Source organism: Oncorhynchus gorbuscha, linkage group LG25 (assembly GCF_021184085.1).
Source record: "Oncorhynchus gorbuscha isolate QuinsamMale2020 ecotype Even-year linkage group LG25, OgorEven_v1.0, whole genome shotgun sequence".
In the NCBI taxonomy this organism is placed as follows: Eukaryota; Metazoa; Chordata; class Actinopteri; order Salmoniformes; family Salmonidae; genus Oncorhynchus; species Oncorhynchus gorbuscha.
The window spans coordinates 21847641-21991819 of NC_060197.1; the positions used below are offsets into that span (position 1 = coordinate 21847641).

A 144179-nucleotide genomic window follows, 5' to 3' on the forward strand; every position below is an offset into this window, starting at 1 on the left:
CTTATACTTTGCTGTCTCAATAGTATATGGCTTCCTTTTAGTTGTGACCCCCGTCTTCGTCTTCTTCTTCTTTGAGATTTGGTTGGCTGATCACATCCAATTTATGTGCATACACCGCAACCTACTGTACTGGTGTGTGAGGCCATTCATGGCCTACCCACATTCAAATTATTTGATACAGTAATACAAAATTGGGGGTAAGGAAAATTGCCCTTCCAACTATTAGCCCACTCTAAAAAAGAAAATAACTCCCCATTCCACTATTTAACCCTATCTAATCCTACTCCAGGCCAATGGTCTGAGAGGACATAACACTACCACTTAACACTGCAATCCTCTCAATCCCAAGTACTTCTCTGCCGCTGCCACCACATCCTCTATTTTCTGGGACCTTCGATCCATTTCTGCAATTCAATTGACAACCATGTCTATAAACGCTAAAAAGTCCACCTCACTGAAGCACATATTCTTCCCATCACTCTGTCTTGGTCTCTGCGTACTCACAGGAATCATCTCAGGGTCTCTCAACCTGTACCAATCTTCCTCTACCACTCTCTTCACTGCTTCGGCATACAACACTTTCTGTACTACTCTAACCCTGGCAACCTCAATCTGTCTTTCTCTCACCGGACAACTCTGATCTCCAGCCACAAGGGCACTTCCACAACTAACACGCATAACTTTCTCCACGATAACACATTCCTTCATGTCATGCACTTCTGCACACGTCTCACATCTAGGCATATCCCTCCTACACACTGCTGAAACATGCCCATAAACTTGACACCTAAAACGGCATAGTATTTTTGCAACAGAAGCTCTCACGGGATAACTGACACTTCCTATCTTGACCTTATCTGGCAAAGACTCTGTATCGAAACTCAGCATGACAGACAATGTCTTTCCCCACACTCTCCACCGGATCTTCGTCTCACCAAACAGCGGGCGTCACATACACACATCTTGGTGCCAAGAGTGTTTGCGTGGGCTCAGGGGGCAGGTCTGGTCTCACTAGGCTGTCCACAATGATATGACTGCGTTTGTACACCACTAAAGCGGGTTCTTGGAAAAGGTGCGCCATTTTTGGTTTGATTGCAGAATATACAGTACATTTGAAAAGTATTCAGACTCCTTGACCTTTTCCACATTTTGTTACGTTACAGCCTTCTAAATCAACTAATAATAACTGTTTCACTCACGTAGGCTAATGTGATTAGCATGAGGTTGTAAGAAACAAAACCAAAATTCTAGGATATAGACGTGGTGTTGGAGTTTGTGGGCTCTGTGTACAAGTTAGTGTGCAATGTGTCATTGTCTTTAATGATTCATAAGTCCAGAAAGCGTATTTTCTACTCATCAGTCTGCATGGTGAATTTGAGATATTCAGAGCTCTCATTTAGCAGAGCGTGGAATTAATTTAACACCTGTTGACTTCCTCCCCAGAGGACAAAGACATTGGTTGTGTTTCCCTGCTAAGACGTTGCGTGCATGTTAGTGGAATTTCAAAATTCCTGTATGTTTTATAGCCAAAACCAAATTCGCACTCATTTCTAATCCATTAATGATTTGTAAGTTCATTAATTATGCATGAAGTAGATTGAGACCAGTCTTAAAAGCCAAGGTAACAGCGTTTAATTCCAGAGAGTACTGAACGCATACACATATTTCCACAAGTTATAAACTGAAAATGACGTCAGCGTTTTCTAAACATTCTATTTCACAAATAGAGGGGCCCTCTAGCTCTCGAGCCTTCGCGTTATCAGCACGAAGTCGAGGTCAGTCAGTATTACATTTACATTTACATTTAAGTCATTTAGCAGACGCTCTTATCCAGAGCGACTTACAAATTGGTGCATTCACCTTATGACATCCAGTGGAACAACCACTTTACAATAGTGCATCTAAATATTTTAAGGGGGGTGAGAAGGATTACTTTATCCTATCCTAGGTATTCCTTAAAGAGGTGGGGTTTCAGGTTTCTCCGGAAGGTGGTGATTGACTCCGCTGTCCTGGCGTCGTGAGGGAGTTTGTTCCACCATTGGGGAGCCAGAGCAGCGAACAGTTTTGACTGAGCTGAGCGGGAACTGTACTTCCTCAGTGGTAGGGAGGCGAGCAGGCCAGAGGTGGATGAACGCAGTGCCCTTATTTGGGTGTAGGGCCTGATCAGAGCCTGGAGGTACTGAGGTGCCGTTCCCCTCACAGCTCCGTAGGCAAGCACCATGGTCTTGTAGCGGATGCGAGCTTCAACTGGAAGCCAGTGGAGAGAGCGGAGGAGCGGGGTGACGTGAGAGAACTTGGGAAGGTTGAACACTAGACGGGCTGCGGTGTTCTGGATGAGTTGTAGGGGTTTAATGGCACAGGCAGGGAGCCCAGCCAACAGCGAGTTGCAGTAATCCAGACGGGAGATGACAAGTGCCTGGATTAGGACCTGCGCCGCTTCCTGTGTGAGGCAGGGTCGTACTCTGCGGATGTTGTAGAGCATGAACCTACAGGAACGGGCCACCGCCTTGATGTTAGTTGAGAACGACAGTTTGTTGTCCAGGATCACGCCAAGGTTCTTAGCGCTCTGGGAGGAGGACACAATGGAGTTGTCATATAATATATATATATATATATATATATATATATATATATATATATATATATATATATATATATATATATATATATATATATATATATATATATATATATGTCATATATATATAGTATAAATCAGCATTCTTAGACAGTGGAGATGGGCCGTTCCTGCCACCTAGAGATTGTACAAATGTATGAACTAAGGAACAGACCTTCATTGTTACTAAACTCCTGACTACATTATATACAATTGGGAATGGGAGCAAGAGAGAAAATTCATATGTACAGTACATTATAGCATTTGGACTAGTCAGTTCTGATTGGAATGTATACATAATTAGTCATTTCAACCATAATTTCCTCTAACAGTGCATCAACCAATGGTTGCGTGCCACATCAACGACTGTGTCATCGACTGACAGATTGCTATAACATATGATGTGGTTAGCTGATACATAAAATACCTATCCAGGTGTTGAAAGATCTGGAAGAAGGTAGCAATGCCTGGCAGCGGAACATCATCGATGAAGAGGTACATGCTTGTTTAATTTAGGGACTGTTTAAAAGTTGGTATAAGGCCTCCCGAGTGGCGCAGCAGTCTAAGGCACTGCATCGCACTGCTAGCTGTGTCACTACATATCCTGATTAGATTCCAGGCTGTGTCGCAGCCGGCCGCGACCGGGAGACCCATTAGGCAGCACACAATTGGCTCAGCGTCGTCCGGGTTAGGGGAGGGTTTGGCCAGCCGGGATGTCCTTGTCCCATCGCGCTCTAGCGACTCCTGTGGCGGGCCAGGTGTACGTTGTTTCCTCTGACACAATGGTGCAGCTGGCTTCTGGGTTAAGCGGGCATTGTGTCGAGAAGCAGGGGTCGTGTTTCGGAGGACGCACGGCTCTCAACCTTCGTCTCTCCCAAGTCGGTGGAGGAGTTGCAGCGATTGGACAAGACTGTAACTACCAATTGTACCCCCTTTTCTCCCCAATCTTAGGCAATTGCACCTGATTCCAAACATCTCTCCAGTGTGGATGTGGTGTTTTGCTGGAGTATTTATTATTTTATTTTATTCTTTGTTTTTATTCTATTTTTTTATACAGGTAACCTTCCGTTAGTCAGCACCTCAACAAACACTTTTGGGTGTGCGTCAGCTCATGCTTTTATTTTGAAGCATACCATTCATTCTCAAAAGCCCAAACCGATCTCTGTGTGCAGCAGCAGGAGGTGACATTAGTATTGTAATTGGCTGCTTTCAAAGACGGTTTCATGATGTATTTTGTTTTTAAGAAAATTGCATAGGCCTAGAAGTCATAGAAAACTGAGAATAGGAGCAGTCACGATTCAGTTTGAAAGACATTCAAAGAAAAGTATTCTCAAAAGCACTGGCACCCTTTTTCAGTCAGTATGAAATGGTCAGGAGAATAAAAAGTGGTGGTGGCAACATCATGCTGTGGAGATGTTTTTCAGCAGCAGGGACTGGAAGACTAGTCAGGATCGAGGGAAAGATGAACGGAGCAAAGTACAGTGAGATCATTGATGAAAATCTGCTCCAGAGTGCTCAGGACCTCAGACTGGGGTGAAGTTCACTTTCCAACAACGACCCTAAGCACATAGCAAAGACAACGCAGGAGTAGCTTCGGAACAAGTCTCTTAATGTCCTTGAGTGGCCCAGCCAGAGCCCGGACTTCAACCCGATCGAACATCTCTGGAGAGACCTGAAAATAGCTGTGCTGCAACAGTTAGGCTATATTGCTCCCTCTAGTAATTTGAGTTTCTTCATTTTTAGTCACAGTGCTTAAAGCATCAGACAAGCTTGGTTGTCACGTTCGTCGTATGGAGGAGACCAAGGCGCTGCGTGATGTGAATACATGATATTTTAATGAAGACGAAGAACAATTAACAAACTATACAAAACAACAAACCGAACGTGAAGCTATATAAAACTAGTGCAGACACAGGCAACTAGACATAGACATAGAATACTAAGGTCAGGGCGTGACATTGGTAGCATACATGTAGTTGATTTTATTCAAACATAGGGTTTGTCTATAAAAACTCCAAGTTTACTTTGAGATGATGGATATTATTTTTTTTCACTGCCATTTCTCGCATAATTAATTATACAGACACAAAAAGATTCCATCATGGCCAACAAATTATCTATCGGCATTTATAAAATTGTATTGAAACTTTCTGTTTCAATCACAGCTGTTGTGATTTAAAAATATATATATAATATGACTTTATTCACATGAAAACTCTGGAAGTCCCATTTTAATCAGAAGAGTATTAGGGCCAATCGAAGAGAAAAAATAAATAAACAGCGACGGGTGGTGTTACTTGGATTATTCTTTTTTTGCATGATAGTATTGGTGGCAATATTTTTTGAATAAAGTCGGGAGGGGGGCACCAACTAAATCTTGCTTAGGGCCCCAAAAGTCCAAAAAGAGACATGCATGCACAATAAAGGAAGTTTATCAAATAAAGTGATTGACAGGAAAAGTAATTTACTACATAAATTACAATCACAGCCTCCCCCTATGTTTATTTGCTTGCTTTACTGGGGGAATGGGATGGAGAAAGGGTTTACAATTGACAGGGTGGGGCTCATGGCTACATAGAGCCGTGACTACATGGAACTCTATTCCACATCAAGTAACTTTAAGCAAGAAGTAAAATCAGATTGAAAAAAATTATAAAAATACTCCTTATGGAATAGCGGGGACTGTGAAGAGACACAGGCACAGACACAGACATACATATGGATTTTGTGTTATAGATATGTGATAGTAGAGTAGTGGCCTGAGGGCGCACACTTAAAAGTTCTAGGTCACCATTTTCCTTATATAACTTTTCCCTGAACAATGCACTACTGGTCATCAAAGTCTGGCATTCTCTGGATTTATGGCGCTTTCAAGACAAATAGGAACTCGGGAAAAAAACTATGTCGAATCATGACGACGTCAGTGATCTTCAGGTCAGAGCTCTAGAAAGAGGCAAGAGTTCCCGACTTGCAATTCCGAGTCAGAATGACCGTTCAAAACGTATTTTCCCAGTCAGAGCTCTTTTTATCCCAGTTGTCTTGAACTGAAGTCTGAGATTTCCCAGTTCCGAGTTTCCAGTTGTTTTGAGCGCGGCAGAAGTCATCCTGGATTGTCACTATGGCCAATGTTGAATTTCTACCCCTTCCAATCATTTTCTATTTTGTCTTTGTTGAAGTCCTTCTTTGTCATCCCCAGACAAGCTGAATGGTACCATCTCCTGAGATAATAGATTGAACTGTTCATCACTCACAGCCAAATGTTTAATACCCCGGGTATTCCCAGAACACATTCTGGAAAGTCTATAGATACAGTGGTCACTTTATTAGGTACAACCCTCATTGCATCTGGTACAGCGTGTATTCAAAACTGTTGATGAAACTGGGAAAAGAGATAGACTGTTCAAGTCCAGTTGGAGTTTATTTACAGTCAGCACAAGTTTTGGAACTTTTCTGAGTTACAAAAGACCATCACAGACTGTGCTGTCATTTTGCACATTCTAAAGTTCAAACAAACAGTAACAGAATACCTGAATACTTCTCTGCATGCTTTAGTGTCTAGCAAGCCAAGACCACGGGACTTGGTGTATGTAGGGCCAAATCGGAATAATAGGTAGGAGCAAGCCCATGTAATGCTTTGTAGGTTAGCAGTAAAAACTTCAAATCAGCCCTAGCCCAGGAAGCCAGTGTAGAGAGGCTAGCACTGGAGTAATATGATCACCTTTTTTGGTTCTAGTCAAGATTCTAGCAGCCGTGTTTAGCACTAACTGAATTTTATTTAGTGCCCGGGTAGCCGGAAAGGAGAGCATTGCAGTAGTCTAACCTAGAAGTGACAAAAGCATGGATGAATTTTTCTGCATCGTTTTTGGACAGAAAGTTTCTAATTTTTGCAATGTTACGTAGATGGAAAAAAGCTGTCCTTGAAGCAGTCTTGATATGTTCGTCATAAGAGAGATCCGGTTCCAGAGTAACGCCGAGGTCCTTCACAGTTTTATTTGAGACGACTGTACAACCATCAAAATTAATTGTCAGATTCAACAGACCTCTTTGTTTCTTGGAACCTTGAACAAGCATCTCTGTTTTGTCCAAATCTAAACTAGTCTAAAGAAGGCCAGTTTTATTACTTCTTTAATGAGCATAACAGTTTTCAGTTGTGCTAACATAATTGCAAAAGGGTTTTCTAATGATCAATTAGTCTTTTAAAATGATGAACTTGGATTAACTAACAAAATGTGCCATTGGAACACAGGAGTGATGGTTGCTGATAATGGGCCTCTGTACGCCTATGTAGATATTCCATTTAAAAAATCAGCCATTTCCATCTAAAATAGTCATTTACAACATTAACAATATCTACACTGTATTTCTGATCAATTTTATGTTATTTTAATGGACAGAAAATGTGCTTTTCTTTCAAAAAGAATGACATTTCCTAGTGACAACACATTTTTTAACGGTAGTGTATGTTAAATGGTGCACTCTTAGTTTTCCTTATCTCCACCTGTGGAATGTCCATGTTGATCATCTTGGTCCTCTTGATCCATCCACCTGTTTTCTTTGTTAGTCAGGCCTGACTCCTTCAGTCCATAGTTTTTTCCTGTAATCTAATTGAATATGACTGAAGATGCAGAATTTTCTGTCAGGCCCCTTCTAATAGGGTATAACAGGCTCGTTAGAACTTTGACCACACGCCCTCTAGACAGACTACATGCCCTCTATCAAATCAAAACTGAACATTTTCCTCAAAACAAAGGTTGTAAAAGTATGCTATACATATATAGAATAAAGTTGTAGACACTGCATCACCGCACTCCCTCTCTTGGTCTTCATTTTTGTAAGTCACCTTGATTTAGCCCTTGTGTGTTTTACCAGTTTCTTTATGAAAATATTTAGCGAACTCCATGACAGTAACTAAAGCAGGGGGCTAAAAAAGCACAGGTAGACTACAAATGCATGCTGGGCTGGGCATGACCTGAGCTCGGGAAGTGAGCGTTATATTGCAGCGAAATTAGATCTGGTGTTACACTGAAAATCTCCCCCCTGCCAGACACCTGGGGGTTGTGATAAGGTACTTTAGTGACACCAAGCAGACAACTGTTTCAACATTTCTGGGGTTTGTTGAGTTGGAGGGAGGAGATGCCAAATCTATAGCCCGTGCTGTTGTGGCTTTCCTCGAGAATTGTAGTCTTAAAAAAGAGAAACTCCTGGGGATAGGGACTGACAATGCCTCTGTTATGATGGGGATTAACAATGGGGTCCATAAAGTGCTGAAGAAGGAGTATGGCCTCAAATACCTGGTTTTTATTCGCTGTGTGTTCCACTCTCTGCAGTCATGCTTCCAATGACACCATCCCCCGTAGTGTGAAGTCCTTGGTACGAGAGACTTATAACTGGTTTTCAGTGTCTCCAAAGTGCAGGGAGGCCTACAAGGCCACATATGAGACCATCAACTGTGGGGAGAAACCTTTACAGATAACCAAGGTGTGTGTCACACGTTGGCTCTCCATTGAACCTGCGGTTTCATGCATTTTGGACCAGTGGGAGGAGCTTAGGCTGCATTTTGCAGTCACCAAGTCCAGTGAACACTGTTACATGGCTGAGGTTTTATACTCCATGTACAGTGATCCTCAAAACATATTGTATCTGAATTTTTTAAAAGTCAGTGCTGGGTGAGGTACAATTGGCCATCAAGGCTTTTGAGGGAGAGCAAGTAGATCCTTTGAAGCTACTTGACAGCTTGGTTAGCCTGATCAAGTCTGTGAGCAGCAGGGTGCTGAATTCACTGGCAAATGTTGATGTACTCAAAGGGCCAATACATGGATACATCAGTCACAAACTTTTTGGTTACCTTTTTGAGTCAAAGGCAGCTGTGCTCCACCTTGCGCCTGAGGATGAAAACAATGTCCGAAAGCGGTGTGTAGCCTTCACCATCTCCCTCACTAATGAGTTGAGGGTGAGACTGCCGGACTACATCCAAGCATTGCAGTACATGTCAGTTTTCAATGTGGAGGAAACTCTAAAGCACAATAAGTACCCTGGAGAACTAGAAAAAATAGCCAAGCTCCTTGGCTCCTCCCCTGCAGAGATAAATGAGATGGTCCAGCAATGGCGTGCCATCCATCTTAGTAAATGGAAGGAGACAAAAAACACACTGGGCTTCTGGAGTGAGATTTGGAAGTTCAGGGATGCAGCTGATATCAACATGTTTCAGGAACTTGCCATGTCTGCTGTGTCTGTGTTGTCCTTGCCACACTCCAATGCTGAGGTCGAGAGAGCATTCAGCCAGATGAGTGTGGTAAAAAGCTGACTTAGAAATCGGATGTCCTTGCAGACCCTTAACTCCATCCTGTACATTCGATATGGACTGAAGCTGTCTGGTGAGGCTTGCTATGAGCACCAGCTGCCTGATAATGTTTTGCAGCTTTTTGGTTCATCAGCTGCTTACTCATTTAAGTCAGCTCCCTCAGTTGCTGAACCTGCCATAGAGAGCCTTGACGAAAATGAAGATGACCCACTCTTTCTGTGAGCCAGCACAACCTGTGTGTGTGTGGAGGGGGGGTCTGAAAAAAACAAAACAATTAACCTGAATTAGGGCCAGACTAGTTTCCATAATTTTCTCACAATGCCATTGGCAGTTTTTTCTATTGTCTCTTTTTGGTCCATTTAGATTGTTAATGTAGATTGTATACAAACAAAAATGTTATGGTTAAAAATGTTAATGTGTTACTGGGACTTGTTGTAGGCTCCTAAACAGTGTTGCCAACTCCTCAGTAAGGAAAGTAGCTATTGGCTGTCCTAAAAGTCGCTAAAATAAACACATTTTCCCTCTAAAATGACACAAAAATGATTTTCTCTGTCACACACTCAGTCACAACACACGTGCCAGGCTGCAAAAGTGCATTGTGAGTGGCGTCAGCAGCAGGCGCTCAGCTCGTGCACAGCCAGCAGCAATTTCAGCAAATTGCAAATCATTGTTGGCTGGCTGACAGCAGCAGTAGTACAGGTTCGACGAGCCAAACCCAATGAATATAGTTGGTCACGAATGTTTGATCTTGAACAGAACTTATAACATCAATCAACATGCCTCAATCAAAAATGTACAGAAAAGAGTGGGAGTCTGTACCTGAACAAACTGTCAAATCATTTTTTTTTTGCTGAGATGGCCAGTCAATTTGAGTAACGTTATTGTGTATTCTACGTAATGACGCAGTTTTACGTTATCACGCAATGGCATGACAATGTCATTTAGGAACTTTTAGCAACTAATCAACCTTCCTCTAGCAATTTACCCTGAAAATTAGTTGGCAACACTGAATAAGACCAACGTTGAGGAAGGTGGTCTTGATCGCGCTGTTGGGCCGGGACCAGCCCCGCTGAAAGTGCAGGTCTAGAGATGGTTAAAGTCCTGAAAGCAGGCAGGGGAGTTCCACTGTCTCATTCAAGAGCTTTGACTGTTTGGACAGGAATTCCGAAGTTTCTTTCGTCTGGACCGAAGCCAGTTTGATCACCTGATCCAGATGGTTGGAGCCAGCATCGCCCGGATGGATACCAACTACCGGGAGTCCATCAGCCCAGTTGAACTCTAGTACATTTTTTAAAGCCTTTGATACAATAATTAATTGATATTTGAATCATTGTTTTTATGGCTCTCTAGTTAATAGTCCCTATTTGACATCAGATGTACTTTTACAGAATGTATTATTAAAGTTAGGACTATAACTTTTCCCAAAGTTGGTTTATAATTTATTTTTCATTATGCAATGTTACCAAATGAAAAGAAAGTTGAGGTGCCTTCTGGCCTGATGAAGGTAGACTAGTCTTCTCCAGGACCCATTTGTTGTTCAAGACAGTTAGTCATTCATTACATTCTTCTTGGACTCACATACTCTTAGGGAAAAAGGTTCCAAAATTGTCCTTCTGCTTTCCCCATAGGATAACCATTTTTGGTTCCAGGTTTAACCCGTTGGGTAAAATGTTATACTTGAAACCAAAAAAGGGATCTCCTATGGGGACAGCCGGAAAACCCTTTTAAGTAGATAGTGCCATTCTTTCTAAGAGTAGAGTTGGCCTGGGCTACAGTTTATTGATATAGTCAAACTGAATTGTACTGTTTTAAGGCATTGTTAATGATGGTTGATGAGTATTACAATATAATTAATAGAGCTGTAAACTGTAATGAGGTAGATTATCCTTATCCAGGCACTTGTCATCTCCCGTCTGGATTACTGCAACTCGCTGTTGGCTGGGCTCCCTGCCTGTGCCATTAAACCCCTTCAACTCATCCAGAACGCCGCAGCCAGTCTGGTGTTCAACCTTCCCAAGTTCTCTCACGTCACCCCGCTCCTCCGTTCTCTCCACTGGCTTCCAGTTGAAGCTCGCATCCGCTACAAGACCATGGTGCTTGCCTACGGAGCTGTGAGGGGAACGGCACCTCAGTACCTCCAGGCTCTGATCAGGCCCTACACCCAAACAAGGGCACTGCGTTCATCCACCTCTGGCCTGCTCGCCTCCCTACCACTGAGGAAGTACAGCTCCCGCTCAGCCCAGTCAAAACTGTTCGCTGCTCTGGCCCCCCAATGGTGGAACAAAATCCCTCACGACGCCAGGACAGCGGAGTCAATCACCACCTTCCGGAGACACCTGAAACCCCATCTCTTTAAGGAATACCTAGGATAGGATAAGTAATCCCTCTCACCCCCCCTTTAAGATTTAGATGCACTATTGTAAAGTGACTGTTCCACTCGATGTCATAAGGTGAATGCACCAATTTGTAAGTCGCTCTGGATAAGAGCGTCTGCTAAATGACTTAAATGTAAATGTAAAAATTATGTGGGTGGAATTCAGGTTATACACAATATTGATCATTATTTTCAATTATATTTTAGATTCTTGGCGACAGGGGACTCCTACAGGACCATAGGATTCAGCTTCCGAGTTGGACGGTCCACGGTGGCAGGCATTGTCCCCTCTGTGGCACAAGCCATTTGGGACTGTCTGGTTGGTGAATACATACCTGTCCCCAAGGAGGAAGACTGGAAGACCATCACTGCCGAGATCCTGGAGAGGTGGAATTTCCCCAACTGTCTTGGCTCTATTGACAGGAAACATGTAGTAATCCAGGCTCCGCCGTGCTCAGGTTCACAATTCTACAACTACAAGGGTACATAATTCAGTTGTACTCTTGGCTGTAGTAGATGCCATCTACTGTTTCCGTGTTGTTGGTGCTTACAGCAAGGGAAGTGATGGCGGGACCCTCTGCCTTCAGCCAGGCACTTCAGGATGGCACCCTGGAGATTCCACCACCTGCATCACTCCCTGGGGCTGAAGACCCTGGACCTGTTCCCACGTCTTCATCGGCGACAAGGCATTTCCTTTAAGACCCAACCTCATGAGGCTGGATGCCAACTGCTATTGCCAAAGCCTGTAAGAATCTTTAACAAACGACTGTCCAAGGGCAAGGTTAGTTGTTGAATGCGCCTTTGGGATTCTGTCAACCCGGTGAAGAATGCTTGGTCTCAGCCCCTCAAATGTCGATGCCTGCTTGAAGGCCACGTGTGTTTTCAAAAACTACCTGCGGAGGTCATTCCAGGAGCCGCTCCAGATGGAGATGGGTACGCCAAATGGTCACCAGGGCAGGTGCCAATGACGCCCCCAGACAGGCACCCCAGGTGAGGGAGAAGCTGACCACCTACTTCTCATCGCCAGCAGGTGAAGTCCCATGGCAGTATGCCGTGGAGTGAAACAGATCTTTTAAGTGCCCCATAAAAGTTATTTTAAGAACCATCCACCATTGCCTATAAAATTGCATTTCTTCCCCATCATTGTCTCTCTTTGTTTGGAAGCTATATTTAAGTGACATTTGGGAGTAAAGACTAGACCTTAACCACTTCCCTCTCCCATTAACATCAGTATTATACACACCTGGCATAGTACATCAGGTGAGCAGGAGCACTAATTAAAGTGATAAGACACAGTTAATATGATGAAAGGGTAAGCTAGGGTCCGGTCCATACAAATAGTACAGTTTACCACCATGTTCACTGGCGTGACAAAATACAAGTGGAAAAAAAACAATTTGGGAAGGGAATGTTTTTACTTTCATCTTGTCTTAGATCTGCAAAGGTGTAGGGAAGAAATAAGCAGATTAAGTCTAAATGAGATATTAATAAACAACTGAAACAACCGACTATGAAAACATAATTATTCAAGTACAGGAAAGAACATGATAGGTATGTGTGTTGTAAAAATGTTTTAAAAAAATAAAACTATTGTGTGTGCATGTAAAAAATGAATGTGTCGCCTGTAATCTTTAAGAGAACAAGAGCATGTATTTTTGGCACAACTGCAGACAGATACAGGGACTACTCATAAAGCCTAGACTTAGTAGGGGAACTTCAGACATGGCCATAAAGAGAGGGCAGGGCACTGGACATCTGAGGTACAGATAGGAGTGTGTGTGTGAGGTGTGTGTGTGTGTGTGTCTCTGAAAAAATGAAAATAATATGTAGCCATAATACAGCTAAACAAACAAATGGCCCCTGGAAGTCGTGGACCAGTCGATGGAACATAACTTCACAAAAAGTTTCAACACCCTGGTTTTCAAGTGGTTTTAAATTAAATAAATATTCACCTTTAGTCTCGTAAGAAACCAACAAGAGCATCTGTGGATGAGTTTCAATTCAGAAATCTAAAATAATGAATGCTATCCTAAGACTTTATAATCAAATGACTTTATGACTGAATTTAAACTGAACTGACGTGTGTGAAAAGAAAGGTACAATGAGGGAGGTCAAAACAACAACCAGACAACTCCTCTTCCTGTCCTTCCTGTGAGCTGGTTGGCCCCGGCAACTCCTCTCCTCTTCCTGTCCTTCCTGTGAGCTGGTCGGCCCCGGCAACTCCTCTCCTCTTCCTGTCCTACCTGTGAGCTGGTCCTCTCCTCTTCCTGTCCTTTCTGTGGGCTGGCAACTCCTCTCCTCCTCTTCCTGTCCTTTCTGTGGGCTGGTCGGCCCCGGCAACTCCTCTCCTCTTCCTGTGAGCTGGTCGGCCCCGGCAACTCCTCTCCTCTTCCTGTGAGCTGGTCGGCCCCGGCAACTCCTCTCCTCTTCCTGTGAGCTGGTCGGCCCCGGCAACTCCTCTCCTCTTCCTGTCCTTCCTGTGAGCTGGTCGGCCCAGACAACTCCTCGCCTCTTCCTGTCCTTCCTGTGAGCTGGTCGGCCCCGGCAACTCCTCTCCTCTTCCTGTCCTTCCTGTGAGCTGGTCGGCTAAATTGACTCCATTTCTAAAAGGGAAGAGAAAAACAACACATACAAGCTTAACATAATAGAACACCATAAAATATGAGATTTATATTAACTAAATACTGCTTGTGTAGTTAGAGGCATACATTTTGGAACAGTGCAGTAAAGTTGGTAATACTGTTTACTCATGGAATTTGTATTTCAGATCAAAAGATGAATGACAGGCAAATATTTAGACAGCAAACTTGTTTTGGGATATTTTCTAACCTAGGAACAACAGCTATACATTTGCCTCATTAATACTTTGATCTGAAATACCAATTAGCCTACATGAGTATACTGTAAAAATGACCTACTTTACTTCACTGTTGCAACACTTGACACTACCTGTGATGTAGAGATTTTTTTTTTTACCATTGAACTTAGCTTCAAAAAGCAGCTGATACATTTGAACCTTGACTGCTGGTTTTCTTTGCTGACGCAGCCTCTTCAGTGTTGGCACCAGGCTCATGGAAAACAGGGTCTCTTCATCCTCCTTCCGGTGAGCATCAGGTTGGGCTGCATCCCTCTCGACGGCTTGGAGCAGCCTCTGTGGAATGAGTTGAGTGGATCTGGGGGCTGGTACCTCCGATGACGCCTGGTGTGACGTCGTTCCTCTCTCTTTCTCTCCACGGCCAAATTCTGTTCCAAGGTCCTATGGTCACTTCCGTGAGGTTCATAATCTCAGGTGGTCCTACAACCAGAGGTGCTTTCTCCATTTCATCATCTTCCATGGCTGCACCGGTGGTGGTCATACTTGTGGATGATGTTGTAGAGGGTCTCGCTGCACCGATGGAGGCGATGGTCACACTTGTAGATGACGATGAGGGCCTTGATGCACCAGTGGGGACAACACTTGTGGATGGTGTAGTAGAGGGTCTGGCGGTGAAATTGCCACTTGTTGCCATAGGCACAATAAATGGATCCAGAAAAGAAAGAATGTAGCAGAAGCTCCAAGGCTGCTGGCCTGAAGCTGCTGACCCAGACCTCTTCTCTCTCTCTGATGCCTGTCCCTGAGTCCTCTCCACTTAAAATCTTATTCTACATAGACATGAACATAAGCCAAACCATTTATGCCAGCAGCACACCACCCTGCATACCACTGCTGGCTTGCTTCTGAAGCTAAGCGGGATTGGTCCTGGTCAGTCCCTGGATGGGGGACCAGATGCTGCTGGAAGTGGTGTTGGAGGGCCAGTAGGAGGCACTCTTTCCCCGGGTCTAAAAAAATTATCCCAATGCCCCAGGGCAGTGATTGGGGACACTGCCCTATGTAGGGTGCCGTCTTTTGGATGGGACGTTAAACGGGTGTCCTGACTCGAGGTCATTAAAGATCCCATGGCACTTATCGTAAGAGTAGGGGTGTTAACCCCGATGTCCTGGCTAAATTCCCAATCTGACCCTAAAACCATCATGGTCGCCTAATAATCCCCAGTTTACAATTGGCTCATTCATCCCCCTCCTCTCCCCTGTAACTATTCCCCAGGTCGTTGCTGCAAATGAGAATGTGTTCTCAGTCAATTTATCTGGTAAAATAATGGATAAAATAAATAAATTGCCTAGCATAACTATAGTTATTAGACCGCTATCATGAACATGTCACCTACTGTACACACACGGTTAACTGACCAAATTATCAGGGGTACAGTAGTATCTACCATTTCTATTACTATTTATCTGACATTCACATTCTTTCAAACATGATTATTTGGCTAAGTTACCAGGGGTAGTAACTAGCATAATTTATATGACTATTTCTTTCACACACACACCTCATTGGCTAGGTTAGCAAGCTAAGCCAATGTTACCTCACTGTATCCCAGACCGACCTCGGCAGGTCGTGGCAAACGATCTGTTCACCTGGAAGGACTACATTGTAACTGTGGACTACTACAGCAGATACTTCGAACTCGACAAGCTTCACAGCACCACATCTGCAGCTGTGATACACAAGCAGCTGAAAGCAGCCTTTGCCAGGCATGGTATTGTAGAGACTTTAATATCTGACAATGGGACCTGTTACAAATCAAATGAGTTTGAATCCTTCACAAATAGCATGGGAGTTTACACATGTCACCACAAGCCCACATTACCCTGAAAGTAATGGCCTTGCTGAAAAATCTGTGCAGATTGCTAAATCACTCATGGACAAAGCAAAAAGCAGACAATAGACTCCTACCTCAGTCTCCTTGAATACCGCAACACTCCAGTTGACTACTTCAAATCACCAGCCCAGCTGTTGATGGGCCGCAGAATTCGCTCAATTCTTCCCAGCACCAACTAGCAGCTGCAACCTGAGGTTGTCAGCTACAAGGAAATGCATTAAAAAAAAACGTGCACGGAGACAACAACAACAAAAGCGATACTACGACAGGTCAGTTAGACCACTGCCACCACTGATCGACGGAGAGTCAGTTAGAATCCAGGAGCATGGCCACTGGAAGCCAGCAGTCGTCATCCAGCCAGCTGACACGGAACGTTACATATCACGTCCGCACCGCAGAAGGAGCGGTGTACCGCCACAATCGTCGTCACCTCCTGAACACAAAATAACAACACACTGATGAGATGAACTGTTCCCCTGAAAGTGATGGACTAAACACACACACACAGCACAACATGCACCATACTTACCTGCAACACCACAAGAACTGTTTACTGACACAGAAGCATGCTCAGCATCATATCGCACAAGGTCAGGAAGAGAGGTCAAGGCCAGAGCTGTCCTAGACCTGTGAAATGTCAAAGGGTGTAGGCGGATCGCTGCCCTAAAAGAGTTCCAGACTGTAAACTTGTTATTGAAAGTTCACTTGAAATGCTTAGGTATTGTATTTGTTTGAAATGTGAAGATGTTATTTCTACAGTGAAAGCTGAGTTGCTGAGAATCCCTTGTTTGAAAAGTAACAGTATGTTGGATCATTGTTTCAGAGTCTGTTGATTCAGTTGGTGTAGTATGCAATATAAATGGGTACCTACCTTGAGTTCAAACTACAGAGCATGTATCAAAAGAAACCCTTAGAATATGTAAACATTGCTTTTGTTTTAAAAGAAGGGGATGTAATATTCACGTGTAAACATACTGAATTGTAATTGGATGCATTTTACCGCCATATCATACTGTGCTATGATTGGTTAAGACCACCCAAATGGTTAGGTCATGAGCAGTTTGATCCTGGTTGGCGATATGTGAACATGCCAGTTATAGCTAGCTAAGAAGAGCTACGTTAAGAAATATCCTGTAGTACTGCATTTTATTATTTTGTACAAAGTGTGCAAAACAAGACAAGCAGTTGTGCCAAAAATACAAATAGTCTGGGTAGCCATTTGATTAGATGTTCAGGAGTCTTATGGCTTGCGGGTAGAAGATGTTTAGAAGCCTCTTGGAGCTAGACTTGGCGCTCTGGTACCGCTTGCCGTGCGACAGCAGAGAGAATAGTATGATTAGGGGGCTGGAGTCTGACAATTTTTAGGGCCTTCCTCTGACACGTCAGCATGCTCGATGGTGCAGCAGTATAAACTTTTGAGGATCTGAGGACCCATGCCAAATCTTTTCAGCCTCCTGAGGGGGAATGGGTTTTGTCGTGCCCTTTTCACGACTGGCTTGGTGTGCTTGGACCATGTTAGTTTGTTGGTGATGTGGACACCAAGGAACTTGAAGCTCTCAACCTGTTCCACTACAGCCCTGTCGATAAGATTGCATGTTCTGTCTGTAGTCTTTTTATTCCTCACAAATATCGTCATTAATTCACCAGAATTTGTTACATCTTCATCCCATAAGTATTGAAAGTAGCGTGATGTTACAGCTATGTTTAGACATGTGCAGTTCCACAACTGAGGTAAAATTATAACCCACCAAACTAGACCTACCTGAAATATAAAAATACCAGGTAGCCTGTTGTGGCAAAGATGCAGCCGTAGCAGATTGCTAAACAGTACATCTGCATGAAGTGCCTTATTTGGAAATCATCATTTATTTGAAAATCAGTTTCCATCAATTTGTTAAAGAAAGTTTGACACAATAAAAATCCCATCCAACTAATAAAAATGTTGATCTTAAACATTTCTCCTATATCTGCCCTTCATTACAAATGTCGCAATTATTATTTATTTTTTTGACATTGCTTTTATCGAATAAACCTGACCGGTATCCTTTCTGATAGAAAACAACACTGAATGCCTCTTCGTCTTGCCAGTAACAGAACTGGAGAGGTCAGGAGGACCATCGTTCTAAATTGTGGTTGGTGGTTTTAGCAACAGCTGTGCTAGACTGGTCGACATGAATGGGGATGATGAAAGTCGTGGACCTGGATGATCTGTGCTGAAAGGAAAAGTAAAAGCCATGATTTTAGCGCTGTTGACAGCAGTGGCACTTCTAGTGTTGAGAACATGAACAGGGTGAAGGTAGTGTAAAACAAAAGTAATGTGTTCGATAGGACCACAGAGTCTCATCTACACCCTATTCGTTAAGAGATTGGTGCAGTCACATTAGCCTGGTTAATTCCCAGCTCTCAACAAGGAATTGGCCCAGAAGCTTCCCTGTTCCAGGGGGCTGGAACTGATTGAATCTGCCCAGAATCGGACTTTGCTGGCATCTTACCAGAATCCCCCAAGAAGCAGCCAGATGCAAATTTAAATAAATGTATACAAAGCTACCAGATTTGGTCATTTTAAATATTACTACTTAAAAGGTGCAGAAAGTGAAAGCCTGTCAGTACTATTAATGTTTGAGAAGGTTAACTAAGAAAGTACCGATGGGCTTTCACTGTTTGTCCCATCTAAGGTTTTTTAAATGTCAAAGCATGGGACATGTAGCAGCTCTGTGCAAAGAGAGGAAGGAAACATGATTATAGTGAATGTGGGACAGTGCAGAATTTGGTGGAGGCCAGTCACAGAAAGACTAGAAATGAGTAAAAACAAACAAAAATTCACTCTGAATGTCTTATGCAGAGGCTGCAGGACAGATTGGTGGAATTATTAGGCAGTGTTATGTACACCTCTTGGAGAGAACACGCTACACTCAACTCCCCCTGGAGTGAAAGAGGTATGTGATTGTAGGTGCGGGTAAGGATGACAGATGACACACTATTACCATTTACAGGGAACTTATTTCCTTAACACAGTAATGTGGGGAAAGGGGCTGGACTGAAGCAAAGAAAGTAGAAGTTAGAGCCCCCCCTCACCTGCCTACCCACTACTTACCTAACCTTTTAGCACCTCCTGGCACGCTAACCAAAATACAGGGGGTGGTCTGCCCAAGTCTTACCTACTATGTATAGACAGTAAATACTACAGGTTATACATGTCCACAGGCCTTTTGCCTAAGCACTGCCAAGATGCCTAACCCCTTCCTCCCTGGGAACAAAAACAGAATAATTACTAACGTAAAGTGAAAATTTTCAATGAAAAACAAAAACACAGTGCTTTTGCCATACACATACCTCAGAAGTAGTGGCTACAAAAGACTTTCAACAAAAATGTCACTCGCCTACAACCAACACAGAACATCCAAGAAGCTCAATCTTCTCCTGACAAAGGAACACTGGCTTTTATCCAGCTGGAGAAGGAGTTGGTAATTGAAAACAGCTGTTTCCCCTGACGAGAGGGTGGGTTCAGAGCGCCAATCATCGATGGGGCCGACCAATCAGCTGCTTTGTATCCAGGACGCCATTTCCTGAAATACACACATACAAACCCAAAACAACACAGAAACTGGGGAGCATAACAGGCAGAATGATGGAGATAATAGTCTCCTGGAATAAGTGAAACTACTGTAGAAAATGTTGCTTAGGTCTAGACACAGATACCTGTTCAGAAATCTTGCTCTAACAAATGTGTCATGTCAAAGGACACCTTAATAGGTCATCTTATTGACTCCATAGCCTTCATTGGAATGGTTATCAACCTGACTGTGTTTGTGGAGAAACTAACTGCCAGTTTGTAGATCATTGTGGAAGCAGCAACAGAGTTTGTAGGCAGTGCAGAATTTGGCAGATGTTACTGTCACCAAGATTGTTGATATGTTGACTCCAAATAATACTAATTATGGATTGTCTCAGTATGATGACAAGAGCTTTGGTTTTTGTTATCCTTCCGTGGAATGCCAGTAGCCTTATTGCTAACGATCAGAAGTTTAATATGTAATTGATTTAGAGATCAAACTTGACGTGATATGTGTTCAAGAAACATGGCTTATACCACTTCTTGATTTTATTATTCCTGGTTATTGCTCAATCAGATCGGTCAACTGGACAGGGTGGTGGGTGTGCTACGTTCATAAGGGAAGGTCTTGCATATTTTAATATACCTGTCCCATCTGAATATTGTAATGATGTGCTCTGAGAGTCGGGAAGCAAGTTCAGGGAGGGAGTGTTTTAATAAATAAACACAACATAATGCAAAATAAGAAACACGGACAACGCACAGATATGACACAGGAACAGAAACATTAACACCTGGTAAGGAACCAAAGAGTGACATATACAGGAAAGGTAATCAGGGAGGTGGAGTCCATGTGAGTAATGATGACGCGCAGGTGTGTGTAATGATGGTGACAAGTGTGCTCCATAACCAGTGGCCTGGTGACCAAGAGGCCGGACCGTTGATCCTGCTGAGGCAGGGGAGCCCTTCGGACGATCTGGCTGAGACATGAAAATCTGTAGCAGCTCCCGGACCCCACGTCATTCCACCTGACACAAAAAAACACTCCCTGATTCTTCCTTTAGGTGAGACGTTATTCTGAATCGATGTGCGCTGAGAGTCAGGAAGCAAGTTCAGGGAGTGAGTGTTTTAATAAATAAACACAACCTACTACAAACTAAGTAATACAGAAACATTAACGCCTGGGGAAGGAACCAAAGGGAGTGACATATATATAGGGAAGGTAATCAGGGAAGTGATGGAGTCCAGGTGAGCGCAGGTCTGCGTAATGATGGTGACAGATATGCGCCATAACGAGCAGCCTGGTTACCAAGAGGCCGGAGAGGGAGCACAGTTGACAAATATGAATGTGTGATCTTGGAAACCTACAGTGCAGGTCGTAATATTAAGTTACAACATTTTTACAACCCTTGTCGTCAACTATCTGTTGCGATGTTTGATGAAATATATGGAGAATTGGGCTCTATAGAGCGATGGTGGGGTGACTTCAATGCACTTAGCAGTAGCACACATACAAATGCTAATGATACTATTGCGGAAGATATGATGGAAACAAGAGCATTAGTATATCTTAACGATGGGTGTAGTACAAGAGTTGATGTTGTTAGAGGGGTTACATCCTGCCTGGACCTCACACTGGCTGTGTGTGAATGGAATGGAATGAATGATTCTACTGTTGTAAGTGAAGATTTCCCGATTTTGTGTACCATGACCTTTGATGTTACTATTCCAGATAGGGTATCATTCAGAAGATGGTGCTTTCATAAAGCAGACTGGGGAAAGTTTTGCGTTCATTACGTAAAGACTGTAGGAGAGGCTGGTTGATGTACAGTATGTGCTGCCTCTGTGACCTCTGATTTTGAGTGCTGTGAATGTATATGTACCAGTGAGTGAAGTGGGTGAGAAAATGATGGTGGCTCCAAGAGTGAAGAGTGAACTTAAGAGTGAACTCCAGTTATTCGAGAAAGATATAGGGCTTACAGAGTGTTGCGTAGGAATATGACTCCTGAGAAACTACTTTCCAAAGGATGAGAGCTTTAGTACGTAGGGCGTACTAAAAGAGAAATGCATCGAGACAGTTCTACTCTACAATAGGCAGGGATACTGAGCTGGGGGATATATGGTCTATTTTGAAGAAGATGACTGAAAGAAGCAAGTCCACTTGAATTGCAATTTTGGTTGTGGGTCAAAAAATGTCCGTAACTGATAAAGAAAAGGCTAACTTGTTGGGGAAGACATTTTCTAGGGTACATAATAGATACATATAAGCGATGCAGGTATGATATTTTAAATGTGCATGTTAATGTGTATAAGAAAATGGATACTGTTGACGTCTTCGGATGCTGGGTTTACCATTCATGAGACGCGTTCAGCCTAAATAGGCTGTGGGTATACAGCCCCAGGTCATGATCAGTTATGCTATGTAATGTTTAAGCATCTACCTGATGAGGTCATGCATGTTCCCCTGGGATTATTTAATACTATGTGGAGGGGGTTATACCTCCTGGTTGGAAACGTGCAGTAATAGGACCTTTTGTAAAGCTTGGTAAGGTCCCTTCATGTGCTGATAGTTATAGACCAATAACACTGACTTCTAACTGATGGAAAAGATGATTGTTATATTTCCTGGAACATAGAGGTTTATTGAGTCAATGTCAAAGTGGATCCCGTAAAGCTAGATCTACTTTGGATGCATTTGTAAAAGTGAGCAATTGTCGGAGAGAGCCTTGTTTATTCTCTATTTGGTTAAGTCAGGGTGCAACTTGGGTGGGCAAATCTGTGTTTCTATTTCTTTGTTGGTCCAGTATGGTTCCCAATCAGAGGCAACTGTTTATCGTTGTCTCTGATTGGGGATCATACTTAGGCAGCCCTTTTTCCCACCTTAGATTGTGGGATGTTGTTTTTGCATAGTTGCTGTCTAGCCTTGCAGAACGTCACGTTCGGTTTTGTATTTTATTGTTTTGTCGGAGTTCAGTATTAAAAATCATGAACACTTTCCACGCTGCGCTTTGGTCTCATTCATCTAACGACGGACGTAACAGAAGATCCCACCACAAACGGACCAAGCAGCCTGGTCAGGAGGAGAGGACACGACGGAAACCCGAGATGCAGCCCCGGGGGCAGATGACGTGGGCGTTGGTGCTGAGGGGTGAGTCCGAGACCAAGGAGGAATTCTTGGACCGTTTGAGCGAGGAGTGGTGAGCAGTGGAGAGGGACAAAAGAATTTGGAAAGGTTGGAGTCTGGAGCAAGACAGTCGCTTTGAGGAGCGTGTGACCCTTCAGGCACCATGCTTTGCGGTTACATGTACTGTGTCTCCGGTACGCATCCACAGCCTGGTGCGCTCTGTACCAGCTCCCCGCATTTGCCGTGCTAGAGTGGGCATTCAGCCAGGACAGATTGGGCCGGCTCAGCGCCCCTAGTCTCCGGTGCGTCTCTTCGACCCAGGATATCCTGCGCCGGCTCTGTGCACTGTATCTCACACAGCCCAGTGCGCCCTGTGCCAGCGCCCCGCAGTTGCCAGGCTAGGGCGAGCATCCAGCCAGGATGGGTTATGCCAGCTCTGCGCTCCAGACCTCTGGTGCGTCTCCACGGCCCAGTATATCCTGTGCCAGCTCCGCGCACCCGGTCTCCTGTACGTCTGCCCAGCTTGGTAAGCCCTGTGCCAGTTCCATGCACCAGGCCTCCAGTGTGCCTCTCCAGCCTGGTGCGTCGTGTGCCAGTTCTACGCAACCGGCCTCCAGTGATGATCCATGACACAAAGCCTCCAGTGATAATCCATGGCCCGAAGCCACCAGTGATGATCCATGGCACGAAGCCTCCAGTGGTGATCCATGGCACGAAGCCTCCAGTGGTGATCCATGGCCCGAAGCCTCCAGTGGTGATCCATGGCCCGAAGCCTCCAGTGGTGATACATGGCCCGAAGCCTCCAGTGGTGATCCATGGCACGAAGCCTCCAGTGATGATCCATGGCACGAAGCCTGCAGTAATGATCTATGGCACGAAGACTCCAGGGACGGTCTGCAGTCCAGAGCCTCCAGCGACGGTCTGCAGTCCAGAGCCTTCAGTGACGGTCTGCAGCCTAGAGCCTTCAGCAGGGGTCACCAGTCCAGAGCCGCTTGTGAGGGTCCCCAGTCCGGAGCCTCCAGCAACGGTCCCCAGTCCGGAGCTTCCAGAGACAGTTCCCAGTCCGGAGTCCGTGACGACAATCTATGCTCCGGAGTCCCCGGCGACTATCCCCGCACCAGAGGCGCCACCAAAGTGGGGGGAGCCTCAAGCGGAGCGAGGTCTGCATTCTGCACTGGAACCTCCACCGAGAGGAGATGCTCACACTGACCATCCCCTATACGTTCAGGTTTGCTGCCGGAGTCCGCACCTTATATATATGACCTTAGGGAGCGTTGTTTATTATCTATTTGGTTAGGTCAGTGTGTGACTTGGGTGGGCAAATCTATGTTTCTCTTTCTTTGTTGGCATAGTATGGTTCCCAATCAGAGGCAGCTGTTTATCGTTGTCTCTGATTGGGGATCATACGTAGGCAGCCATTTTTTCCACCTTAGATTATGGGATCCAGTTTTTGCATAGTTGCTGTCTAGCCCTGCTTTGGTCTCATTCATCTAACGACAGACGTAACAGCAATGAAGTTGAAAAAACAAATGGCTACTGTCTTTTTTTTTTACATTGAAAAGGTTTATGACTCTATGTGGAGAGAAGGCCTACTAATTAAGATGGAAAGGCTTGGTATTGGGGGGAGATTATATAACTGTTTTCTTTATTTTTCTAGCTAAAATAGGATCCATTTGATCTGATTTCTATGGGGAGTTGACAATGTTATTCCTCAAGGCAGTGTTATCACTATTTTACATCGCTGCTACTCTCTATTATAAGTGATGCACCGATATTACATTTTTTGCCGATACCGATATCTGATAATTTCCTTGCCAAAACCTATACCGAAAGCCGATATTTAAAATTTTAGCTGCCTTTTAAGCATTCTAGTACAGTTAAATAGTTAACACACAAACATGGACACAGCGGTCTAAGGCACTGCATCTCAATGCAAGAGGCATCTTTACAGTCCCTGTTTCGAATCCAGGCTGTATCACATCCGACAGTGATTGGGAATCCCATAGGGCGCTGAACAGTTGGCCCAGCGTCATCTGGCTAGGGTGTACATGCACATTTCCAGATATCATCAACAGTAATACAATCAAGGCACGGCATAGTACAGGGAGAGCTCTGCAGTGCTGATTTATGACATCTGCATGTGCATCAGATGGCAATAAGATCATATTGTACAGCATTTCCACCAGGTAACATGAATACAAAGCCGGCGAGTGGTGGTTAGAATAGGATAGGAGGCCTAAAGTCTGTGTAACCAATAGAGAGTCAGAGTCCCGAATGTGGGAACAAACAGTCTGTCCCACAGTTGGGTAAAGAAAGTTAGTAGTCAACAAAGTATGCAGGATTCATGAGGCAAATAGCAAAAATGCACAAGAAAAAATATATATATAATGACTTGGGGCTAGCTATAGAGTCACTCACCCCAACAGTGGGTGTGTGCTGGAGCCGAGCGGTAGCTCAGGAGAGAGGGGTGAGTGTGGTGGGGGTACCTGTACCAGATGGGGAGACAAGCCAGGGCAGACGGCTTGAACAGATCGCCGGGTGGAATCCAAGTAGCAGTGCAGCAGGCAACAGAAGTAGGTGTCTCACCCACTTGGGAGAAGCTTTTATTTCTGGAGGCAGATTTCTTGTAGAAAATGCCAGTGAATGGTCTTTGAACAGCAGGAAGGGGCTTCAGAGGACGCTTCAATGACTCCTGCCACTTGTTGGGCACAAAGGCTTCAACACCTTTTACGTCACACCTTAGTGCTAATTGAAATTGTGTCTGGTCTGTCCTTACAAGCCTGGGAGCCTTAACTCAGTTTACATACACTTCTGACCCACTGGGAATGTGATGAAATAAATAAAAGCTGAAATAAATAATTTGCTCTACTATTATTCTGACATTTCGCATTCTTAAAATAAAGTGGTGATCCTAACTGACCTAAGTCAGGGAATCTTTACTAGGATTAAATGTCAGCAATTGTGAAAAACTGAGTTTAAATGTATTTTGCTAAGGTGTATTTAAACTTCCGACTTCAACTGTATATACTAACACACTTGGGAAAGAGTCATTGACAGGTTTGCACCGACAGTTTCATTTAGTTTCATTTCTAATCTTTATGGATGGACTAACATCCTAGTGTTGTGTAATATAACTCGCAAACATTGTGACCATTTAGTTGGAGAAAGGATAATATGTATGTGAAAGGATTGTATGTGTGTAAAATTGTGAAGTGTTGTTACTGCAGTGGGGTCGGAGGGGGTGTTTTTGTGTAATTAAATAGGTAGAAATATTGTCCTGTAGCTATTTGACCTTGGAAACTGTGATGTGTTACCACAAATAGTACAAAATCATGATTTGTAAGAGTGTTTGGTGCCTGCGTTTATACATATTATCTGCAAGAGTTATCTTCATGGAAAATTACGATATAGTTATGCACTTGTAATTTGTACTTGCTAATAGAATTTTAGGAATATTATTAACACCATATTCCATGCGTTTACTCACCACAATCCATTTAATTAATATTGAGGAAGTGTTCAATATTTGGCATCAGGAGAGCACAGTGCATGGAAGAAAGCAGTGAGATATGCAACATTGCATTATAGTGGAGATTTTAGCATGTAAATCTTGGGAGGGGCAAAAAAAAGGTGGGATGCAAGCCAGCAAAGCCACTACCAACACAACACTAAACAATACATAAATTGTACTATAACGGTGACAAATGGTGCCCACAAACGGTTAGGGCCTACATAAAGCTGTCTCAACAGCAGTCCCAACAATTTACCACTGCTACACCTGGCTATCATCGGAGCCTTGTCTGGCAGCGAAACAGTTCATTCAGCCTCATTTAGTGCCTTTAAAAAAACAGCTGATATGGCTGACTTGCTTAAAACAAATGTGGTTTCTACTGACAATTGAGATGTACAAACTGTGGCATAAGGGGACGAAAAGTGTATAAGAGGCAATCTGTCATTTCAATTAAGACAATGAGCGAGCTAGGACGGACGTAGTCAATGTAACTATTTGTTTAGCACCTTTGAAATGTACAGCGACAGAATTCAGAACATGGGCCATTTTTAGTGTTCTCCCTGTACACCAAGTCAGAACTGTAAATAAAGGGGGCATATAAGCAGACAAGGAAAGCTCTTACAAATTCAATGATTACATTTCACTAAAACAGGTTATAGGATACATGTGCACCACCAAGTCAGAACAGTAGGCGAAATTAATAGGGGTAAATAGACCACAGTATTAGGGTGAGGCATATGGGCTCCTAACAAATCATGCTTCATTGACAGCATGGCCAATGTTGAATGTTTGTCATTTTAAACTTGGAAAGAGTCCCTTAATCCCAGATTTGGGACCATACAGCCACTCCATTGAATAGTAGGCTAGTGATTGCTTTGCAATGCTTGCAGTTAGCCACTGTCACTGATTCCTTCCAAACCACTGTTGTGACGTCACTATCATTAATGTGATGACTGCTATTTATCGAATAATTGCCTACTACTTTTAATTAATAACGTAACAATTAACTCATTAGGAATTTGGGGCACCACAGGAAAAGTTGTTTACAGAGTTACTATCTCCCGACTTAAACGCTAAAGATCTATAAATATCTCTTACATTTAATAACAGTCAATTATGAAGTATTACCTCATCAGTCTCATTCTGAACATCACAGTATTCCTGGATCCGCAAGAACCCTAACCTAAGTGATGAATCAGCAATACACAAATTGGCTTATTTATTTACTAACTAAATAACCACAGAAATGCATAAACACACACACACAGTATAGGTTATTGATTATTAACATAATGCAATGAAAACAGTTCCTAGTGGACTAACAAAAGCATGACCATTTGGTTTCCCAATGGAAAGGGAGGGGTGGTAAGGAGAGAGGGAGAAACAAAGAGAGTCAACTTACCATACATACATTTGGAAGCTACGCTCATGGGTATATGAATATAAGTACTGTAACAACCGCTCATTCGGATTAGAAATGCAATATATATTTATGCATAGATGTCTTTGTCGTCTCTCTGTTGAAACCTTTATCAGTCTATGGGGAGTAGTTCGATGTAAGTCTCTGGTTGTCCACCAGAGGTCACAATGTCCTTCTTAGTTGTAGGTTTGTTTGTCTTGGAGTGTTCTTAGAATGGATACTTCAGGTGTCCCACATAGTGGTGAGAGGAAAACTTTTCTTCCCTCTCGTCTTTGGTCAAATTTTCCCAGACTACTTTACATAACCAGCTGCAGACTGTGAATGTTTGGTCTAGTCTTTACCTTCTTCACTCTCGAGAGTTTCAGAGGGTCTTACCAATGAGGAGATGGGAGAGGCAGGACTTGCAGCACGATCAGCGTCAGAAATAGAACTGACTTACATTTTAGCCAATGGCAACGCAGACGCTCGTTGGCGCGCGTGAGTAGTGTGGGTGCAATAATTGAATAATATAGATTTCAAAATGTATTTTTGTATGTTTGTATGCAGCTTTATTAACTCAGTTATATATATATATATATTTTTGTTTTTACATTGTTTGCAAACTGATATGTTAAACGAATTAATGTACTGAAATAAGTAGGACATGTGACATAGAGAGTTGTCTATTCATAGTATGAGGCTAGTTTAACGTCTCTCTCCATTGAAACATGCGGTTGATGTCAACAAACCTACTTCCAAAATAGATTACAGTAATGAGATGTATCCACCAATCCAAAGAAATGGTAGGTTGGAGCTCGACAGCCCGTCGTGCCACTTTGTGGAGAACGACTCTCATTGTTAGGGCGGAGAGACATGTATCTTGTCAGTATATCCATCATCTTTGGTTTAATGAAGCTTTTTCTTTACATAAGTTCCGGGTAGCACGGTTTCCGTTTTGTCCGGGGAATGTTGATAGTGGGACACCATCTGCATTTGTGCAGAAACTAGCTGTCTCATACACATGTTTACTTATTTCAAGCGTTTTATCCAAAGAAGTACACTAACTAACATAAATGAGTTGTAAAGGAGAATCAAATGACTCTCCTTCCAAACGCAAAGTTGTGTATGTCTATAGTCCTCAATACACCGAGACATGCGACTCGCTATCAAAAGTCCCCAACCGGGTGAGTTGAATGGGAACGCTAGCTAGCTATGGATGCTCGCCAGAGTGGCAATACTTTGGTCATTATTTACAAGTACTGAACGATTTTTTTTTACTCCGTGTCTAGGCAAGTATGGTGCATTCACTCATAGAAGCGTATGGTTTACTTCAACACATGAGGTAAGTTAACTTTGCATGTTTGTCAAAAATAAGGGATTGAGCTAGCTAACGTTAGCTCTGGCAGGGCGTTGTTCTGTTGCCCTCTACTCTCGCACTGGGTAAGTTTGTTAAATGATTGACTAGACTGTAGAATGCTGTATGGAGTGCACCTGGTGTCATTTCTCCAAAATAGGAAACAAACAACTTTTACCCCAGTCTAGCGCTGGCCAACGCGCATTATATTAGCATGCAGCTCGAAGTGCAGAACGCATGCGTATGGACCAGAGCTAGTGCGCTGTCTAACTATGTTGGCTAACGTTAGCTAAGCCATTTTCTTTGTTTAACCAACTGAACTTGGTACTTGTTTTACCTACATTATATGGACATTTGAGAAGTTATTGCTATTATTTTCGGTTAGAATAAACCAACTAGTTAAATAGTTAACCTTACCATCCTGCTCCAATGCCAGTACCACATTCTTAACTCTATCTACAGTTCTCGAACAATATGGATTAGAATCCTGTAAAGTAACTAAATACAAACTCAAGAACAGTCCTTCAGTATCTATGGTCCGTTCATTCTTTCAGTGTTGTGAAGCCCCGTGTTGCGACCATTGAGGAGATGGCCAAGTTCCACACAGACGCCTACCTGGAGCATCTCCACAAAATCAGCCAGGATGGAGACAATGATGACCCCCAGTCCGGGGACTTTGGCCTGGGTAAGAGGAGAGGGAAGAGCAGGGTCTCTTTTACTTACGTTGACACACATCAATCCAATGTATTTATAAAGCCCCTTTTTTTTATATAAGCAATTGACACAAAGTGCTTATACAGAAACCCAGCCTAAAATGCCAAAGAGCAAGCAATGCAGAAGTAGAAGGACGGAGGCTAGAAAAAAACCCACTAGAAAGGCAGAAACCTAGAGGAAACAGGCTCTGAGGGGTGGCCAGTCCTCTTCACGGCTGTGCTGAGTGGAGATTGGAAGAGTACATGGCCATTAAGGCTATATAGTTTTTCAAGATGTTCAAACATTAATAGATGACCAGCAGGCTCAAGAGAGGAGGGGAGGGGATTGAGAGAGGGGGGGGGGGGGTTGAGGGGGAGAGGTATGTACATAGTCAATGGTAGGCTTCGAGGGGACTTCTACAGTAGATGAACCTATAGCTCATCTCTTGGCAGTAGTACTGTAGACTACTTTACCACTGACCTCAACCGAGAGTTTCTGAGCATTCAGTCAGCCCACTGACACCCTTAACAGATCACAGCAAAATCAGTTTACTTAAACAGAACCATACTCAATCATGAGGCATCAAAGCCAAAGAAACGGAGTAATATTAATAAATTCTATAGATGGAAGGAAAGTACTGTAGAAACTTAATAAGAAACGATTAGGCAACAACAAATTCAATCCCTTCTAGACAATTTGCTGGACAAAATGTTTCACTGTAAGAGTGAAGGTGTAGACTTTGCAGTATAAAACCGAAATGACTCCAGAGTGGTGCGACAATACATCGTAGTGTTAGCTGTGCCACAAGAGATTCTGGGTTTTGGGTCCAGGCTGTTATTTGAAATGTTTCTAAAAAAAGTCCCCTATGGGGAAAAATAAATGGTAGAAAAACAATTGGAACCATTTCCCTGTTTGACCCCCTAGGTTTTATGGGTATTATGACACCTCCACTGTGGGGGTCTGTAAGGAGGCCTGCGTCTTGTGACCGTAGTGTACCTGTAGGTATGAATGACGGGACCAAATTGGAGAGAGATGTAGGAATATGTCCATGTAATGCTTTGTTGGTTAACAGTAAAACTTTGAAATCAATGACTGAGAGGTAAGTGGGAGAGTACATTCATGCAATGGTCTCATGCTAGCAGTAGAGGGTGCTCTAAATCTGGAAAAGAAAACGACACACCACCGGGCGAAAGGTTTAAACGGCTGTTTTTGGCAACACAATATGGTTACATAATCAATTTACATTAGAAAACCTCCATTGATGCTTAAATATATACAAATGACAGATTAGCATTCCTACTGACAGAAGACACTTCACCCCATATGTGTCTTTCAGAATTAAGATTTTGGGTGAATCTCAATAGTAAATATCAACCAAGGGTGAATCTCAATTGTTTTTCCTTTATTGTATTGGTTCCCTGTGTCCTCTCCTTGTCTCCTCAAAGCCCATTGGCGCAGAAGATCTTATGTGTTTTGAGAGGGAGGTGAGGACATGAGGAATCAAGGAAATAGAATTTAGATTCTCCCTAGGTCAGCATGTCATCAACACTCTAGGGCTGTGGCTGGGAGACAGGAAATATGCAACCCCTTTCTGTTGTTATTTAATGGGTTAACACTCTTCTGCTAACCTTTCTATTCTAAAAATGTCTTAATCTCACCTTATCTCAATCTTTCCATTGATCCCTCCCTTCACCACTTTTCCTTTTCATTGTCTCTATCTTCTGCTTCCTCCCTTTGTTTCTTCTCCACAGCTCTGTCTGGTTCTCTCTCTCGCGCTCTCTCTCTCCATATTATGTCTATATACAGTGTTTAATGATGTGCAAATAGTTAAGTACAAAAGTGAAAATAAATATGGGTTCTATTTGCAATGGTGTTTGTTCTTCACTGGTTGCCCTTTTCTTGTGGCGAAAGTTAACAAATATTTCTGAGGTGATGGCACACTGTGGTATTTCAACCAGTAGATATGGGAGTTTATCATAATTGGGTTTGTTTTCAAATTCCTTGTGGGTCTGTGTAATCTGAGGGAGATGTCTCTCTAATATGGTCAAACATTTGGCAAGAGGTTAGGGAGTGCAGCTCAGTTTCCACCTCATTTTGTGGGCAGTATGCACATAGCCTGTCTCTTGAGAGCCAGGTCTGCCTACGGCGGCCTTTCTCAATAGCAAGGCTAAGCTCACGGAGTCTGTACATAGTAAAAGCTTTCCTTAAGTTTGGGTCAGTCACAGTGGTCAGGTGTTCTGCCACTGTGTACTTGCTGTTTAGGGCCAAATAGCATTCTAGTTTGATTTTTTGTTGTTGTTGATTCTTTCCAATGTGTCAAGTAATTATCTTTTTGTACCTCATGGTTTGGTTAGGTCTAATTGTTGTGGTTCTGGGGCTCTGTGCGGTCTGTTTGTGAACAGAGCCCCAGGGCCAGCTTGTTTAGGAGACTCTTCTCCAGGTTAATCTCTCTGTAGGTGATGGCTTCGTTATAGAAAGTTTGGGAATCACTTTCTTTTAGGTGGTTGTAGAATTTAACGGCTCTTTTCTGGATTTTGATAATTACCGTGATCGCCCTAATTCTGCTCTACATGCTTTATTTGATGTTTTATGTTGTTTGCAGAATTCTGCATGCAGACTCTCAATTTGGTGTTTCTCCCATTTTTTTTTGTTGTGAATTCTTGATTGATGAGCGGACCCCTGACCTCACAACCATAAAAGGCAATGGGTTTTATAATGGATTAAAGTATTTTTAGCCAGATCCTAATTGGTATGTCAGATTTTGTTCCTTTTGATGGCATAGGAAGGCCCTTCTTACCTTGTCTCTCAGCTTGTTCACAGCTTTGTGGAAGTTACCTTTGGCGCTGATGTTTAGGCCGAGGTATGTATATATTTTTTTGTGTGTGCTCTAGGGCAGTGGGTTCCAAACTTTTAATGTCCCGTACCCATTCAAACATTCAACCTCCAGCTGCATACCCCCTCTAGCACCAGGGTCAGTGCCCTCTCAAATGTTGTTTTTTGCCATCATTGTAAGCCTGCCACACACACACTATACAATACATTTATTACTCATAAGAATGAGTGTGAGGTTTTTGTCACAACCCGACTCATGGGAAGTGATAGAGATCTTATAGGACCAGGGCACAAATAATAATAAACAAGTTGCTCTTTATTTAGCCATCTTACATAAACTTATTTGTTCATTGAATATTGTGAATAACTCACCACAAGTTAATGAGAAGGGTGTGCTTGAAGGATGCACATAACTCGCAATTTTGGGTTGTATTGGTGAGAGTCTGTCTTAAATAATTTCCCACACAATCTGTGCCTGTATTTAGTTTTCATGCGAGTGAGGGCCAGGAATCCACTCTCACATAGGTACGTGGTTGCAAAGGGCGTCAGTGTCTTAACAGCGCGAAGACAGGATACTCTGAGCTCAGCCCAATCCAGAAATCTGTCAGTGGCTTTTGATTTAAATTCAATTTTCACAGGACCGCTTGTTGCAATTTCGATGAGGCTCTCTTATTCAGATATCGGTAAGTCTTGCACTGTCAGGCCAATTATGAAAGAGAGAAGAAAAAAAAAGATATGGAACAGTTGAAAACCTCAAGGGTAGAGGACGCAAATGCATTTTGCCCACCAGGATAGGGAGGAGGATGGATGGTGAGAAGCAACAAAATCCCCAAGAATCACTGAAAGAATTGCAGGCCTTGGTGGCGTCTTTGGAAGGGCTGCCACCTCCACAACCACAGACTCTTTGGAAGGGTTGCCAGAAGAAAGTTGCTTCTGACCCCAAGACACAGAAGCAAGTGCTTGGAGTTTGCCAAATGTCATTTAAATTATGACTGGAAGAAGGCGCTCTGGTCAGAAGACCAAAATTGAACATTTTGATCAGATACAGCATTGTCATGTTTGGCGTCGAAACAGAGATGCATACAAGGAGAGGTACCTCATACACACGGTGAAATATGGTGGTGGGTCAGTGACGTTTTGGGGCTGTTTTAATTCCAGAGGTCCAGGGGCACTGGTTAAGATTGATGGCATAATGAATTCCAACAAGTGTCAGCCAAATTGTCCTAATAATCTTTTTAATTTAAAAAAATGTGTTTAACCAGGTAGGATAGTTGAGAACAAGTTCTCATTTACAACTGCGACCTGGCCAAGATAAAGCATAGCAGTGTGAACAGACAACAACAGAGTTATACATGGAGTAAACAGTAAACAAGTCAATAACACAGTGGGGGAGGGGAGAGTCTATATACATTGTGTGCAAAAGGCATGGGGAGGTAGGCGAATAATTACAATTTAGCAGATTAACACTGGAGGGATAAATGATCAGATGGTCATGTGCAGGTAGAGATACTGGTGTGCAAAAGAGCAGAAAAGTACATAAATAAAGACGGTATGGGGATGAGGTAGGTAAATTGGGTGGGCTATTTACCGAGTTGGTAGAGCATGGCGCTTGTAACGCCAGGGTAGTGGGTTCGATCCCCGGGACAACCCATACGTAGAATGTATGCACACATGACTGTAAGTCGCTTTGGATAAAAGCGTCTGCTAAATGGCATATATTATTATTATATTATTATTATTATTACAGCTGCAGCGATCGGTTAGCTGCTCAGATAGCAAATGTTTAAAGCTGGTGAGGGAGAAAAAGTCTCCAACTTCAACGATTTTTGCAATTCGTTCCAGTCACAGGCAGTAGAGAACTGGAAGGAAAGGCGGCCAAATGAGGTGTTGGCTTTAGGGATGATCAGTGAGATACACCTGTTGGAGCGTGTGCTACGGGTGGGTGTTGCCATCGTGACCAGTGAACTGAGATAAGGCGGAGCTTTACCTAGCATGGACTTGTAGATGACCTGGAGCCAGTGGGTCTGGCGACGAATATGTAGCGAGGGCCAACCGACTAGAGCATACAGGTCCCAGTGGTGGGTGGTATAAGGTGCTTTAGTAACAAACCGGATGGCACTATGATAAACTGCATTCAGTTTGCTGAGTAGAGTATTGGAAGCTATTTTGTAGATGACATCGCCAAAGTCGAGGATCGGTAGGATAGTCAGTTTTTCTAGGGTAAGTTTGGCGGCGTGAGTGAAGGAGGCTTTGTTGCGGAATAGAAAGCCGACTCTAGATTTTATTTTAGATTGGAGATGTTTGAGTCTGGAAGGAGAGTTTACAGTCTAGCCAGACATCTAGGTCCTTATATATGTCCACATATTCTAAGTCGGAACCATCCAGGGTGGTGATGCTAGTCAGGCGTGCGGGTGCAGGCAGCGAACGGTTGAAAAGCATGCATTTGGTTTTACTAGTGTTTAAGAGCAGTTGGAGGCCACGGAAGGAGTGTTGTATGGCATTGAAGCTCGTTTGGAGGTTAGATAGCACATTGTTGCCAAATGAAGGGCCAGAAGTATACAGAATGGTGTCGTCTGCGTAGAGGTGGATCAGGGAATCGCCCGCAGCAAGAGCAACATTATTGATATATACAGAGAAAAGAGTCGGCCCGAGAATTGAACCCTGTGGTACCACCATAGAGTCTGCCAGAGGACCGGACAACATGCCCTCCGATTTGACACACTGAACTCTGTCTGCAAAGTAGTTGGTGAACCAGGCAAGGCAGTCATTAGAAAAACCGAGGCTACTGAGTCTGCCGATAAGAATATGGTGATTGACAAGAGTCAAGCCTTGGCCAGGTCGATGAAGACTGCTGCACATTACTGTCTTTTATCGATGGCGGTTATGATATCGTTTAGTACCTTGAGCGTGGCTGAGGTGCACCCGTGACTGTCTCGGAAACTGGATTGCACAGCGGAGAAGGTACAGTGGGATTCGAGATGGTCAGTGATCTGTTTGTTGACTTGGCTTTCGAAGACCTTAGATAGGCAGAGCAGGATGGATATAGGTCTGACAGTTTGGGTCCAGGGTGTCTCCCCCCTTTGAAAAGGCGGATGACCGCGGCAGCTTTCCAGTCCTTGGGGATCTCAGACGATATGAGAGGTTGAACAGGCTGGTCATAGGGGTTGCGACAATGGCGGCAGATAGTTTCAGGAATAGAGGGTCCAGATTGTCAAGCCCAGCTGATTTGTACGTGTCCAGGTTTTGCAGCTCTCTCAGAACATCTGCTATCTGGATTTGGGTAAAGGAGAAGCTGGGGAGGCTTGGGCGAGTAGCTGGGGGGGGGGGGGGGGTAGCCAGGAGGAAGGCATGGCTAGCCGTTGAGAAATGCTTGTTGAAGTTTTCGATTATCATGGATTTATCATGGATTTGGCCATAGGTGGACTTTCCAACAAGACAATGACTCAAAACATACCTCAAAATCCACACAGAACTGGACAACAAAATCAGTGACAACAAAATCAATGTTCTGCCATGGCCATCTCAGTCGCCGGATCTCAATCCAATCGATAATCTGTGGGCTGAGTTGAAGAGGGCAGTTGATAAGCGCAAACTCAAGAATGTGAAGGATCTGCATAGAGGAATGGCCCAAAGTTCCTCCAAATGTGTTCCTTAACCTTGTAAAAAATTATAGGAAAAGACTCCATGCTGTTATCCATGGAAGAGGTGGTTGCTCTAAGTACTAAATGAGGAGTACCAATAATTATGAAAGCTTGATTTTGGTGAAATGTGTTTTCTATTAAATATTTGTATGATTTTGGTTGGTTCCATTGAAACATTATTAAAGTACAGTATTTCTCATGTTGATATTGAGTTTCTCTCTAATTATATTGTTTATTTTTAAAATTATTGTTTGTGCTTTGCCAGTCAGGGGTGGCAGTACTTTTGGAGCCCACTTTAAATGGACTGTTTGAAAATGGTAAATTATTAAAAAAACTAAATGTGACTCGCATTGTTATTTGGCATACCCACGACGGGGTACGTGTACCCCATTTTTGGGAATTACTGCTCTAGGGCAGCGGTGTCTAAATGGAATTTGTATTTGTGGTCCTGGGAAGTGGACCTTTTTTGGAACATCTGGGGTAGAGGTCGACCGATTATGATTTTTTTTTTTCAGCACCGATACCGATTTTGGAGGACCCAAAAAAAAGCCGATACCGATTAAATCGGCTGATTTATAATTTTAAAAAAATGTATTTGTTGTAATGAAAATTACAACGATACTGAATTAACACTTATTTTAACTTAATACATTAAAACCAATTTAGCCTCAAATAAATAATGAAACATGTTCAATTTGGTTTAAATAATGCAAGAACAAAGTGTTGGAGAAGAAAGTAAAAATGCAATATGCGCTATGTAAGAAAGCTAACATTTCAGTTCCTTGCTCAGAACATGAGAACATAAGAAAGTTGGTGGTTCCTTTTAACATGAGTCTTCAATATTCCCAGGTAAGAAGTTTTAGGTTGTAGTTATTATAGGACTATTTCCCTCTATACCCTTTGTATTTCATTAACCTTCGACTATTGGATGTTTTTATAGGCACTTCAGTATTGCCAGTGTAACAGTATAGCTTCAGTCCCTCTCCTCGCTCCTCCCTGGGCTCGAACCAGGAACACATCGACAACAGCCACCCTCAAAGCAGCGTTACCCATGCAGAGCAAGGGAAACAACCACAGGCTCGGAGCGAGTGACGTTTGAAAGGCTGTTAGCGCTCGCTAACTAGCTAGCCATTTCACTTCGGTTACACCAGCCTCATCTCGGGAGTTGATAGGCTTGAAGTCATAAACAGCGTAATGCTTGACGCACAACGAAGAGCTGCTGGCAAAACACACGGAAGTGCTGTTTGAATTCATGTTTACGCACCTGCTTCTGCCTACCACCGCTCAGTCAGATACTTAGATGCTTGTATACTCAGTCAGATTATATGCAACGCAGGACACGCTAGATAATATCTAGTAATATCATCAACCATGTGTAGTTAACTAGTGATTCTGATTGTTTTTATAAGAAGTTTAATGCTAGCTAGCAACTTAACTTGGCCTACTGCATTTGCGTAACAGGCAGTCTACTTGTGGTGTGCACAAGGACAAGTTAACTGTAAGGTTGCAAGATTGGATCCCCCGAGCTGACAAGGTGAAAATCTGTTGTTTTGCCCCTGAACATGGCAGTTAACCCACCGTTCCTATGCTGTCATTGAAAATAAGACTGTGTTCTTTAACTGACTTGCCTAGTTAAATAAAGATTTAAATAATGGTGTTAAAAATGGTTATGAAAACTTGAAATCGGCCCTAATTAATCGGTCGACCTCTAATCTGGGGCTATATGCTGCTGTAGGCTCTCCTTGGTTGGTGGCAGAAGCACCAGATCATCAGTAAACGGTATACATTTGACTTCAGATTCTACTAGGGTGAGGCCGGGTGCTGCGCACTGTTCTAGTGCCCTCACTAATTCGTTGATGTATATGTTGAAGAGGGTGGGGCTTAAGCTGCATCCCTGTCTCACCCTCCGGGCCTGTGGAAAGAGATGTGTGTGTGTTTTGCCAATTTTAACCACACACTTGTTTTCCCAGAAGTGGTTAGTCTATGGATTCTTAAATTACTTTGAGCTGATTTCTGACGTTCTGTTCCTTTTTCCATAGTGTTTCTCTCTCCTCACATATGTTTCCACTTCTTTTGCTTATTTACTTTTCTGTCATTTCATTCTCTCTCTTCCTTTCGCCAGGTTATGACTGCCCGGTGGTGGAGGGTATCTATGACTATGCTGCAGCGGTCGGTGGTGCCACCCTGACTGCTGCCCAGTGCCTGCTGGATAAGAGGGGTGAAGTGGCGATCAACTGGGCAGGAGGCTGGCACCACGCCAAGAAGTAAGGTTAAACTGTGTGTGAGGTGACCGGACAAGGACCAGGGTGACATGTTGATGAATGTGTTACCAAAGCGTTCCTAACAGGAGGACACACTGAATTATGTTAGACATATATGATCGTCAACACAGAAGGCCTCTAAGTCATTGAAAAGACAGCAATGCTTTTAAGTATTTTCTGCATCTCTCTCTCTCTTTCCCCGCTCTCTCTCGCAGGGATGAGGCATCAGGCTTCTGTTATGTGAATGATGCTGTGCTGGGGATTCTCAAGCTGAGAGAGAAATATGAGAGAGTTCTTTATGTGGATGTGGACCTTCATCATGGAGATGGTACACACACCCCTTTATCCTTTACCTGAATTCTCACATCTAAATGTGGATTGATATTGTGTAAATATTATCTCCATATGAGTACTGTATGTGGATACAAATGTTTTGCTACGGTTAATTGTTTTGTTCTGTCAAGGAACAAAATCATTGTGTTTTTAGAGAACAATGTAATGTTTCTCAGGTGTGGAAGATGCCTTCAGTTTTACCTCCAAAGTGATGACTGTGTCTCTGCACAAGTTCTCCCCCGGATTCTTCCCAGGTCAGTGGCTATACCTAATACAGTACTAACGACCTTTCTACTACAGTTGGAAATCTTCTGTGTGCGGGCCTCTAATTGCTTAATTTCAGTATTATTGTTTAGTTTAGCACTGGTATTCTCAAGTTTAGGATGTGCATATCACCCTCCATTTCATCATAAACTTCCTTTACCTGCGGTCCTTCCTCCTTGGGGGACTGCTTGCATTAAAACTTAAAACTGTACAACTGTACAAATAGGTGTGAAATCCGCTAACAATCTGAGAAATCAACCAACTAGTTTGAGAAACATTGATCCATTATACTCCCACTCTCTCTCTGTCTTAGTAACCCTACCATCTTGTGTTAGGTACAGGGGACCTGTGTGACACAGGGATGGGGAAAGGAAGATGGTACGCTGTCAACGTCCCTCTGGATGACGGCATCAAAGACGACAGATATTTCCACGTCTTCACCAGGTTATTAAAGCTAGATACTTTTTTATTTACGCTGGTTATGACATAAGATACATGTCATCTTTTAATGGTTAACACTATCAGCAACATCAGAGACATGCTGCATGTCCTCTGCTTTCTCAGTAACGGAGATTTACAGACCTAATAAGCTAGAATTGCACGTTAGAAGTTTTGTTGATACTCTACAACTGTTTTTCTTGTTGCAGAACCGTGATATTGTCTTTGTATATCTTATATGCTATGGAAACAACCATTTTTGAAGTCAAATGAAAACATTGTGTTCAGTACATAGTCTTAACTGTAACCGTCTTATATTATAATTGTTATGTTAATATTTAACCTCTGTTTTGATGATTGTTGTACCGATCAGTGTGATGCAGGAAGTGCAGGCGTTGTTTAACCCGGAAGCAGTAGTGATGCAGCTGGGAGCTGACACCATGGCCGGGGACCCCATGTGCTCCTTCAACATGACCCCTGTAGGGGTGGCCCAGTGTCTTTGCCACGTACTGGACTGGCACCTACCCACACTGCTGTTGGGAGGAGGTGGGTCTGACAACACACACACACACCAGGGTTTCTGTTAGCTGGTAATTGTCGGCTTTGGGCTGAAAAAATACATTTTAAAGCTGATGAATAAAATGGTAGCCGGCCAAATTGTCTGGAGCTGCATACCATACATGCCAAAAATCATGCTTAAGCACCTTTCTCTCACTCCGTGCCCGCTGCCTAACGTCCATGCACCTGCTAGTGAGGAGAGGGAAAGATCGAGAGAGGGGCCTTGGGCTACTGTTGATTGCTAGGATGGAAGCCTTTTTCATTCAAGTAAAACAAAAGTTAGAGAGTAGTCCCCTACAACGGGACAAGTTTTAATATTGAATTGGACAAAGATGACGAGAATGTTGGCGCTGCCAACAGCAGTCTACTGGGCAACTCGCTATTCAGGTAGGATGCCTTTTTTCCCCTGTTATTATTATTTTATACCATTGTTGTTATTGTAGGCCTATTTACTAATTTAATCCAGGTTTTTAAATGTGCCAAACGTATTTTGTTTAGACTTCTTCTTTGGCTGAATTAAGTTCAATCTGTCTTTTTAATTGTGCTCCCTAGGTTAGAAGTAGGCCTGTTGTAAAATAAATATTATTACCATATTGCTGCTTTTTGTTGGGTAAGGTAGGCACTAGCCTTTCTTGGTAATTGCTGCAATATAGCCTGCTCAAAACTTTTGAAGGTTTAAACCAGTTAGCATGTGTTTTGTTTTATTCTGTTGAGACATTTTCTTTGGCCAAATTAAGTTCCAACTGTAATATTGTGATTGCCGCAATATAAAATCCTGCTCATATTTCCCCAATGAACAATTGCTTGACTTTTGATATTAACTTAATAAAGTTAAAACTTTTGCAAAGGTGTGGCTATTAGCCTATTATACTGCAGGCCTATTATATGAAGGCAGTGTGCCCAGCGCACTGAGGTGAGGATTTCTTTTTAAGTCTACCAGAATTACTCATGTAATCTAACAATATAATGCTTAGATTTTATTGGAAAAAATATTCTGAAAGAAAAATGAATGGCTCCTGTACGCCTATATCTATATAACAGACGCAGTAGCCTATCTAACGAGGATAAATAAATACATGTCGATGTCGTAGCATGCCGCTGGCATATTTTGAACTCTCCCTCTCTCTCTGAGGCTAGTCCTAATCTTTTTTATATTTAAAATGTTCATATCATACAGTGGATGCCTAAGCGCGTAGGCTTGCCCTGATGCATTTTAGTGCTCAAATCTCCATCAGCTGACCGTGAGGTGGACAATTATTATTTAAGGAAAGTAAAATCAAGAAAACAATAGGCTATAAAGTCTTCGATATACTACACTTCAAACACTGTGTTTTTGTCATTTATTTTAGGCTGTTTTTGAGGATGCGTAAATGTAATTCATTTGGCCGATATCCTCGTTTGTTGATGGCGCTGGCTGTGTGGGTGGACGCCCTTAATGGATTACGCACCCAAGGCATATATGTATGACCGATCTCAAATATCCGATAAATAAGAATCGCAATCCTAACGGAAACCCTGACGCACGCACAGCCCCACACACCGCCTGAAACCACAGCCCAGTGTCTACGCCACGTACTAGACTAGCACCTACCCACACTACTGCTGGGAGGTGGCGGGTCTCATATCCGCTCGTACACACCGACACACACACACACGCACACTTACACAAAGACAACGGAACACACACACATCTGAAACCACAGCCCAAGCTCCAGACCCCTCAGCCCTGTACCAGATGATACCTGTTAATTACACCAGTACAATGAAGCCTTTTTACTCACTACAATCCCTCCCTCCCTCTTTCTCTCTCTCTTTCCTCTCTTCTCTCTTTAGGTGGGTATAACCTAGCCAACACGGCCCGTTGTTGGACCTACCTGACTGGGGCCGTACTGAGACAAACACTGGCCTCTGAGATACCTGACCATGAGGTGAGAGTAAACACACACACCATACATAGCCCCAAACACACAAAGCTCCTCACACAGACATGCACGCACAAACTCAAATACGCTGACACACACACCCTTCGGTCAGTCTTCGCTGAGTCATTCCCTCTAATAAAAGATGGCTGCCGGCCCTCAAAGGGCTTGTTTCCAGGTGAATCAGGAGGGATGGAGGGAGTAGGAGAGGAGAGAGGGGACAATGCCACTCTGTCCCCTCCAGACCTGACAGAGAGGGTCTCTGTGCTTCTCTTTCTCTCCATCTCCATCCCTCTCTTTCTCTGTGTTTCTCTATCAATCTCTGCCCTCATCTTTTTTTCGTCTTCTTAGAAGGACCTTGTGTGTTTTATTCCGGGGGGGGGGGGGCTGGTTTCTTTTGGCGGAAAGATTGGCGAATTCCCATATAATTACATCAGTAGAAAAAGGGAGCAAATGAGGGATAGAGCTACAAAGAGAGAGATTTGTGTTCCATGTACAGTGAGGGGTAGTTATCTTACTCTCCTGAGACAAAGAGGGTCTTTCTGTAGTGTGTGTGTACGCGCGTGCGTGGGCCATGATAAAGGCACCTTTTGTTTCTCCTCCACCAGGTCGGGCTGTTACATCATGTGACCTTTAACCTCATTAAGAAGGGGCTTACAGCAAACAAGTCTAACCAGCTGCTACAACACACACAGCCACACAAAATCAAATACCCCCGAAAGTCTCCCCTATTTTGACCCTCTTGCTCTGGCCATCAAAGAGTGGTATCCCTTTTCCGTCAAACACATACTCTCCACAGCCAGCTACCTCCTGTTATTGTGTGCCTCCACTACTCCCCAAACAAAACACTATTTAACTCTGGCCTGCTGTGGTCTGGAGAGGATGAGGTAGAGAAAAGGATGGAGAGGGTGAGCAGGAGAGTGAGCGAAAAATGAGAGGGACTTGTAGTAGTATCGTCGTGTGTGTGCGTGCGCCGGAGAGGAATATTTATCCACAATGACCAAGCAAGGTGAGTTTCTGAGAAGGGAAAACAAAAAGCACTTTGTTGTACCTGAGACTGAGAGAGGCCAGAGCTCTCCTCTCCTTCCCCAACAGGCTGCAGCTTTTCTGGGCAACCAGTACAGCTCCTAAATAGAGGTCGACCGATTATGATTTTTCAAAGCCGATACCTATACCGATTTATTGGAGGACCAAAAAAAAGCCAATACAGATTACTCGGCCGATTTTTATTTTATTTTTTAAATATTTTTAATATTTTTATTTTATTATTATTATTTTTTATTTTTTTTATTTACCATTTATTAAAAAAAATATTATATTAAATGTTTATTTTATTTATAGTAATGACAAATATAACAATATTGAATGAACACTAATATTTTAACTTAATATAATTCCTCAAATAAATAATGAAACATGTTCAATTTGGTTTAAATAATTCAAAAACAAAGTTTTGGAGAAGAAAGTAAAAGTGCAATATGTGCCATGTAAAAAAGCTAACATTTAAGTTCCTTGTTCAAAACATGAGAAAATATGAAGACTGGTAGTTCCTTTTAACATGAGTCTTCAATATTCCCAGGTAAGTTTTAGGTTGTAGTTATATGACTATTTCCTTCTATAGCATTTGTATTTCATTAACCTTCGACTATTGGATGTTTTTATAGGCACTTCAGTATTGCCAATGTAACAGTATAGTTTCCGTCCCTCTCCTTGCTCCTACCTGGGCTTGAACCAGGAACACATCGACAACAGCCATCCTCGAAGCATCGCTACCCATTGTTCCGCAAAAGCCGCGGCCCTTGCAGAGCAAGGGGAACAACTACTTCAAGGTCTCAGAGCGAGTTACGTCACAGATTGAAACGCTATTAGTGCACACCCTGCTAACTAGCTAGCCAATTCATATCGGTTACACCAGCCTAATCTCGGGAGTTAATAGCCTTGAAGTCATAAACAGCACAATGCTTGAAGCACAGCGAAGGGCTGCTGGCAAACGCACGAAAGTGCCGTTTGAATGAATGCTTACGAGCCTGCTGCTCAGACTGCTGTATCAAAGGTCAAATCATAGAATTCATTATAATATAATAAAACACACAGAAATATGAGCCTTAGGTCAAATCCGGAAACTATCATTTCGAAAACAAAACGTTTATTCTTTAAGTGAAATACGAAACCGTTACGTATTTTATCTAACGGGTGGCATCCATAAGTCTAAATATTCCTGTTATATTGCACAACCTTCAATATTTTGTCATAATTACTTAAATTCTGGCCAATTAGTTCGCAAAGAGCCAGGCAGCCCAAACTGTTACTCTGACTCTGCATGCAATGAACGCAAGAGAAGTGACAATTTCCCTAGTCTAATATTGCCTGCTAACCTGGATTTCTTTTAACTAAATATGCAGGTTTAAAAATATATACTTCTGTGTATAGATTTTTAAAAAGGCATTGATGTTTACGGTTAGGTACATTCGTGCAACGATTGCTTTTTTCGCAAATGCACTTTTAAGTCATCCCCCGTTTGGCGAAGTTGGTCTTCACACAGTTTGCAACGAGCCAGGCTGCCCAAACTGCTGCAAATAGCCTGACTCTGTTGCACAGAACACAAGAGAAGTGACAATTTCCCTAGTTAAAAGAAATTAATGTTAGCAGGCAATATGAACTAAATATGCAGGTTAAAAAAATCTATACTTGTGTATTGATTTTAAGAAAGGCGTTGTTAATGGTTATGTACACATTGGTGCAACGACGGTGCTTTTTTTCGCAAATGCGCTTGTTAAATCACCCTTTTGGCGAAGTAGGCTATGATTCAATGATAAACTAACAGGCACCGCATCGATTATATGCAAAGCAGGACAAGCTAGATAAACTGGTAATATCATCAACCATGTGTAGTTAATTAGTGATTATGTTAAGATTGTTTTTTTATAAGAAACGTTTAATGCTAGCTAGCACCTTACCATGGCTCCTCGCTGCACTCTCATAACAGGTAGTCAGCCTGCTACGCAGTTTCCTCGTGGAGTGTGATGTAATCAGTGTCCAAAAATGCCTATTACCGATTGTTATGAAAACTTGAAATCAGCCTCTAATTAATCGGCCATTCCGATTAATTGGTCGACCTCTACCCCTAACCCCCCTGGAACAATGGAGTTTGTGCCAGGGCTAGGGGCTATTGGCCAGACACACAAGGGCCTCCATTCAGACCATCACACACTCACGGGCAGAGAGAGACATACACACACATACAAACAGTGACATTGCAGAACCTCCAGAGTCGCCACCATATCTGAAAGTGTGGGAAGGGTGGTTGTTGAAGAGCGTAGAAGAGATGGCGGACCCGATTTAAACTTAACTGTGAATACATGATGAGTCCGATATCAAATGTTACCGTCATCTCCCTAGTCTATTCTCTTTTCATCAATGGAGGGAGAGTTAAAAATAAATTGAAAAAGCGTATACATGCATGGCTGTAAGTCGCTTTGGATAAAAGCGGCTGCTAAATGGCTTTTATTAATAGATGCCCGTAGCTTCGGGTGCCCGTCTGTTTCTGCTCTTTTGCCAAGTTCTTATGGAATTGTCATGCAATGTTTGGCTTGACAATGACAATGGAGTAGGCAAAAGCACAAATCAGTCTGGGACCTGGCTACAGGGACAAGGCTAGGTGACCTGTATTGTCTGTTAACCCCGATGTCCTAATCTCTGACTGAGTCTTTAACACCTAAAAATACTAATTAGGGTCAAAGGTCATCTAGCCGAGATTAGCTGAGTCGGTTGTTTTTGAAGGCTGTGGGTTTCTCCCTGAATGACACCCTATTCCCTATGTAATGCGCTACTTTTGACCAGGTCCCATAGCCATTTGGGACTTGGCCTGTGGGTTTGTTCACATTCAGTTCTTATCTTAGATTGAGGAAACAGTTTATTTTGGACCCAACCCACTCGAGGGGTTCTATAGGCCTGAACTTGCCTTGCTTTTGGCCAGCTCAGTGTGTGTGTGGAACCGGTCTGTCTCCAGCCATTCAACATCTTTATTTCCTCTTTTTCTCTTTAGTCTGTTTTTTCAGATTTACACTGAGTGATTCCCAGCACAGCCCCATGCAAAAACAAACACAGAACTCAGACTACCCCCTTATACCCCTCCCTCTGTCCCTCCCATCATCCTCCTCCACCCTTCCCTCTCTCACCGCAGCAAGACTGTGTATGACCAAGGCCCCTCCGTGATACCCAAAACAGAGTTCAGTAGAAAATAAATGAGATGGGTAAGAAGTAAAGGGCTATTAGGACAAAACAAAATCCCAGGGTTTTTGGTATTTCTAGTACAGCGTTCTCCAACCCTGCTGTTCCTGGAGAGCTACCGCCTTGTAAGTTTCCACTCCAAACCTAATCCAGCGCACCTGATTCTAACAATTAACTGATTGATAAGATGAATCAGGTTAGTTACAACTGGGGTTGGAAAGCCCTGCTGTAGTGAATAGGCTGTGTTCCATTATCCACACAAACAACATACTACTTAGTATGAAACCATGTATTGAGCATGCATTAGTAGTATTCTAGTATGTACATTTGAACATAGGATAAGTACTATAGGCTTAGCCTGTCCCGCCCCTGTACTTCCTGTTTTCAGCCTTGGTACTTCCTGTCCTCTCTGGCGTGTGTCCCTTCCGTCTGCATGTGGGGAAGTACTAGGCTCCCGGAATACTGGCCTCAATCACCGGAAAACTGAGCTGGGATGAGGATGTGAGTGTGAGAGAGAAACAGCCTGTTCTAAATAGAACAGAAGAGGTACATCACAAATGTAGTGCACTATAAAGGAAATGGGGTCCCATTTAGGATGGGCCGCCAAGGACAATGAGGATCAGTGGGCCCTGACCTGGTGACTGACTGACTATTTTCTCTGTTGTATTACCTTTTTGTAGAAGTCCAGGCCACTTGAGAAAGGGGTGGTTGGACTGGGGGGGGGGTGATTTAGGAAGGACAGTGAGAGAATGGGGATAGGTAGAGAGACACACAATGACTACAGAGAGAGCTTGACATTAGTTTCAGGACTGCGGAGAGGGGGAGGTGGGAGAAGGAAAGATGGATATCGAGACAGCGAGGGAGAGACCTCCGTTGTAGGGCTACAGAGAAAGATAGACAAGCCTACGTGCGCTATGTGACTGGGTTGACATTTTATTTAGGAACTCTCTCGATTTGTTTTCCCAGAGCTTTTTCCACAACATTGACTCTTTATATCTGGAGTTGTAGTCATTTCTGAGATGTAGAGGAGAACAGGAACAATAAACAAGGGTTGGATTCCTTTTCTATTCTGGCCGAGGCTAGTCTCTCTCCAAACCACCAAACACATAAAGATGGGAAGGGAGAGGGAGGGAGAAACATACAGGGGAGAGAGTGTGGTGGGGGGGATTTAGTTACAGTATGGTACATTTATCTGGGCTATGATATGACATTTGAGCATGTTGGGTATTTTGACATGGAGCCTGTGGGGTTTGGGCTCTCAGCCCATTCGTATTACCCTATCCCCTTATATACTTGTATCTCTTCACCCCATCTTTCTGCCCATCTTTTTGGTCTCTCGTCACCCTCATTCAATCCCTTTCCCCCTATCCCGATCTGTGGGTTATGATCCGTTCCAAACTGTCTGTCAGTCCCCTTTTCTGTCTTCCTTGACCTCACCCCATCCCCCCCGCTCCAGTCTCCCCCAGTTCTTCCTCTCCAGTTTCCCTCTTAATCTCTCCTCTGTCCCCCCTCATCTCAGTACTGTAGTTCCATTCCAACCCAAATATCCTGACAGCAGGAGACACACACAGCAGGAGACAGGACTGTACTACTATGGGAGCGTTAGGTTCATGGGAAAATTGGTCATCTTTGTGTTTCCTGTTTTTAGTAATCCCTTGCATGTTGAGTTGCGTCAGGATGGGGGAGGTGTACCGGAGAATCTCAATGGGGCTAATTGGGAACAGACGCGCACACACAAGGGTCTGCTAAATTACTAAAAATGTAAACACAGACACAAACGCACTGATACACACACACTCTGCCTGAACCACTATGAAACAGCTATTTGACAAAGACAAAGCACCCAGTGTATTTCAAATGAGCAGGAACACACACACACAGCTGTGGGAGTGTGTGTGCATGAGCTTGTGTTATAAGGTGTGTGTACACTCCATGTCTCCTGGCGTTCCTAATGTTCCTTTATAGAGCCATTCTGTATTGTTCATTTTTCCACCAGTGCTATGCCGTATTTACATGATACTTCACTGGGGGGCTAGGTGGCTAGCCAGGGTCTTATCGAGACTTTACACTGATGTGTCTTTGTTTGTCTCAATAAGATAGCATCTGTTTGAAATGAAATAATGTCTTGCTGCTTCATCACGTCTTTCACTTGCAAAGTTCCCTCAAAGTGACTCTGTTGTGGTTAATTCTGGCTCTGTGTTTGCTTCCGTTTTGTCTTTCCTGAATCAGTTCTTAACTTAACATGTAACATTTTACTCCCTTCAGTTGTTTTGAAGTGGTGTTTGTAGTGTTTGGCTTCTGTTCCTAGATCAGATCTTCACAACTCAATGCTTGTTTGTGGATGTTTGATTCCTAGACCAGTTCTGCACTGTGGCTAATGCATCTCTTGTTTGTTCATTTCCTGGACCAGTTCTTACTAGAGGTCGACAGATTATGATTTTCCACCGCCGATACCGATTAAAATGTACATTATTTTTTACATTTGTAATAGTGACAATTGCAACCATACTGAATTAACACTGATTTTAAGTTAATATAATACATCAATAAAATCAATTTAGCCTCAAGTAAATAATGAAACCTGTTCAATTTGGTTTAAATAATGAAAAACAGTGTTGGAGAAGAAAGTGAAAGTGCAATATGTGCTATGTAAGAAAGCTAACGTTTCAGTTCCTTGCTCAGAACATGAGAACATATGAAAGTTGGTGGTTCCTTTTAACATGAGTCTTCAATATTCCCAGGTAAGAAGTTTTAGGTTGTAGTTATTATACGAATTATAGGACTGTTTCCCTCTACCATTTGTATTTCATTAACCTTTGACTATTGGATGTTTTTATAGGCACTTTAGTATTGCCAGTGTAACAGTATAGCTTCAGTCCCTCTCCTCGCTCCTCCCTGGGCTCGAACCAGCAACACAACGACAACATCCACCATCGAAGCAGCGTTATCCATGCAGAGCAAGGGGAACAACTACTAGAAGGCTGAAGTTTGAAACGCTATTAGTGCGCGCTAACTAGCTAGACATTGCTTGACGCACAACAAAGATCTGCTGGCAAAACGCACGAAAGTGCTGTTTGAATGAATGTTTTCGCGCCTGCTTCTGCCTACCACCGCTCAGTCAGATACTTAGATACTTGTATGCTTGTATGCTCAGTCAGATTATATGCAACGCAGGACACGCTAGATGATATCTAGTAATATCATCAACCATGTGTAGTTAACTAGTGATTATGATTGATTGATTGTTTTTTATAAGATAAGTTTAATGCTAGCTAGCAACTTACCATGGCTTACTGCAATTTAACTGGGTCACACATTCTTATTTTCAATGACGGCCTGTGTTCTTAACTGACCCAGTTAAATAAAGGTTAAAAAAATATACAAAAATCTGCGCCCAAGAATACCGATTTCCGGTTGTTATGAAAACTTGAAATCGGCCATTCCGATTAATCGGTAGACCTCAAGTTCTTACCAAAACCTCCCCTTTTTTTTATACTAGAACAAGTTTACATACCCTACATTATTAATCTCATATGTATACGTATATACTGTACTCTATATCATCTACTGCATCTTTATGTAATACATGTATCACTAGCCACTTTAACTATGCCACTTTGTTTACATAATCATCTCATATGTATATACTGTACTCGATACCATCTACTGTATCTTGCCTATGCCGCTCTGTACCATCACTCATTCATATCTTTATGTACATATTCTTTACTCCCCTACACTTGTGTGTATAAGACAGTAGTTTTGGAATTGTTAGTTGGAATACTTGTTGGTTATTACTGCATTGTCGGAACTAGAAGCACAAGCATTTCGCTACACTCGCATTAACATCTGCTAACCATGTGTATGTGACAGATACAATTTGATTTGATTTGACATGTTAACTCTCCTCACTCTGCAGTTGGACGTTTGGTTCCTAGACCAGTTCTAATCATTGATTTTAGCACCATCTCTCTTTTTTTCCCGTACCAGTTCTTACATTTGAACCCAAGTCTTGTTGTATTTGGTTTAAATCTGTTCTACATTGTGGTTAACACGCTACTCTCACTGTTTTTGTTTGTTGTTGTTTACTTCAGTTCTTCACAGAATACGGCCCTGATTACTCTCTGGAGATCAGTCCCAGCTGTCGACCGGACCGCAATGAGACCAAACAGCTGGACAAGGTCATCTCCACCATCAAAGGTATCAGACGGCGTAACCACAGTCTAAACTCACACACCCTAGTGTTAGCAATTACGTCACAACCACTACCAAAAAAACATAACGGTCAGACACTTAGAGAAACCACTCGCAAGCAACAAATGGTCAAACTTTGGCCACTCTCTCACACATACACCAAATGGTGTCTTTTGTTGACTGTTGAGTCCCGATGGGGCTGCTTTAGTTTAAGGACAGGGTTATTTTTATTTAAACATCCAGACCATCAGTTTATATAGACACATTAAAAGACCAGAGCGCTGTGTGTGTGTTAGTGTTGCACAGTATACCAAAACCTCCCCTTTTTTTATACTAGAACATGAAAACGGTACAGTACTAGAATTTCATACTTTCAGTACTTCTGTCAAATGTCTCATATCTACTGATAGAGATGATCAACTCTTTCTTATAGCGCAGCCGTCCTCTTATTGCGCTGTGCCTGCTCCACTTACTCATTGCTAGCTCTAGCCTGTCCTGAGGAGCCACTGCACTCACTGGGAGTCTAGACTGCATCATGTTGGCTCCCCACTCATGCTGCTCAGAAGTAAACACCCTAGAATAATGCAATACGGCATGTATAAACTTTGCAACTATTAATTACTGTTTGCAAAACAATGTCCATTACAGGCTAGGACACTTTACAATGCAAGAAGATACTGGTAGCTTCCAGCGTTGTAGGCTAAATTTCCTTGCTAGCTTACAGCTGAAGCTAGCTTCAGTTCACTACCCTCATACTTTGTAATTAAGTTTCAAAATAAGCTGATTTGAAAGCTGATTGTCACCAAAAACCAAATGTATTGCTGAAAACGTTATTAATTCACTTCTTCTCTCCTGTCTCTCTCACTGTGTGAATGATGTCATTAGGTCTTAGAGACAGTGCACACTTTAACAAAAGAAGAAATTGCTTCTATGAAAGTGTTGATCCGTACAATACAATGAGTCCCAAATGGAAGGAAAACAGATTGTTTTTCATCTGTAGCCCCATGAAAACAGCCAAAACAAGCTCAATAATTCAGTGCCTGCAAACACTCCTAGTGAATTGGTTTAGTCTGTCTTGATTTACCTAGTTTATCAATAAAGATGTACAATTGTGTAGTTAGATTGGTAAAAATTCAAATTGATTGTATTATTGATTGATTAATGCATACCTGGCTCTTTTGAAAAATTGACATCAAACATTTCAAATATAATTATATTGAACTCAAAAGATGTCTGGATCAAATAAAGGCACTTTAATTAGAAGATTGCATTGGTCCTCCTTTATGATGACCGATCTGTGACATTGGCTTTTTTTCCCCCATGAAATCGTGATGATATAGAGTGTCATGATACTCAACCTGGTATCGAAGTAAAAATGTGGGTTTCGTGACAAATGTTTGTGTGCCCCCATATGGCCCCCACAGTTAACACAGCAGGGGGTGTTGTCAGCACCCCAAGGAGACAAATCTACCCCTCACCTAAAACTCGTCACCCGACCTCCACATATACACACACTCCCTGACCCCCTCTTCTTTGGGAGGGCACAGGCCCAACATTTGTCAGCCTGCTGGCCTGGTGTGTTCTGTTCTGGCTGTGGTGAAAACACGGATGTGTGTTTTAATGTTTCCGGTTAATCAGAATGTCAAACACTACTCTCTTTGTTACGACTGGAAAAGTGGGGGGTGAAATGTTAGAGACAAATTCATTCTACAGTGAAACGTACTCAATACTCAGATTGTCCAATTTTGATGGTACATCTGTATGTGGATGAACAAGTTTCGCTGTACACACATTTGCACACGGATTTGTCTGTATATGTGTGCTGGAGTGTTGACCCCTGTCTCACCCCCTACCCTGTCGTTCACTCTGGTTAGGGGGTGTGTGTGTGGTGGTCTCTTGGTGTATATGCTGCTGACAGCCACACTACACTACTCCAGGGGGACCAGCAGTAGTTTGGTTGGGATAGACTATGGGCTAGGGAGTAGAAGTAGGGTGATTAGTGGAGGTATGGGGGTGTCTCTGTCTTCAAGGCTGGCTAGGGAGTAGGAGGCTGGAGAGTAGGAGCTAGCGTATGGTGTCTAGGGACCCAAATGGAACCAGACAACTGATCTGTTGAAAACAACATGGATCCATCAGTGGATGGACCGAGGGATGGAGCGGTAAAATGAAAGGCAGACAATGTGCGGTCGGTCTAGTGTCACATCTGCTCCTTCAGTTCAGAGATCCCTTGTTTCCTTTCCTCCTATTCTGATGGGATTTCAATCCATACATTTAAATGAAGGTGATGTCCTTCATTCCCTGTTTTCCTTTCTTTTCTCTCCGCTCTTCCTAATTCTTTTCTGTGACTGGGGGTTCAGGTGCTCTTGGTTTTACCAAGTGTATGTGACGACAAAACACACACCCCTTCAACCATGTTGTGTGAGAGAAACATACCACATACAGACAACTGTGGTACTAGTTGAGAGCAGGATGTGGTTGCTAGACAGCTGTGCCAGAGTGCAGACTGGAAGCTAATGTTTACCGCAGTTTCCAATCTAAGGAAACCAATGATTACAACCATTGGTCCCAAACAAGGGAAACCATTTGAACTGTGTCTGTCAGGCCTGGAAACAGACGCACAGCACCACACAGGTTTAGGTTATCACGCCATGAGCCGGGAGCTTGAGTCTTGACACACGAATGCACACTATGGCCTAACAATGTGGTCTACTGCCCTGGTATGGGCATGCCAGCCGTGGCATGCCAGCATCTATCACCACCACTGCACAGCTGTAGTTAACACAGCATCAACAGAGACCATGTCTTGCCGTTTAGGTTGATTTGTTTTAATAGCTTTTATGTGGAGCGACCGGGGGCAGTTATGAGCCCCGTGGGGAGTCTGAATTCAAATGACTTGTTTGTGTGTGTGAGACTGACTGCCTTGCAGAAGTTTCCTTCTGAAGATGATTACCAAACTTTAAATCACACTTTTAAGTCTGTCCAATGTCCTTGGTGGCCATTTTGGAAAGATTTCAACAATCAGGAGGAAATAAAACAGTTTCTTTTGCCGTCTCTATTGGGCGCACTGCCAAATTACCGACTGAGATTAATGAATTAAGCAGCGTTTTCATTAGATTTCTACCGCATGACGGCAGCGGCAGGAGCCGTCTCTCCGACGTTTATTGGTTTATTTACCACATAGTCATGTTTATGAGCCTTCAGATTAGTGGATTCGGCTATTTCAGCCACACCCATTGCTGACAGGTGTATAAGATTGTACGTCTGTTCAATCTATGTCGGCAAACATTGGCAGTAGAATGGCCCTTACCGAAGAGCTCCGTGACTTGCAACGGGGCACTGTTAGAGTATGCCACCTTTCCAACAAGTCAGTTGGTCAATTTTCTGTCATGCTCGAGCTGCCCCGGTCAACTGTGTAAGTGCTGTTATTGTGAAGTGGAAACGTCTAGGAGCAACAGTGGCTACGGCGTCAAGTGGTAGCAGAATGGGACCGCTGAAGTGCATAGTGCATAAAAATTCTGGCCGAGCAGCTGCACACAAGCCTAAGATCATCATGTGCAATGCCAAGCGTCTGCGGTGGTGTAAAGCTCCCTCCATTGGACTCTGGAGCAGTGGAAATGCATTGTCTGGAGTGATGGATCACGCTTCACCATCTGGTAGTCCGACGGATGAATCTGGATTTGGTGGGTGCCAGGAGAACACTACCTGCCCCAATCCATAGTGTCAACTGTAAAGTTTTGTGGGCGAGGAACAATGCTCTGGTGCTGTTTTTCATGGTTAGGCCCCTTAGTGAAAAGTGACGGGAAATCTTAACGCTACAGCATACAATGACATTCTAGACAATTCTATTTTTCCAACTTTGCGGCAAAAGTTTAAGAAAGGCCCTTTCCTGTTTGATAAAGCGGGGTCCATACAGAAATGATTTGCCAAGATTGGTGTGAAAGAACTTGACTGGCCTGCACAGAGCCCTGACCTCAACCCCATCGAATACCTTTGGGATGAATTGGAACGCCGACTACACGCCAGGCCTAATCGCCCATTATCATTGCCTAACCTCACTAATGTCCTTTGGCTGAATGAAAGCATGTCCCCGCAGCAATGTTCCAACATCTAGTGGAAAGCCTTCCCAGAAGAGTGGAGGCTGTTATAGTAGCAAAGGTGGGACCAACTCCATAAATGCCCATGAGGGGCGGCAGGTAGGCTTTCCACTAGATGTTGGACCAGTAACTGAAAGGTTGCTGGATCGAATCCACAAGCTTACAAGGTAGAAATCTGTCGTTCTGCCCCCGAACAAGGCAGTTAACCCAGTGTTCCTAGGCTGTCATTGTAAGTAAGATGTTTTTAAACAGGAGCCAATTTTGTTTTCAGCATTTGAATTTATAACTGATCAAAACTCATTTTCTCGTGGCTCTCATCCCTCTGCAGCAGACATACAGTGCATTTGGAAAGTATTCAGACACCTTTGACTTTTTCCAAATTGTGTTACCTTACAGCCTTATTCTAAAAATGGATTTAAAAAATTCACTCTTCAATCTACACACAATACCCCATGATGACAAAGCGAAAACAGGTTTTTAGAAATGTTTGCATATTTATTCAAAGTAAAAATGGATACCTTATTTATATACATATTCAGACCCTTTGCTATGAGACTCGAAATTGAGCTCGGCTGCATTCTGTTTCCATTGATCATCCTTGAGATATGTCTGCAATTTAATTTGGAGTCCACCTGTGGTAAATTCACTTGATTGGACCTGATTTAGAAAAGCACACACTTGTCTATGTAAGATTCCACAGTTGACAATGCATGTCAGAGGAAAAAACCAAGCAATGAGATCAAAGGAATTGTCCGTAGAGCTCCGAGACATGATTGTGTCAAGGCACAGATCTGGGGGACAGTACCAATAACTTTCTGCAGCATTGAAGTTCCCCAAGAACACAGTCGACTCCATCATTCTTAAATGGAAGCAGTTTGGAAGTTTGGAACCACCAAGACTCTTCCTAGAGCTGGTCACCTGGCAAAACTGAACAATCGGGGGAGAAGGGCCTTGGTCAGGTGACCAAGAACTAAGTGGCCAGACGGAAGCCACACCTCAGTAAAAGGCACATGACAGCCCACTTGGAGTTAGCCAAAGGGCACCTAAAGGACTCTCAGACCATGAAAAACAATATTCTCTGGATAATTATTTTAGGCAGATGTTCTCTTTTCTGTCTCATCCTCCCACTGAATGAAGAGTATGGTAAGGAATTCTTTCCAAATAATATAAACAATGGAAAATTAACAAATGTACAGAAAGATTAGTGCGATGGCCAAATTAGAGGAATACCTTTTTGAGGCTATTAAATACTTTCAGTCTGGAAAAATGTCAGGGATTGATGGTATACCAGTGGAGGTATATCAAGTATTTTTTGATTATTTTAACTGTCAGGTACTCAGCTGGAAGGTCTGATTTCTCTATTATTAAAACAAGACCCAGATGGCAAATATAAAGACCCTGTCTATCTAACATAAAAAACTGGAAGCCCCTTCCGCTTCAATCTCGTGATGTGAAAATACTAGTGAAATGCATAGCACTCAGAATTAAAAGGGTTTTACCAGGTATTGTTCATCCTGATCAGTCAGGTTTTTTACATGGACAATACACTGGAGATTTTGTATTACAACTACTAGAAATAATAGAACATCATGAAACGTATAAGAAGGCTGGAATGGTATTTATAGCGGATTTTGAAAAGGCATTTCATAAAGACCTGGATTTTATTTATAAATTAATGGATTTTTTTCAATTTCAGTAATTCTCTTATGAAATGGGTAAAAAAATAATGTATAGCAACCCCTGGTGTAAAATAGTAAATAACGGCTACTTCTCAGAGTTTTGAATTGTCAAGAGGAGTTAAACAAGGGTGTCCACTGTCACCATATCTATTTGTAATGGCCATCGAAATGCTAGCTATTAAAATCAGATCCAATAACAACATTTAGAAGATTAGAAATCCAAGGCTTAAAAACAAAGGTATGCCGATGACTCAAGTTTTATATTAAGTCTGCAAGCTAGATCCCTGCAATGTCTCGTTAAAGATCTAGATAACTTTTCCTTGCTCTCTGGACTAAAACCTAATTATGATAAGTGTACAATATTGCGTATTGGATCTTTAAAAAAAATACAACTTTTACATTACCCTGCAGTTTACCTGTAAAATGGGCTGATGGTGAAGTAGACATACTCAGCGTTCATATCACAAAAGAGATAAATAAGCTCCCCACAATGAATTTTAATTGAAAACTTGTAAAAATAGACAAGATCCTGCAACCATGGAGAGGTAAATATCTGTCTATTTATGGAACAATTGCCCTGATTTTAACTCCTTAGTCCTATCAGTTTACTCAGTTGCTTATGGCGCTGCCTACTCCTGATGATTTGTTTTTAAAATCATATGAGCAAAAAATATTTAGCTTTATCTGGGACGCTATAAACCAGGCATGTTTTTATTTTGTCTATCTATATAATGAATATGAATTTGGTGGGTTGAGATTATTAAATATAAAAGCACTAAACCTCTCTTTAAACGCCTCACTCATTCAAAACTTTTATTTGAACCCTAAATGGTTCTCAAGTAGAATGTTGCAAGTTCAAACCCCCGAGCTGACAAGGTACAAATCTGTCGTTCTGCCCCTGAACAGGCAGTTAACCCACTGTTCCTAGGCCGTCATTGAAAATAAGAATTTGTTCTAAACTGACTTGCCTAGTTAAAAAAGGTTTAAACATTTTTGGGGAAATTTGCCTATGCAGATTGCCATGTCTCATTTTCGATTAATTGAAAATGATACTTTTCTCAGTTTTTCAAACAAGCATTGCAGAGCTGGCTACAAGTTCAATTTCATCCCCCTGAAAAGATACAACAAATATTATGGCTGAGAAAATACCTGTTTTTTTATGGGAAAGATGTTTGAAAAGTGTATTTTGTTTTGTAAATTATATTGTAAATTGGAATGGTAGAGTTATGTCCTTCATGGAGTTATCAGAATTGTACGGGAAGGTCTGCTCAATCCAAGAGTACAACGAATTGATTACAGCATCACCCCAAACATGGAGGAGGCAGGTGGCAGCAGGAGGTAGGGAACTGGTCTGTCTGCCCAATACAAAATATCAAAATTGGCAGAGGAATAAAAATAGCATAAATAGGGAAGTATACCAGTTTAATTTGAGGACCAGGATGTTGACAACTGTGCCATACAGATTGCAAAATAGTTGGGAAGAGATTTTTGATGTACCAATTCCATGGGACAGGGTGTATGAGTTGATAGATAAAACTATGCAAGATTCAAGACTTTGTGCTTTTCAGCTAAAATTACTATATAGAATTCTTGCCTAACAAAATGTTGAATATTTGGGACAAAGTCATCGACGCTCTGCAGATTGAGGATACAGAATCAATAGACCCATTTATTTTGGTATTGCCCTCGGGTAGCCTGTTTCTGGTCTCCGGTTCAGGAATGGCTGAAAATGCATAGCATTGATCTAAAATTGACCTAAGAAATAGTACTGTTAGGACATCTGGAGAGATGTCAGTCAATTACTAATACTCTTAGTAAAAATATTTATCTTCAACTCTCAATCTGTGGATTAGATAGATTGAAATTGTACGTTAACCATCACAGCATAGTTGAAAGATATGTGTTGCGTAGAAACCCGAAGTGGGATAGCTGGAGATAGATGGAATGGGCTGAGGGTTGGTATGTGGAACTGGAGAGAAGTGGGAGTGGAGTTGCTGTATGGGAGATAGAAAGATGGTCAAAGATAAAAGTAAGAAAATAATAATAAAAAGTACATTTGAATTACACTGAGGGGCAGTGTTTTTACAACTAATGCCGGTTTGCCTGAGGCTGATGTCGTGCAGGTGTTTGTACACATGCATAAACAGTCGTGGCTAAAAGGTACTATTTAATGAAGCTGCAAGTTGAGTACTTGAGGCGTCTGTTTCTCAAACTAGACACTATAAATGTACTTGTCCTCTTTCTATTCTGGTTAGATCCAGCTTGCGCTGTTCTGTGAAGGGAGTAGTCCATAGCGTTGTACGAGATCTTCAGTTTCTTGGTATTTTCTCTTATGGAATAGCCTTCATTTCTCAGAACAAGAATAGACTGACGAGTTTCAGAAGAAATTCTTTGTTTCGGGCCATTTTGAGCCTGTAATCGAACCCACAAATTCTGATGCTCCAGATACTCAACTAGTCTAAAGAAGGCCAGTTTTATTACTTCTTTAATAAGCACAGCAGTTTTCAGCTGTGCTAACATCATTAGAAAACCCTTTTGCAATTATCAATTAGCCTTTTAAAATGTTAAACTTGGATTAGCTAACACAATGTGCCATTGGAACACAGGAGTGATGGTTGCTGATAATGGGCCTCTATGCCTATGAAGATATTCCATTTAAAAAATCTGCTGTTTCCAGATACCATAGTCATTTGCAATATTAACAATGTCTACACTGTATTTGTGATCAATTTGATGTTATTTTAATGGACAAAAACAAGAACATTTCTAAGTGACCAAACTTTTGAACGGTAGTGTATATTTTAATGTTGTGAGAGCTCCGACAGCTTTCTCATTAATGTTGCAGGAGATGATAAACGTGTGTGAGATAACATGACAAACACTTCGCTCCCAGAGAGTTGTCGAATACGAGCTGCGATTGATTAACACACAAGTAGTAAATACCTCTGCTCACTGCTCGTCACTTTACCGGAATTTCCAAACAACATCTGGGGGACATTTACGAGACTCTGAGCTCTGTTTAAAAATAGAGAGGGATAGAAAACATGGTTGCTTTTTGCCAGGCGCTGATTGGAATGGATGCTTGTGCAGTGCAAGTGTGTGTGTATGCGCGCGCGCACACACACACGACTAAGCAAACCCCCTAGTCTGTTAGCTCAGGCTGGCTTTTAAGCATAAGCAACAGGACTTTCTATAATGATGGGTTTACCACACACACACACACACACTGCAATGCAAACAAATAGGAAACCAAACCGTGCCTCTAAAAACGGTTGTTTGTCAAAAAACAATCTATACGGTGTCTTCAGAAAGTATTCACACCCCTGAATTATTTTATTTTTTTCAATAACCAACTTGTCCGTTTTTAAATCATTTTAATAATAATGTGCAAATTTAGTACAATCCAGGTGTGCAAAGCGCTTAGGGACTCACAGCTGTGATCGCTGCCGAAGATACTAACGTGTATTGACTCAGGGGTGTGAATACTTATGTAAATTCAATTTCTGTTTTTAGTTTTCAATAAATGTGCTCACATTTCTAAACCATGTTTTCACTTTGGGATATTGTGTAGATGGGTGAGAATCTATTTAATCCATTTTGAATTCCGGCTCTAACACAACAAAATGTAGATTAAGAAGAGGGGTATGAATACTTTCTGAAGGCATTGTATGAGTGTATGATTGTCATTCTCACAGCTTTTGTTGGTTAAACAGCCTGTTAATAATAGGAAATCAAAGCAGCATTGTCTGTATAGACACTGACGTGTTTGACCTGCCCCTTCTATTCAACACATATTCACCATCGCTATGCAATCACAGTGTTTACCTAACCATATTCAGACATGCATCACTGAAAAATGATATTGAAAGCTACAGATGGAGACTCAAGACAAAGGTTGTAAAGTGTGTGGCTGGTTATTCATTGGTTGGAAATAAGCTCTCTATCACCATGTTATGCAAGTTAAGTGTTACCTTTGTGTATTTATCTATTCTGTTTCCTCATTTGCATATCTGTTCTTGCTGAGGAAGTACATCACTTATACGTTTTGCATTTTGAATAACTGTCCGTCTGGGGAACTGCTGCAGTGTACACGTGCGCACACACACACACACACATCACAGAGGGAGATAATTTGTTGCATCTGGAATGTAGTTTTTTAAACCCTGGTACTGGATGCTCAGTCTCCACATATACTGACTTTTTTTAAATAAATGCAACATGTAAAGTGTTGGTCCCATGTTTTAATGAGCTAAAATTAAATATCCCAGATATTTTCCATATACCAAAAAGCGTATTTCTCTAATTTTGTTCACACATTTTTTTACATACCTGTTATTGAGCATTTATTGTCAAGATAATCCACCCACCTAACAGGTGTGACATATTTAGAAGTTGATTAAACACCATGATCATTACAGAGGTGCACCTTGTGCTGGGAACAATAAACGGCCACTCTAAACTGTGCAGTTATGTCACACAACACAATGCCACAGATGTCTGAAGTTCTTAGGGCGCATGCAATTGGGCATGCTGACTACAGGAATGTCCACCAGAGCTGTTGCCACAATTGAATGTCAATTTCTGTACCATAAGCTGCCTCCAATGTCGTTTTAGAGAATTTGGCAGTACGTCCAACCAGCCTCAACTGCAGACCACGTACAGTACATTCAGGAGGTATTCTGACCCCTGGTCTTTTTCCACATTTTAATATATATAAATAATATAATAATAATCACATTTTGTGACGTTACAGCCTTAATGTAAAATGTTGTTTTTTTTAATGATAAAATCCTTATTCTATACAACATGCCCCATAATGATAAGGCAAAACATTTTTTTATAAATTTTTGCAAATGTATTAAAAATAAACTAATCACATTTACCTAAGTATTCAGACCCTTTACTCAGTACTTTGTTGAAGCACATTTGGCAGCAATTTACAGCCTTGAGTCTTCTTTGGTATGATGCTACAAACTTGTATTTGGGGAGTTTCTCCTCTTTGCAGATCCTCTCAAGCTTTGTGAGGTTGAATGGGGAGTGTTGCTGCACAGCTATTTTCAGGTCTCTCCAGAGATGTCCGAGCTCTGGCTGGGCCACTCAAGGACATTCAGAGACTTGTCCCTAAGCCACTCCTGCATTGTCTTGGCTGTGTGCTTAGGGTCGTTGTACTGTTGGAAGGTGAATCTTCGCCCCAGTCTGAGGTCCTGAGCACTCTCGAGCAGATTTTCATCAAGGATCTCTCCATACTTTGCTCCGTTCATCTTTCCCTCAATCCTGACGAGTCTCCCAGACCCTGCCACTGAAAAATCCCCCAGCATTTTGCTTTCACCACCATGCTTCACCGTAGGGATGGTGCCAGGTTTCCTCCAGACGTGATGCATTCAGGCTAAAGAGTTCAATCTTGATTTCATCAAACCAGAATCTTGTTTCTCATGGTCAGTCCTTTTAGGTGCCTTTTGGCAAACTCCAAGCAGGCTGTCATGTGCCTCTTACTGAGGACTGGCTTCCGTCTGGCCATTCTACCATAAAGGCCTGATTGGTGGAGTGCTGCAGAGATGGTTATCCTTCTGGAAGGTTCTCCCATCTCCACAGAGGAACTCTGGAGCTCTGTCTGTGACATTGGGTTCTTGGTCACCTCCATAATCAAGGCCCTTCTCCCCCAATTGCTCAGTTTGGCCTGGCGGCCAGCTCTAGGAAGAGTCTTGGTGGTTCCATACTACTTCCATTTAAGAATGATGGAGGCCACTGTATTCTTGAGGACGTTCAATGCTGCAGACGTTTTTCTTCCCCTTCCCCAGATCTGTGCCTCGACACAATCCTGTCTCAGAGCTCTATGGACAATTCCTTCGACCTCATGGCTTGGTTTTTGCTCTGACATGCACTGTCAACTGTGGGACCTTTTTATATAGACCGGTGTGTGCCTTTCCATATCGTGTCCAATTAGTTTGAATTTACCAAAGGTATACTCCAAAGTTTTGTAGAAACATCTCAAGGATGATCAATGAAAGCACGATGCACTTGAGCTCAATTTATACTCATAGCAAAGTTTCTGAATACTATACTCTGAATAACGTATTCCTGTTTTCACTTTGTCATTATGGGGTATTGTGTGTAGATTGAGGGGAAAACATGTGGAAGAAGTCTTAATACTTTGCGAATGCACTGTATAACCACGCCACCTCCACATCCGGGATCGTCGGAGACCAGCTACCCGGACAGCTAATTATAAACTGTGGGTTTGCACAACCAAAGAATTTCTGCACAAACTGACAGAAACTGTTTCGGAGGAAACTCATCTGCGTGCTTGCAGTCCTTACCAGGGTCGTAACTGACTTCAGTGGCCAATGCTCACCTTTTGATGGCCACTGGCACATTGGCGAAGTGTGATCTTCACGGATGAATCCCGGTTTCAGCTGTACTGGGCAGATGGCAGACGGCGTGTATAGCGTTGTGTGGGTGAGCGGTTTGCTGACGTGAACAGAGTGCCCCATGGTGGTGGGGTTATGGTATGGGCAGGTATAATCTACGGACATTGAAAACAATTGCATTTTGTCAATGGCAATTTGAATGCACTTAATAACATTAATCTGCCGCCATCACCTCATGTTTCAGCATGACTAATGCACAGCCCCATGTCACAGGATCTGTACGCAATTCCTGGAAGCTGAAAATGTCCCAGTTCTTCCATGGCCTGCATACTCACCAGACATGTCACCCATTGAGCATGTTTGGGATGCTCTGGATCAACGTGTAAGACAACGTGTTCCAGTTCCCGCCAGTATCCAGCAACTTCACACATCCATTGAAGAGGAGTGGGACAACATTCCACACACCACAATCAACAGCCTGATCAACTCTATGCGATGGAGATGTCGCGCTGAATGACGAAATGGTGGTCACACCAGATACTGACTGGTTTTCTGATCTACGCCCCTACCTTTTATCTGTGACCAACAAATGCATATCTGTATTCCCAGTCATGTAAAATCCATAGATTAGGGCCTAATTCATTTATTTCAATTGACTTATTTTGTTATTTGAACTGTAACTGAGTAAAATCTTTGAAATTGTTGCATGTTGCATCCGCGTTCTTTCTTCCTCGTTACGACAGACAATGAATCGCTGAACGAACAAACTCAGCAAAAAAAGAAACATCCTTTTTTCAGGACCGTCTTTGAAAGATAATTTGTAAAAAAAAACAAATAACTTCACAGATCTTCATTGTGAAGGGTTTTAATGCAATTAAGGTCACAGTTATGAGAAGTTAGGACACTAAAGAGGCCTTTCTACTGACTCTGAAAAACCAAAAGAAAGATACCCAGGGCCCCTGCTCATCTGCGTGAACATGCCTTAGGCATGCTGCAAGGGCACGGGACTGCAGATGTGGGCAATAAATGGCAATGTCCTTACTGTGAGACGCCAAAGACTGCGCTACAGGGAGACAGGACGGACAGCGATTCGTCCTCGCCGTGGCAGACCACGTATAACGACACCTGCACAGAATTGGTACATCTGAACATCACACCTGCGGGACAGGTACAGGATGGCATCAACAACTGCCCGAGTTACACCAGGAACGCACAATCCCTCCGTCAGTGCTCGGACTATCCGCAATAGGCTGAGGCTGGACTGCAGGCTTGTAGGCCTGTTGTTAGGCAGGTCCTCACCAGACATCACCGCCAACAACGTTGCCTATGGGCACAAACCAGACAGGACTGGCAAAAAGTGCTCTTCACTGACGAGTCACAGTTTTGTCTCACAAGGGGTGATGGTCAGATTCACATTTATCATCAAAGGAATGAGTGCTACACCAAGGCCTGTACTCTGGAGCGGGATCGATTTGGAGGTGGAGGGTCCGTCATGGTCTGGGGTGGTGTGTGACAGCATCATCGGACTGAGCTTGTCATTGCAGGCAATCTCAACGCTGTCCTTTGCAGGGTACCCTTCTTGCAGGCTCATCCTGACATGAACCTCCAGCATGACAATGACACCAGCCATACTGCTTGTTCTGTGCGCAATTTCATACAAGAAAGGAATGTCAGTGTTCTGCCATGGCCAATGAAGAGCCCGGATCTCAATCCCATTGAGCACGTCCGGGACCTGTTGGATCGGAGGGTGAGGGCTAGGGCAACCCCCCCCAGATGCTGAATGTTACTTTTGATTTTGACACCCCCCCCCATTTTGTTCAGGAACACATTATTCCATTTGTTAGTCACATGTCTGGAAGTTGTTCAGTTTGTCTGTTGTTGAATCTTATGTTCATACAGTTATGTACACATTAAGTTTGCTGAAAATAAACACAGTTTACAGTGAGAGGACGTTTCTTTTTTTGCTGAGTTTACATTACATTTAGACAAGTGAACTCTTAGTCACCGCTAGGCTACTCCTCCCGCACACACATACACACCTCCCTCTTATCTAAACCAGGCTAACAGGAGGTTACATCTCCTTTCATCTACAGATAAATCTGAATTATCACTGACAGCACTTCTGTCCACACTTAGCGGCATGCTAACGCTGTCACTGATGACGAGGCTGAGGTGTGTGTGTGCGGGTACATGCTCTGTATGGACACAATGTGAGAGAAATTATTTGCATTTTCTTCTGTGTGTTTTGACTTTGTGTCGTGAGTGTTTTCATTGTGCTTATTTCTAAGTATCTATGATTAATTTAACCCTGTTTTTCCCTCCCTCCATCCCTCCCCTCTGTTGTTTACAGGGAATTTGAAGAATGTGGTTTAAGAGCAGAGTCTCATGTTTCCAATCAGGGCCTCCTGGGGTAATGAACACACACACCAGGCTGATGAAGACCGTATGTTGGAGCTCCATCCTTTGCCAACGGGGAGGAGAGGGAGATGTTGGAGTGTGGGGGGGGGTAGAGCAGGAGAATTGTGGAAAAACATGACTTGAATGTTTCCAGGGGGATGTTTTATTGTAGGGGACGAGGAGGAGGGTAGGGTGCTGATGTTGCCGGTTTGCTGTTTCCGTTTGTCTTTGTATAGTTTTTTTTTAAACTGTGGGGAGGAGATTCTGGTTTGACTAGCCATGGACCAGACTGAGAATATCTGCTCTAAAAATGGCTTCCAGGGCCCGTATTCCCAAAGGGTCTGAGTATGAATGCTGTACTCGGATCAGAATTTGAAGATGATTTTAGCCTTTTAGATCATAATGAATAAGATTGCATGGCCCAGAATTCCTACCTTGTTATATTTTGCTTCTAAATTTTCAGTTTAGAACCTGGGCTATGGGTGGGTTGTAATATTAGACTTAAATGTGTACATATTTAGGCGTGGGGAACATTTAGGATGGGCTATGTTAAGATTTGTGCTAAACGAGTAAAGCAGACATGTTGGGGGCTCGTGTTACCTCTTTAGCTGCTTCCCTGGTGCTGTATGTTCATGCCTCCCTGGGGTGAGTTTCCCAAAAACAAAGATAATCTTCAGCATTAAGATAATCTTACACCCCATATAGAGTATCCTGACAAGAACTTTGATGTTTTATGATCTTAGTGCTACAGATGATCTTCACTACATGAGTGCAGTACTTTGAGAGCTTTATATGGGCGTTTTTCTTAACTGAACAAAAATATAAGCGCAACTATTTCAAAGATTTTACTGAGATACAGTTCACATAAGGAAATCAGTCAATTTAAATCAATTGGACCCTAATCTATGGATTTCACATGACTGAGCAGGGGCGCAGCCATGGGAGGGCATTGGCCCACCCTTCTTGGGAGCCTGGTCCACCCACTGGGGAGCCAGGCCCTGCCAATCAGAATGAGTTTTTCCCCACAAAAGGGCTTTATTACAGACAGAAATAATCCTCAGTTTCATCAGCTGTCCGGTTGGCTGGTTTCAGACGCTGAATAAGTCTTATGTGGAGGTCCTGGGCTGGCATGGTTACAAGGTCTGCGGTTGTGAGGCAGGTTGGCTGTACTGCCAAATTCTCTAAATTGACTGAGGCGGCTTATGGTAGAGAAATTAACATTCAATTCTCTGACAACAGCTCTGGTGGACATTCCTGCAGCCAGCATGCCAATTGCATGCTCCCTCAACTTGAGACATCTGTGGCATTGTTGCGTGACAAAACTGCACATTTTAGTGGCCTTTTATTTTCCCCAGCACAAGGTGAACCTGTGTAATGTTCATGCTGTTTAATTAGCTTCTTGATATGCCACACCTGTCAGGTGGATGGAATATTTTGGCTAAGTAGAAATGCTCAGTAACAGGGATGTAAACAAATTTGTACACAAAATCTGAGAGAAAAGCTTTTTGTGCGTATGGATCATTTCTGGGACCTTTTATATCAGCTCATGAAACATGGGACCAACACATGTTTATTTTTGTTCAGTATATATTGTACAGACTGTGTGTTTTTAAGTAGCATGTCAATGATCTGATCTCTTGTCTAATGAAATCTTTTACGCGAAAGCATCGGGCAAATTTGATTTCAGTCCTGTTCAAACCGCATGTTTTACTTTCAACTGTAAGTACATTAGGAGTGTAGAACAGTTTTTTATAATTTAGCTTTTGGTTTCACAAAAGTACAACTTTTTTTTATGGTTCACCTTTGCCTTCTATATGGTGTAAATAACATGTTTTTTTTTTTACAAACTGATTAAAACATGAGCTTCAATCACATCCAGTATAGGAAACTCACCAAATGTAGGTCTGTGTCCCAAATGACACTGTTCGCTATAGTGCACTACTTGTACTTTTGACTGGAGCCCTATGGGAATATAGTGCCATTTTGGATGCAGCCTAGAGGTGGGGAATCAAAGTGGGTTCCATGTGTGGAACAGAAGTTCTGTGTGATCTTTATGGATTTCATTTAAACATTATGACCACAACCAGAACACACACACAGAGTACGCACACTCACTGACAAACACACACACACTTTATGGATTCTGTGGTTTTCCTCAGAGTGCATGTGAAACTCATTAGTCTGTTTATGGGTTCGGAGGAAAGACGAAACTGATTGAAACTCCTATCTTGTAAACAGCTCTGTGACAGCCTATTGCGCAAAGACTCAGTAAAAAGTATGAATTTAGACAGAGTAGGGTAGTTCTGTCTTCCACCTCCTCCCCCAAACTCCCCATATGACATTGCATGGAGACCAGAACAAGACAACTTCAGGGCCTAAGGAGCTGGATTCCCAAAAATATTTTAAGACAGAGAAACAGTATATTTAAAACATTGATAATTCCTCAGATTTCTTAAAGACAATTTTGAACATTTGGCATAGAGCTGTTGCATGGCATATCACTTTATTTTTGGATTGGCAATATGGCCAAATTATCAGTCCTTTGCCAACCAAAAATGCAGAAACCGATAAGTGGTCAGGTGGTGATGACAATTCGTTAGAATTGGACACGGATGAGTGTCCTTCCCTCCTTGATAGCCACCTTTCATCAAGTTGTCATTTTTGTAAGAGTTTTGAAATCTGCCACACCCCCTTTTGATTTAGCTTCTTTTTTTGTTGTTGAGAAAAGCATACACACGTTTAAAACCAATATGGAACTTATTGTGCCTTTAAAATGTTCTACACAACTAATTTAATTTGTTTTTAATCACTTTTCACTTATTTTGGGCTCCACCACTGTAAATGTAATTCAACAGATGAAGCGCGGTCATGTCTAGAAGGGATGCCGCTAATGTGAAAGTGATGTCAGTTTACATATTCAAGTCAAGTCGGAAATCATTTTAGCTAACCCTAACACTTTTCCTAACCTACTACCTTAATTATCCTAACCAGCTGCTTAAGTTTTGCTGACTTAGGGAAAGGGAGGCAAGAGAGGGCAGAGTAAAGAGGACGCAGGAGTCGCGCAAATCCAATTGAGAAAAGGCATGGCTTCCATACATTAACCATACACATCCTATCTGCCTGACAGCTTCACTAAAGAAACTCAGAGCCTTGTGTATAGATAAGAACGTTTACTCTCCTCCCCAGCCTGAAATCAAACTCCCAACTCTATTCATGCTGTTGAATAGCACACCTGCCTGCCATGTCCTGTATGACGACTAGACTGACTGCATCAGGCCTTCCCAACGACATTTTATGCAAAACATAATGTTTCCCTCCATAGGATGTCATCATTTGATTTGAATACGACATCAGTTGACCTTTTTAGATTATGAAATGTTTTGTCATAAGATAAGTGTTTGCTTTAGGGCTCAGTCTATAATATAAATAGGCTTGCAAAAAAATGTATCAAAGGAGAGTTGTTGAACATTACAAGCTGACGTTAATTTGCGTTTATGTGGGACGGTCTGTTTTTACCCGTTTTTTTAAAGGTTTTACATTCAAGAGGGAAATTGAAAACCGTTCGTCTCATTTGCATAACGTTTTCTCACCGGGGAGAAAGAGGACTCCCCGTACTTCCATACATCATGCTCGAGCCTCATCTACATGAGAACTGTCCCCGCGCACTGACGGGACTTGACCACAATAAAGACAGATGCTCGCAAGCCTTTATGTGGTTAACTGAAAAGGAATTAAGGCGCGTGGTGTTTTAAAAGAAGGTGCCTTGGCATGTTTTCTTTTCTCTCTCTGACAATATTGAGACGAATTGTTAAAAATCAATGCATGAATGAACAGAGGATCTGAAAAAAGGCTGTTATCAATGGGTCTGGGTTGATAGGACAACCTCGAATTTTGGGAAATGTTTAGGTCTGTCATTTCACGACATGAGTTATTTGACCTATAGTTGTAACAGAGGACTTTAAAATATTAAATAGGCCTGCCTAATTGATGACAGCATCCACGGTGTCTGTCTAAGTAGGCTAGTGCGAGTGTGTTGGCCCACACTGTTTTTCATTTTGGTGTCACATTTTATGTTGTGCAAATCATCAGTTATTGTTTCAAGTGCATTGAGGGGTGTTGGGGCTATGCGTTCCCTCATGAATGATAATCAGTGAGATGGCTGTTGAGAATAGAATAGAACACTATTTGATCTGTGATTGTAGAGAAAGGCGCTCGCTCTTGAGAATAAAGAACATCTGCCTCAGTTGAGCGCTTTCATGACGGGCACACGGAAACTATGGAAACTGGATCACTAAGGTACTGGAATTAACCGAACCGTTTGTTGGGCGAAAGCCCCTGTGCGTCTGTCCGATTCTCTTTATACTCTTGGCCGGGATTTTGATGCTGTCCAGCCACAAACGCACTTCGCCCGCCGCTTCTTGAGGGTCGAGTGTGTGTGCGAGTGAGTGAGTGAGTGAGCGAATGAATAATCCTTTAGATTCAGTAACAACACCATCGAGGGAACTCTGCCGGAGTCGTCCAGTCTAGAGAGAAATTGAGAGTGAAGGCGAGACGCTGCACGGGGACAATGTCCTGATCCACAACCGATTACTTTATGGCTACAGTTTAACAGGACCTAACGGATGACTTGCTAAATATAGACAACTATTAACAAACGTTTTAGTTGATGACAAAACATTTACTTGATCGGTGTGGTTTTGCGAGTTGATTTTGGGTTCATTAGACATCTCACCAATCCTCCACACACGGATCTTCTCTGCTGTGCTGAACGTTTTTTCTAAAAGGTTTGTGCTTGCTTGTATACATTTTCTGTTAATGCTATTTGTAAGTTATGCGTTAGGCTAATGTTTATTTGACATTGCCCATGGTTTGCTTTACTATTTGTTTTCTTTCGCAGAGCAATAAGGCAGAGTGTGTACTTGTATTCGCCAAACACTTGTTTTTAAAAATGTTTTTCCAGTTTCCCGATCTGCATTCTGAAGTTTGCCTACACCCTGAAATGAAATACATTTTACGCGCTATTTGAACGATTTATGACACTACCCAATAACATTCATCTCCTAAAAGCCTGCTTTTGAATAAGCTATTTAGTCAATTTGACCAAATTTGCAAATGGGGTCAAAAAATATTTGTCACAAACATGAGTTAGCCTATATGTGTAATGCAAAGTAGGGTGATTAAATATCCTTTCTGCGTTGTTTCCTCCACCCCAAAGTTAAATGTGTTGATTCAATTAAAACAAGTGGCCATGCTAAGCCTCAGCATATGGTGAAGGTGTGTGCGCAGATTGACGTTTCAATTTGTTCGTCACGCATGGTAATTGACACCGCGGTTGTTGGGAGAGATGAGACGCATTTTATTCCCTTTTCTGGTCTGACCCTCAAGTCCACCGGTATGATTAACCATATTACTGAAAACCTGTTCCAAGTAACTTCTATAGTGATTGTCTGACATAATGTGCTTAATTTATATAGGCCAAATATACTAGCCTTGCTAATTGACTAAGGTAAGCTATTCAATCAACAGTTTGTCTTCTTGGCAATAGGTTTTAATGAAGCAGTTTAGTGAGACACATACCACTTCAATAGGCTCTGTTGGATTACTTTCAAAACGCATTCTCCTTCCTTGAGGAAGGCATAATCACGGATATAAATGGAAGGATATTTGACAGTGGTTTAAAGTACTTAAGTAAAAATACTTTAAAGTACTGCTTAAGTAGTTTTGGGGTGTCTTTACTGTTTAGAATTTTTACAACTTTTACTGCTCTACATTCCTCAAGAAAATAATGTACTTTTTACTCCATACATTTTCCCTGTCACCCAGAAGTACTTGTTACATTTTGACAGAAATGGTCAAATTCGCACACTTATCTAGAGAACATCCCTGGTCATCCCTACTGCCTCTGATCTGGCGGACTCACTAAACACAAATGCTTTGTTTAAGTGTTCCCCTGGCTATCCGCCAATAAAAAAAGACTACATTGTGCCGTCTGGTTTACAACCAAATACTTTGACTTTTACACCAGTAGTATTTTACTGGGTAAACTTTCACTTTTACTTCAGCCATTTTCTATTAAGGTATCTTTTTACTTTTACTCAAGTATGACAATTGGGTACTTGTTCCACCACTGATATTTGAACATGGCCCAGTGTCTCTCCTTCCTCCCATCGGTCTGTCTTTCTTCCCGTCAGCATCATCAGTGTAATAGAAAGCTGTTGTGTTGAGGAACCATGTGCAGTCAGTCTGCCTCTGACAGTAATCATCCAATGAATAATGAACACAAAGGACCAGAGAACACACACAAAGTGGTGAATACCAAACAGCTGTCAATGGCAGGCCACAGAAGATGACGGGTGTGTGTGTTCTATAGGCCCAGTGCAGCTGCATGCATGCCTGTAGCAATTATCCTCTCCCTAAATATGGGCTGGGGCAGGAAGGGGGTTGGATGAGTGTGTGTCTCAGGAAGGGGGTTCCAGTGGATCAGCACATACAATTAAGCGATTAACTGCCTAAAATGACAGCCTCATGACTGGACGTGTGTGTCCCTCTTTCACGCAAACATATACACACTCCTTTTCTCAGGGCGATATGTATGTATGTTATCATGTGACTCAGACCTCAATGGGTCTGTTGTCCTTTAACCCTATTATGAACCCCAGACAGTCAGTCAGTCCCCTCTCTCTGAGCCTATGGTATTTTCATGGTTAATTTACTTAATTGACTTAGTCTGTATCCCAAGTTCCCAAACCTTGGTTGGTTCTGGTCAAAAGTAGTGCACTATAAAGGGAATAGGGTGCCATTTGGGATACAGACATGTCTCTTTGCAATGTAAAAAGCAAAAACATATTTTTGTTTTGTTTGTTCGTGTTACCCACCAATTAAATTAGACAATTATTTTTAGCTGGGACACAGTCTCCAGTCTCAACTTAGCGGGTAGCCTAGTAAAACAATTGACTTCAGGCTGTTAAAGCAAAGAAAATGAATCTTATCATCACTTTGTGATTCAGCCGCTATGATGTCATATCTCTTATCAGAACCTTGTATGTTTTTAGTACTCTCTGTTATCTCTTCCGCCATGTGTAGTGTCCCTGTTTGATGACGTCATCGTAACATCTTTTCCTCATTCCCAGGCATCCCCAGGTGATGACCTCACTACTGTTCTCCAGCCCCACCCACGTTGTCATGAAGGACCGCGAGCTGCCGTCATCCTCCCTCACCCTCCTCCACTACACCGGGACGGCAGTGCCTGTCAAGACACCCGGGGGTGGCCCCTTACCCTCCTCCTCCACCACCCTCCACACCTCCACCTCTCCATCCCTCTCCAAACCTCCGCCATTCTGCCTGCAGACCCTCCAGACCGGCCCTCACCTCCTCGCCAGCATGCAGCTCCAGAAACTCAACTCCCACTACCAGAGTCTGGCTGGAGGTATAAGTGGCGGCGTAGCCTCTGGGCCCACGTCAGGACCTCAGAGGGGGTTTGGGGCCTCAACGCTGGGCTCGGCGGGGCAGCTGGTGGGGGGTACCCCTGGAGGTGTTGGAGGTAGGAATCAGGGCTGTGGGGGGATTATTGACTCTGACCCGGTGGACGAGGAGGTTCTGATGTCGTTGGTCGTAGAGCTGGGGTTGGATCAGGCTAACGAGCTACCTGAACTCTGGCTAGGACAGAACGAGTTTGACTTCATAGCGGATGTACCTGCCGGATGCTGACCCACCCAAATGGAGGGATGAAAGGAGGAGATTTGTGCTTTCTCATTCTTTCCTTTTCATTACTCTCTAGGTTGGATTGACATAAACTCTAATGTCCTGGCTGGGTGCTCACACAAACACACGAAATTAGACATTTTTTGGGGGTCACCCTCTGTTTTTCTCTAAAGGACAAGTTATGGACACAACCTGACCCAAAAAGAGCATGCTGTTCTCTTGTTTTTCCTCTGTATCCCGTTCTAAATTTAAAGGAGAAAGGATAGACACAGGGTCTAATGTTTTTGTGTGTCTCACAGAAAATACTATGTTACTGAGGGAACCTGAGCCTCGGGCCTGTCTGTCAATTTCACTCTACTTCCCAAGGGCCCCCTACACACACACCGGCAGAAGGAGGGATGGATGGTATTACGATCCGGTAATGGAAGTAGCAGCCGTGAAACAGGCACTTGTCACTTATTCAGTTACCCCAACATTCAGGAGAGTTCAGCGGGTTTGATGGAACACCAGGGTGTGTGTGTGTGTGTGTGTGATATTATTCAGGTCCCTGTGACATAAGACAGACATGACAGGAGGCATCAGAAGCCTGTGTAGTCTCGGTGGACCGGTGTAACCTGACCTGTATGGTGCTGTCAGTGTCTGTATCTAAATAAATGAATGAGTCTTAACGTCCGTGGTCTTCGTGTACCTGGTAACTCTGTAGGTGAAATGAATCATAGTTCCTGCCCCATCATTCTCTCTGTCTATTATAAGTCTCTTCATCCGTCCCCCCCCTCCATCTCTGTCCCCTGTGGACCTAGAGCCAAGACGCTCCAATACTACTCACTCTGCTGTTGTACCGTCAATGTGTATGTCCAAAATGGCACCCAATTCCCTATATAGCGCACTACTTTTGACCAGGGCCCTGTGTGTCCTGTTCAAAAGTAGTGCTGTGTTTATATATATATGAGAGAATGGGGTGCCATATAGGACATGTACAATAGTTCCTGAGGGTTACAGGTAATGAGGCGGTTAAAGAAGGGTGACTTTAAAAAAATCAAAAATATTGTATTTTTTTGGAGGGGGGTTGACTTGTGAGAACTGAAGGCTAATTAATTATAAACTAATGATTGCGTAAATTAATATTTTTTTTAACAGTACCTGTTCAGAAGACTACAGAAACAAGGATTACCTCTTAATAAAGAGGAAACGTTCCAATTGACTGAGTTCCCATGTTCCAAGTGTGAGTCACTTGGCATCATCACGCTTCTTTCACCATGTGATTACGTTGGTGTTTTTACCTTTTCGAGTTAGTCAGTCAGTAGGCCGACAGTAGACCAAAGCAGGAGTAGGCTACATATCTAAACAGGGTCCTTATTGTTTTGTAGTTTTAGTTGCTGGATCACTTGATCGTAAGAGAGCACGAGTGTGTGTGTGTGACTGCTTGCATGGGAAAGTATTCCTGTAAGTTTCCCTTTATGTTTTGACTCCACGGAAATGCAAGATAACTACACCAACTTATTTCCTAATCAGAAACCCTTTGAGCTTCCAGACTAGCAAGAACATTTACTTTTCATTAAATGTTTGTTTTACTTTCCTTATGACATTTCAGATATTTTTGTGATCATTTTCTTTTTGTTTTAGCTTGAGAAACACTTCTTGCTATTAATTTTGTAAAGGAAAAAGAAAATGTTGGAGAAAAAAAATGAATCACTACTGCACTGATTGTATGGTCCTAAGTTTCTCTCTTTAAATCACACCTTTTTTTAATTGAGGCCTTATTTTAGAAAGGGAGAGGGACCTATATTTCTTTTTTTATCTCTCTTTTCTTTTTGTTTTTGAAATGACAGATTGGAATCATAACTGATGTTGATTTTTGTTTTAGCACTTTCTCCGTTTGCATCTCATTTGTATCTTTATGAAAATATGTACTAGATCATATTTAAATGCTTGTATTTTTGTTACTTCATTGCATTTGGGGTGGAAAATAAAGAATACCAACCTGAATCGTATTTGTCATTACGCCGAACAGATGCAACATTTGTACATATTATTTTAGTAAATTCATTCATGAACTCTTGATTGCTGAGAACTGTTAACATTTTATAACATGTCGCCATCTAGTGGTGACTTCTCAAATCAACAGGTCACGCAAATCCTATAATGAAAGGAAAATGGGATGTTGGCCTATACAGAACAGAATATTCATAGGCATGATTTTTAGATTTGTCAAACATATAAAAACACACCATTGATAGGCTACAACAGACACACTGTTGCATGTTTATTGAGGGCCAGGGGTCAAGCATAACGCGGTGCCTTTGTGTTAGTCCTTAACTTCTGTAACTATGAGAAGATAAATACACTTAAAGCATATGAAAGCAAGCTGCCAGAAAGGACGTCACTAGTGACATTTGTCATGGGAATTGGGAACACATGCGCCTCAGAACAGCTTTATTATCTCGCGCCGCATAAACTGAAGGGCCCGCTGGCATTTCCTGAGAGATATGGACAATTTACATTTGAGAGGCTCGGGGAAGACAAAAATACATAGGCTACAGTACATACCAATATATATATTTATTAGGATGAAGACATGTAGGCTAGACTTGCGAATCAGTATATTCATTTTATGAAAATAAGTTAACCTGTATGTGCGTTGCTTAGGCATATTACAATTTGAGAATATAGTAATGAATGTAGGGAGCGGGAAGCAGATCTCTGGCGTGTTAGGCAAACATCCTACACACCACGCCAATAGTGTTAATCTTGATGAGAATTGTAACATGGCTCATATTGCGAGGATCGCTACACTGCCATTCATTCGAAATATATAAAACATTTACAATTATATAAGAATCAGTGAGAGCCATATTAGTATTTGTACCATTCAATACAATTACTGACGTATGTCTGTCTACCTGGCCTGCTAAAATAACCATCTTCCGTAGCCAGCTGGCTGACGATACTACACTTTTTCTGAAAGACGCTAACCAAATTCCCATATCGATCAATGTGTACAATCCTTTTCCAAAGCGTCTGGTCTATATCTTAACATTAAGAAATGTGAACTCATGGCTGTCATATTATGGTATTCCAGTAAAAGAAGAACTTACATATTTAGGCATAACCATTACAAAGGATCAGAAGTCTAGAGGCTTACTAAATTTTAACCCTCTTATTAAAAAACCCCAGAAGAAACTAAATCAATGGCTACAGAGGGACTTATCTTTAAAAGGTAGAGTCCTAATAACCAAGGCTGAAGGTATCTCTAGACTAACATATGGTGCTCTATCTTTATATCTTGACCGTAAAATAAGCAAGGAGATATACCAGATGCTTTTCAACTTTCTTTGGAGAAACCGTACCCATTACATTAGGAAAACTGTTGTAGTGAACACTTATGAGAATGGTGGACTGAATTTTCTGGATTTTACTACTTTAAATAATACTTTCAAGATCAATTGGATAAAACAATTCCTAAGAAGACCCACTTCTATCTGGAATTTTATTCCTCATCATGTCTTCTCTACTTTTGGTGGCCTTAACTTCATGTTGTTTTGCAATTATAATATTGACAAAGTTCCAGTGAAACTTTCTGCTTTTCATCTGCAGGTTTTCTTGTCATGGTCCTTAATTTATAAACACAATTTTTCTCCACACAGATATTATATATGGAATAATCGGGATATATTGTATAAAAATACCTCTCTGTTTTTACATTTACATTTACATTTAAGTCATTTAGCAGACACTCTTATCCAGAGCGACTTACAAATTGGTGCATTCACCTTATGACATCCAGTGGAACAACCACTTTACAATAGTGCATCTAAATATTTTAAGGGGGGAGGGGGTGAGAAGGATTACTTTATCCTATCCTAGGTATTCCTTAAAGAGGTGGGGTTTCAGGTGTCTCCGGAAGGTGGTGATTGACTCCGCTGTCCTGGCGTCGTGAGGGAGTTTGTTCCACCATTGGGGAGCCAGAGCAGCGAACAGTTTTGACTGAGCTGAGCGGGAACTGTACTTCCTCAGTGGTAGGGAGGCGAGCAGGCCAGAGGTGGATGAACGCAGTGCCCTTATTTGGGTGTAGGGCCTGATCAGAGCCTGGAGGTACTGAGGTGCCGTTCCCCTCACAGCTCCGTAGGCAAGCACCATGGTCTTGTAGCGGATGCGAGCTTCAACTGGAAGCCAGTGGAGAGAGCGGAGGAGCGGGGTGACGTGAGAGAACTTGGGAAGGTTGAACACTAGACGGGCTGCGGCGTTCTGGATGAGTTGTAGGGGTTTAATGGCACAGGCAGGGAGCCCAGCCAACAGCGAGTTGCAGTAATCCAGACGGGAGATGACAAGTGCCTGGATTAGGACCTGCGCCGCTTCCTGTGTGAGGCAGGGTCGTACTCTGCGGATGTTGTAGAGCATGAACCTACAGGAACGGGCCACCGCCTTGATGTTAGTTGAGAACGACAGTTTGTTGTCCAGGATCACGCCAAGGTTCTTAGCGCTCTGGGAGGAGGACACAATGGAGTTGTCAACCGTGATGGCGAGATCATGGAACGGGCAGTCCTTCCCCGGGAGGAAGAGCAGCTCCGTCTTGCCGAAGTTCAGCTTGAGGTGGTGATCCGTCATCCACACTGATATGTCTGCCAGACATGCAGAGATGCGATTCGCCACCTGGTCATCAGAAGGGGGAAAGGAGAAGATTAATTGTGTGTCGTCTGCATAGCAATGATAGGAGAGACCATGTGAGGTTATGACAGAGCCAAGTGACTTGGTGTATAGCGAGAATAGGAGAGGGCCTAGAACAGAGCCCTGGGGGACACCAGTGGTGAGAGCGCGTGGTGAGGAGACAGATTCTCGCCACGCCACCTGGTAGGAGCGACCTGTCAGGTAGGACGCAATCCAAGCGTGGGCCGCGCCGGAGATGCCCAACTCGGAGAGGGTGGAGAGGAGGATCTGATGGTTCACAGTATCGAAGGCAGCCGATAGGTCTAGAAGGATGAGAGCAGAGGAGAAAGAGTTAGCTTTAGCGGTGCGGAGCGCCTCCGTGATACAGAGAAGAGCAGTCTCAGTTGAATGACTAGTCTTGAAACCTGACTGATTTGGATCAAGAAGGTCATTCTGAGAGAGATAGCGGGAGAGCTGACCAAGGACGGCACGTTCAAGAGTTTTGGAGAGAAAAGAAAGAAGGGATACTGGTCTGTAGTTGTTGACATCGGAGGGATCGAGTGTAGGTTTTTTCAGAAGGGGTGCAACTCTCGCTCTCTTGAAGACGGAAGGGACGTAGCCAGCGGTCAGGGATAAGTTGATGAGCGAGGTGAGGTAAGGGAGAAGGTCTCCGGAAATGGTCTGGAGAAGAGAGGAGGGGATAGGGTCGAGCGGGCAGGTTGTTGGGCGGCCGGCCGTCACAAGACGCGAGATTTCATCTGGAGAGAGAGGGAGAAAGAGGTCAGAGCACAGGGTAGGGCAGTGTGAGCAGAACCAGCGGTGTTGTTTGACTTAGCAAACGAGGATCGGATGTCGTCGATCTTCTTTTCAAAATGGTTGACGAAGTCATCTGCAGAGAGGGAGGAGGGGGGGAGGGGGAGGAGGATTCAGGAGGGAGGAGAATGTGGCAAAGAGCTTCCTAGGGTTAGAGGCAGATGCTTGGAATTTAGAGTGGTAGAAAGTGGCTTTAGCAGCAGAGACAGAGGAGGAAAATGTAGAGAGGAGGGAGTGAAAGGATGCCAGGTCCGCAGGGAGGCGAGTTTTCCTCCATTTCCGCTCGGCCTTCCGGAGCCCTGTTCTGTGAGCTCGCATTGAGTCGTCAAGCCACGGAGCGGGAGGGGAGGACCGAGCCGGCCTGGAAGATAGGGGACATAGAGAGTCAAAGGATGCAGAAAGGGAGGAGAGGAGGGTTGAGGAGGCAGAATCAGGAGATAGGTTGGAGAAGGTTTGAGCAGAGGGAAGAGATGATAGGATGGAAGAGGAGAGAGAATATTTTAGAATATTGGTTCAGAAATAATATCCTATTGGTGAGCCAACTGGTAAATGCAGAGGGTCTTTTACTCAGTTATAAAGAATTATTATCACTTTACAAGGTCCCTGTAACACCTAAAGATTTTGCAATTGTTTTAGATGCCATTCCCTCAGGTGTTGCTATGTTATTCAGGAACATGTCAAGACCTGACCCTCAAAGCCTACCTTCTATTGACCCTGTTGACTCATCAGTAGGAAAGATTTGTTTCTCTTTTGGTCCATTCAACAACAGAGCAATACGATCCTTGTTTCAGCAGGATGTTGTATCTATACCTTATGTCATGCCTTATTGGAATGGATTTATTGATAATATCTGTTGGAAAAAAGTTTGGATGTTGCCACAAACATACCTACTTGTTAACAAAATTAAGGAAGTTTCCTTTGAAATTATTCATAAATATTATCCTGCCAACCACTATATGAAGAAGTTTAAGGAAAACATCAACTCAAATTGCTCCTTTTGTAATGACCACCCAGAAACAGTTGTGCATCTTTTTTGGCATTGTATGCATGTAAGAAAACTGTGGCAAGACATCAGTAGGTTTATAATTGAACACATTTATGAAGATTTTACACTATTGTGGAGAGATGTACTGTTTGGATTCTTTACATACAATAGAAATAAGCGGAATCATTTTTATGTAATTAATTTCATTATTCTTTTGGCCAAATTTCATATACACAAATGTAAATTTACAAACAGAAAACCACATTTTCGTATCCTACAAAAATAAATTGAACTGTATTTTAAGACGGTTAAATGCTCTACTAACAAAAAAGCTGTTAGAATTGTAAGTATATGCATGTCCCTTAAGGTCCTTGTGTAATTGTAATGTGATATTGTACCCCCTAGCTCGATTGTCCATTGTTTGTAATCTATGTATGCTTGTGTTCCCTCATGTGCTTTATGTATTGATTTGTTGTTAATAAAAAATATATATATATAAAAAAAAAATATATATATATATATATAAAAAAATAAACCATCTTCCGTATTTCTAACAAGTTCAAGGAACATCCAATTGCAGTTACTCTCCGCGACACTAGAGAGCGGACCATATAAACTCCGCTCTGTTTGTCCCTCATCAGCACAATACTCGGTCTTATTTTCTAAGGCCTGAAAGTGGGAGGTCCTTTTCCCCGCAGACTCCAACATGGTGAGCTGTGTTTCCGAACGATTCTCGCCAGAATCATCGTCAAACATCACTTTTTCTGAATATAATATCCCACATATAACTGTGATAATTTGAAAAGACAAACATTTGGTGATGGCTCGTCCCTGTATTGAAATAAGGACTTAAGTTTTGGTCTATGAAACGATATTCGAAAAAACGAATTATTTCACCATCGGCTAGCTAGCTAGTGTCAATTCTGCCCATTTGAACCAAATGTTTCTGTTACCAATACTTCAATACTTTTACGTTCAAAAGTCTATTTCAAAAGTGTTTACCTGAGCACAAACTTTCTGCAGAGAGAATTGGGTCAACATAAACCCTGTTGTGTTTTTATCGAGTAGGCCACGGTCGGAATTGTCATTCAAGGACCGTGTAGGAAATGAATATATTGTACGCCGAACTCTACTAGCCAGACAGGTCGCATGGTTCGAATGAAACTGAGTTGTCTGTTGTTAGGCTGGAAGTTTAACTACATTAGTTGGGTTGACAAGTTATTTTTCTGGTTGCTAGGCACGAGGACCGAAGAAGCACCTGAAGCGCGTTGCAGCGCCCAAGCATTGGATGCTTGACAAGCTCACCGGAGTGTTCGTAAGTACATGCAACTTCATACCTAAATTATAAAACCAATGTTATACAATGTTACTTGTTAGTTGCAGACTAGCATGCCGATTATTAGCTAAATTGATGGGCATAACTATGGCCGCGTCGCATAGAAACGACTAGTTCCTACAAAGATGTTGGGAAATGCAAGATGTCAAGAAGCTAAAATGGTGGGGTGACTTAACTCTCCACTCGGTGCATAACGTTGATTGTAGTCTTTCTGAATAACCACCTGCAACTGAACAGACATTTATAAGACACACAAAGAAAGTATAGACAATAACATGTTTGTTGAAAATTACTTGACACATTGCTGTTTTAATGCATATTTATGTCTTCCTGTGTATACTTGTCTGCTGAACCAACGTGGTCTATAACTGTCATTGTTTACTGCTCATATAGTAGTTAAAATAGCACACCCAATTTGATCTATGTAGGCGCCTCGTCCCTCCACCGGTCCCCACAAGCTGAGGGAGTGCCTGCCCCTCATCATCTTCCTCAGGAACCGTCTGAAGTACGCCCTGACCGGAGACGAGGTCAAAAAGATTTGCATGCAGAGGTTCATCAAGATCGATGGCAAGGTCCGCACCGACATCACCTACCCCACTGGCTTCATGGGTGAGTTGGGTTTAATGAGTGAGGAAGGGAAGGGGTGGGTATGTTCTGCGGAAGGGAGAGGAGTATAGTTTGCAGTGATGTGACCTTCCCTATTGACTTCATAGGGGAGAGGGGTGGAAGATGATAGGTGTGGGTGAAGGGTAATGAGAATGAAGTGAAGGACTGGAGGGAAGAAGGGGGAGGGTACGGTTCCACTCATTTCACCTAGCCCGTGACTAGAGCTGGAAATAAGAGCAATGAAGACAATATTTGGTTTTGATCAATGAGCTGAAAAAAAATCTCACCAATACCTCTAAGAAGTTCTGAGCTCTAACTTAAAGTAGGGATGCATTTTGTAGTATTTGAGCTGGTTATATGACGTGTATCTCCTCGTTTCTGTGAAATTGCATATGTAAATGTTTCTCGTTGTGTGTCCCAGTCTTAAGGATAGGATGTTGTTGTGATGAGCATATCACATTGGATGCAAGGCACTGAACTGACCGAAGACTTCTTCTTTAAATATCTAAAGAGTTTTGCAATTAGCCTGATTTGGTAGATGGCACGCTTAGTGTTTGGAGTGAGTTTAATTTAGTTGTAGCTAGTCTGGGCTTTGGTGGTTTCTTGATCACGCTGTCAAATTATTCCTCACTTGTTTTCTCATTTGGTCTTCATGGTCTTCACTTAAAGGAATTTAATCTCTTTTTGGATCTTCACCCATATCCTCCTAGGTGCTCAAGCAAACTTGTACACACACCAGTAGACATTCACTCTCATATTCACACGGTTTCTCAGGCACACATCTTCACATGTACCCCATTAGACCTTCATGCACTTTCTTGCACGCACACACTTCTGTATGACTTTTATTCCTGCCAAGAGAGCTATGATGGTGTTGTGATTCATTTCCCGGGCTAGGTGAAACCTCACACTATGTAAATGCAGACCATGTAACACATCTCCTTTAAGGCTAGCTCACACACTGCTGTTAGAACATACACTGGGATGTTAGCCGAGCCATCGAATGTACAATGGAGTGGATTTGTCGCTGGACCATGCCCTCCCGCATTGGTGCACCACAAGGCTAGATCACATGCTTTGATGGAAAAACGGTGTGAGATGTTTTCCTCTGATACACAATTGAGCCTAGAGGATTTGTATAGTGCCCCTCTAGTAGTCTGATATTTTGCCTAGCTTGCTGGTGTACAATGGAATGGGTTGTGTTGTGCTTTTTGTTAGTATCTGACCTGGGTGGTAGATGGGTCAGTAACCAAAAGGTTGCTGGTTCGAATCCCGAGCCGACACGGTGAAAAGGGAACTTGACCTTAATTGCTCTGTTGATAATGGCACACCCTGGCCATGACCCCACTCGCAGGAGTGAGATATGCAAAAACAATTTTCTTAATTCGCCTGTATTAATACACACTTGTACCTGTGTGAAATACGACGAATGTAAGCACCAACCTAATTATTACTATTATGAACGGACTAAATATTGTTGAGTTGACTTTCATTCAGTTGGTTTGACTGTCATTTTAACTACTGGTATCTGAAATGCGCAGTGTCATTTTGTTCCCAGTTATGAGAATTTGATCATGACTGACTTTATTGAATTTGGTCTGATGCGTCCTATTTTGGTGTTGGCCTGTTCTGGATTTGATCATTGATATGAATGCGTGATGTCTGTCTGTAGATGTGATCAGCATTGAGAAAACTGGAGAGCATTTCCGTCTGATCTATGACGTGAAGGGACGTTTCACTGTTCACCGCATCACCGCTGAGGAGGCCCAGGTATGCCACGTTGTCACACATGGTTGCGAGTCTAGTTATTCACAGCTCAAGCCTATCTTTTTAAACCAAGCAGTACACGTACAATATGATCTTCTGTATGGAGGGAGCAATGAAGACAGTCTTTGGTTTTGATCAACGAGCTGAAAAAACCCTCACCAATACCTCTAAGAAGTTCTGAGCTCCAACCAAAAGAATTGGATGAATCCTAATGTGAAAGGGTTACAAATTCAACCTTTTGTGTAAATGCCTGCCTGGCCTTGTTTCATTTGGAGTAGTTATGCCTGTTTATCACATTAGGATTTAGACTTCAAAACCAAGTGGGTAATCCATTTTTTAAAGTCATATCTTACATTTTACGTGTCAGCAGTAAAATGTTTTTGTACTATCAGCAGTTGACTAATAAAACATTATTGTGAATTTTCCCTTTTAATTAAGCATTTCCACTTCCGAGTCTAGGTTTGGGAAGCCCTGCCATAATAATCACTCACTCTCCCCCTCTGCTTCCCTCTAGTACAAACTGTGCAAGGTGAAGAAGAACCTCATCGGCACCAAAGGAGTCCCCCACCTGGTGACCCACGACGCACGCACCATCCGCTACCCCGACCCCCTCATCAAGGTCAACGACACAGTCCGCATCGACCTCGCCACCGGCAAGATCACAGAACACATCAAGTTCGACACAGGTAACATCACGGTTAAAAATATATACTTTTAAAGTGATTGCAAGGGAAATGTATACATGTGGGGAAAGTGGTCTTTAAGGTTTGCCTGATCGATTTTTGAAGTGTTACATATCAAATCTATTAAGTGTGCGGGGTGGTAGTAATGTCTGGCTTGTCACTATTGTTAAGTGACTGTCCCACTGGATGTCATAGTCAAATTGAAAAAAGAGCGTTAAATTAAATAAATGTAAATGTCAGGAAAAATAATAAAAGTTACAGTGCAGCTTGTTCAGTGCTGCACACATCAACTAGTTTCCTACTATCCCTGTCTATCTTGCATCCCATGGCTGGCAGGGACCGTTGATCTCAGACACTGTTACACGGGCAGAGTAACTAAATTAAGATTTTGTGTAGTCTTGCTTATCCCTTGGTAGAGGGGTTACATTTTCTTCAATGGTGAATGTAGAACTGGATTGTTGACTCATTTTGACACTTTGTGGGGGGGGGGTCTGTTCATACAGACCCTTGGATCCACTAAGCACCATCTTTGAAACATTTTGCAGACTTGACTGATGCAAAGCAAAAATACTACCCAATCAAATTTGGCATACTTTTGAAGTACCGTCTTTACCCTCATCGCTCTCTCCCCTTTTGTCTCCCCTCTTTTCCCTGTAGGTAACCTGTGCATGGTGACCGGTGGTGCCAATTTGGGGCGTATTGGTATCATCACCAACAGGGAGAGGCATCCCGGCTCGTTTGACGTTGTGCACGTCAAGGATAGCGCTGGAAACATCTTCGCCACCAGGCTTGGAAACATCTTCATCATTGGCAAGGTAAGTAGAGAAGACTCATACATGCGCACTCAAACACATACCTGCTCATCCCCTCCATTTCTTGACACTCATGTAGTTGCTCAGTACTCATGTGTGATTGTACGGAGGTAGAACAAAGCCAATGCTATGTCTTCGGTACCAGCGTGTTATAGTCTGCTGGTTCTATCCTCAATCGCTGGCACACTTGACAATGATGAACAGTAGCTTTACCAACCATCCCAAAACGACCCTACTTCAGATTTGATAGGAAGTATGTTCTATAGACAGACCCGTTCAAGGGACAGTTCACCCAAATTACACAATTGGTCCTTACCATGTAAGCAGTCTATGGACAAGTTATGACAGCAATCCATGCTTTGGTTTAGTTTCTACATGCTAATGTTTCAGCATTTGTGGCACAAATCCCATTTAATGTTAGCATTTTTGCACCTTTTCAAATAATCTTGAAGTGACTTTGAGCTTCACAATACATTTTAGATCAATGGTCTCCAACCTTTCCTGGCATGAAAGCTCCTTTAAAAAATGAAACATGTTGAGTGTTGTTGTTTCCTAGTTTTCAAGTGGCCATGTTCTCTTCCCTGTGTCTGTAATATACTGTGAGCTACTCTTAGGTGGGCTATGAGCTCGCGGTCGACCTGTTGGGAGACCCATGCTTTTAGATATTGCCAGATGATTTGGACATGATAAGCGAAAAATGCTAATATCGGTCCTGCTAGCATTTGGAAACTGCCATGACAACTAAACCAAAGCATGGATCGCAGTCATACCTTTTCCATAGACTGCTGACAGGGTAAGAAAATATGTCATTTGGGTGAACTATTCGTTTAACACAAGTAAATACTACAGCCTGATCAATTTATCAGTCCCAAGCGTTATAGGCAGGTTTTGGTTGTTTTTCATTTTAATCTCCTCCCCAATTTTCGATCTTGTCTCATCGCTGCAAGTCCAACAAGCTCGGGAGAGGTGAAGGTCAAGTCATGCGTCCCCTAAAACATGACCCGCCTACTCATGCTCTTAACACTCGCCAGCTTAACCCGGAAGCCAGCCCCACCAATGTGTTGGAGGAAACACGGAGTCAGTCCACCGGCACCCACTTGCCACGAGGAGTTGCTAGAGCACCATGAGCCAATTTAAGCCCTTTTACCGGTCTAACCCGGACGGCGCTGGGCCAATTGTGTGCTGTGCTATGGGACTCCCACAGCCCGAGAAATTAACCCGGGTCTGTAGTAATACCTCTAGCACTGCATGCGATGCATTGCCTTAGACCGCTGTGCCACTCGCGAGGATGGTTTTGGTCTTTTTAGACTAACATCAGTATTTGTTACAACTAAGATGAAAGGTTCCTTTTTTCTAAGAACCAGCGTTCACTTTAAATTGCATCTTGTCCACTTACTTTTGACCACTTCCTGTGCCATGTTTGTAGATTCCCTCTTTACCGGCATTGTTTTGTAATAATCTTACGTTTACTCTCTCCCTCCCCCATCTCCAGGGCAACAAGCCGTGGGTGTCCCTGCCCCGTGGAAAGGGTATTCGTCTCACAATCGCTGAGGAGAGAGACAAGAGAATCGCTGCCAAGGCCGGCAGCAGCTAAGTCCTATATGTAGGTCTATGCATCCTGGCTTTTAAATAAAAACAATGTTATTTACAACAAAATCTAACTGCTGACTTGACTATTGTTTTCCATGTTGATGTTTAGTGAATTATTGGGGTTTTAAATTATTTGAAAGGGAAATGTATTTTGTCAACTAGTGAGAGGTGGGTGGGTATTTTGTTACAATTAGGCCTGTTATTTACACAGGCTAGTGCTTATATGATAATCTCACTGAACATTACAGTATGTGCTAAGCATGTTGTGATAATTGTCATTTAACACTATTCACTTAAACCAGTATTCAGGTCATTGTGTATATTGGCACTCAGTCTTCTATGAACATTGTCATGCACTGGAAGGTGTGGTTTGGATGATGTGGTATGTTATTGCTGCTGGTCATTTGGGGGATGTCTTCGTTTTCACCTTGCAGAAGACCATGGAGAAGAGGGCTGCAAGCAGCAATGGTAGGGTTCAAGCTACGGCCCCACAGTGCCACCATCAGGACACATTGCAAACGCCACAATTTAAAAGATCATACTGCGTTAATTAATATAAAAAACTGCTCAATTGAAAGGTATATTAGGGCCTAACCTATGGATTTCACATACATTAAAGAAGTAGGGGTCGTGGATCAGAAAACCAGTTGGTATCTGGTGTTGCCGTCTGCCTCATACTGCACAACACGTCTCCTTCATATAGTTGATCAGATTGTTGATTGTAGCCTGGATTGTTGACCCACTCAAATTGCTGGATATTGGGCCGGAACTAGAACGCTGTTGTGCGCGTCAATCCAGAGCATCCCAAACATGCTCAACGGGTGACATGTCTGAGTTGCAGGTCATGGAAGAACTAGGGACAGTTTCAGCTTTCAGGAATTGAGTACAGATCCTTGCGACATGAGGCTGTGCATTATGTTGAAACATGAGGTGATGGTGGCAGATGAATGCTGCGACAATGCCCCGGAGGGTCTCGTTACCTTTCTCTGTACATTTAAATTACCATCAATAAAATGTGATTGTGTTTGTTGTCTGTAGCTCATGGGGGCACTCTGTTCACAACCTTGACATGTCCACACAATGCCATCTGCCCGGTACAGTTGCAACCGGAATTCATCTGCGCACTTCTCCAGTGGCCATCGAAGGTGAGCAGTTGACCCTGGTGAGGACGATGAGCACACAGATGAACTTTGGTGAGATGGTTTCTGCCGGTTCAGACATTTTTCAGATGAACAAACCTGTAGTTACTTCAGCTGTGCCTTAGTGCCTGGTCTCCATCTCCCAGCTGAAGAAGCCAAATGTGGAGGTCCTGGGCTGGTGTGGTTACACGTGGTCTGCGGTTGTGAGGCAGGATGGACGTACTGCCAAATTCTCTTAAAGGACATTGCAGGCGGCTTATGGTAGTCACAATTAACATTCAATTCTCTGGAAAGAGCTCTTATTCCTGCAGGCAGCATGCCAAATTAACGCTCCCACAAATCTTGAAATGGCTGTGGTGTTGTGTGACAACTGCACATTTTAGAGTGGACTTTTGTCCCCAGCACAAGGTCCATCTGTGTAATGATCATGCTACACCTGTCAGGTGGACGGATTACCTTGGCGAAGGAGAAATGCACACTAATGGGGATGTAAACAAATGTGTGCACAACATTTGAGAGAAATAATCTTTTTGTGTGCATGGATCATTTCTCAGGAACTTTTATTTCAGCTCATAAAACATGGGACCAATACTTCACATGTTGCTAAAAATCAAACAGATTGAGCGATATGCTTTGATGTATTATGGACCCTTTTAACCCTAAGTGTCAATAAATACATTTTGACCCCAACTGGTCAAAAATGTCCATGTCCAAATGTTCTTTTGATCCTTCTGTAATTTTAGGAGTTTGTCAAGCAACTACTTACTGGACAAAAAACATATACCATGACTTCTGTGTTAATATGGAAGAATAAAAAAATGACCTCTTGTATACTTAACTGAAAATGTAGACAATAGTCAAATGTGGCACCCTTACACTTTTCTTTAATGGGCAGTGTGTTAATGTTGTTTTCAAATATGTCCACACTACGGCATCGAAATAACACTGAAATAATGAAAATGATAATGCCCTTTTTGTGTAAGAACTGGAATTTCAGCCTGTTCAGGAGTTTCTGAGCCAGATCATGACGTCACCATCTGATTTGATTATAATAGGCCAGTGACTGTTCATCTTGGTAAGGGGGTGGGCTCTATACCATCCTATCAGCCAATCAAGGCTGTGTATGTACATTTATTTCCTAACTCCCACACAATCAGACAGCATTTCAATGTTCAAAGGAGGCTCAGGGAAATGAATGGTAAAATAAAAAGGGAGTTTTTTTCATTAGCTCACCAAAAATGTCAACATTGCAGAACCAATTATTTGTTTTTTTAAACTGTTTTTGTTGTTGAATTTTACCCCTTTTTTTCTCCCCAATTTTGTGGTAGCTACTATCTTGTCTCATCGCTACAACTCCCGTACAGGCTCGGGAGAGACGAAGGTTGAAAGTCATGCGTCCTCCGATACACAACCCAACCAAGCTTCTTAACACAGTGCACATCCAACCAGGAAGCCAGCCGCACCAATGTGTCCGAGGAAACACCGTGCACCTGGCAGCCTTGGTTAGCGTGCACTGCGCCCGGCACGCCACAGGAGTCGCTGGTGCGCGATGAGACAAGGTGTTTATTTACATAGTGAATCCAGAAGAAAAACAACAGTACTGCCATTCCAAAGTATCCATTATGGGACAGCTCAAAACAATGCTGCTGCATCAACAGCTCAATCCAGAATTTTCCCCCCCTTGAACTCTAAGAGAGGCTCCTTTTGTAGGGTAAGCCCCTCCCATTAGATCATACCCAGCACTAATTAATTAATTAATTTCCTTAATTTTCCACTCAGGGAAACATAATGAATTATATACATTGCATCACGTTTCTCATGATACAATATACCAATATAACATTTACAAAATCACATCACTACTGACATGGTGTCTTTCAATATGCACATTTACATGAATGAGCCATTCGGGACAGGCACTACAAAGTCAGCCCAATTACCGTAGCTTGGTCCTTATCCCAGCATACCCGGAAGCAACAGAGATGAAGAGAGAGGAACAGAACCAAACAACGCGCTCATCCATAACATTAATAGGTACAATAAACGTTGCTTAAATTAAACATGAACGCTTGTCTGTAAATTCTTTATACCATAAACTGTTACAGACTGGAGGTAAGAATAAAGTGTGAAATGTATGTATTAAGATAGAGAAGTTAACTTGTGTGTCGACCCACATTGTTAACGTAGCTGATAACGGAACAGGGAGGCGCCATGAACGTCTCCGTCACAGCCCTGTGACAGTGATGAGGGGTGGCGTTTGACCGCAGACCCATTACGGATGCAGGCAATGAGGCAGTGATCGCTGAGATCCTGGTTGAAGACAGTAGAGTTGTATTTGGAGGGCAGGTTGGTTAGAATGATATCTATGCGGGTGCCCGTGTTTACGTATTTTGGGTGGTACCTGGTAGGTTCATTGATCATTTGTGTGAGATTGAGGGCATCTAGCTTAGATTGTAGGATGGCCGGGGTGTTAAGCATGTCCCAGTTTAGGTCACCTAACAGAACGAGCTCTGAAGATAGATGGGGGGAAATCAAAGTTTACCGTTTAAACTCAGCTTCCCACAATAAATTGGGTGAATTTTGGCCCATTCCTCCTGACAGAGCTGGTGTAATTGAATCAGGTTTGTAGGCCTCCTTGCTCGCATATGCTTTTTCAGTTTTCCATAGGATTGCCCACAAATTTTCTATAGGATTGAGGTCAGGGCTTTGTGATGGTCACTCCAATACTCTGACTTTGTTGTCCTTAAGCCATTTTGCCACAACTTTGGAAGTATGCTTGGGGTCATTGTCCATTTGGAAGACCTACTTGCGACCAAGCTTTAACTTCCTGACTAATGTCTTGAGATGTTGCTTCAATATATCCACATAATTTTCCTCCCTCATGACACCATCTATTATGAAGTGCACCAGTCCCTCCTGCAGCAAAGCAGCCCCCATGTGGGGGTCTTGCAGCCCCCGTGCCATCCCCGTGCTTCCCGTGCTTCACGGTTCTTCAGCTTGCAAGCATCCCCCTTTTTCCTACTAACATAATGGTCATTATGGCCAAACAGTTCTATTTTTGTTTCATCAGACCAGAGGACATTTCTTCAAAAAGTACAATCTTTGTCCCCATGTGCACATGCTGAGTGGTCATTCAGGTTATGTCGATATAGAACTCGTTTTACTGTGGATATAGATACTTTTGTACCTGTTTCCTCCAGCATCTTCACAAGGTCCTTTGCTGTCGTTCTGGGATTGATTTGCACTTTTCGCACCAAAATGACCTTAATCTCCAGGAGACAGAACGCATCTCCTTCCTAAGCGGTATGACGGCTGCGTGGTCCCATGGTGTTTATACTTTCGTACTATTGTTTGTACAGATGAATGTGGAACTTTCAGGTGTTTGGAAATTGCCCCCAAAGATGAACCAGACTTGTAGAGGTCTACAAAAAAAAAATCTGAGGTCTTGGCTAATTTCTTTTGATTTTCCCATGATGTCATGCAAAGAGGCACTGAGTTGGAAGATAGGCCTTGAACTTCATCCACAGGTACAAGTCCCAATGACTCACATTATGTCAATTAGCCTATCAGAAGCTTCTAAAGCCATGACATAATTTTCTGGAATTTTCCAAGCACAAAATCGATGTCCTAACCAACTTGCCAAAACTATAGTTTGTTATTAACAAGAAATGTGTGGAGTGGTTGAAAAACGAGTTTTAATGACTCCAACCTAGGTGTATGTAAATTTATGACTAACTCTTATCTGTTTTTTTAGCATTGGATGCATCGCAATCCACTGCATCAGCCAGTGTCGCACTTCCGCATCTTCGGTGAAATGCTGCAGAGCTACATAGGTAATTGTCAGACCATAAGACATCCAGAAAAGAAAGTAAACTTCCATAGCATCCGAATGGTTTGACCTACAAACTAGTATGACTCTGTTTTGCTCTGTGACCCCCACAATTGTCACTGGAATCTCCTGAAGGTAACCAGTACCGTTTATTTTCAATGAATAGAAGTTTGAAGTTAGTTTTGTGCCTACCCCCAAAAATGGTGTTAAATATGTTTAAATACAAATATATATTTATATAAATATATATATAGTTTTTTTATCTCCTAGATTTAGGACAGACACTTCAAAACCTTTTTTCTTGTGATTTATATATGTGTTATTCATTGCTTTTCAATGGGCTTTAGTAGGAAAGGCCAAAATCTACATTTGATCAAATTATAATTTTTAGTAGTATTTAAGGGTCCTAAAAGTCCGAAGAAATAGCTAAATGATCCATAGTTTGACCATCTAAAGGATCGGACACTAATTTTTTAAATTAAAAAATCGCCTAAAATGCCCCCCATGCAGTTTATTAAACTACAGAACAAATACATTATGATGAACTTCACAGGGTGGTGCAAGGTAATGAGCTTGATCCCCCTTTTCAAATAAATACAGAGGGTCTTATTCTGGTGACATGATAATCTATGTTTGGCTGACATTTAACAAATAAAAATAATCTTGCTCTTTTGTCCATAATAATAATGTCATCATGTAGGCTATACATGCGTGCCAATGTGCACCAGTGTGCACACGCGCTGTATAATGCAAACTTTTTTTGTGAGAAAACCATCAGTAGAGTTTAACGCGAAGTAAACCCATTTAACTTGTATTTTTTATTTGGTACATGGGAATTTAATCGCAATGGGTATTTTATGGGAATTTTAAGAGCAAATTCCCATAAAATACCCATCTATGTACCATAGACATCACACACAGCTTTGGTGCGGCAGCGTAGCCTAGTGGTTAGAGCGTTGGACTAGCAACCTGGAAGGTTGTGAGTTCAAACCCCTGAGCTGACAAGGTACAAATCTGTCATTCTGCCCCTGAACAGGCAGTTAACCAACTGTTCCCAGGCCGTCATTGAAAATAAGAATATGTTCTTAACTGACTTGCCTGGTTAAATAAAGGTAAAATTAAAAACACAAATCAATTAGATGGAAACACATCTCTGTGCTCAAAATGCGCAAATAGTTTTTATGCAGATTTCAAAATATTCCCATGAAAATCTGTCGCCAATTGGATGGAAACCTAGGTACAAACCAGGTTTCCATTCAAACTTTTTATGCAAGTAAAGTATTTAATGTCAGATGAAAAATGTCATGACAAGCCTGATGGAAACATAACATTTTTCGGTACATTTTCCAAATATTGACAAAACAAAATACGCTATATAAGGTATGATTTCTTCTAAAAGAACCATCAGCAAATTTGAAAATGTGATGGAAACCAATTTGTATTTTTATTCGGTTCATGGAAATTTAACAGCAGTTATTTTCATGTGCACAATTTCAACAAGCACAGACTTTTATCCACAATAAGTCAATTTGACGGAAACATCTTTGGTGGGAACGTGTGCATATTGTTTTTATGCAGGTTTTAGAATATTCGCCTGAAAATCTGGGTCAGTGGAAACCTAGCTATTAACTCAACAAAAATATTTATCTTGCAGTCAATATGCAGGTTTCCACTGACCCAGGTTTATTCAACAACAAAAAATGCTGCCAAAACAAACATTGTAACGTGTAATGGAAACGGCAGCTATTGGAGAAATGTTCTTAAGATCAACAACCTTTTATCCATTTGACAGGGGTGGATTTATCTTTTACCTAACTTTCTTTATTGCGAAAAAAAAAAGTATGACGGAAAGGTATTTTTTAAAAATAAGTTATGATTGAAGGTTCACTCCACATCTTATTCTAATTATAAACTGTGTGGTTCCAGCCCTGAATGCTGATTGTGTGGTATATCAGATCGTATACCAGGGGTATTAAAAAACATGTATTTTTACTGTTCTAATTACATTGGTAACCAGTTTATAGCAATAAGGCAACTCGGGGGTTTGTGGTATATGGTCAATATACCACGGCTAAGGGCTGTTTCCAGGCACGTCGTGCACAAGAACATCTCTTAGCCATGGTATATTGGCCATATATAATACCCCTTGTGCCTTATTGCTTAATTATACAATGGGTAGGTCTATTCCTGAATGCTGATTGGTTAAAACCACATTCCAGCCAGGGGGTCTATTGCACAAGTTACCACTGGCTAAATCTATGACATTAAAATGCCTATTTACTCTGTTCCATCTGACTTGTATTTTATTTCATCTTTATTTAACGAGGTCAGCTAGTTGAGAACAAGTTCTCATTTACAACTGCGACCTGGCCAAGAATAAAGCAAAGCAGTTAGACACATACAACAACACAGACTTACACATGGAATAAACAAACATACAGTCGATAATACAGTAGAAAAAGTCTATATATAGTGTGTGCAAATGAGGTAAGATAAGGGAGGTAAGGCAATAAATAGGCCATGGTGGTGAAGTAATTACAATATACCAATTAAACACTGGAATTATTGATGTGCAGAAGATGAATGTGCAAGTAGAGATAATGGGGTGCAAAGGAGCAAGATAAATAAATAAATTTGACATGGGGATGAGGTAATTGGATAGGATATTTACAGATGGGCTATGTACAGGTGCAGTGATCTGTGAGCTGCTCTGACAGCTGGTGCTTAAAGCTAGTGAGGGAGATATGAGTCTCCAGCTTCTAAGATTTTTGCAATTCGTTCCAGTCATTGGCAGCAGAGAACTGGAAGGAAAGGCGGAATCCACTGAGCGCAATCCACTGTCTCATCAGCCCAGCCAAGCAATTTAGAAACTTCATCTCCACTATAAAAAGCATCTAGACATTATCTCACATTTCTATTTGACTAACATTTAGTTTTCAACAGCGGATATTTGTAATAACCTTGCTCTCGGTCTTTCCGACATTTGCAACATTGTATCAATATTCAAATTCAATCTCCAGCTGTCACATAGTGATGAACATGTCGGGAGTCGGAATGAGACAGACAGGCAGGCAGCTTTTCTCAGCCAGTCGAAATCATGAATCAGCATACATTTTTATGGATATATACAAAGACATATCAATAGAAAACAGGTCAAACAAAACGATGTGCAGCTAGTTTGCAGTCTTTCCAGCTTCAATTTGAAGTTATTGTTTTAGCTGTGTTGTTGGCTAGCTGTTCTGAACAACAGTGTTCTGACAAGAGAGCACATTTTCTGTACCAGGTGAAAACGCTCATCGTTAGCTCATTGTTATGGATGTATCCAAATAATTATCACTAGGAAACAGCTTAAACAAATGCATATGATGATACTTTGTTGTTATTCTGGCTGCACTGTTTGATGTGACTGTAAATTTGCTGTAGTTGGCTAGCTAGCTAGCAAGGGATAAGAACATTGCCAGCCAGTATGGCAATAGAATATTTAGAATGAACGACTGGGTCACGTCCATAGATACAGAACAAAAATACTTAATGACTGGGTCGCATCTCTGGCAACCGAACCGATAGAATGAACGACCAGCTGGCTTGGGTAGCAACCCTAGATTTGTGTCGAGACTATATCTTGTGGAAGGATGAAATAGTATGAATAAATTCATCAAAAGATCGTTTTTAATGAAAATATGTATTTAATTATTTGAATATGTTGGTAACTCTTTGTATAAAAGTGATAATGCCCTCGAAGCCAGTGTTTAGAGGATATATTGGCACGGTTTGCCAGCCCTCAACTTTGTCTCTGACCGAACAATACCCATGCCAATATATCCTCCAAACACCGGCTTCTCGGGTATTATCATTTAAATGCCTACTACTTGCTAAATCTATTTTTCAAATATGCTAAACCAATTATTGTTTGACAGAAAGTTGTTTTTTTTGGCCATCATTTCTAATGTGGGCTAAAAAAAATTATACCTGTTGGCCCTTTTAGGGTTAATGATGTTGTCTACTTTAACCTTCTTCTTTTTCTCCAGAACCGCTGCACCAAATTTGTGTATACATGTAGCATGTATAGACGAACGTTTTCAAACTGAAACAATATTCCATTTACATTTTAGTCATTTAGCAGACGCTCTTCTCCAAAGCGACATACAGCAGCAATTAGGGTTAATGTCTTGCTCAAGGGGACATCGACAGATTTCTCACCTAGTCGGCTCAGAGATTCAAACCAGCTATCTTTCAGTTACTGGCCCAACACTCTTAACCACTAGGCTACCTGCTGCCCACATTAAGGTTTTTTCCTGTCCAACACAGCCCCATGCAGCCAAACAGAACCATTGATCTGGGTCAAACAGATCAAAAGATATGAATATGTGCCCATTATAACGCCACCATGTGGTAGATATGACTGTTCTTGCATTTGTTGAGTCTTGACAATGTTTTGAACATGCACATCAAGTTTTGTTATGATGGAAATAACTGTCTGATTTACTGTACATGCATTTATTTCTAAGCTCAAGCCCACTTGAATGCTTATTGGACCATAGCAGCCATATTGTTTGAGGTACTAGCCTGGAAAATATTGCGTTGAGAGACCTTGGTCCATAGATGCTAAATATCAAGTTCCATGACAATCGGTCATTCTGTGTTTTTTAAGTATTTTTCACAAATTCCGTCATGGCGGACCTTATAGGTCCTTGGGGTGCATTTGTTCCTTGAGAGGAGAGATAACTATGAACCAAATTTCATGACTCTAGGTCACACGGGGTGAGGGGCGTCACTTTCAAAGTGAGCATATTTTAATAGCTTGTTATAGCGCCACCATGTGGCCAACTGGCAAGGCATCGCATTAGAGGGTGTGGGCTTTGGCCCTTTTATTTTTTTAATTTGTATTTATTTTTTAGGGGTAGATCAGCTTTAATATTGCAGATAGATTTTGGTTTCCATCAATGTCATTTTCTGCGTCACTTCCAATCCCCCATATATGTTTTTTTGTAAATATATATATATATGGAAATCGAATTTATCAACCCATGGAGGTCTGGATTTGGAGTCACACTCAAAATTAAAGTGGAAAACCACACTACAGGATGATCCAACTTTGATGTAATGTCCTTAAAACAAGTCAAAATGAGGCTCAGTAGTGTGTGTGGCCTCCACGTGCCTGTATGACCTCCCTACAACGCCTGGGCATGCTCCTGATGAGGTGGCGGATGGTCTCCTGAGGGATCTCCTCCCAGACCTGGACTAAAGCATCCGCCAACTCCTGGACAGTCGGTGGTGCAACGTGGCGTTGGTGAATGGATCGAGACATGATGTCCCAGATGTGTCCCAATCAATTGGATTCAGGTCTGGGGAACGGGCGGGCCAGTCCATAGCATCAATGCCTTCCTCTTGCAGGAACTGCTGACACACTCCAGCCACATGAGGTCTAGCATTGTCTTGCATTAGGAGGAACCCAGGGCCAACCGCACCAGCATATGTTATCACAAGGGGTCTGAGGATCTCCTCTCGTACCTAATGGCAGTCAGGCTACCTCTGGCGAGCACTGTGCGGCCCCTCAAAGAAATGCCACCCCACACCATGACTGACCCACTGCCAAACCGGTCATGCTGGAGGATGTTGCAGGCAGCAGAATGTTCTCCACGGCGTCTCCAGACTGTCACATCTGTCACATGTGCTCAGTGTGAACCTGCTTTCATCTGTGAAGAGCAGTGGCGAATTTGCCAATCTTGGTGTTCTCTGGCAAATGAAAAACGTCCTGCACGGTGTTGGGCTATAAGCACAACCCCCACCTGTGGACGTCGCGCCCTCATACCACCCTCGCAGAGTCTGTTTCTGACCATTTGAGCAGACACATGCACATTTGTGGCCTGCTGGAGGTCATTTTGCAGGGCTCTGGCAGTGCTCCTCCTGCTCCTCCTTGCACAAAGGCGGAGGTAGCGGTCCTGCTGCTGGGTTGTTGCCCTCCTACGGCCTCCTCCACGTCTCCTGATGTACTGGCCTGTCTCCTGGTAGCACCTCCATGCTCTGGACACTACGCTGACAGACACAGCAAACCTTCTTGCCAGAGCTCGCATTGATGTGCCATCCTGGATGAGCTGCACTACCTGAGCCACTTGTGTGGGTTTTAGACTCCGTCTCATCCTACCACTAGAGTGAAAGCACCACCAGCATTCAAAAGTGTCCAAAACATCAGCCAGGAAGCATAGGAACTGAGAAGTGGTCTGTGGTCACCACCTGCAGAACCACTCCTTTATTGGGGGTGTCTTGCTAATTGCCTATAATTTCCACCTGTTGTCTATTCAATTTGCACAACAGCATGTGAAATGTATTGTCAATCTGTGTTGCTTCCTAAGTGGACAGTTTGATTTCACAGAACTGTGATTGACTTAGCTCAGTTGGTAGAGCATGGCGCTTGTAACGCCAGGGTAGTGGGTTCGATTCCCGGGACCACCCATACGTAGAATGTATGCACACATGACTGTAAGTCGCTTTGGATAAAAGCGTCTGCTAAATGGCATATATTATTATTATTATTATATTATATTGTGTTGTTTAAGTGTTCCCTTTACTTTTTTGAGCAGTGTATATATATATATATATATTTTTTAAAAAAAAAAAATCTATTTTCCTTTATCATTTTCCCCTAACCCTACCACTCCTCCCCTAATTGGAGTAAACTAATGGAGAACAACACTTAGGCTTCTACTTCCAGCAGTATATTTTACAATAGTTATCTTTTTTAATTATTTATTATTTATTATTTTATCCTACAGCTACCCTCAACCCCTCCCATCTATCTCTAAAGACCATTCAGTTTTGATATTTACTTGCCATATATTTTCCAACTGTACTGTTTTACAAAAGTGCCTTCGGAAAGTATTCAGACCCCTTGACCTTTCGCACATTTTTGTTACGTTAAAGTCTTATTCTAAAATTGAAAAATTCTAAAATGTATTAAATAAAAATAAATAATCAGAAGTACCTTATTTACATAAGTATTCAGACCCTTTGCTTTGCAGATCCATTGATCATCCTTTCGATGCTTCTACAACTTGATGGGAGTCCAGCTGTGGTAAATTCAATTGATTGGACATGATTTGGAAAGACACACACATGTCTATATAAGGTCACACAGTTCACGGTGCATACCAGAGCAAAATCCAAGCCATGAGGTTGAAGGAATTGTCCGTAGAGCTCCGAGACTGGATTGTGTTGAGGCACAATCTGGGGAAGGGTACCCAAAAAATTCTGCAGCATTGATGGTCCCCAAGAACACAGTGGCCTCAATCATTCTTAAATGGAAGAAGTTTTGAACCACCAAGACTCTTCCTAGAGCTGTCCGCCCGGCCAAACTGAGCAATCGGGGGAGAAGGGCGTTGGTCAGAGAGGTGACCAAGAACCCCGATGGTCACTCTGACAGAGTTATAGAGTTCCTCTGTGGAGATGGGAGAACCTTCCAGAAGGACAACCATCTCTGCAGCACTCCACCAATCAGGCCTTTATGGTAGAATGGCCACACAGAAGCCAATCCTCAGTAAAAGGAACATGACAGCCCGCTTGAAGTTTGCCAAAAGGCACCTAAAGACTCTCAGACCATGAGGAACAAGATTCTTTGGTCTGATGAAACCAAGATTTGGCCTGAATGCCAAGCGTCACATCTGGAGGAAACCTGGCACCATCCCTACAGTGAAGAATGGTGGTGGGAGCATCATACTGTGGGGGTATTTTTCAGCAGCAGGGACTGGGAGACTAGTCAGGATCGAGACAAAGATGAACTTAGCAAAGTACAGAGAGATCCTTTATGAAAACCTGCTCCAGATCACTCAGAACCTCAGAAAAGGGAAAAGGTTCCCCTTCCAACAGGACAATGACCCTAAGCACACAGCCAAGACAACGCAGGAGTGGCTTCGGGACAAGACTCTGAATGTCCTTGAGTGGCCCAGCCAAAGCCCAGACTTGAACCGGATCACTTGAACCGGATCAAACGTGTGCTACGGGTGGGTATTGTTATTGTGACCAGTTAGCTGAGATAAGGCGGAGCTTTGCCTAGCATAGACTTAAAGATGACCTGGAGCCAGTGGGTCTGGCGACGAATATGTAGCGAGGGCCAGCGGACTAGAGCATACAGGTCGAAGTGGTGCGTGGTATAAGGTGATTTGGTACAAAACAGATGGCACTGTGATAGACTGCATCCAGTTTGCTGAGTAGAGTGTTGGAAGCTATTTTGTAGATGACCAAAGTCGAGGATCGGTAGCATAGTCAGTTTTGCTAGGGTAAGTTTGGTGGCATGATGGAAGGAGGCTTTGTGTGCGAAATAGAAAGCCGATTCTAGATTTGATTTTTGATTGGAGATGATTAATATGAGACTGGAAGGAGAGTTTACAGTCTAGCCAGACACCTAGGTATTTATAGTTGTCCACATATTCTAGGTCGGAACCGTCCAGGGTGGTGATGCTAGTCGGGCGGGCAGGTGCGGGCAGCGAATGGTTGAAAAGCATGCATTTGGTTTTGCTAGCGGTTAAGTGTTATGCAGGTGAATGAGGACCCAAAAGCAACTTAACGAAAACAGAGTCTTTATTCCAGTTTTAGACAAAGGTGATAATCCTGGATATTATCTTGGTGAAAGCAAAAACAGGAAAACTGAAATCCACTCGTCAGTAGAGAGGAATGACTGGAGACTCGACCACAGACTGCAGGTCGCTTCGGGAAGGCACCGGCCGTAGCTGACACTGACACCTGCTTACACGCAGCATCTGAAGAAGGTAAAACACGACAGGGCGAAACAAGGACACAGAACAGCGAACATCATACAAGGATCCGACAAGGACAGAAGCGGAAAACAGGGGGAGAAATAGGGGCTCTAATCAGAGGGCAAAATAGGGGACAGGTGTGAAAAGAGTAAATGAGGTAGTTAGGAGACTGAGGAACAGCTGGGAGCAGGAACGGAACGATAGAGAGAGAGAGCGAGAGAAAGAGAGAGGGAGGGGAAGAGAGGGATAGAAAGAGGGAAAGAACCTAATAAGACCAGCAGAGGGAAACGAATAGAAGGGAAGCACAGAGACAACAGAGAACCGCCCTTGCTGTCTCTGCCTGGCCGGTTCCCCTCTTTTCACTGGGATTCTTTGCCTCTAACCCTGTTACGGGGGCTGAGTCACTGGCTTGCTGGGGCTCTCTCGTGCCGTCCCTGGGGGGGGTGCTTCACCTGGGTGGGTTGATTCACTGTTGTGGTCCTGTCCGGGTTCCCCCAGGAACGGAACTGGGTTGTACCGTGTCGGAGATCTTTGTGGGCTATACTCGGCCTTGTCTCAGGATGGTAAGTTGGTGGTTGAAGATTTCCCTCTAGTGGTGTGGGGGCTGTGCTTTGGCAAAGTGGGTGGGGTTATATCCTTCCTGTTTGGCCCTGTCCGGGGTGTCCTCGGATGGGGCCACAGTGTCTCCTGACCCCTCCTGTCTCAGCCTCCAGTATTTATGCTGCAGTAGTTTATGTGTCGGGGGCTGGGGTCAGTTTGTTTATCTGGAGTACTTCTCCTGTCCTATTCAGGTGTCCTGTGTGAATCTAAGTGTGCGTTCTCTAATTCTCTCCTTCTCTCTTTCTTTCTCTCTCTCGGAGGACCTGAGCCCTAGGACCATGCCCCAGGACTACCTGACATGATGACTCCTTGCTGTCCCCAGTCCACCTGGCCATGCTGCTGCTCCAGTTTCAACTGGCCTGGGCCCTAGGACCATGTCTCAGGACTACCTGACATGAGGACTCCTTGCTGTCCCCAGTCCACCTGGCCATGCTCCTGCTCCAGTTTCAACTGTTCTGCCTTACTATTATTCAACCATGCTGGTCATTTATGAACATTTGAACATCTTGGCCACGTTCTGTTATAATCTCCACCCGGCACAGCCAGAAGAGGACTGGCCACCCCACATATGCTCTCTCTAATTCTCTCTTTCTTTGTTTCTCTCTCTCGGAGGACCTGAGCCCTAGGACCGTGCCCCAGGACTACCTGACATGATGGCTCCTTGCTGTCCCCAGTCCACCTGACTGTGCTGCTGCTCCAGTTTCAACTGTTCTGCCTTATTATTATTTGACCATGCTGGTCATTTATGAACATTTGAACATCTTGGTCATGTTCTGTTATAATCTCTACCCGGCACAGCCAGAAGAGGACTGGCCACCCCACATAGCCCGGTTCCTCTCTAGGTTTCTTCCTAGGTTTTGGCCTTTCTAGGGAGTTTTTCCTAGCCACCGTGCTTTTACACCTGCATTGTTTGCTGTTTGGGGTTTTAGGCTGGGTTTCTGTACAGCACTTTGAGATATCAGCTGATGTACGAAGGGCTATATAAATAAATTTGATTTGATTTGATTTGAGACAAGACATGATAACCAATGACAAAACATGACATTAAGAGTAGTTGGAGGCCACGGAAGGAGTGTTGTATGGCATTGAAGCTCGTTTGGAGGTTAGTTAGCACAGTATCCAAGGAAGGGCCAGAAGTATACAGAATTATGTCGTCTGCGTAGAGGTGGATCAGGGATTTGCCCGCAGCAAGAGCGACATCATTGATATATACAGAGAAAAGAGTCGGCCCTAGAATTGAACCCTGTGGTACCCCCATAGGGACTGCCAGAGGTCCGGACAACATGCCCTCCGATTTGACACACTGAACTCTGCCTGTCTGCAAAGGAGTTGGTGAACCAGACAAGGCAGTCATTAGAAAAACAATGCTATTGAGTCTGCCGATAAGAATATGATGATTGACAGAGTCGAAAGACTTGGCCAGGTCGATGAGGACGGCTGCACAGTACTGTCTTTTATCGATGGCAGTTATGATATTATTTAGTACCTTGAGCGTGGTTGAGGTGCACCCGTGACTGGCTAGGAAGCCGGATTGCACAGCAGAGAATTGGGGGATTCAAAATGGTCAGTCATCTGTTTATTAACTTGGCTTTCGAAGACTTTAGATAGGCAGAGCAGGATGGATATAGGTCTGTAACAGTTTGGTTCTAGGGTGTCACCCCCTTTGAAGAGGGGGATGACCGTGGCAGCAATTCCAATCTTTAGGGATCTCGGACGATACAAAAGAGAGGTTGAACAGGCTGGTAATAGGGGTTGCAACATTGGCAGCGGATAGTTTTTTAGAAAAAGAGGGTCCAGATTGTCTAGCCCAGCTGATTTGTACGGGCCCAGGTTTTGCAGCTCTTTCAGAACATCTGCTGTTTGGATTTGGGTGAAGGAGAAGCTGGGGAGGCTTGGGCGAGTAGCTGCGGGGGGGGAAGGAGCTGTTGGCTGGGGTAGGAGTAGCCAGGAGGAAGGCATGGCTTTTTGACCGGGGAATGCTTATCTAAGATGGTCTGGAAATTACTTTTAAAGAATGACCAGGCATCCTCGACTGACGGGATGAGGTCAATATCCTTCAAGGATACCCGGGCCAGGTCGATTAGAAAGGCCTGCTCGCAGAAGTGTTTTAGGGAGCGTTTGACAGTGATGAGGAGTGGTCATTTGACCGCGGACCCATAGCGGATACAGGCAATGAGGCAGTGATCGCTAAGATCCTGATTGAAAACAGAGGAGGTGTATTTGGAGCGCAAGTTGGTCAGGATAAGATTAGATGAGATTGAGGGCATCTAGCTTGGATTGTAAGACTGCCGGGGTGTTAAGTATATCCCAGTTTAGGTCACCTAACAGAACGAATTCTGAAGCTAGATGGGGGGCGATCAATTCAAAAATGGTGTCCAGGGCACAGCTGCGAGCGGAGGGGGGTCGATAGCAGGCGGCAACAGTGAGAGACTTATTTCTGGAAAGGTTAATTTTTTAAATTAGAAGTTCAAACTGTTTGGGTATAGACCTGGAAAGTATGACAGATCTTTGCAGGCTATCTCTGCAGTAGATTGCAACTCCTCCCCCTTTGGCAGTTCTATATTTATGGAAAATGTTGTAGCTGGGTATGGACATCTCAGAATTGTTGGTGGCCTTCCTAAACCAGGACTCAGACACGGCAAGGACATCAGGGTTGGCGGAGTGTGCTAAAGCAATGAGTGAAACAAACCTAGGAAGGAGGCTTCTGATGTTGACATGCATGAAACCAAGGCTTTTTTGATCACAGAAGTAAACAAATGAGGGTGCCTGGGGACACGCAGGGCCTGGGTTTACCTCCACATCACCCAGGGAACAGAGGAGTAGAATGAGGGTACGGCTAAAGGCTATCAAAACTGGTCGCCTAGAGCATTGTGGACAAAGAATAAAAGGAGCAGATTTCTGGGCATGGTAGAATAGATTCAGGGCATAATGTGCAGACAGGGGTATGGTGGGGTGCGGGTACAGCGGAGGTAAGCCCAGGCACTGAGTGATGATAAGAGAGGTTGTATCTCTGTATAAGCTGGTTATAATGGGTGAGGTCACCGCGTGTGTGGGAGGTGGGACAAAGGAGGTATCAGAGGTATGAGTGGAACTAGGGGCTCGGCAGTAAACTAAAACAATGACAACTAACCTAAACAACAGTATACAAGGCATATTGACATATGAGAGAGACATAGCCGCTACTTTATTCCTACACTTTGAACCTCGCGGTTTATACAATGACGTGGCTAATTTATGGATTTTTCCCGCTTTCGCAAGATTCATGCCGCCGCCAAAAAACTGAGCACCGTCACATAATGTGACGTAAATGGAGCGCGCTCAAACTTCCCATCATTCTGATTACGGTAGTCATTTTGTCACCCTCATCATGGCAAAGACACGGAGAAATGCATATGATGCAGCTTTCAAGTTGAAGGCGATCGATCTGGCTGTTGGAAAAGGAAATAGAGCTGCTGCATGGGAGCTTGGCCTTAATGAGTCGATTATAAGACTTTGTAAACAGCAGCGTGAGGAACTGACTCAGTGCAAAAAGACAACAAACCTTTCAGAGGGAAGAAAAGCAGATGGCCCAAAGTATTTGCAGCCACTCGACATCAGTGTAAATTTAAGGTGGCGCTCCGTGTTCAGTGGGAGGCTTGGATGACAAGTGGGGAGAAATCCTTCACTAAAACGGGTCGCATGCGAAGAGCAACTTATGGTCAAGTCTGTCAGTGGGTCCTGACAGCGTGGAGCATTGTCAAAAAATCCACTATCATCAACGGGTTTCGAAAGGTTGGACTGCTGCGTGTTGAAGGGGCAGCATGAGCTCAGCGGGGTATTTGCCTCCGGATGAAAGAGAGGAGAGCGACAATGAAAACGATCCAACATCGGATGAAGCAATTCTGAGGCTATTCAACTCCTACACCTAAGGAGATGACTTCAGTGGTTTCAGTGCACAGGAGGATGCTTGGTAGGCTACTGTTTTAATTTTTGTTACAAGCCGTGTTTCGTTAAAGCCTATTTATTTTTGTTACAAGCCGTGTTTCGTTTAAAGGCTGTGTAAAGTTCATTTGTTTCAATGTACCAGTAGGCACCTGCGGCTTATAGACATGTGCGGCTTATTTATGTACAAAATACATATTTTTTAATAATTCAGTGGGTGCGGTTTATATTCAGGTGCGCTTAATAGTCCAGCAATTACGGTACAGCGAGGCATAAAGTAATCACAGGTGTTGATTTGGAGAGCTAACTAAGACAACAACGGGTGAGACAACAACAGCTAATCAGCTAAAACAACAAGTAAAATGGCGATGACTGGGCAGAGAGGGTGAGAGCCTGAGTTCGCGGCTAGGGCCGACAGATATGAAATAAATAAATAAACCGAATGGAGTACTGTGATTAATGGACAGCCCAGTGGGCATCAGCTATGTAGCCAAGTGATCATAGGGTCCAGCGGCAGCAATAGAAGGAACAGGGGAGCCGCAGAGTAGTCGCTACCACGCTATCACACGGGCAATGAGGCGTTTAAAGTTAGTAGCCCGGGGCTAGTAGAAACGTCTGCTCCAACGTCCGACATGGGCCGGTTGAAGGCAGTATTTGTCGGCAGACCTGTCGTGGTGGTGCGGCGGGGCGTCGTGTCGAATAAGGATCCAAGCCAGATGGCAAAAGAGGTATTGTAGTTGTAGTAATTTAGTTTTCTATCCGGGAGATGTGCCTGGCTCACAGCTAACTGGTGCTAGCTTCGGTGCAGGGGCATTAGCCACTATAGCCACTCGGTAGCAGCGGTGATCCGGTGCCAAGGTCTAGAGCTTACGGCAAGGATCCGGTGGAGTAGTGTGTTCTAGCCATGTTTGGGTGGTGTCCGGGTGAATAACTGAATAGGCCGGGAGATGGGCCTCAGGGATAGCTTCGGTACTGGGTAACTCGGTGGGTGCTAGCTAGCTGTAAAGATCAGGAGAATGGTCCAGGGATTACGGCAGGAATCCGGCATTGTAGTGGAGAGACAGTCCGTTACTGGTAGGCTGGCAAGTATTATCCAAGCTAAAAAAGGGCTGGTACCTGTGCAGAAGGTAAAGGCCGCTAGCAGTGGCTAAATAGCTTGTAGCTAATTAGCTGGTTAGCTTCTGATGGCTAGGTGGTTCTTGACATAAGGTTTAAAAATTAAAAATAATAGCGGTTCCGTATCACATTGGGTGAGGTAGGTTACCGGAAGGTATAATTGAACTAAAATGGAGGAGAGATTGAAAATAAAATTTTAATATATACAAAAAAAGACGAAAAAATACAAAATTACACGAGAGGACGAACAAAACACGTCTGCACTGCTACGCCATCTTGGATATACAGTACCAGTCAAAAGTTTGGACACACCTACTTATTCAAGGGGTTTTCTTTATTTTTGCTATTTTCTATCAAAGCTATGGCATAACAAATATGGAATCATGTGGTAACCAGAAAATTGTTAAACAAATCAAAATATATTTTGGATTATAAATTCTTCAAAGTAGCCACCCTTTGCCTTGATGACAGATTTACATACCTTTGGAATTGTCTCAACCAGCTTCATGAGGTAGTCACCTGGAATGCATTTCAATCAACAGGTGTGCCTTGTTAAACATTAATTTGTGGAATTTATTTCCTTCTTAATGCGTTTGAGCCAATCATTTGTTTTGTGAGAAGATAGGGGTGGTATACAGAATTTTTGTAAAAGGCCAAGTCCATATCATGGCAAGAACAGCTCAAATAGGCAAAGAGAAACGAAAGTCCATCATTACTTTAAGGCATGAATGTCAGTCAATCCGGAACATTTCAAAAACTTTGAAGGTTTCTTCAAGTGCAGTCGCAAAAACCATCAAGTGCTATGACGAAACTGGCTCTCATGAGGAAAGGAAGACCCAGAGTTTCCTCTGCTGCAGAGGAGAAGTTCATTAGAGGTACCAGACTCAGAAATTGCAACCAAAATAAATGCTTCACCGAGTTCAAGTAACAGACACATCTCAACATCAACTGTTCAGAGGAGACTGTTTGAATCAGGCCTTCATGGTTGAATTTCTGCAAAGAACACTTTGAGTCCAAATTTGAGATTTTTGATTCCAACCACTGTGTCTTTGTGACTAGGTCAATGGATGATCTCTGCATGTGTGAAGGAGGTGTAATGGTGTGGGTGCTTTGCTGGTGACGCTGTCTGGGATTCTTTTAGAATTCAAGGCACACTTAACCAGCATGGCTGACATCCCATCTGGTTTGCGCTTAGTGGGACTATCATTTTGTTTTTCAACAGGACAATGACTTAACACACCTCCAAGCTGTGTAGGGCTATTTGATCATGCAGGAGAGTGATGGAGTGCTGCATCAGATGACCTGGCCTCCACAATCACCCGACCTCAACCCAATTGAGATGGTTTAGGCTGAGTTGGACCGCAGAGTGAAGGAAAAGCAGCCAACACGTGCTCAGCATATGTGGGAACTCCTTCAAGACTGTTGGATAAGCATCCCAGGTGAAGCTGCTTGAGAGAATGCCAAGAGTATGTAAAGGTGTCACCAAGGCAAAGGGTGGCTACTTTCAACAATCTCAAATATAAAATGTATTTTTTATTTGTTTAACATGTTTTTGGTTACTATTTGATTCCATGTGTGTTATTTTATAGTTTTGATGTCTTCACTATTATTCTACAATGTAGAAAAGAGTAAAAATAAAGAAAACCCCTTGAATGAGTATGTGTGCCCAAACTTTTGACTGGTACTGTATAACATTCTATTGGTTGCAAGAATTCTATATCATAATTTAAATTGAAAAACTCTTAAGTTTTGAATCCAGCGTCATTTTGTGTATCAGTTTATAAACCATATGTCAGGGAATCAGTACATCGAAAATCTCTTCCCAACTATTTTGCAATCATTTTTTGGTCCTTAAATGAAACTGGTATATTTTTTTATTTACCGCTATTTTCTTGAGCTAATTTTGGTCTTTAATGCAGGGCCGACAGGCAAATTCCTTACTTTCTCTCTCTTCCACTTGCCTCTTCCATTTTTTTGCGGTAATGATTCAATTAGCTGGTTGTAATTTTGGGTAGAGCAGACATTTCCATATACAGTGGGGCAAAAAAAGTATTTAGTCAGCCACCAATTGTGCAAGTTCTCCCACTTAAAAAGATGAGAGAGGCCTGTAATTTTCATCATAGGTACACTTCAACTATGACAGACAAAATGAGAAAACAAAATGCAGAAAATCACATTGTAGGATTTTTAATGAATTTATTTGCAAATTATGGTGGAAAAGTATTGGGTGCGTTACTGGTACTTCCTGTAAGAGTTTTTGCTTATAAGCAGGAATCAGGAAGATATAGTTATGGTCAGATTTGCCATATGGAGGGTGTGGGAGAGCTTTGTGTGCATTTCTGTGTGTGGAGTATAAGTGATCAAGAGTTTTTTTCGCCTCTAGTTGCACAGGTGTCATGCTAATAGAAATGAGCTAAGGTGGATATCAGTTTCCCTGCATTAAAATCACTGGCCACTATGAGTGCCACCTCTGGATAGCTTTTTCTCGTTTGCTTTTGGCATTATACAGTTCGTTGAGTGCGGTCTCAGCGCCGGTTTGTGGTGGCAATTATACAGCTATGAAAAATAAAGATACAAAGTCCACAGCTTATCATGAGTTATTCTAACTCAGGCGAGCAGAACCTCGAGACTTTGTTAATTTTAGAGATGGCGCTCTGAGATCGCACACCACTGGCCAAAGATGTCAGTTCAACATCTACTTTTGATTTACATTTTGTTGAGTTGTCAACTAATGTGAATTCAATGTGATTTCACCATGTCATTGGATTTAGGTTAAAGATTAGGTGAGAAAAATACCAAATGCCCTCACGTTGATGACTTTTAGCAAATCCAATCAGTTTTCCACACTGATTCAACATCATCGCATAGAGTTTTGGGTCGAAATGACCAGTTTTTGCCCAGTGGGTATCAATACATGGTAATCTATACAAAAGATTGAGAGGAAACAAAGAGAGGATCCCACTTTGAGATGCACACACACTAACAGTTGGAGAGCGGGAAGGGCTCGGTGGAGAGTGAAGTATGCAGGAATGAGGTGGGCGACTCATGGTCCTCACACACATAGGCGGGAAGGCAGGGCTGAGAGAAACCCCTAGAACTCTGCATTGAAATGACGGATCCCCAACCCTCAGCATCACTGCTGAACCATGGCCAGCAAGCTGGGTGAAACCCTATTGTATTTATTGGCGTTCGTTATTATTCCAGTTCTACATGGATTTGGTGAAAAAAATGCAAATTCCCGTGAAATAATAAGACCTAGGAGGATGCAACCTTGCATGATGGTAAAGGGACAAATTATTTGAGCAAAAAATATTCAATTTGATTTGGAAAAATAAACCAGACAAAATTAAACGGGCCTATTCATATAATTAATATGAATTCGGAGGGCAGAAATTATTAAATATTAAAGCAGTAGATGTCTCACTAAAGGCTTCAGTCATACAAAAGTTATACTTAGTAAGAATGTCTTACCCCATGTTTAAGAAGGGCATTTTCCCCTGTTATTCAGATTACAACCTCTCACTTTCGGTTTTTTAAAATGAAATAATCTCCAAAATATTGCTATTTTTAAAACAAGCCATAGAACGTTGGTTGCAATTTCAGTTTAATGCACCAGAAAAGACTAAACAAATATGACTACAAATAAACTCAAATATACAAATTGATAAAACATTTTCTTTTTCATTTTGATAAAAGGAAAACATTTAAAAAAAAGCATAATCTTCATAAATTATATCATAAATAGGACTGGTAGCGTTATGTCACACATGCAGCTAACAAAAATATGTACATATCCCAACCAGAAGCCATGTATTACAGAAAGCATTCGCACTGAGCTAAAGGCCTGCACTGTAGCTTTCAAGGATCAGGACGCTTATAAGAAATCCCTGTATGACCTCCGACAAGCCATCAAACAGGCAAAGCCTCAATACAGGACTAAGATCGAATTCTACTACACCAACTCTAATGCTTGTCGGATGTGGCAGGGCTTGCAAACTATCATTGATTACAAAGGGAAACCCAGCCGTGAGCTTCCCAGTGATGCGAGCCTCCCAGATGAGCTAAATGCCTTCTACGATCACTTCGAGGTAAGCAACACTTAACCATGCATGAGAGCACCAACTGTTCCGGACGACTGTGTGATCATACTCTCCTTAGCCGTGACTAAAACCTATAAATAGGTTTACATTCGCAAGGCCGCAAGTCCAGACAGATTACCAGGATACGTACTCAGAGCATGCGCTAACCAGCTGGCAAGTGTCTTCACTGACATTTTCAATCTCCCCCTGACCCAGTCTACAATACCTACGTTTTTCAAGCAGACCACCATTGTCCCTGTGCCCAGGAATGCCAAGGTAACATGTCTAAATGTCTATCGCCCCGTAAAACTCTGTAGTGTTGAAATGCTTTGAAAGTCATGGCTCACATCAACACCATCATCCCAGTCACACTGGACCCCCTGCACCCCTGGACCCACAAGACAGCTGATCGTCGACTACACGAAACTGAGGGCCGAGCACGCTCCCATTCATATCAACGGGGCTGTTGTGGAGCGGGTCGAGAGCTTCAAGTTCCTCAGTGTCCACATCACTAAGGATCTATCATGGTCCATACACACCAACACAGTTGTGAAGAGTGCACGACATTGCCTCTTCCTCCTCAGGAGGCTGAAAGATTTGGCATGGGAACTCAGATCCTTAAAAAGTTATACAGCTGCACCATTGAGATCATCCTGACTGGTTGCATCACCGCTTGGTATGGCAACTGCTTGGCATCTGACGCAAAGCGCTACAGAGGGTAGAGTGCGTACAGCCCAGTACATCACTTGGGCCAAGCTCTCTGCCATCCAGGACCTCTATACCAAGCGGTTTCAGAGGAAGGGCCCCAAATAATTCTAAGACTCTAGCCACCCAAGTCATAGACTGTTCTCTCTGCTACCACACGGCAAGCTGTACCGATGCAACAAGTCTGGAACCAACAGGACCCTGAACAGTTTGTACCCCCAAAACCGTAAGACTGCTAAATAGTTAGTTAAATAGTTAACCCAATAGCTACCCTTTTTGCACAAACTTTTTTTGACTCAACACATACTGTTCATTATCTATCCTGTTGCCTAGTCACTTTATTCTTAGTTACATGTGCATATGTACCTCAATTACCTCGTACCCCTGCACATCGACTCGGTACTGGTACCCCATGTATATAGCCATGTTATTCGTTACTCCTTCTTTATTTATTATTACTTTGAATACTTTTCTATTATTTCTCTATTTTCTTTCTCTCTGCATTGTTGCTAAAGGCCCGTAAGTAAGCATTTCACTGTTAGTCTACACCTGTTGTTTACAAAGCATGTGACGAATAAAATGTGATTTGAGTGGGTTAAAGCATGACCGTGGATAGAGCCTGTGAATTTGCTTGCACCCATCCAGCTTTTTACACATCAGTGCATAAATGCAAGGAGATGAAGAGGGAGACACTATTAATATACACCCTGTGTAAGCGTGTGACTGCATGAGCCCATCCTCCCCCTCCTTTACCTGTTCAGGTTGTTTGGTCACCTCATCCCTCCATCTCTCGCTCTCTTTCCTTCCCTCTATCTCTCCCTCCATCTCCTGTTCAGGTGGCTGGTCACCTCATCACTCCCTCTCTTCATCCCTCCACCGCTCCCTCCCTCCCCTGTTCCTGACACCTCCAGAAGACCATATGGGCACTGCTGAGATACGGCCTGTTCCTCCCACTGTACTTGGCCTGCCCTGTACACTCACCTAGAGAGGCAAGTGTGTGTGTGTCACTGTGTGTGTCTGTGTGAGTGTTTGTGTCACGGTCTGTGTGTGTGTGTGAGAGAGAGTGTGGCGCCATGTTTCTCCCACAGTACTTAGCCTGTAGACTCACCTCGCCACCGCGCACCACAGCAACACACCCTGCAGGAGAAAAAGAGTGCGTGTGTGAGAGAGATTGTGTGTGTGTGAGAGAGTGTGTATGTTTGTGTGGTGTGTGGTGGTGATGGGGAGGGGGACATGGATGGGAGGACAGGACACAACATGACTGTGACTGTATGCTCTCTGAGACACCGCTACAGCAATGTCCTTGGCTGATTTATGTTAGGGACAAGAATTGTGTGTGTGTGTGTGTGTGGCTAGATTTGAGAGGAAATGAATATCTTCAGGCTTGTAGATTGATGTTTATGAGGTTGTTTGGAGAAATATGTGTGTGCATTTGTTTGAATAAAATCAAATTTTCTTAACTTTGTCTAGTCATAAGTGTATTCCTGTGAGTGACTTATCATTCAACTCCAGCATTCTTTTACCTGACACCTACTTCATTTTACTGACAGTTGAACCATTTGAATGTTCTTATCACAGGTTCGGATCTGCTTTCAGTAATTCCAAACTTTATTGACATTTGTTTTCCTGGGACGAGCATGTTTCATGAAGGATAAGTGATACACGGAAATCTCCTTCTCTCTTTTGAGATGCAGACCTGTACACACACACACACACACACACACACACACACACACACACACACACACACACACACACACACACACACACACACACACACACACACACACACACACACACACACACACACACACACACACACACACACACACACACACACACACACACACACACACACACACACACACACACACACACACACACACACACACACTGTTGAACTGTGTAATGTGAGCTTGGCCAGGCTCCTGCGTGGTTCTGGTCCTGGCTGCATCCCCCTTTTGAGCAGAAAGAAAACAATCACTTTGACGTGAACAGAACAGAACTAGGCTACACCAGAGACCCAGTTGGCTTTAGACCAGACCTGGGTTTAAATGCCATTTGAAATCTATCAGATACTTTTGAGCATTTTTACTCTTGCTTGCCTGGAATGCCAGGTGGATGGAGTTCACAGGCTTGATACTATTCTATCGGTCCATTAAGCCAGGCAAGCTCAATCGAGCACAGATAAAAGTATTTGAAATTATTTCAAATAGTATTTGAACCCAGGTCTACTTAAGAGCGGTATATTTGGCAGAATGTAGTGCTAGGAATAATGGGCCATGAAAAAAACAAGGAAATAACTTGCACTAAAAGCAAAATTATACTTTGAATGAGAGAGAGGAAGGGGAAGAAAAGGAGGAGGCGATGGAGGGATTCTGGAAGAGTGTTTGAATTCATGTTTGATCAGTGTTTCCTAACTCTGGTCCTTCAGTACTCCCAACAGTACATATTTTTGATGTGGCCTCGGACAAGCACACCTGATTCTACCTGTTAACTAATCATCAAGCCCTGATGTGCATTCAGTTCGCTCGAACGATACATTTTGTTATGCTGATGAATGAGGACCCAAAAGCGACTTAACGAAAACAGAGTCTTTATTCCAGTTCTAGACAAAAGTGATAATCCTGGAAATTATCAAGGTGAAAACAAAACAGGAAAACTGAAATCCACTCGTCAGTAGAGAGGAATGACTGGAGACTCGACCACAGACTGCAGGTTGTTTCGGGAAGGCACCGGCCGTAGCTGACACTGACACCTGCTCACACGCAGCATCTGAAGAAGGTAAAACATGACAGGGCGTAACAAGGACACAGAACAGCGAACATCATACAAGGATCCGACAAGGACAGAAGCGGAAAACAGAGGGAGAAATAGGGGCTCTAATCAGAGGGCAAAATAGGGGACAGGTGTGAAAAGAGTAAATGAGGTAGTTAGGAGAATGAGGAACAGCTGGGAGCAGGAACGGAACGATAGAGAGAGAGAGCGAGAGAGGGAGAGAGGGAGGGGGAGAGAGGGATAGAAAGAGGGAAAGAACCTAATAAGACCAGCAGAGGGAAACGAATAGAAGGGAAGCACAGAGACAAGACATGATAACCAATGACAAAACATGACATGACACATTTCCCCAAAACATTCTTGTACTTTCTTGAACAGACTTTGAGGTACGTTTGCTCCTGTTTGGTGGGTTTGGCGAGGTGTGGCTTGAAGCAATGAGAGGTGTATTTAAAGGGCAGTGGCCATGCTGGAAGCATTCCCCAACCCACAACTCAACCCCTCCCCGTTTTTCAACTGGTCGTTCAGTACAGCGCCGTTTCCGTTCAATCAGTGAAGTGGGTTGGGCGGGCCGCAAAACAATGAGGGGATTCTATTAAGCTGGCCCGGGTAGGCGTAGTTTGCAAAGGGTGAAAAGTGATTGCATTCGTTTTGGAAGCGTGCTGCCTCCCGTGCATGAGCCGGCAACCCCATTCTGTCCGGCAGTGAAGTCTGCTCAAAACCAAAGTGACGCAGGTTAGCGTGTGGAGTAATAAGTAGGATTCTGTGTGCAAAAGTGATTGCTTTGGGGGGAAAAAACGCTTTATCTGCCTACCGAATGAAGACCAGTTTGGAAATTCAAACATCTATTTTATATTTCTGAAAGATGGATCATGCTGCCTTGTTGACAACATAACCGGAGCGGCGCAGATTGTTGTTCGATTTCGGCAGAGCGCTCCTCCCTCACTGGCTTCACCTGGTCACGTGACGGGCCACAGGCTGGTTCAACCCGGGCCATCTTAATAGAATGCTGCCAACGGACACAATCATGGAAGGAGGGAGAGAGAGAGAGGGAGTGGAGGAAAGAAAGAAAGGAGGGAAGGAAGGAGGGGAGGAGTTGACGACAGATGTTTCCAATCAATTGCTTCCATCATGTGATGGACGGACAAACGGACTGTGTGTGTAACTCAAATCAGCAGCCACGAAAAACATCCCCCCGATAAGACTAGTGTACATGACATGGTGCTGTATGAGTTAGCCTACCCTCTCTTTCCAAGAACTATCTCTTTCCCTCTCCACCTCTACCGACCTCTCTCACTCTCTACCTACCTCTCTCTCCACCTCTTTACCTCTCTCTCTTCCTCTTTCTCCTTCCTTTTTTCTGAGTCATCTCTATCTCCCTCCCCAACCCTGTTCCTCTCTCTCTCTCTCTCTCTCTCTCTCTCTCTCTCTCTCTCTCTCTCTCTCTCTCTCTCTCTCTCTCTCTCTCTCTCTCTCTCTCTCTCTCTCTCTCTCTCTCTCTCTCCCCACCCCCTTTCCTCCCTCTCTCCCTCAATCCATTCTAACCAAGACACAGACAGACTGCACTCGTGGGCCAAGTCCATGGTTGGGTGGGGTGGTTATGGCTGTGGGAAGCTGGGACTGGGGGGGTGTTGAGGGGGACCAGATGTGCTCCTTTAGTATAGGAGGGGTGTGTTCACAGTTGACATGGAGAGGAAAAGGGAGTAGAGAATTGAGAGTTGGCGTTGAGAGAAAGCGTGTGGGTCAGAGCGAGAGAGGGGAGAGAAAGAGAGGGGAGGGGGTGACATAGAGAGAAAGGTTCTCTCCGTGGACAGTTGCTGCAGTGTGTGCCCTAAACATGGGTGTATTATTTCCAACTTCTCTCTGTGCTTGTCCAACTAGTTGTGAAAACTCCCCTCTACCCCATCCTGCTTATTATTCTGTCACACACAGAGAGAGAGAGAGAGTCCGAGAGAGTGAGAGTCAGAGACTCAGTGAGAGTCAAAGAGAGAGAGTCAAAGAGAGAGAGAGAGTCAGAGAGTCAGAGAGAGTCAGAGAGAGTCAAAGAGAGAGAGAGTCAAAGAGAGAGAGAGTCAAAGAGAGAGAGAGTCAGAGAGAGACAGTCAGAGTCAGAGAGAGAAATAGTCAGAGGGAGAGAGGGGGAGCGAAAAGGAGAGTTGGAGAGAGAGTCAGATTGAGAGAGACTGGGGTTATATTGGTCTTTGGGCTCATTTACAAGGGTCATTGGGTCAGTATTTTCCCTGAATAGGGACAAGTGTGTGTTCATGCATGTGTGTGGACAGAAATGTGATAAGAATGACAAGATGGTGAAACAGCATCCTCAGAACAACAAAAAAGTGGTCCAATACAGGTCACGTGGTTCACATGCTGCAAGATAGATAGATAGATAGATAGATAGATAGATAGATAGATAGATAGATAGATAGGATGCCTCTCTTTATAATTGGCCCAAGTTAAAATGGAATAAAACATGTTTCTAGAATCACAGGAGGCTGGTGAGGGGAGGATGGCTCATAATAGTGAATGGAATGGTATCAAACACATGGTAACCATGATGTGTTTGATACTATTCCATGCACTTCGTTCCAGCCATTACTATGAGCCCATCCTCCCAAATTAAGGTGCCACCAGCCACCTGTGCCAGTCAAATAGGCTAACCTACAAGTTCCAGAGTATCTGTGCAAAGTGCAAGTTGGGGTGAAGTCTTGACCGATGTCTTCAGAACAGAACAAAACAGAGGGGTTGAGGTTTGATTCCTCCTCCTCCCCGCAGCAGGTTTCGCTTTGGGAAGACCAGAGACAAGCCTATTGCCAGCCAGCCTACTGTTGCGCCGATGCGGAGAGCACCGCGCGGTGGACAGTCAATCGCAATGCAAAATATGAACGCACTGTAGGCTTCTACGGTTCTTCTTCAACAACAACAACATAGTTTTCCGCACGGATAGCACGCTTCCTTACTGCTAAAGGAGGATTTTTTTTCGGTTGGGTTTGCGCGTTTGGAGTGAAAATGCCCTTCTGCAAGCGCACAATAGTTCCCAAGGATGTCTGTAAAAACGACGCGAAGAGGCAAACTGCGATTTTCGGGGACTTGGTGGACGTTTGCGGGTTCACTCTATGTTCGGTGCTCCGACAGCTCTCGGATTTATCCCGGCACTCCGTCAGCATCTTGGAAGAGCTCGAGGGCGAGCTCGTGTCTATCTGTCACCGGTCGGGCACGCTCGAGGGCAAAGTGATCCGTTTACAGCGACACATCGCTGCGCTCGCCAGTAAGCCACCGCCAAAGAGTAAGAAAAAGCACACTGTATAATTTTCTATCACTTGTGTGGTGTGGTCCGTGTGAGACTTGCAAACTCACTGAGGTCAACTTGAAGTTGAATGTGTGGGAGAGGTATTCAAAATCGACAGTTCGAGGTAACTTGGGGTGGGAGAATAGAGGAATGTCAATTTATTGTGAAAAGGTGGATCACGTCAATGCGTGCGTTCCTTATGGCTGCTTATGACCTACCATTCTGCAGATTTCAATGGCTGTTTGCAAAGTAGGCCTTAGGGCTAGTGTTTTGTGAACAATATTAGCGTGAGCAACAATGTGGAATTTGTGGTTCGCCTTTAAAATAAAAGTTCCCAATTGAAACGGATGCAAACGGGTACAAATTGTGGAATCATGTCACAATTGAGAAGGTAGAGAAGGTTTGAGTGTTATTATATAAATTAAACAAAGGACAATCAGCACATTTTACACAAAAAGTACAAATCAATGTAAATCGCAGTGTGGCTGTATAGACTTCAGAAATACAATGGGGGTCTGTGTGTTGCATTGTACAGCCTTACCTATGAAATAGGGTATCTGCTTACTCAGTGACATCCACAGATTACAATTCTAAAGAGTTTACACAAATATTAACCTCATAGTTCTTATTACGGGACTCTGAAACCACTGTGAAATGAGCAACATTGAGCTCACCAGTCAACCTATGTGTATTGAACATTCATATTGCAATATCCATGAAAGGATTTATCAGCCTACTCAGTGACAACCACAGAACACAGCTATGTAGAGTGTACACAAGTGTTAGCGTCATAGTCCTTATTGAAGGAATTGAAATGAATATACCGCTTGTTGTGTTGAATATCAGTGTGAAAGACAAAACACCTGAAAAATATTTATTTGCTTTCCCTGTTTGCTTCAAATGAAATGAAATAAAATGCCTTTCCGTACTAGACTTCAGTTGAAAAGTCAACTCTTTCAAAGACTAATGTAAACAATGATTGACTGGCATAACCATCATCCCAAGGCCTGCGTGTACTTGTGCCAAAATATGCATCACGCTTGGCCTGATGAATAATAAGTATAAATACAGTAAAGTACACACACTAAAACGGTTAAAATATATATATATATGTTTGAAGCAAAATAGTGTTTTTTTTTTAGACAGAACTGCAAACATCAAGGAGTAGACCAAGCCATTCAAGGAGTTGGTCTGATGGTGCCCGCTGATGTCATCGTACTCCCCCTTGCCTCCCCTTGTCCCACTGAATTGTGTGGCGATTTCCCACAGTTAAAGAGCTTCGATGCTAATGTTTGTGTAAGCTCTTTAGAATTGTAATCTGTGTGTGTCACTGAGTAGGCTAACACTCCATTTCATGGACCCAAGAGCCATAGGTAAGGATGTACATTCAAATAGAAGCATGCCATCAATGCAATTCTGAAGTCTATCATATTTTGTCATCAAATGAACAAATTATTGTCTTTTGTTGAATTTATATAACATTCCAAACTTGTTTAACATTTTCTTGTCCAATTGTGGCCTGATTCCACTATTTTCATCCGTTTGCATCAGTTTCAATAGGGGACTTTTATTATGAAGTCGAATCGCCGATTCCACAGTTCTTGATCACACTAATGTTGTTCCCTCCTTCCTTGACGATACTTGTATTTTTAACCATCTACTCCAATTCCATTCATGTTACAAAACAGCATTGACTTGGTTTGTAAAGATATGGATAGAAAAGGTATGAATGTGAAGGTGTGGATAGAGTATCCCAGTATCCCACAATGTTATGTCCCAGTGAAAACTGGCTACTTTTGTCACCAACTCACTGGAGCGCGACACACGCTACATGCCTAGTTACGAACATCGACAGAGTGCATGATAACAGATTTAGATTTCACACCGGATAATGATGTCTTTGAAAACGTGACAAGGACAGAGTCACTGATAGACGGTACGCTGATTCAAATAGAGAGAGGCGTATGCGTATGTTTGGAGGTGAGGTGAAGATGACACTAGATAAAGCGTCCCAAATGCCACTCCATGGGCCCAGGTCAAAAGTAGTGCACTATGGGGAATAGGTTGACATTTGGGATGTAACGCTTTGCAGCTGTTCTGCCCGGAAGTTGAGAAACATGTTTTTGTCTCTGCCCTCTTGGCTTGAGGACAACCAAACCAAAGTGAGGTGACAGGCAGCTCCTAGAGACTAGAGAGACAGAACACATTGTCCAGAACATGACAAAATATTTCCTGTGAGAAAGCTCAACAGCTCTCTCCAGAAACGACCCGTTTTAATGGTATGCGGTTGTAATGACATGACACAACAATGAACATGACACGATAAAGGAAAAAAAACGTTGTTTCCTGTGAGAAAGCCATTGTAAGTTCAGCAGCCCTCAGTTGGAGAGTGGAACCTCAGTAATGATGGAGTCTGAGAGAAACTCAGGCTACAGTTTTCATGTGATGCTTCCGGTTGTAATAACAGGACTATCACAGTTCAGAAGTACCATGGCAAGTCAATGGCGGCACACTTATGACTCACTTAGTTGTTATGGCAGTTGTTATGGCAGACAAACGTTGTGCTGAAGACCCAAATTTGCAACATTGACTGGGGGTCTGCGACATACTTTTGTGTATGTAGTGTATGTGGGCACCCCTTCAAATGAGTGGATTCAGCTATTTCAGCCACACCGTTGCTGACGGGTGTATAAAACCGAGCACACAGCCATGCAATTCCCATATACAAACATTGGCAGTAGAATGGCCTTAATGAAGAGCTCAGTAACTTTCAACGTGGCACTGTCATAGGAGTCCACCTTTCCAACAAGTCAGTTCATCAAATTTCGGCCCTACTAGAGCTGCCCCGGTCAACTGTAAGTGTTGTTATTGTGAAGTGGAAACGTCTAGGAACAACAGCGACTCAGTCGCTAAGTTGTAGGCCACACAAGCTCACAGAACACATGACACGCAAAAATCGTCTGACCTCGGTTGCGAAACTCACTACTGAGTTCCAAACTGCCTCTGGAAGCAACGTCAGCCCAATAACCGTTCGTTGGCAGCTCCATGAAATGGGTTTCCATGGCCGAGCAGCTGCACACAAGCCTAAGAACATCATGTGCAATGCGAAGCGTCAGCTGCAGTGGTGTAAAGCTCCCTCCATTAGACTCTGGAGTAGTGGAAATGCGTTCTCTGGAGTGATGAATCACGCTTCACTATTTGGCAGTCCGACAGACAAATCTGGGTTTGGCGGATGCCAGGAGAACACTACCTGCCTTTGTGGCAACAGTTTGGGGAAGGCCCTTTCCTGTTTCAGCATGACACTGTCCCTGTGCACAAAAAGCTAGGTCCATACAGAAATGTTTTGTCGAGATCTGTGTGGAAGACCTTGACTGGCCTGCACAGAGCCCTGACATCAACCCCATCGAACACCTTTGGGATGAATTGGAACGCAGACTGCGAGCCAGGCCTAATCGCCCAACATCAGTTCCCGACCTCACTAATGCTCGTGGCTGAATGGAAGTAAGTCCCTGAAGCAATGTTCCAACGTCTAGTGGAACGTCTTCCCAGAAGAGTGGAAGCTGTTAATTAAAGCAGAAAAGGGAGGGGGACCAACTCCATAATAATGCCCATGATTTTGGAATGAGATGTTTTTACGAGCATGTAGTGTACATTGAAGAATCTTAAGGGGCATTCCCATTGAAAAGGACCCATGAGCACCAACATGTGAAGTTCATAGGAGCATGTACAACTGGGTGTCAAATGAAAGCTAAGATGCTATGTATTTGAGAAATGAAGGCATAGATACATTTTTCATCCATTTTCCATCTTAAAAACTAGGCATATGTAAAGGCTTTGATTTCTGGGTAAACAGATAGAAAAGGGGTCTTAGAAAACATTACCAGAAAAAGTATTAAAAAGTATTAGACATACACTTCTATTTAGTTTAGGAGAAATTGCTTACCTTTCTGTAAGTTTAAGAAATATTGCCTTGTGCCTTGTAATTCGGTTACCTAAATCCCACATTTCTTTAAGATATTTCCTAAATTCTCTCCCTTATGAGGTAATGGTAGATCTATCAATTAGTTATTTTACTGATATCAATTTTGTTTATTAATTATTAAGTGATTAAAACTCATAATTCTGTAACAAAATTGGTAACGGAATTACCCAAAAATCAGTAACATAATTGTCACAAACCACAGTTACCGTCCGCTGGCATACTGTTATGTTCAGCTCAAACATTTTTCTTTTGTCTTTCTGTCATCTGGTGGTCAAACCAAGTGTTAAAACAGTCTTATGTCAGAACAACTACCTACCTCTCTTATTCCCTATCTCTCTGTCTGGTTCTCACTTAACTTCACCTATCCCGGATCTTACTGACACCTACCCATGAGCCCCCTCTCTTTCCATTTACAGTAACCAGCCCCCTCACCCGCCGAGCACCGGCCAACACCGGACGTCCACACACGTTGAAAAGTAGTTGACATTTGGTCAGTCCACCCTGAACTTAATGTTAACGTCCACAGACGGACCGAATTGGACCAAATCTGAACCTTTGATAGACGTTTGTTTGACAAGTTTGGATAGTACAGTAAAGAATAATATATTGCAGTAGAGTACAGTATATTGTACTATACAGTACTGAACTATAGTCTTCTTTACTGTACTGAATTCTACTGTACTATACAGTACTCTACTGTACTCTACTGCACTCTACTCTCTCCTACTCTGCTCTGCTGTGCTTTGCTGTGCTGTATTCTATTGTACCTCACTGTACTGTGCTGAGCTGCATTGTGATGTCCAAACTTGTGAAACATGAGGAGAAGTGCATTCATATCCATAATTATGAATTTCTGTGGAGTACAGCTCAGGGACCAATGATGTAATAACGTTACCGGGTGCAGTTCAATAACCCAAATATATTTTGTTCAAACTCAAGGGTGCCATGTCATAGCTGACACCCTATTCTTTCTGCAGATATCTTCGAATCTTAAGACAGAGCAGATACTTAACAGAGGTTTTGGAAAACGTGGTTGCATAAAAATCGGAGGAAGATTTTAACGTAATTCCGTGATCAAAGTTTGCACCTGCACAGTTTTTCCACTAAAATAGTTTTTACAAATGTTTTAGTGGACATTTTTAGAAGTAGTCCTTGTGCATATACTTGTATGGTTTGTTAAACGTTGAAATCAATGGTTTTTGTTTGGCATACATTGTAAAGTGAAAAAACGGAGTCAGCGAGTAATTCCGTTATGGTGGAATTGCCTTTAAAGCTACATGGTATGATGTCACTAGATCTCCATGGAGATAAAACCATGTGTTATAGCCTGTCTATGGTTAGGGTATCTCTTCCTACATGCTGTTATTGCTCACAACAGTAAAACAGTCCTACACACAATTCACTCAGGTTTTTGGGGGGGCTTAGTTTTTTTCTGTAGTGAATGTTTTACCAAATGCGTGTGAACACTACTATTGTCAATGTTTTGCATATATGCCTAGAAACTGCTCAGTCCACTGTCTTACACTGAGCATAGAGTAGTGAGAGGAGGAAGGAGGGAGAGAGCAGAGAGAGAAGGAGGAGAGGAGTGGTTTCCATTATCAGTTTCCTTTTCCTTATCTTAGTAGTTCCCTGCTCTGTCGCTCTTTGACCTCAGTGTGTTTGTGCTGTGTTTTATCCCTGGAAGCTGTCACTCAGTCGTCAATTGTGATAGTGTGAACCAAAGAGCTTGTCCTTCCTGTGGAATTCTCAGACCTCTCTCTCTTTATCTTCTCTCTCTAGAGCAGAAAGTCAGAGTGAGTTTAAGTCAGGAGACCCAGACAGACCCTTTAGTGGAGCTAAGAACTATCCCACCCTGACCCTCTATCCTTCTCTTCTTCTCTCCCTCTCCCCTCCCTGTTTTCTTTCAGGGAGAAGACCCACCTCTGTGTTCTACCCCCTCTCCGCTGTCCTCTCCTCCTCCTCCTCTGTCTTTCCCAGAAATCCCAGAAATTCCCAACCAGGCAGGACCTGGAACCTCAGAGAGTAATCCTCTGCCTCTCTGTGATTATTTGGATGGTCAGATAGAATGGTGATCAGATCAACCTACCTGTGTCTCTGTTCTGTGTGGTCCCAATGAGTCAGTGTTGGAAACAGCAGCAGCAGCTCGCTAACTACCGTGAAGACCTGGCCAAACACAGCCATGTTGCTTTTGGAGGCTTCGGAATGGTTTTTTTTCTTCTCTCTTGATGATTTATTGGGAGCTTGTTTGGGTTGCTGTCTCATTGTGAAGTGTAATTTGGCACTCAATGGACTTATGATTCTTAAAGAGAGAAAGGAGGATTGTGGGTGTAGTAGAGAGGGGGCGGGGGGTAAGGAGAGGGAGAAAGGGGGAGATGGGATGGGGAAGAGTGAGATAGGGGATACAGGGTGAGATGGGGAATACAAAGAAAGCGAGGGAGGGAGAATTTGAGTGTTTGAGGTTAGAGAGGGGAGAAAGGAGAGGAAGAAAGATGGAGAGAGGGAGTGTTGGGATAGAGAGAGAGGGAAAAGGAAAAGGATAAAGAGAGCGGGAGTGAGTGTAGGAGGGGAATAATGAGGGGGAGATAAATGCAGGTGAAAAACGCAGAAGAAAAACTATGAACAACTTCCTGCCTTGGCTGCAAGCCTTTTCTCTCTAGCTATGTAACTTCAACTTTCCTCCTTCTTTTAAATCATGTTATTTTCCCCCCTCTGTTGCACTTTGTGGCTCGGCCCGTTGCCCTGGCGACAGTCCAGCTGTGGACAACGCCAAAACAAAGCCAGAGCAAGTGTTCTGTGGAGCAAACTGCTGCCAGAGTTCCCGCGTGGGTGTCTCTCTGTCTCTCTGTTTCTGTTCTAGAGTACACTGTTCTGTGTTCTGTTTTCGCCAGATACTGTTGTGTGAGACACACACACACACACACACACACACACACACACACACACACACACACACACACACACACACACACACACACACACACACACACACACACACACACACACACACACACACACACACACACACACACACACACACACACACACACACACACACACACACACACACACACTGAGCTTGCTTGTTGCAATAATCTTACCCACAAAGATCAGGTAGAAAAGGAGCCGAAAGGAGAGAAGGAAAGCAATTTGTCAGCCTGTGTGAAAAGCAGCTGTGCAATAAGTTGGAAGTGTTGCTGACTGTCATCCTAGTTCTTCCCTAGAGCCAGTCTCTGCTGGGTGTGCGTGTTCGTGCGCGCGTGCATCCCATCCCATTCCCATGGAAAGATATTAATGTCTGAGAATACAACAGACAGAGAAGCAGGACGCAACCAAGGCTGCATCTCAAATATGGCACCCTATTTCCTACTATCTACCCTGATAAAAAAAATAGTGCACTGTGTAAGGAGTAGGGTGCCATTTGGGTCGAAAAAACTACTTAGGATCGAATGGAATTAGAGCTCATTGAGAGGTCAGCAGTTCCCTGGAGTAGGAGGGAGGAGACAATTTACAAATTCCTTGGGAGGAGAGGGGAAGGGGTGAGGAGGGAGAGAGGGAGGGGGAGATGAGAGGGAAGGGGAGGAGAGGAGAGGATTCCAAAGAAATTAAATTTACATTTCAATGGTGATTCATCATCAGATTATAGCTAAGGGTGTGTCTGAAATGGATTCATATTCCTTATGAATTGCATTCAACTGAAATAGTTGTAAATGAGAACTTAACATACCTGGCACACCTGGTCAAATATAGAAATTGAATGAACAAATGGTTGAGAGAAAGAGAGGAAGAATGAGAGAAAGCCTGTTCTGTTATGTTCCCGTGTGTGTAATGGTGTACTGTAGGCTGGGCTACATGTGCTGAACAGCACTGGAGTTTCCGGACAGTTGAGCTGTTGGCCCCAAACTCATCTCTCTGGGCCGATCTTCTCAGGCAGGAAACCAGCAGCCATGCAGCTCTTGAGGACTGCAGTTATCCTCTATGCACCTATCCTCTGTTATTCTCTGCAGATCTTTTAGCTGTCCCCCAGTCCACCAGTTCACTGTAGCGCTGCTTACTTCTCCTCCACTCCTCCACTCATTTCTGCTTACACTGCACAGGGCATCTGTACACTGTTTATTCTACCATCAGAGCTCAGATTCCGATCGAATGTAGAAAGAAAGGGAGAGAGAGAGAGAGAGAGAGACACTCACAGATAAGATAGAAGTCAGAAAGAGAGAGGGGGGAGTGGAGAGGGAGAGAGAGAGAACGAGGGAGAGAGGAGGGGGCTCACTTCCGTTTGGTCTTGCAGGGTTGGTTTCCAGAGATAGACAGACTGTAATCATTAAAGGGATACTTCGGGATTTTGGCAATGAGGCCCTTTAACCACTTTCCCAGAGTCAGATGAACTCCTGGATATAATTGTTGTGTCTCTGTGTCCAGTCTGAAGGAAGTTAAAGGTGGTTTTGCGAGCCAATGCTAAGTGGCGCATGCTAGCAGATACCCATAGACTTCCAGCCATTGTGCTAACGCTAGTTAGCAATTGCGCTTCAACTTCCTTCAAACTGCATGCAGAGGCATTGCCAAAATTCCGAAGTATCCCTTTAGCATGTAACTGTCCAAACATTCCATCCTACAGTAAACAAGCATGTGACAAATGCAAATCATTCTCTCTCTTTCTCTCCAAAGGTACACGTTTATTATTAATATCATGAATTTGGCATGCTATTTATAGTGCTAATGCTAGCTACTTCTAAACTTCCAAAGATCCAATCGACGATGGACAAATGATGGTATACATAGCTTCACGTTGAAATGACGGTATCCTTTGGGACAACATAAACCCAGCCTCACTCTGAAGTTACTTTCACATGCAGCCTGTGTAAGAGAAGTGAGTTGCTTTCAACTCGTCGACGTCATTCAGGTAGTCTACGCAAAAGGAGTACGGAAGCTGATCAACATCTAAAGGTGTTGACGTGCCAGCTCCGCTGAATCGAACACGGCTTGTTTCCCCAAGCTAAGCAGGGTACATAGAGGTGTGCATCTGGATGGTAGACTTGTTCTCACTTTTTCCTCTCTTCTCGTCTTTTAGATCTGCAACTCCTCACATTGTGTTCCGGAGTTCTAAATTGAGCAGCTGCTGAAAAATGAGCTCCTGTATATATTGAGATTTAAATGTTTTTTTCGAGTGAAGTACATTGAAAAAATCAAGAGAAAACTGCAAGACTCAATAGAAGACAAAACAAGGAACAAACCAAAAAAGACAGGCTTTTGAAAAATTAACTATTTTTCATAAAATTGTACAGTTATCTTAGCTAGCTGAATTGCTAGCATAATTGTTTACTTGTTGCTAAGCAGTTGCTAGGGACTCTCCTGGAAGAAGCTAGCTAGCTTACAAAGAATAACAACAAAAAATATCTAGTTAACAGAAGAAAGGAAGACAAAATAAGGACAAAAGAAGGACAGAAGAAAAAGGAAAAGAAAGAGGACAACAAAGTGAAACAGTCAGCACTTCTATTGCAACTTCGTATTTCGTCGTCCTAACGTAGTCTACACTGCTATCTGCCCAGCAGCTAGCCAGCTAGCAAACGTCCACCGTCTACCGAATAGCAGCACTGTAGAAACTATTACACTCAACTGAACGACTTGATTAGTGTAGTGTTAGCTAGCTACATAGTTGTCTTTGCTGTCTTCGTATCCAAGATAATTGTGTAGTTTAGAGCGTGTAGTCTTAGAGTGATTATCTTAATTTACCGAGGTTAGCTAGCCAGCTATTTGTCGTCCTTAACGTAGGATACACTTCTAGCTAGCCAACAGCTAGCCAACGTCTACTGAATAGAACTTCCGCACTCAACAACCCGGTCGCATTCCGCTTCGCTCCACAGGTAGTATCACATTTTTCATTTCATTTCATTACAGCACAACGGTTTGATTTGTTTGATCATAGCTAGCTACATAGCTAGCTACATAGCCGTCTGTGTATCAAAGATAATTGTGTAGTCTAGAGCGATTTTCTAGGTTAGCTAGCCAGCTATTGTCGTTCTTTTAACGCAACGTAACGTAATCAACACTGCTAGCTAGCCAGCTAGCCCCCGAATAACAGCACTGTAGAAACTATTACACTCAACGGAACGACTTGATTAGTGTAGTGTCAACAACGCAGCCACTGCCAGCTAGCCTACTTCAGCAGTACTGTATCATTTTAATCATTTTAGTCAATAAGATTCTTGCTACGTAAGCTTAACTTTCTGAACATTCGAGACGTGTAGTCCACTTGTCATTCCAATCTCCTTGCATTAGCGTAGCCTCTTCTGTAGCCTGTCAACTATGTGTCTGTCTATCCCTGTTCTCTCCTCTCTGCACAGACCATACAAACGCTCCACACCGCGTGGCCGCTGCCACCCTAATCTGGTGGTCCCAGGGCGCACGACCCACGTGGAGTTCCAGGTCTCCGGTAGCCTCTGGAACTGCCGATCTGCAGCCAACAAGGCAGAGTTCATCTCAGCCTATGCCTCCCTCCAGTCCCTCGACTTCTTGGCACTGACAGAAACATGGATCACCACAGATAACACTGCTACTCCTACTGCTCTCTCTTCGTCCGCCCACGTGTTCTCGCACACCCCGAGAGCTTCTGGTCAGCGGGGTGGTGGCATCGGGATCCTTATCTCTCCCAAGTGGTCATTCTCTCTTTCTCCCCTTACCCATCTGTCTATCGCCTCCTTTGAATTTCATGCTGTCACAGTTACCAGCCCTTTCAAGCTTAACATCCTTATCATTTATCGCCCTCCAGGTCCCCTCGGAGAGTTCATCAATGAGCTTGATGCCTTGATAAGCTCCTTTCCTGAGGACGGCTCACCTCTCACAGTTCTGGGCGACTTTAACCTCCCCACGTCTACCTTTGACTCATTCCTCTCTGCCTCCTTCTTTCCACTCCTCTCCTCTTTTGACCTCACCCTCTCACCTTCCCCCCCTACTCACAAGGCAGGCAATACGCTCGACCTCATCTTTACTAGGTGCTGTTCTTCCACTAACCTCATTGCAACTCCCCTCCAAGTCTCCGACCACTACCTTGTATCCTTTTCCCTCTCGCTCTCATCCAACACTTCCCACACTGCCCCTACTCGGATGGTATCGCGCCGTCCCAACCTTCGCTCTCTCTCCCCCGCTACTCTCTCCTCTTCCATCCTATCATCTCTTCCTTCTGCTCAAACCTTCTGATTCTGCCTCCTCAACCCTCCTCTCCTCTCTTTCTGCATCCTTTGACTCTCTATGTCCCCTATCTTCCAGGCCGGCTCGGTCCTCCCCTCCCGCTCCGTGGCTTGATGACTCATTGCGAGCTCACAGAACAGGGCTCCGGGCAGCCGAGCGGAAATGGAGGAAAACTCGCCTCCCTGCGGACCTGGCATCCTTTTACTCCCTCCTCTCTACATTTTCCTCCTCTGTCTCTGCTGCTAAAGCCACTTTCTACCACTCTAAATTCCAAGCATCTGCCTCTAACCCTAGGAAGCTCTTTGCCACCTTCTCCTCCCTCCTGAATCCTACTCCCCCTCCCCCCTCCTCCCTCTCTGCAGATGACTTCGTCAACCATTTTGAAAAGAAGGTCGACGACATCCGATCCTCGTTTGCTAAGTCAAACGACACCGCTGGTTCTGCTCACACTGCCCTACCCTGTGCTCTGACCTCTTTCTCCCCTCTCTCTCTAGATGAAATCTCGCGTCTTGTGACGGCCGGCCGCCCAACAACCTGCCCGCTCGACCCTATCCCCTCCTCTCTTCTCCAGACAATTTCCGGAGACCTTCTCCCTTACCTCACCTCGCTCATCAACTTATCCCTGACCGCTGGCTACGTCCCTTCCGTCTTCAAGAGAGCGAGAGTTGCACCCCTTCTGAAAAAACCTACACTCGATCCCTCCGATGTCAACAACTACAGACCAGTATCCCTTCTCTCTTTTCTCTCCAAAACTCTTGAACGTGCCGTCCTTGGTCAGCTCTCCCGCTATCTCTCTCAGAATGACCTTCTTGATCCAAATCAGTCAGGTTTCAAGACTAGTCATTCAACTGAGACTGATCTTCTCTGTATCACGGAGGTGCTCCGCACCGCTAAAGCTAACTCTCTCTCCTCTGCTCTCATCCTTCTAGACCTATCGGCTGCCTTCGATACTGTGAACCATCAGATCCTCCTCTCCACCCTCTCCGAGTTGGGCATCTCCGGCGCGGCCCACGCTTGGATTGCGTCCTATCTGACAGGTCGCTCCTACCAGGTGGCGTGGCGAGAATCTGTCTCCTCACCACGCGCTCTCACCACTGGTGTCCCCCAGGGCTCTGTTCTAGGCCCTCTCCTATTCTCGCTATACACCAAGTCACTTGGCTCTGTCATAACCTCACATGGTCTCTCCTATCATTGCTATGCAGACGACACACAATTCATCTTCTCCTTTCCCCCTTCTGATGACCAGGTGGCGAATCGCATCTCTGCATGTCTGGCAGACATATCAGTGTGGATGACGGATCACCACCTCAAGCTGAACTTCGGCAAGACGGAGCTGCTCTTCCTCCCGGGGAAGGACTGCCCGTTCCATGATCTCGCCATCACGGTTGACAACTCCATTGTGTCCTCCTCCCAGAGCGCTAAGAACCTTGGCGTGATCCTGGACAACACCCTGTCGTTCTCAACTAACATCAAGGCGGTGGCCCGTTCCTGTAGGTTCATGCTCTACAACATCCGCAGAGTACGACCCTGCCTCACACAGGAAGCGGCGCAGGTCCTAATCCAGGCACTTGTCATCTCCCGTCTGGATTACTGCAACTCGCTGTTGGCTGGGCTCCCTGCCTGTGCCATTAAACCCCTACAACTCATCCAGAACGCCGCAGCCCGTCTAGTGTTCAACCTTCCCAAGTTCTCTCACGTCACCCCGCTCCTCCGCTCTCTCCACTGGCTTCCAGTTGAAGCTCGCATCCGCTACAAGACCATGGTGCTTGCCTACGGAGCTGTGAGGGGAACGGCACCTCAGTACCTCCAGGCTCTGATCAGGCCCTACACCCAAATAAGGGCACCTCTGGCCTGCTCGCCTCCCTACCACTGAGGAAGTACAGTTCCCGCTCAGCCCAGTCAAAACTGTTCACTGCTCTGGCTCCCCAATGGTGGAACAAACTCCCTCACGACGCCAGGACAGCGGAGTCAATCACCACCTTCCGGAGACACCTGAAACCCCACCTCTTTAAGGAATACCTAGGATAGGATAAAGTAATCCTTCTCACCCCCCTTAAAATATTTAGATGCACTATTGTAAAGTGGTTGTTCCACTGGATGTCATAAGGTGAATGCACCAATTTGTAAGTCGCTCTGGATAAGAGCGTCTGCTAAATGACTTAAATGTTAAATGTAATTATCAACAGATTGTCGATAAAATGTTCAAAACCTCTAAAGCAAAGCCCAGACCTGTCCAGCTGTGCGTGTATGTGCGTGTGTGTGTGTGTGTGTGTGTGTGTGTGTGTGTGTGTGTGTGTGTGTGTGCGTGTGTGTGTGTGTGTGTGTGTGTGTGTGTGTGTGTGTGTGTGTGTGTGTGTGTGTGTGTGTGTGTGTGTGTGTGTGTGTGTGTGTGTGTGTGTGTGTGTGAGAGAGAGAGAGAGAGGTCTGAGAATGATGCATTTGCCTCATGCTTGTTCACTGTAAGATGGAATGTTTGGACAGACACATGCTAAAGGGACACTTTGGGATTTTGGCAATGCCTCTGCGTGCAGTTTGAAGGAAGTTGAAGCGCAATCGCTAACTAGCGTTAGCACAATGGCTGGAAGTCTATGGGTATCTGCTGTGATGTAGTTTGGTGGCAGGCTAATTCAGACTTACTGACACTGAACTCCCATTGCTCGCCCTCATTGCCTCTCCTCCTGCCTCCTCACTCCGGTTTCCATGGAGATGGATAGAATGGTTATAGAGATGGAATGGATTATGGTGTATTGTGGGAGCGCCCATAGGAAGTTAGTACTCCTGACCTCCCAAAAGGGACTGGCTACATTCCCCATGCTCCTCGGCTGCTCTTCCTCTCCTTCCTCCTCATCCTAGTTGTCCTCCTTTCACTGTTTGTCTATCCCCTCCTCCACTTGGTCTTTCCACTCCTCCTGTTCTCCTCCTGTTCTCCTCCGATCCTCCCATCCCCATCTTCTCTCCTCCTCTCCCCTACTTTTTCTTCTCCTTTTCCTCCTTCCTTTCTCCTCTGTCTATGGTAATAGTGGTGTATTTTATGGGAATATGGTTTCATTTTAGACTCTTTTGAAGGACAGAGCTGTATCTATGGTATTTCTCTCTAACACCCTCTGTTTGTAGTGGGGCGTTTCTATCGATATTTGGCGGCGATTGGACCATTCTAATTGGGCAATGGCCTGATGTCAAGATCCACAAACTGGCCTGGGCTCTGAGGTGCCGTAATGGTGGACCGATCACTTCCAGATGGAGGAAGAGAGAAAGGGAACAGATACAATTCATTATGAGAAAAATAGGAAGTGGCTCCAAATCCAAATTGTTGTCTAGGTCTCTACTTGTTTTTTGAATTGTTCTAATTAAAAAAAAAAAATTCTGCTTTAAATACAGAGAGATAAAATGAAATGACTCACAGAAATGAAAGTAAAAAGGAGACAAGGAAAGGACGGTAGGAAAGGATGCTATTTTAGTGTAGCCCATGCCTCAGCGTAAGCTGCTGGGCACTGTGGGAAAAACTAAAGTATGTGTTGGCAGCAGGGGCAGGTTGTTGTGGTGAGGGGAGTGTGTGGGTGGGTGTGTGTGTCGGCAGGGGGCTATACGCTAGGACACAATAACAGAACAAACAGTTCTGCCACCCGCTGCATGCATGCTGGCGCTTTGATGAGCTCTGTGTGTCTGTGTGTGTGTGTTCGGTGCCCTGCCCCTCCCCTGCCCTCCCCTGCCAAGTTTAAGTTTGGCAGGTGCGTGACTCTGTAGTGTGCAGGCGTGGTGTTAGTAAACATAGGGTATGTGTGTATCAGAGTATGTGTCTATATGCCTGTGTGTGTGTGTATCTGTGTAAGTGTGTGTGTGTGTGTGTGTGTTTGTTAACAGCTCAATGTACAACACGGGTCACATGGAATGTCTGTGCTTGCTATTCCTACTTTTGGTGGTGAATTAAGGATCCCTACTCCCACCTCTCATTAGTAGCCTAGCTATACGGTACAAAGGCAGATGCTCTATAAAACTTTGTAGGTGTGCCTTTTCTCCCTTATCGTCTGGCATGTGATCATTTGTGGCAACCTATAAAATACTAACATGGCAGGCTTTTCTGAAAAATCTGTTTTTATAGAGAAAGAAAATCTGGGCCCTAGGTACATGTTATGACGTTTTTATGAAGGTAGTTAGACTGTTGATACTATGTTTCGTTATCTTCCGTATACAAATACAATCACTAGATTATGGAATTATTGACTTGAATAGGGATGGCCTCTCTAGTGATTGTATTTCTTTGTTTTTCCACCTACAACACTAGGAGAAGTAGAACAGGGACATACAGACAGCAGGGTTGGCAGACATCTGTCACTTTCTTATCGTGTGTGTGTGTGTGTGGAGCAAAGTTTTCTTCACTTTTCTGTTAGGTAATTATATTGTTTCTAAATCATTCTATATTTCAATATGTATATTATTGACAATGTTGCACCTGCTGCTTCCACTGTGGACTGTAATTATAATGTAAAGCTTGACAGGTGTGGGTTTGGTGTTTCTGTTCGTAATTGTTCAGTAAGTAATTTGTGAGTGTAAAGACTATATTGTGTTTGTGGCTCCCTGTTTCTGTGTTGGTAGGTACACAGCCCCAGCTGTGAATTATGTGTCACTTGGTGACTGTGTGTATGGTGTGAGCCCTGGCTAGACTAGAGCGGTGTGCATGTGTGTGTCAAGAGGGCTGAGGCAGCAGAATCCACTGCAGTCTGGAGGGATGTGATGATGATGAGAGGGAGGGGGTAAACACACACACACACGCACACACATACACACACACACACTTAGAGACAGGCGCATGAGTGAATAAACACACATTTTAACGAGGTGGTAGTGGCACTCGCATAAATACACACACACACACCTCGTGGGTGTATGAATCGTCGCTGGAGCTGTCACTGTCGCCTGATCCTGGGACGGAGAGGAAAAGAGGGGGAGAAAGGAGGAGTGTAAACAAGAGGAGAGAATGAGATAAGAACAAGAGAAGAAAGGGAGAAAAAGAGAAGGAAAGATACAGATGAGGAAGAGAGGAATAGTGCAGATTGGAGGAGAAAGGTAAATAAAGATGGGAGAAAAGAGGAGTGTGGACGTAGCAGGTTGACATTTATTGTCTTGTCCTTGAGGCAGAAGTGAACGATTTCTGCTAGACAGTCCAGCTGCAAAGTCAAAAAAATTGTCAAAATGTAAAATTTCAAGGTTAGGGGTATGGTTAGAATTAGGTTTAAAATCTGATTTTATGACTTTGTGGCTGTGCCAGATAGTGGCCACTGCAGAGCTGCCTCCAGAACATGATTCATGAGGAAAAACGGTAACTTGTGTGGACGAATAGAGATATTGATAGACACCGAGGAGAGAGGAACTGTGAACAGAGAGACTGATTGATAGAGCGAGGTCATAGCAGGAGTGTGGTTGGAGAAAGAGATTGATAGACCGAGCGAGGGAGGAGAGGAGTGATGCGGTGGAAGAGAAGGAGGTCTCCAGGACAGGGGAGGCCGGAGGAGGAGAAAGGCTCTGACACAACATTCACCATGCCCTTCTTTAGTAGAGGTAAGAACATGATTGTATGTGTGTGTTTGAGCATGCTTATGAGTTTTCTATTCCCTTGTATATCTATCTATGTGTGTGTGTGTGTGTGTGTATACAGTGGGGTCCATAATTATTGGCACCTTTTGATAAAGATGAGCAAAAAAGACTACAAAGTAAATGATTCAAATATTGAGCTACGTTGTATGCAAAAAAAGGGGGACATTATTTTACATGAATACAATTGCTCAAAGAGATAGATTTTGTTTAACAAGTAAAATTATTGGCACCCCTCTTTTCAGTACTCCAGGACCCTACGCTTGCAAGCCTTTTTCTAAAATGTTTTATGAGATTGGAGAACCCATTGGGCGAGATCTTGGACCATTCCTCCATACAGACCCTTTCCAGATTGTTGATATCCTTCGTCTGCGCTTATGGACTTCCCTCTCCAATTCAAGCCACGGGTTTTCAATGGGGTTCAAGTCCGGAGACTGAGATGGCCATTGCATATTGTTGATTTTTGTGGCCAAATCATAATTTATTCTTGCTTGGGGTTATTGTCTTGCTAAAAGATCCATTTGCGGCCAAGTGTCAGCCTCCTGGCAGAGGCAGCCAAGTTTTTGGCTAAAATGTCCCGGTACTTGGTAAAGTAAAGGATGCCTTTACTTTAAAAGACTGCTGAATTTCTTGATTTTGCCAAATGTTTTGGCTTGCTCATTAACCAATGGTATTGGCCATGACTGCAGCCAAACGAGAGTTGTTTTGGGGTGTGTGTTTTGATGTCGGCTTTTCTTGGGTGTGTCTTTGCCTGATTTTGCCTAGTTTTTTGGCTTGCTCATTAAAAAATGTTAACGGCCACGACTGAAGCCAAACTAGAGTTGTCTTGGGGTTGTGTTTTGATGTAGGATTTTCTTGGGCGTGTCTTTGCCATTCAATCACAACAAACAAGGGCAGTAGTTAGTAGTGACAGCGAAGTAAGCTAAGCTAGTTTTGATAGGGAGAGAGGTTTTGAAGTTGAGGACTTCTCCCCTCCTGACTTCTCCCCTTTCTCTGTCAAATCACAATTATGACAAGATAGCAAGAACCAGCATCTGGAATGTATTTCATGAGACACTCTTGCCTTGCAACAAAAGGACAGCTAGTTTCCATCCTTCTTCAATACAAAAACTAGGAGGCTCATGGTTCTCACCCCCTTTTCATAGACTTTTCACCCCCTTCCATAGACCTACACAGTAATTATGACAACTTCCGGAGGACGTCCTCTAACCTATCAGAGCTCTTGCAGCATGAACTGACATGTTGTCCACCCAATCAAAGGATTAGAGAATTAATATATTACTGAAAGCAAAAGCTACAGCTAGCTAACACTGCATAAATATATTGAGTAGTTGACTCAAAGAGAGAGAAAGACAATATTTGAACAGATTTGAAGAAATTAATTTATTCAAAAATGAAGGAGAAGCAAGAGAGAGACAGGGAGCTAGCTGTATTTAGTTGTATTATTTTCACTTTCACTTACTCAAGTCCAGGTAAACTTTTGGTTTTATGAATTTATTGCAACCGGGGCTCGCCGGTGTAAATGCTTGGTAACTGTACACTGTACTGCATAATTGTAGTGGGTTTACTAACTCGTTAGTTCTAGTAGCTATGTTGACTGACGTTAGCTAATATGGTGACAACGATGTAGGCTGTGTGTAGCGGTTAGCGGTTATGATATGAAGGTTAGACTTGGAAAGGTTTTTTCACCCGGTCACAGACAGCTAATGTGTTGTGCACTGAAGCCCACAAGCGAAGGGAAAGGTGTGAGGAGGAGAGTGCACAGAAGCAATAAGTAATTAACGAGCAAAGTATTCATGCTGTTTGTATGTGACTGCTATGAAAGTGAACTGTGTTCGCGTGTGATAGGGCTGTATTCATTCCGCCGATTCTGTTGATAAACGTTTCTTAAATGGAACGAAACCGGATAAACATACCTGGATTTGTCCAAAAGAAACTCTTGTTTGCAACTGTTGGACTAATGATTACACCCTATATCACCTAGATGCAGGAAATATTGTGCAAGGCAGTATTGAATGTGTCACTGTATGTAACCTTGATTAGGCTACGTTGTAAAGTTTCATTCATAGGCTAGGCTGTAGCAGCCTCATGATGGGAGAAAATTCATGATAGAGAAAATTAAAGAATCATGGATTAACCTAAACCTATCGATGTAACATTGGGCTGGGTGAATGGAATATGAATGACAGTCATCCAATATGCTATAATAGAAAAAAATAATCATCCTCCCTCATCTTAAACGCTACTGACTGCCACTGATCACGACCAACTTTAAATTCACCATGACTCATTTTTCTCTTTTTATCAAAGACAGTTGAGGCCTCACAACAAAGTGTCTCTTCAGATCATTCCCTCTAGCCTCAGGAAAGGAGAAGACTGACAGTACCCAGGCTCAAATGATCATCCAGTACCATAGAGTGGATCCCTGGTAGGGACACACAGACAGAGCCAGTCTGCAGAACAGACCATGTGAAGGAGAAGGATGTTGTTTATTATTAGAAGAGACGGAGGATCTGAGCAGCGTACAGGTAGTGTGTGTGGGTGTGTAGATAGTGTGTGTGTGCAGGAAAGATGTATCTGTCTCTGATCTTTGATCTTAATGTCACTTGGAGCCTTTGAGAGAAGCCTGTTCACTAGTTATGAACTTGTTGAATTGATAAGATATTCAGAAGTCTATTTTTGAAGAAGTGAAGGGGGAGAGAGAGTGATGAAGAGAAACGGGACGCAAAGAGAGAGCAAGCGAGTGTGAGAAATAAATATATAGTAGAGTCTTGCAAGATCTGTCCAGAAGGCATTACTCTGAAGTTAGTTGCATGACACAGATTTGTTTGATTTCTCTTTGGTCCAGATGACTGTTGAATAATGCGGGTGTACTTGCTGCTCCTGTCCCTGTATGTGTATGTGTGTATGGTATGCCAGAGATGATGGGGTGTGTGTGCTCATGCTGGGTACCTGGGCAAAAGGCCTCGATCCTGGGGTCTCATTTAGAAATGTTGCTACGCACAAAATATTCCCCAAACCATGCGTGCACACAGTTTCTAGTGGTTGAAGTATTGCATTGCAGGAAGGCAAAAGTAGCTTCGTAGCCTTGTGCATGAACATATGATAATACTCTTATTCATAACAGAAAAACAGGTAGCTAAAATATAATAACAAGATGTAGGCATTTGCCGTTAGCGAGAAGAGCGAAAACAAAATAATTTGATCTTTGCATTCGAAAATAATTCAAAATAGGCTTCTATTTCCTATTTTAAGATCATTGCAGAATACATTCCTCAGCTTTTCTGACTGTGATGGTTTCATGCTCGCGAAATATCCTATAGGCCTACAACAAGTTAGGATAGGCTACCATTCGTCCCATCTCGTTTAATTGGACCCACTTTACAGTAGTAAATACAGTGGCTTGCGAAAATATTCTCCCCCCTTGGCATTTTTCCTATTTTGTTGCCTTTCAACCTGGAACTAAAATAGATTTTTTTTGTGGGTTTGTATAATTTGATTTACACAACATGCCTACCACTTTGAAGATGCAAAATATTTTTTATTGTGAAATAAACAAGAAATAAGACAAAAAACAGAACTTGAGCGTGCATAACTATTCACCCCCCCCTCCCCGCACAAAGTCAATACTTTGTAGAGCCACCTTTTGCAAGTACAGCTGTAAGTCTCTTGGAGTACAAGTATGTCTCTATAAGCTTGGCACATCTAGCCACTGGGATTTTTGCCCATTTGTCAAGACAAAACTGCTCCAGCTCCTTCAAGTTGGAAGGATTCCGCTGATGTACAGCAATCTTTAAGACATAACACAGATTCTCAATTGGATTGAGGTCTGGGCTTTGACTAGGCCATTCCAAGACATTTTAAATGTTTCCCCGTAAACCACTCGAGTGTTGCTTTAGCAGTATGCTTAAGGTCATTATCCTGCTGGAAGGTGAACCTCCATCCCAGTCTCAAATCTCTGGAAGACTGAAACAGGTTTCCCTCAAGAATTTCCCTGAATTTAGCACCATCTATCATTCCTTCAATTCTGACCAGTTTCCCAGTCCCTGCCAATGAAAAAAGTCCACACAGCATGATGCTGCCACCACCATGCTTCACTGTGGAGATGGTTTTTCTTGGGGTGATGAGAGGTTTTGGGTTTGCACCAGACATAGCGTTTTCCTTGATGGCCAAAAAGCTACATTTTAGTCTCATCTGACCAGTACCTTCTTCCATATGGTTGAGGAGTCTCCCACATGCCCTTTGGCGAACACCAAACGTGTTTGCTTATTTTTTCCTATAAGCAATGGCTTTTCTCTGGCCACTCTTCCGTAATGCCCAGCTCTGTGGAGTGTATGGCTTAAAGTGGTCCTATGTACAGATACTCCAATCTCTGCTGTGGAGCTTTGCAGCTCCTTCAGGGTTATCTTTGGTCTCTTTGTTGCCTCTCTGATGAATGCCCTCCTTGCCTCTTGGAAGAAGGTACTGGTCAAGTTTGTAGTAGTCCAATATTCTTTCCATTTAAAAAAAAATGGATTTAATGTTACTCTGTAGAATGTTGAAAGTTTATATATTTTTTGCAACAAAATAGGAAAAATGCCAAGGGGGATGAATACTTTTGCAAGGCACTGTAGATAAGCTATTTCAAGTATTTTGCTCTATACGATCCTAGCCGATGCAGAGTTTAACAGTAGAACAGACGATTCACTTTTTCCATTGACAATATTTCATTTATAAACATTCTATATATCTCATAACCATTACAGAATCAATTTCTCAACTTATCTGGCAATGATGAGTTCATAATCCCGAAGTAGCTATACAAGTTACCATGCACATCTCTACTCCTCCGACTGCAGTTTATCACAGTGCCATCCGCTTTGTCACTAAAGCACCTTATACCACCCACCACTGCGACTTGTATGCTCTAGTCGGCTGGCCCTCGCTACATATTCGTCGCCAGACCCACTGGCTCCAGGTCATCTACAAGTCGATGCTAGGTAAAGCTCCGCCTTATCTCAGTTCACTGGTCACGATGGCAACACCCATCCATAGCACACGCTCCAGCAGGTGTATCTGTCATGTTTGTCATTTATTATCATGTCTTGTCCCTGTGCTCCCCATTCTATTCGTTTCCCTCTGCTGGTCTTATTTGGTTCTTTCCCTCTTTCTATCCCTCTCTCTCCCCCTCCCTCTCTCACTCTCTCGCTCTCTCTTCTCTCTATCGTTCCGTTCCTGCTCCCAGCTGTTCCTATTCCCCTAATCATCATTTAGTCTTCCCACACCTGTTCCCGATCCTTTCCCCTGATTAGAGTCCCTATTTCTTCCTTTGTGTTCCGTTCCTGTCCTGTCGGTTCCTTGTTTAGAATTCACCGTGCTGTGATTGTGTATCGCCCTGTCCTGTCGTGTTTTTGCCTTCATCAGATGCTGCGTGTGAGCAGGTGTCTCTGTCAGCTACGGCCTGCGCCTACCCGAAGCGACCTGCAGTCTGTGGCCGCTTCTCCTGTTATTCCCCTCTACAGACTAGAGGATTTCTGTTATTCCCTGTTTGGACATTTCCTGTTAAGGATTCAGGATTTGTCGTTTTCTGTTTGGACTTGAATAAACTCTGTTTCTGTTAAGTCGCTTTTGGGTCCTCTTTCACCTGCATGACAGAAGGAACCGACCAAGGAATGGACCCAGCGACTTCAGACGCTCGTTACACTGCCGTCGAGATCCAAGGAGCCATGCTCGGCAGACACGAGCAGGAATTGTCTGCTGCTCGCCATGCCGTGGAGAACCTGGCCGCTCAGGTTTCCGACCTCTCTGGACAGTTCCAGAGTCTACGTCTCGTGCCACCTGTTACTTCCTGGCCTGCCGAGCCTCCAGAACCTAGGGTTAATAACCCACCTTGCTACTCCGGGCAGCCCACTGAGTGCCGCTCCTTTCTCACGCAGTGTGAGATTGTGTTCTCTCTCCAACCCAACACATATTCTAGAGAGAGCTCGGGTTGCTTACGTCATTTCACTCCTTACTGGCCGGGCTCGAGAATGGGGCACAGCTATCTGGGAGGCAAGGGCTGATTGCTCTAACAAGTTCCAGAACTTTAAAGAGGAGATGATTCGGGTTTTTGACCGTTCAGTTTTTGGTGGGGAGGCTTCTAGGGCCCTGGCTTCCTTATGCCAAGGTGAACGGTCCATAACGGATTATTCTATTGAGTTTCGCACTCTTGCTGCCTCTAGTGAGTGGAACGAGCCGGCGCTGCTCGCTCGTTTTCTGGAGGGACTCCACGCAGTGGTTAAGGATGAGATTCTCTCCCGGGAGGTTCCTTCAGATGTGGACTCTTTGATTGCTCTCGCCATCCGCATAGAACGACGGGTAGATCTTCGTCACCGGGCTCGTGGAAGAGAGCTCGCATCAACGGTGTTTCCCTGCTCCGCATCGCAACCATCTCCCTCCTCTGGCTTTGAGACTGAGCCCATGCAGCTGGGAGGGATTCGCATCTCGACTAAGGAGAGGGAACGGAGGATCACCAACCGCCTGTGCCTCTATTGCGGAGTTGCTGGACATTTTGTTAATTCATGTCCAGTAAAAGCCAGAGCTCATCTGTAAGCGGAGGGCTACAGGTGAGCGCAACTACTCAAGTCTCTCCATCAAAATCCTGTACTACTTTGTCGGTCCATCTACGCTGGACCGGTTCGGGTGCTACATGTAGTGCCTTGATAGACTCTGGGGCTGAGGGTTGTTTCATGGACGAAGCATGGGTTCGGAAACATGACATTCCTTTCAGAGAGTTAGAGAAGCCTACGCCCATGTTCGCCTTAGATGGTAGTCATCTTCCCAGTATCAGATTTGAGACACTACCTTTAACCCTCACAGTATCTGGTAACCACAGTGAGACTATTTCTTTTTTGATTTTCCGTTCACCGTTTACACCTGTTGTTTTGGGTCATCCCTGGCTAGTATGTCATAATCCTTCTATTAATTGGTCTAGTAATTCTATCCTATCCTGGAACGTTTCTTGTCATGTGAAGTGTTTAATGTCTGCCATCCCTCCCGTTTCTTCTGTCCCTACTTCTCAGGAGGAACCTGGCGATTTGACAGGAGTGCCGGAGGAATATCATGATCTGCGCACGGTCTTCAGTCGGTCCCGAGCCAACTCCCTTCCTCCTCACCGGTCGTATGATTGTAGTATTGATCTCCTTCTGGGGACCACTCCTCCTCGAGGTAGACTATACTCTCTGTCGGCTCCCGAACGTAAGGCTCTCGAGGATTATTTGTCTGTGTCTCTTGACGCCGGTACCATAGTGCCTTCTTCCTCTCCGGCCGGGGCGGGGTTCTCTTTTGTTAAGAAGAAGGACGGTACTCTGCGCCCCTGCGTGGATTATCGAGGGCTGAATGACATAACGGTTAAGAATCGTTATCCGCTTCCCCTTATGTCATCAGCCTTCGAGATTCTGCAGGGAGCCAGGTGCTTTACTAAGTTGGACCTTCGTAACGCTTACCATCTCGTGCGCATCAGAGAGGGGGGACGAGTGGAAAACGGCGTTTAACACTCCGTTAGGGCATTTTGAGTACCGGGTTCTGCCGTTCGGTCTCGCCAATGCGCCAGCTGTTTTTCAGGCATTAGTTAATGATGTTCTGAGAGACATGCTGAACATCTTTGTTTTTGTCTATCTTGACGATATCCTGATTTTTTCTCCGTCACTCGAGATTCATGTTCAGCACGTTCGACGTGTTCTACAGCGCCTTTTAGAGAATTGTCTCTACGTAAAGGCTGAGAAGTGCTCTTTTCATGTCTCCTCCGTTACTTTTCTCGGTTCCGTTATTTCCGCTGAAGGCATTCAGATGGATTCCGCTAAGGTCCAAGCTGTCAGTGATTGGCCCGTTCCAAGGTCACGTGTCGAGTTGCAGCGCTTTTTAGGTTTCGCTAATTTCTATCGGCGTTTCATTCGTAATTTCGGTCAAGTTGCTGCCCCTCTCACAGCTCTTACTTCTGTCAAGACGTGTTTTAAGTGGTCCGGTTCCGCCCAGGGAGCTTTTGATCTTCTAAAAGAACGTTTTACGTCCGCTCCTATCCTCGTTACTCCTGACGTCACTAGACAATTCATTGTCGAGGTTGACGCTTCAGAGGTAGGCGTGGGAGCCATTCTATCCCAGCGCTTCCAGTCTGACGATAAGGTTCATCCTTGCGCTTATTTTTCTCATCGCCTGTCGCCATCTGAGCGCAACTATGATGTGGGTAACCGTGAACTGCTCGCCATCCGCTTAGCCCTAGGCGAATGGCGACAGTGGTTGGAGGGGGCGACCGTTCCTTTTGTCGTTTGGACAGACCATAAGAACCTTGAGTACATCCGTTCTGCCAAACGACTTAATGCCCGTCAAGCTCGTTGGGCGTTTTTTTTCGCTCGTTTCGAGTTTGTGATTTCTTACCGTCCGGGTAGCAAGAACACCAAGCCTGATGCCTTATCCCGTCTGTTTAGTTCTTCTGTGGCTTCTACTGATCCCGAGGGGATTCTTCCTTATGGGCGTGTTGTCGGGTTAACAGTCTGGGGAATTGAAAGACAGGTTAAGCAAGCACTCACGCACACTGCGTCGCCGCGCGCTTGTCCTAGTAACCTCCTTTTCGTTCCTGTTTCCACTCGTCTGGCTGTTCTTCAGTGGGCTCACTCTGCCAAGTTAGCTGGTCATCCCAGTGTTCGAGGCACTCTTGCGTCTATTCGCCAGCGCTTTTGGTGGCCGACTCAGGAGCGTGACACGCGCCGTTTCGTGGCTGCTTGTTCGGACTGCGCGCAGACTAAGTCGGGTAACTCTCCTCCTGCCGGTCGTCTCAGACCGCTCCCCATTCCTTCTCGACCATGGTCTCACATCGCCTTAGACTTCATTACCGGTCTGCCTTTGTCTGCGGGGAAGACTGTGATTCTTACGGTTGTCGATAGGTTCTCTAAGGCGGCACATTTCATTCCCCTCGCTAAACTTCCTTCCGCTAAGGAGACGGCACAAATCATTATTGAGAATGTATTCAGAATTCATGGCCTCCCGTTAGACGCCGTTTCAGACAGAGGCCCGCAATTCACGTCACAGTTTTGGAGGGAGTTCTGTCGTTTGATTGGTGCGTCCGTCAGTCTCTCTTCCGGGTTTCATCCCCAGTCTAACGGTCAAGCAGAGAGGGCCAATCAGACGATTGGTCGCATACTACGCAGCCTTTCTTTCAGAAACCCTGCGTCTTGGGCAGAACAGCTCCCCTGGGCAGAATACGCTCACAATTCGCTTCCTTCGTCTGCTACCGGGTTATCTCCGTTTCAGAGTAGTCTGGGTTACCAGCCTCCTCTGTTCTCATCCCAGCTTGCCGAGTCCAGCGTTCCCTCCGCTCAAGCGTTTGTCCAACGTTGTGAGCGCACCTGGAGGAGGGTGAGGTCTGCACTTTGCCGTTACAGGGCACAGACGGTGAGAGCCGCCAATAAACGCAGGATTAAGAGTCCAAGGTATTGTTGCGGCCAGAGAGTGTGGCTTTCCACTCGCAACCTTCCTCTTACGACAGCTTCTCGTAAGTTGACTCCGCGGTTCATTGGTCCGTTCCGTGTCTCCCAGGTCGTCAATCCTGTCGCTGTGCGACTGCTTCTTCCGCGACATCTTCGTCGCGTCCATCCTGTCTTCCATGTCTCCTGTGTTAAGCCCTTTCTTCGCACCCCGTTCGTCTTCCCTCCCCCTCCCGTCCTTGTCGAGAGCGCACCTATTTACAAGGTACATAAGATCATGGACATGCGTTCTCGGGGACGGGGTCACCAATACTTAGTGGATTGGGAGGGTTACGGTCCTGAGGAGAGGAGTTGGGTTCCGTCTCGGGACGTGCTGGACCGTTCACTCATCGATGATTTCCTCCGTTGCCGCCAGGATTCCTCCTCGAGTGCGCCAGGAGGCGCTCGGTGAGTGGGGGGTACTGTCATGTTTGTCATTTATTATCATGTCTTGTCCCTGTGCTCCCCATTCTATTCGTTTCCCTCTGCTGGTCTTATTTGGTTCTTTCCCTCTTTCTATCCCTCTCTCTCCCCCTCCCTCTCTCACTCTCTCGCTCTCTCTTCTCTCTATCGTTCCGTTCCTGCTCCCAGCTGTTCCTATTCCCCTAATCATCATTTAGTCTTCCCACACCTGTTCCCGATCCTTTCCCCTGATTAGAGTCCCTATTTCTTCCTTTGTGTTCCGTTCCTGTCCTGTCGGTTCCTTGTTTAGAATTCACCGTGCTGTGATTGTGTATCGCCCTGTCCTGTCGTGTTTTTGCCTTCATCAGATGCTGCGTGTGAGCAGGTGTCTCTGTCAGCTACGGCCTGCGCCTACCCGAAGCGACCTGCAGTCTGTGGCCGCTTCTCCTGTTATTCCCCTCTACAGACTAGAGGATTTCTGTTATTCCCTGTTTGGACATTTCCTGTTAAGGATTCAGGATTTGTCGTTTTCTGTTTGGACTTGAATAAACTCTGTTTCTGTTAAGTCGCTTTTGGGTCCTCTTTCACCTGCATGACAGAATCTCACTGATCATCCCTAAAGCCAACACCTCATTTGGCCGCCTTTCGTTCCAGTACTCTGCTGCCTGTGACTGGAACGAATAGCAAAAATCGCTGAAGTTGGAGACTTTTATCTCCCTCACCAACTTCAAACATCTGCTATCTGAGCAGCTAACCGATCGCTGCAGCTGTACATAGTCTATTGGTAAATAGCCCACCTATTTTCACCTACCTCATCCCCATACTGTTTTTATTTATTTACTTTTCTGCTCTTTTGCACACCAATATCTCTACCTGTACATGACCATCTGATCATTTATCACTCCAGTGTTAATCTGCAAAATTGTAATTATTCGCCTACCTCCTCATGCCTTTTGCACACAATGTATATAGACTCCCCTTTTTTTCTACTGTGTTATTGACATGTTAATTGTTTACTCCATGTGTAACTCTGTGTTGTCTGTTCACACTGCTATGCTTTATCTTGGCCAGGTCGCAGTTGCAAATGAGAACTTGTTCTCAACTAGCCTACCTGGTTAAATAAAGGTGAAAAAAAAAAGAAAAAATTGAATTGGGCCTATTAGTCTATTATTATATCATCCCGAAAGGTAGCGCGCTTTTTTAACATACAGTAGAATTGAATAGGTGAACAGAAAGTAAATATTTTGCATTGAAGTGTGCAGGCTACCACTACAAGTAAGCCTGCAGTAGTTTTCATTTTTTTTCCCGAGTAGACAATGTTTCAGAATTGATGGGATATTTAGGGTCAGGGAAAATGTAAATGCAAAACATTGAATTCAAACGATCTGTTTACAGGTCCACAACAATTTGTCATTGTTTTTGTCGTTTAGAAATGGTCAGATAGGCTACAGCAAATGTCACGGCAAAGGAAAACATTCTGCCAAAATCTCCAAAGATATTTGATCAAGTTCGCCATTGCTATTTGCTTTAGATATACTGTCTTGGCTTCATTCCAATACTTCCAAAGTACAGTG

The 144179-nt window shown here is 43.5% G+C and overlaps 4 protein-coding genes, 1 long non-coding RNA gene and 3 other non-coding genes across 15 annotated transcripts in view; 7 read left to right on the forward strand and 1 right to left on the reverse strand.

Annotated features, from left to right (window-relative positions):
• Positions 1-18017: 18017 nt before the first annotated feature.
• On the reverse strand, positions 18018-19399 carry LOC124014081. The gene is made up of 3 exons (XR_006834959.1): positions 19329-19399; positions 19090-19242; positions 18018-18208 (listed from the first exon to the last, which is right to left on the reverse strand). It is a non-coding gene; the product is annotated as an uncharacterized LOC124014081 (long non-coding RNA).
• Positions 19400-27865: 8466 nt separating this feature from the next.
• hdac8 (histone deacetylase 8) lies at positions 27866-66071 on the forward strand. Of its 4 annotated transcripts, none has more exons than XM_046328584.1 (11): positions 27866-28080; positions 28872-28924; positions 29491-29621; positions 38225-38366; positions 38579-38691; positions 38873-38950; positions 39296-39404; positions 39772-39944; positions 41790-41884; positions 50200-50305; positions 51185-51481. In XM_046328584.1, exons 2-11 carry the CDS (start codon positions 28878-28880, stop codon positions 51376-51378), a joined length of 1188 nt encoding a protein of 395 aa, XP_046184540.1. In that variant the 5' UTR covers positions 27866-28080; positions 28872-28877; the 3' UTR covers positions 51379-51481. The 4 variants fall into 4 exon arrangements, with proteins under 4 accessions (XP_046184540.1, XP_046184539.1, XP_046184538.1 ...); XM_046328583.1 differs by lacking the exon at positions 27866-28080 and adding an exon at positions 28521-28766 and having other exon boundaries at positions 39302-39404; positions 51185-51485; XM_046328582.1 differs by lacking the exon at positions 27866-28080 and adding an exon at positions 28522-28766 and having other exon boundaries at positions 51185-51480.
• A 70-nt stretch (positions 66072-66141) lies between these two features.
• On the forward strand, positions 66142-74524 carry LOC124013975 (cbp/p300-interacting transactivator 1-like). 4 transcript variants are annotated; one of them, XM_046328590.1, is made up of 2 exons: positions 66142-68595; positions 71968-74524. In XM_046328590.1, exon 2 carries the CDS (start codon positions 71981-71983, stop codon positions 72542-72544), a length of 564 nt encoding a protein of 187 aa, XP_046184546.1. In that variant the 5' UTR covers positions 66142-68595; positions 71968-71980; the 3' UTR covers positions 72545-74524. The 4 variants fall into 4 exon arrangements, with proteins under 4 accessions (XP_046184546.1, XP_046184542.1, XP_046184543.1 ...); XM_046328586.1 differs by lacking the exon at positions 66142-68595 and adding an exon at positions 68628-69133; XM_046328587.1 differs by lacking the exon at positions 66142-68595 and adding an exon at positions 69143-69621.
• Positions 74525-79611: 5087 nt separating this feature from the next.
• Positions 79612-85845, forward strand: LOC124014130 (40S ribosomal protein S4). The gene is made up of 7 exons (XM_046328867.1): positions 79612-79689; positions 80218-80295; positions 80745-80925; positions 82595-82692; positions 83204-83375; positions 84030-84187; positions 85677-85845. The coding sequence occupies exons 1-7, from the start codon at positions 79687-79689 to the stop codon at positions 85776-85778; spliced, it is 792 nt and encodes a 263-aa protein (XP_046184823.1). The 5' UTR covers positions 79612-79686; the 3' UTR covers positions 85779-85845.
• Positions 81159-81235, forward strand: LOC124014632. Its single transcript, XR_006835057.1, has one exon. It is a non-coding gene; the product is annotated as a small nucleolar RNA SNORD61 (small nucleolar RNA).
• LOC124014633 lies at positions 82799-82874 on the forward strand. Its single transcript, XR_006835058.1, has one exon. It is a non-coding gene; the product is annotated as a small nucleolar RNA SNORD61 (small nucleolar RNA).
• Positions 84239-84373, forward strand: LOC124014631. Its single transcript, XR_006835056.1, has one exon. It is a non-coding gene; the product is annotated as a small nucleolar RNA SNORA57 (small nucleolar RNA).
• A 29612-nt stretch (positions 85846-115457) lies between the features above and the next one.
• Positions 115458-144179, forward strand: part of LOC124013798 (NHS-like protein 2) — a 180496-nt gene continuing 151774 nt past the window's right edge. The window contains exon 1 of one of the 2 annotated variants that reach the window (XM_046328327.1): positions 115458-115971. In XM_046328327.1, the coding sequence (XP_046184283.1) occupies positions 115695-115971 (277 nt within the window). In that variant the 5' untranslated portion in view covers positions 115458-115694. Of the gene's footprint in view, positions 115972-131231; positions 132695-144179 lie in introns of those variants that run through there. The other variant, XM_046328328.1, reaches the window with a different exon arrangement.

What these genes read in the sequence shown, in the direction of transcription:
- hdac8 (XM_046328582.1), top strand. Translation starts at nt 28,656, where the DNA reads ATGAGTTGTAAAGGAGAATCAAATGACTCTCCTTCCAAACGCAAAGTT. An exon ending in CTGAGATACCTGACCATGAG is followed by an intron (nt 41,885 to 50,199) that starts GTGAGAGTAAAC and finishes TGTTTACTTCAG; the next exon opens with TTCTTCACAGAATACGGCCC. An exon ending in GGTCATCTCCACCATCAAAG is followed by an intron (nt 50,306 to 51,184) that starts GTATCAGACGGC and finishes TGATGTCATTAG; the next exon opens with GTCTTAGAGACAGTGCACAC.
- LOC124013975 (XM_046328586.1), top strand. Translation starts at nt 69,114, where the DNA reads ATGGAAACTGGATCACTAAG. An exon ending in ATGGAAACTGGATCACTAAG is followed by an intron (nt 69,134 to 71,967) that starts GTACTGGAATTA and finishes CCTCATTCCCAG; the next exon opens with GCATCCCCAGGTGATGACCT.
- LOC124014130 (XM_046328867.1), top strand. An exon ending in CTACCCCACTGGCTTCATGG is followed by an intron (nt 80,926 to 82,594) that starts GTGAGTTGGGTT and finishes GTCTGTCTGTAG; the next exon opens with ATGTGATCAGCATTGAGAAA. An exon ending in ACACATCAAGTTCGACACAG is followed by an intron (nt 83,376 to 84,029) that starts GTAACATCACGG and finishes TTTTCCCTGTAG; the next exon opens with GTAACCTGTGCATGGTGACC.